Source organism: Agelaius phoeniceus, chromosome 4 (assembly GCF_051311805.1).
Source record: "Agelaius phoeniceus isolate bAgePho1 chromosome 4, bAgePho1.hap1, whole genome shotgun sequence".
In the NCBI taxonomy this organism is placed as follows: domain Eukaryota; kingdom Metazoa; phylum Chordata; class Aves; order Passeriformes; family Icteridae; genus Agelaius; species Agelaius phoeniceus.
This window is the reverse complement of record NC_135268.1, coordinates 39,030,921-39,175,099: the sequence shown is the minus strand read 5'-3', so window position 1 is coordinate 39,175,099 and position 144,179 is coordinate 39,030,921. Positions and strand designations below refer to the sequence as shown.

At 35.3% G+C, this 144,179-nt stretch overlaps 1 protein-coding gene across 1 annotated transcript; it reads left to right on the top strand.

Annotated features, from left to right (window-relative positions):
- The first annotated feature begins 26,860 nt into the window (after positions 1 to 26,860).
- On the top strand, positions 26,861 to 143,479 carry GPM6A (glycoprotein M6A). The gene is made up of 7 exons (XM_054633500.2): positions 26,861 to 27,443; positions 104,951 to 105,143; positions 117,777 to 117,933; positions 131,552 to 131,705; positions 133,791 to 133,867; positions 135,172 to 135,237; positions 141,222 to 143,479. Exons 1-7 carry the CDS (start codon positions 27,407 to 27,409, stop codon positions 141,372 to 141,374), a joined length of 837 nt encoding a protein of 278 aa, XP_054489475.1. The 5' UTR covers positions 26,861 to 27,406; the 3' UTR covers positions 141,375 to 143,479.
- Positions 143,480 to 144,179: the final 700 nt, after the last annotated feature.

Here is a 144,179-nt window from a genome sequence, read left to right as displayed (position 1 = left end):
TCAGATCTTACCTATAATACTTGCTTAATATTATGTTGATGTGGTATTATGATAACTTTCATTGAATATACTAATGCAATAGAAATTATTATTCTGTACTGGGTCCCAGAGAAGTAAAGTTGTGGAGTTTTGGTGTTTTGTTTTTTTGTTTGTTTGGTTAGTTTTTTCTTTTTTGAATGATCCACAAAATCCAGGATTTATAAGAATAAAATTAGAATTATTACCTTATTAAATATAGAAAACTCAAAAAGATTATGTCAGGGAGAACAGAAATAAAAGAAGACAGTTGGAAAATTCTGCCCACATTGGTCTAGCATGTGGGTCTTACTAAAGTTAGTTCAGTGGCTTTCTGCTCTACAGGGAAGTCTGTGGACTCCTGCCTGGTACGTGGGGTGTTTGTTCTCTGAGACTTGCTTGCCTGCTTCACACGCTGCTCTGCACTGATCTGATTCTCTTTGCTTGAAATGCAGCTTGAAGCTCTTCGGTGCCGCTCTTACTTCCTTCTTTGTGTGCTGCCTACTTCAAAGCATCTCCACCATAAGCATGCTCAGCTTCTCCTTGGGAAAAGAGCAGCTTCCCCTGCCACCCTTTCATTTTTGAAGTTGTTTTTTTTTTTTTTTTTCCAAGAGGTCTTACCTTAGATAGTCTACTAAAGTCATATAGCATAAAAGAAGAGCAACCAATAAAGCACATTATTTTAATTTCAGTATTTTTAAGACCAATGTATCATTCATATCAGTAAACAGGATTACAACCTTTTGTTTCAGTTCCTTAGGGACTTTACTGTAGCATAATAAAACAAGTAACATGAAAAACCTTTTAGCTGTAATGAAACTCATGGAATTGTTTAAACTTTTATGAAGTAAGCTGATCTCAAACTGAAATAATCTGAATGGGTATTCTAGCTACATCTGGTTATGTAATAAAAGCATCAGACCAGTGATATTTCCCCCTGGTATTGGAATGAGGGGAATATGAGTGGGAATTTTAGTTTATAAGAGCTGTCTTTCCTATATTTCAAGTCTGTTGTTTTGCTATTTCTCATCTCATTTGCTTCTCTGATTCATTATTCTTTTCACTCTCTGAACTCTTCTTTTACAGAAGAGGGCTTTACAGAAGGGGTTTCCTGAAGCTGTTATGGAGCAGATTTGACTTGAGATGTTTCTCACTCCTCATTTTATTCACTTTTTCCACAATTCTAGATTGTGCAGATACTGTTTCTTTCTTTCCTGCTGACTTCTTATCACAGAGCTGCCCACTTAGTCTGCAGTCAATTCAGTCCAGTTTGTTTACAGAGGCAGTTCAAGCAGCTGTTACTTAGCCAAACTGTGAAGTAAGCATTAGACCTTAATTGTTGCATATTAGTCAGTCCTAAAGTCAGTCCAGTCTTCTTCTGACTGGGGATGAGATTTGCATCCTAAAGATTTAACTAAAGTATGAGTTTCAAAGGCAATCTGCACCAACCTAGTTAATATTTAATGCTTTTTTATTTTCTTTGTTCTTCCATGGACTTTATTAAGTTTTCTTAGTGTAAGTGGGGGTAATAACTTTTTAGTCATAATGGATGATCCCCAAAAGAAAGTTCTTTTCATATCCTTTTACTCATGGAAATAGTAATATGGAACACTAAGCAGTCTTCTTCTGTGTTCCAGTGCTTTTCCGTGGATCTTTCCTAAATCTAACTTCTTCAAATGTGAAATTCCCCTGTAAAAGGTGTTTTGTTTTGTTACTTATTCTGTTTGGACAGAAGATTACTGGGGAAGGAGAATAGTGCCAGTCTGGATTGACATAGGTAAGTACTGTGACTGGAACAAAACTGAGCAGCTGCTCCCTGGTAGATCTGTGTTACTGAAGACATAAGGTGCCGTGATAAACTCCCAGGTCTGTGCACCCGTAGTGCACAAGGGCAAACTAAGTGATCTATAAAGTCCTGAAAATAGCTTTACCTTTTTTATAAGTTTGAATCTGGCAAGCTGACAATGTGTACCTGAACAGTGACCTAAAACTCAAACATAGTCTGTGAGGATGTCACAGGACTTAAATCCACAGATTCCAAAGATTTCACAGAATATTCTGAGTTGGAAGGACTCACAAGGATTGTCAAGTCCAACTCTTAAGTGAATAGCCTTAAAAGAGATGAATTGCACAGTATATGAGAGATAGAAAGGCAAATATTGTGGAGGGATAAAATGTAAGAAAATAGTGCAGAAGGCAGTCTCACACATGAGGAGTTGCAGCTGTACCAATCACCAAAGATTAGGAACAGGCCTGCTCTTAATAGGCCACAGCTGTGTCCAGTAAGAAGACGAGTGCTACAAAAGAGTGGGTTAGCTGGGTGAGGAGAGAGCTGGAGTTTGTTGGTTGTGTTGTGGAGAGAGGTGGAGTTGGCTGTGAAGAAGAAGAAGGAGGAGGAGTCAGTGCTGTGAGGAACTGCCCATGAGAAATCACTGACAAGGTATGAGAGCTTTGGAATATGATTGCAACAAAATATTGTGCATCTAAAGAAATAAAATATCTTACTAGCACTCTCTCTAGCCATAGTCATCCTCAATGTCCAAAATCTGTCACTGAGTATGTGGTCTGGTAGTTTTGTTACCATAGCATAATTCAACACTAACACAAAAAAATCAGATTTCTCATGCAAATAAAATGCCTTTGTACTATTCTGTGGAGTATATACTTAAGGCCCACCCTATTGAGTAAGATAGGCTACTTAGCCATAGAGCCTTACATCTGAATAATTATTCCATGAGTTTTGGCTTATACCATTTCTTTTTACAATTAGTCTGGTGACAGCTTGAATGAAAATTAGTTGAGTGACATTAGCTAGATGAATAGCATTCATCTAGTTATTAATAGACCTTGAAAATATTTCTGTCTTCTGGAATCATTCAGCTATTTTCTTTGGCAACTAATGTCTTAATGGAAATTAAGATCATAAAGGTTATGCTTCTGTTCTTACTCAGTTCATTTAGTGCCTTTTGAAAGCTGCGTTTTTGATTCCAAAAAGTGCTGTACTATTTGCTCTATATTATATCACTGGGCTTAATAAATGCAATAATAAACATTTAAAAATCATAATAAATTTTTCAAAGAATGACCATTACTTGTGTGTGCACCTGTTTGGATGATACTGTATGTGGGTCTGTATGCATATATGTAGAACAACTACGTGTATTTGAATAAAAAATTAATAAATAATAATAATCTGTTTTCCAAGGTTTAATCTTGGAAACGATGCAAATAATGTAGTTTTATTTGCACCTCAGCTTCTGGATTGGAAAATGGCATTTGTTAAAGATGTTCATCTTAAAACACACTGAGACCATTACTGTGGCCTAAAGTCAGTTCCTTACTTTGGCTTCCAAAACGTGGGGATGTAAGGGGATATAATGGATATAACTGAAACTGGAATGCGAGCTGATTGTTTTTTCCAGTACTGATATACAGTGAGGGAAGTAGATCAGCAGATACACACTTAAATTAAAGCATCTAACTTACACTGGAATTTAATGGTAAAATGCTATTTTCATATATCCACCAAAGTGAGGTTTACTGCATAATATTCTAATAAACTCTCCAATAATAGCTGAATTTAAATAACAATATAAACACAACTAACATTGCAAACCAGTTGAAAACAATTCATAATATCTTTTGCTACACCAACTAACATATAGTCATTCAGTGATTATGTAATCATCTCTGGTAGAGCTAACACAATACAGCACACTGAATTAGAAGGGATAATTGCTATGATAATAACTAAATAAAGATGTGACTCTTTGGGGTTCAGATTGGTTGTTGGAACCATAATGACTTTTTAATTTTTTTTTTGTATTCCAGCTTTATTTCACTTTTGCAAAAGATTTTTCTATTTTTCTTACACTTAAGCTTACCAAAAGCATGAAGTGAAAAAAGGAAATACAAGCTACAAAAAGCTACAATTCATATTGCAGTCATAATTTGTCTTGATTCATTGCTTTATAGTCCCTTTAGGTTAGAATTTGCAGCACTCTGTAGAAAGAGTGTCAGAAATCCTTATCAGAAAGATGATGTGAATGAATCTGCCTCCTGCATTGTGGCTCACTGACATCTACCTTGAACATGAGTATTTATTTTCAGTCTGAAGTTTGGTGTCTCTAATTAAATTCCTGGATCTAGATTTGTCTGGTAACTTGGTTGTTTTCATGTTGTGAGTAAATAGTCGTTTGAGGAATATGGGAAGAAGTACATTTGCTGAATGAGAGTGTTCAAAACATCTGATTTCATAACGGTTGTGATTTTTAGAAATGATGATGTTGAAACCTAATCATACACATTTAATAGAAAATTTCATATTTTTGTAACTTTTGCTTAGGGTACATCTTGCAGAAGTCCTAGGGGTAGAACAGTGATAGAAATGTCCAAATGTTTGATTCTCTAGATTTTCTGTAATAGACTAAGGGCCTGTGTGTCACAAAACACACCAAGAAATTATAACTGATATTTTTCTTTACTGCAGATGTGGTCCAATCATCTCCAACACAAGGATGTGATTTGGATTCCAACTGAATTTTTTTAGCACCTACTTGTTAGTGCAAATTATTGTACATCAATGTGACAAGTATTATGGACGTATCCTTATGAGAGGCAATAGAATGACAAATATCTATTTAGATGACATATAATTTATGCCATAATTTATAAGGAGAAAATTCCTCACGTAGTTTTACTTAGAATAGAGATATAAGGAGATATGGATTTGGAGCCTGTAGTTTCAGTGTTATTTCTGTTAGGCAAACTCACCAAATCACAAATGAGTGTAGATTGAGATAAAACAACTCCAATTAACACCATAACAAATATTTAAGTCCAGATAATTTATTTCATGCTTGCAGAAGGTGCCGAAGGTGAGAAGTGAGGATTTGGACAGGTAGTAATTGTTAAGTGATTAAATACAGTAATTTATCTTGAAAACAGAGCTGCAAATAAAGTAACAAAAATGACAGAGGTTTGGTCTTGCACTGAGTTTCGTGTTAATGTAGCAACCTGTTCTGGGTCCTAGGTAGCCAAGTGGCTATCATAGTAAAGTTATGAATATCAAACCTCTGTTACTAATCTTCAGACATTTCTAATATTTCTTTCTTATCATTCTGTTGCACTGATGCCCCACACCCCTGCTTAGATTTTTATTTTTGTGCCTGTTTCAGGGGATATGTTAATGCATTGCTGTTTTTCTCCTTTTTGTGATAGAGGATTCTTTTTAATGGTTGAAATAAAAGTACTCTGGGGCATGGTCCATGTCGCTGATTTTTTCTTTTAACAGTGCATGATGCTGCAGGTCTGTGCTACTTCACTGCCACATATTAACTGGAAAAATGTTGTGGTTTGCTTGCACTTTCCATGTAATTAATATTCCTGGCTGAATAGGAACTCAATATTGTATACTTCAAATTCTGTATAAGAACTCCAAGGGAAAAAGATCAGATAAATAGTATGGTATCTTTATCAATATTTATTATAGAAAGTTCTACATATGCTGAAGTGCATATGCTACATATGTTAGATATACTGAAAGTGGGATCATCAGGTTCTGCTAATTAGTAGACAAGATGCTGTTCACATCACAGTTTAATGAAAATGAAAATTTTGTGTCGCCTTTTTTCATAGGTTATGCCATCTGGCTCCACTTTTATTCAGTGCATGAACAGCATTAACTTTTAATTTTTATCATGTACAAAGTGCTAAATTAATTCCTTTATTTCCTGTTTCTTCTAAATTGTTAGCCTAATTAAGAGTTCACTTAGCAGAGTATTGCATATTAATCACATGGCCTCTTTCACTAACATGCTAATTTACTAGAATAAAATAACACTGTAACACTTCAAGATGTGGAACTTCCATAGTGTTTCTATTCATAATATCTAAATTCTCAGAATTATCAGCGGATCTCATCACCCAGTATTACTATGTTTTTAAATATGTGGCATCAGTGTTCAGTGATGGAATTTAACTTTCTTCATGTTTATATGACTTCCAAGCTCTTTTCTTTAAAGATGCATCAGCAGCATAATACAAAGTTGGACCTTCTTCAGAAAGAGGACTTTCTGTTACTTTAGTATGCAATTTTATTTGGGGAAATATGAGAGAGTGTGTATATGTGCTTTTGAGATTTAAATCCAAAGCCTCCCAGGTTTATGAGATCAATTTTGAAAATTAATTTCTTTCTAATGACTGTATTATTTAATTAGTTTTTGCTTTTGCAGCTTATACTAGATAATATCTAGATATACTAGATAAATCATCACTGTGCATGTGATGATTTCTTTTTTACCAAAACAGCTTTTATTGCGTTATTAATTCAATAGAATGGTCACAGAAAAAGCTATTTTTCTCCCCATTGTGTCTCCAACTCAGTAAGATAATGTGAATGTTATTAATTGAATGGTTTCTCTGGAAACAATTGCCTTGACCATGCTCTTGAAAATACAAATGGGCTTTATATACCTTGATACTTCAAGGCTGATTTCTACATGCCAAAGTTAAGTTGTCAGGATGAGTAATTGCAGCCCTGGTGAAGCTGAATCTGGAGTGCTCTGTCCAGTTCTGGGCTTCTCAGTACCAGAGACATGGAACTCCTGGAGCTAGTCCAGTGAAGGGTGACAAAGGTGATTAAGGAACTGGAGCATCTTTCTTATGAGAAAAGACTGAGGGAGCTGGGCCTGTTCAGCCTTGAGAAGGGACAACTGAGAGGGGACCTCATCAGTGTCTGAAGGGAGGGTACCAAGAGGATGGAGCCAGGCTCTGCTCAGTGGTGCCAAGCAATAGGACAAGAGGCAGTGGGGAGAAACTGATTGGCAGGAAGTTACAACTGAATGTGAGGAAGAACTTCTTTACTGTGCAATTGTCTGAGCAGTAGAACAGATTGCCCAGAGAGGTTGTGAAGTCTCCCTCATTGAAGGTATTGCAGAACTGTCTGGACACAATCCTGTGCCATGTGCTCTAGGATGGTCCTGCTGGAGAAGGGAGGTTGGACAAGATGAACAGGTGTGGTCCCTTCCAGCATTACCTATTCCACAATTCTGTGAATTTTCTGAAGTGAACTGGCCATGAAATACATGCAGCTCCCAAATGCTGGAGTAGATCCTAAAAGTTTGTAAATATTGGTTGGCAACAGGGTTAGTGTCACAGATTATGGTATATACTTTGTAGTCAGATATCTCTGAAAGTCCAACACTGCCTTCAGTCTATTTCATATCCTATCAAAACTGTATCTTTTAGTTCATGAGTGGGCTTGGCAAATGACGTGCTTTATTCAAACCATATAAATAATTTTCAGCTTTTTTTGGATTCATTCTATGATTCTAGTCTCATTCTCCATGTTTGGAAGAAGAAATACTTAGATACCCTCCTAATTGTCAAAACATGCATTCTATTTATGTGCCTTTTGTCACTTCTGTCTTATCCTGAAGAGATATAAGAACAGTCTGCAAAAGCCTTTTAGTTTTAGGAACCAACTTTATTAGGTTTTTTAAAAACCCTTGTAAAACAGAAGTAGTAGCTCCTGAAAATTGGCATAAGAATTCTAATATTGGAAAAGAATGGGGTAAAAGAAATAAGTATTTCTATTCTTATCAGTATGGCTCTGACCTCAGTCAAGAGATTAAATATTTCTTATGAGACTTCATTAATCAGAAACTGAAAATCTTTAATGCAGTCAAGTGGGGTTAAAGGAAAGCAGGTTTTGCCTGACAAAATTATATGCAATGATATATTTAAAAGCAGACAAGGGGTGCTGGAAATCAGTGGCCTTAAAAATGTGATACAATTTTAAAATTATACAGCCTAGAGTAGAAGTTGGTTGATGCCTCCCAAATTAATTTTAAAGGGTATATGGGCACCTACAGGGTGTATTTTAAGTGATCCTCTGAGAGCATTGATTTTATAATGAAACACCCAGAGAATGCAGTGCATCTTTTGGCCTAAAAGAAGAGTTCTGAGATGGTCACATTCTGAAGTATGATAGAATAAACAAAAACCTGACACTAGAAAACTGTTTAGTCTCATCAATATAACATACCCCTGGAAGCTGAAAATCTTTTTCAGGCCAATGTTTACCAGGCAGAGCTTTAATGGTGCAGGTAGTCTTTCTTGTGTTGGGACAACATCCTAGTGGCTGTTGTGATGGTTTTCTGCTGACCTTGCAATGATAAAGCCTCCATGGACAGGTATTGCATTTCCTTTTGGGAAGGGAAACGGAATCTTGCGATTTCAACGGGGACCAATAGGGGAATCTTTGGTGCTGTCCCTGCACTTGATGGCATGCCATGCCTTTCGATGGCTTTGACTTTGGGAAAGATTTTTTTTTTTCTTTTTTTTTCATCCATGCCATGTCTCTTATATCTTCCCCTCCAAGTTGTGTCTTCCTCCTTGACTTTTTCCTCTGCTTTTGCTATGTGTCTGAGCTTAGTTTTGGCATGTTTTGGTTTTTTGCACTGCTCTGATTTAATCCCGGTCCATTTTCATATGGTCACTAAATTGCCCAAATTTCCCAAATTTTCTTTTTTTTCTCCTCCAATTGCAATTCCTTTGATGGTATCTCCATTCCAGTGTGTTTCTAAGTCCTTCTTTTATCTTTTGGCCTTCAGCGGGGATCAATTGTGGCAAACTTTGCTGCATGTCCCTGCCCTTGATGGCATGCTGTGCCTTTTGATGGCTATGACTTTGGGGAAGGTTTTTTTCTTTTTTTTTTTTTTTAAGTATCCATGCTATGTCCCTCATATCTTCCCCTCCAAGGTTTGTCTTCCTCCTTGACTTTTTCCCCTGCTTTTGCAACATCTGTGAGCTTTGTTTTGGCATGTTTTGATCCTTTGTACTGTGCTGCAGGTAATACTTGTCCATTTTCTTGTTGTCACTGAATTTCCCAATTTTCTTTTTTTTTCTCTTCACTTGTAATTCCTTTGATGATATCTGCATTCCAGAGTGTTTTTAAGTCCTCCTTTTCTTTTTGCAGGATTTCAATGGGGATGAATTTTGGCAAGTTTTGATGCATGTTTCTGCACTTGATGGCATCCCATGCCTTTTGATGGCTTTCGTTTTTGCGACAATATTTTATTTTTTGTTTTCAGTGTCAATGCAATGCCCCTCATATCTTTCCCTCCAAGTTTTGTCTCCCTCCTTGACTTTTTCCCCTGCCTTTACAACATCTGTGAGCCTAGTTTTGGCTTGTTTTCAGCCTTTGTACTACACCTGTTGTAATCCTGGTCCATTTTCTTGCTGTCACTAAATTTCCTTATTTTCTTTTTTTTCAATTATGTTTCCTTTGATCCTCTCTCCATTCCAGTGTGTTTGTAAGTCCTTCTTTTCTGTTTGCAGGATTTCCATGTGGATGAATTTTGGCAAGCTTTTGTGCTTGTCTCTGCGCTTGATGGCATCCCATGCCTTTTGATGCCTTTCTCTTTGGCGACAAATTTTGTATTTTTTTTTCCCAGTATCCATATAATGTTTCTTGTATCTTCCCCTCAAAGTTTTGTCTTCATCCTTGCGTCCTTTCCCGTGCCTTTGCAGCATCTGTGAGCTTAGTTTTGGTGTGTTTTGGTTGTTTGCCCTGCTCCTGATTTCTTCACAGACCATTTTCTGCTAGTCACTAAATGTCTCAATTTTCTGTTTTTTTGGTTTCTTATTTTTTCAGTTGCATTTCATTTGATCCTATCTCCTTTCCTATGTGTTTGTAAGCCTTTTTTTTTTGCTTTGCAAGTTTCCATTTCCCTTCCTGGTAGCTTGGTCTGTAGTAGCAGCAGACTGTTTCTTGGAACAGGATTGTGTTATGGTGCAGCGTTCTGCAAATATTCAGTACCCATTGAAAAGAAACTACATGGGACTCCAAATATTCCTCTTATGTAAATTGTCCCTTGTTTCATCTATTACCCATTATTTCTCTCCCCTTTGCACAAGATTTATGCCAACATAGGACACCACCAAAAGAGAGTTTAGAAGTCCCTAGAAATGTTAATCTTGCAATGATGCCTTTCTGCTTTCTCCAGGAGGACCATTTTTGCTGTTTCTTTCTCCAGCTCCAGTGGGAAAGGGCCTGGAGACCTATCTTTATCTCACCCAAGAAAACACAGTGCTTTTTTATCCATTTTAAGGGCTCTGCAGCATTACCTAGTTGCTGTTTTAGAACTCTTACCTCTTACTGGATTAGTGGCAGTGTTCTTCTCCAAGAGCTAATAGAGAAAAAATATTTTAGATAATAGATGATGTCTGAATTTCTGCTGCAGAAATTAACCTTGAAGTCTGGCATGTATGCTTTACTTGAGAAGTATATTGATAATTAATATCTGGGCAATTTTACAACTGAAAAGGCATGAAAAAAATCAACTTTAGAAATAGATAAATACATGTCTAATTGATATTGTGAAAGTAAAAGTGTGGTTATATCAATTACAGTTAAGTTATATATCCAAGCCCAATGAAACATATATAGAAAACAATTTCTGCATTTGGTGAAAAGTTGCCTTAATTTTCCTTGTGATCCACATATTACAATGTCTCAACAGTATAAATGTATATATTAATATTAATAATTTCCCTAAGGTCATACATGTAATGGATGTGGTAATTCTCTTAGAATAGCATGAATAATTCAATTTAGTTTGTGGATTTTTTGCTGCATTTTTTAGCATGTTATCTTGAACCATTACTTGCCCAAGCAGATTGTTGATTCTTGTGTACCTTGGTTCAGAGGGCTGGAATGAGGCCTACTAATTTTGTCTTTAAAACATTCAACAGAGGGTTATTCTGACTTTGTAGCAGGAGTTGTGTGTTCATTATACATAACACTAGTAACAAATAGGATAGCTGTCAGTCCAGATTAGAATCCAAAGATGTTTCTACGGAGCTCTTCACTTTTGTGTGTGACTTCTGTCAACTTCTCTTTCTCATTTCTGCTTGATGTTAGGGAGAAAGAGTGAAAGGATGTTTATTCGTTTCTCACAGCAGCGCTCCCCAACATACGTCTTCAGGGTTGTGTTTCTTAAGGTAACAATTGCCAAAGGTTCAGCAGATCTTTCTCAGTGTATTGGCAAGCTGTTGCACCACTTTTAGTGAAATCTTTTCCTTCATGGTGGAAGTATAATGGAAAATATGACAATTATAGTGGAATACATCACTGGAAAGAAGTAGTTAGCAGGGGAATGACAGGACTGTGGGAGGTAGTCATCCACCTTGGCAGTCCCTTCAGAAAATGACCAAATGAGGGAATAATGTGCTGATAGAACCAAAACTTCATTTGTAATTTTTTTTCGGTCTCAGGTGGAGCCTATGTGTTTTTTAATACAGTCTTCTATTTCTTTTGATGTAATCTTTAAGAAAAAATTGTGGGAGGACATCAAGTTACTGTCCTGTCTTAGTTAAACAAATGTCTTGGTCTTGACCCTTTTGGAATTCATAAAGCTGGAGGATTTGCTATTGCTTTTTTTTGCAACAGTTAGAAAAAAGATGTAGTATTATGCTATTAGTAGAAAATTGATCCCAAATATGATAAATCATTATAATTTAAGAATCAAAATAAGTTTTATTGAAAATGTTTCAATTTTTTGGTTTTTTATTTGATGCTTAATAAGAAAATCAAACAGAAATATTTATCTTGAAAATATTTATTCTACAGTTTTGTGGACTTTTTTGTTTCATTGGTTTTGTTTGTTGCTTGGTTGGTGTGTTTGGGTAATTTTGTTTGGTTTTGTTTTGGTATTTTTTCCCCAATAGCCCCATTACCTCCTCCACTTCTTGCAGAGAAAAACATGTCTGAATTCAGGCTTTACTTGAATGTGGGAGATTGGCACATCTTTGCATTGTGTATTCCCGTTTTGTTCATTTGACAAGATTCTACCAGAGTACCACTTCTTAAAGTTTGGACACTTTATGAACCTAAATATATAATTTTCTGCTTTTGAAATAGAAATTCAGATCTCTTGTCTGTAAAATATTAAGGTGATTAATTCTTTCTTCCTCTTCACTTTTTAGTCCAACATCTTTCATCAGCATTCTTGATAGTAGCAATCAATGCAGTCCTTGATAGGTTCTTTGGGAAAAGTTGTGTTGTTTATGGTGTGTGTTGCATTCCTCCCCATGATCTGCTTTTTTTTTCCTGCCTTTTTTTTTTGTTTTCCTTGCTACCTTCTGTAAGCTTTTTCCAAATGAAGGTGATGAGTTGCTCTTCAAAACAATCTTTTTGTTCCCCAAAAACTTGTATTTGTCCTCATTAGCAGCAGCCTGAGCAAGGCAAATAGCCTTTCCTCAGCAGCTCTGACACATTCACAAAAATATAGTTTACAGGTACTAATTGGTGAATACAAAAATGAAGGGCGTGCATCCATCACAGTTCACAATGGTGTCCTAAACAAGACAGAAGCTCCCAGAATTGGATGTCATTGGGCCCAAATGGACATTATTGAAAATGAATGGTTGTTTGGAAACAACACAACTCTGGACATTAAGCATGTAGGGAGGGACCTGTTTTGCCCAAGAACCAGGGCAAGCTGGAAAGCTAGCAAGGAGGTTTGCTGCTAAAATTGTATTGTTATGAGCATTTCATAAAATACTGCACTACAAAGAGGTTTTTCAGAGTCACCAGATAGCTTGTTCTGACAATTTTTCAGTAAAGATAGCTGCAGGCGCTGTGCTAGTCAGTCAACAAAATTTGGATTGTGTTTTAGAGAGAAAAAAGAAGAAGCAGATACTGGACTGTCCATACAAATGTGAAGCAGAAAAAATGCCCTGAAGAAGCTCACACAAACACTTGAAATAAGAGATAATAAAGGAGGTCTGTAGTTCCTGTAGTCTTGATTTACAACTAGGTTGGTTACGTATGTGTAAAAAAATAAAACACATATAAAAGGATGGTTTTGAAGCATAAAAACAGTGAATTAATCAATTTTTAAAATGTCTAAATAGGGATTTGCAACATTTATCAAGACATTGAAATGCTTATAATAGTCTTATGTATATCTCTGTTGGATCAGCTATAAAAATTATTTTCATACAGTAATAGCTGATGTGCTATTAGATGTTCAAGTTTTCAGGTTGGGAATCTAGTTCTCAGCAACCCTGTATCTTCTGGCTGTCTTTATGGAATGGTATGTATATTTGAACATGTTGTCTTTTTATTATGTTCCAAAATAATTTTGGCTTAATAATCAGTTTCAAACATTATTTTCTTTAACTCTGTCTGAATCTCTTAATTATAATTTAGTTAGGAAGCTATTTCAGCCTTTATTCTGATGCAGCATTGCTTATAGTCCCTCTTCAGAGGCCACTTGGAAAGATGAGGTATGAGTTTTTTCTAATTAGATACAAAAAGTAGTCAGCTGAAAAGTATTCATCTAATGACTCTGATGCTTTAAGGCTTGAGCAGAGATTTTTTTAAATATAACATAGCAATATATTATAATTATGTAGCAATAAGTTGCTTTGTTTCTGAAAATTGTCATGTTTCAAGTCATTGTTGATCATCTATTCAAATGGGGCATGATAACAACTCTGATCTAGAGTAGATAATTTTTCAAGTTTAGCAGTGTGCCTTGCCAGAATTTTTTTTAAGTCTCTGCATTTTATGATCACTTATTAGTATTTTAGATGGGCTGAAGTAGTGAATTTTATTTTTAAAATTAGGACAAAAATCAAGAAAGGGGGAAGTGATTTAAAGTGGTCACCTTAAAAAGCAGAGATAGGCTTGAATTCTGGAAATACTAGTTGATATGATAGAAAATGAAAGAGCAAGAAATTAGGAAGATGTGAAATTAGTTGGTTTTTTTGGATGACATTGGTAAGGTTTAAAGAGGTGCTGTCAATGATGAAGTTGGATTGGGTCCTGAAATTGTGGTATTGGAAAGCTATAGCAGACAGCTTGGGTCCAGATAATGTTGTCCAGCTAATGAACCTGACATATAGTTGAAATTCTGGAATTCTTGAATTTTTTAAGTTGGGAAAAACTGGGGAGAATAACGGAAGAAAGACGGAAATAAAATTAGGAAGAAGTTGATTTTATTTATTTATTGTGTTTTTCTAATTAGTGTTACATAAGAGATCCTGTGCTTCAACAGGTAAAGCTAAAATGATAATTTTGCTCAGAACAGAGATCTCTGTAAAGGGACAGTTTAGATACATAATAGTGACATAAGAAGACTGGTATATTTTGCTTCTTAGGAGAGACTGATTCTGTCACCATCTTTATAGCATAAGTGTGTACTTGAATAAATGTATAAAATATTGGGGGGCTGCCATGAAAAATTTGTGGCTGCTTCCATATAATCAATAAAGAGGAAGGAATTTTATATATACATACATACACCTATATATATAGAAATATGTAAATAACAATGTACAACAGTCTCTGAAGTGTAAAGTTATATGGATTTTTTTGTAAATGAACTTCTTTAAGCCAAATAAAATGTGTGAGAGAATTTTGTAGCTTTGTCATAGTCTTACAAATAATTTTTGGACTTCTGAGAGAAAAGATAATAATCATTGCACACAATAGCTCTGTTTCTTTCCTGTAGGTACCACTTGGTGAGGTTTTCCTTCTTACATATCAAGAGTAATTATTTGTCTTGTATTCCCATATCAGTTTGTTTATGGGAAGACTTCAGAGGACGAACTTCTATGCTTAAAAAAAAATACAGTTAATATGCTGTTTGTTAGAGAAAAACATTCTTCTGAAGTTTAGTGGCCCTTAATGATGTGTTTCTGTTGTCATGGAAATGAGGATTTTTTTATTTTTTTGTAGGTTTATTTGTTCTGCTTTTGCTTTTTATAGCATTCCTTTTATAAATTTAGCTTCATACTGGCAGTGTTGTGCTTCAGAAAAGAAAAGCTATACTTCCTTTATCATCCTTTTACTTCCCTTTACTTCCCTACTTCCCCTCTACGTCCACTAGAGTTTGAAGGCTAAAAGGCTGAGAAAGAAACAAATATTGGGAGATAAGAAGATATCTCCCAATATCTTGGGAGTGTGTACTTCACCTTGTAGATTAGAGTCTCAATCTGGCAGGAAAAAGAAGGCATCGTTACCATGAAGCATGCAGTGGTAAAGTAAAAAATTGGATTGGACTAAATACTAGATATTGTTAACACTTTCCATCTCATACAGATGTAAGTTGCAAAGTTACTGATGGAGGCCATGAGAGCAATCCAGTTTTTACTGTGTCTGTTTTCTGTCATTGACTGAACAGGAGTTTTTTTCCTTTGTGTTTAAATACAGTGTCATGTTTTTTACAGTTCTTTCGTACTTGTTTTTTCTGGGTCTTGATGATAAGAAAAATGATTCAAACATAAATGTGGTTAATGCTATTTACAGAATAATTAGAAAGTGACTTTAATGTGTTAATCCTATGTCAATTCTGATGCCAGGAGCCCCTGAGGCCTGTCAGCATCAGACAGACTTCTTCAAGATGTCCATGACACATTGCACAGAATTTCCCTCTGTTGAGGTTCAATGTATCTGACCACCTGCCATGCTTTTATATTTTTCTTCCTCACCAATAAATTTATCAGTTAAAAATGTTTCATCACAATAAAACCAATAATTTGTGATCTAATGAGTGTGAAATGTCCACGAAGGACATGCAATGCACGTCAGAACATCAGACAGGACCATCTGCACATCCTCCTGTAACACCTGCAAGCTACCAAGGCAGGACAGAGCATGGGGTCATTCAGCGGCCACTTGGAATGACATATGGGTACTAGCTGGGGAGGCTTAGCTGGCTCAGCATATACCTCAGGAGCACTAATTCCTCATTATGTCTTCAGAATGGTTCCCCCATTGCAGTTTTTCTGTAGGTATATGTTCAAATGAGCTGAAGCACTGTAAGCAAGTGATTTCTGCAATAATAAGCACATAAACATTTTTGTTTTTTTCTCTCTCAGAGACAGAGAGAAAACATGATTCAGGTTGTGAATATTTTGAGCCTCTGCTCTGAAGACACAGGTTCCTCTCTTCCAAGAGAAGGTGGGAAATGTTAAAAGAGATGATACTTGAGAAGCAAGTATCATCTCTTTTGCATAGTGTCTTCTACCATGGGAGAACCTTCATTTTGCATCTACCATTGGTTTTGCTCAGATATATCTCATCCTTCCATCCAAAGTTCATATTATAGTGAAATAGATATGCAGTGAGTGACAGCTGCAGCTGGGTTCCTAACAGGTAGATCTTGCAAACTTATAAGTTACTATAGTCTGCTTAGGAAAATGTGGGGAAAAATCTGCAAAACCCATCTGTGTCTAAGGTAACTTCTACTCTTTCTCAAATCTTTAGTTGCATGCTGTGCCTCTAGTAAAGTCACTTTTCAAAAAAAGGGGTTTTTTTGCCTTCTCAGAGTACTTAATTTTTTAGCTGTCCTGGTCATTTCTTTTTTATCAAGTTTCCTTATTTTTAGGGTTCCCCATATGAACTTTAGTAAAACAATGATTGATATGCTCTGTTCTTTTTCTCTGTTTTCTCATAGCTTTTCTGTGGGTTGCTGTATATTTTGAAATCTGATGTCTCAGTGTCTCGCTGATTGTTTTCTTCTCTATTAACGTACTCAGTTCATCAGTGTCTTCATCCAGTGCAAAACTATATTTACATTTTAATATATGTAAATTTCTCTTTCTCTTTAAAAATAAATGAAACAAAGATATGATGTTTTGATGTTTGTTATTATTACAGGTATGAACAAAATATTTTAAAAAAGGAAAAAATCTTGTTAGTGCAGGATAATTAAAAAAAGCACATAGCAAGTTGTACTTTATTAAACATATCCTTCAAAAATTATGCATGTGGTTAATTCACACCTGAACATCTGAGATTACTTCTTTTAGGTTTTATGTGCTAAGTATACAAAATATTTTTTTAAGTGATAAGGACATAGTTTTTGGAATAGATATGCATTGTTATAGTCTACACTGCTAGCAGATCTATTTAGAAATACAAAAAATCTTCATGATTATAAGGCATTACACAGTTCAGAGAACAGTGTTCATTTTGCTGTGATGCAAACTTGAATTCTTAGTGGTAAAATAATAGTAGAATAACTGTCATGAACATAATAACATCTAAAAAGTGCTGATTTTTATTCAGCCCAGATTTTTCCATTATTTGGACCATAGTCTGAGAGACAGGCTAGTAGACTTCCTGAGAATCCATTACCAGAGTAAGTGCTGGCTTTACAATTATTATATTTATACGAGGATTAGTGGAAAAAATATTATGTGATGCTTTGCTAAAATTCCTACAGCGTAGGGTGTATGTCTTAATAGGTGTAAAGAGGGCTTAGAGAAATCTGATATTTAAAACATATCTAAACCAGTAATCAGTTTACTTCTGTTAGAGTAAACGTGATAATTCAGGAAATGTGGTCTTGTTTGCCATGTTTTAACCATCTGACAGCTTTTACTCTTTGTGGGAACCTTTTTTTTCCTTTTGGTCATCTGAAAACTGATCTGTAATCCATTTATGTGATTTAGTTTTCCAGATTAGGACGATCCTCTAATTATGTTGTATTAAGAGATTGCAATTAGAATTTGTAATGGAATCTTAGCTTGAATACCACCCAAAATGTGTCGCTTCAAAAAAAAAAAAAAAGTTTTGCTAATCTTTATTTCCCCTACTTGTCCTGTTGTAATGTTGCTCTATAATAAAAATATTGAGTGCTACTTTGAATCTTTCAAAGGCAGTAAGTAACAGAGATTAAAAAAGGGATTACAGGATCCAGGGAGTTCACTGAACCAGCATCACTAAACCAGTGCTCACAGAAGATATTTATAAACTGTTCTTTTTTAGCCTGTAATTGAACACTCAGTTTCAGTTATGGTTTTTAAATCTCTTTCTCTGATTTCCTAGGATGATAAAGGGGTGGGATGAGGGGTGCAGTGTATGTTCTGTCAGGACATGATTTACATGCCTTTTGTTGAGGGACATGTATATATATATATATATTGCGTAAAGGTCTCACTTGTTGGACACTTTGCACCTGAATAGAAATGCATAGGAGTGTATATATGTATGTATGGGTGTGTTTATACACATAAATCTACATATATATATACACATACATGCACAAATAGATATATAGGTGCACTTCATCTCTAATTCGAACAGTGTTAGAAGTCTGCAGTTTTTCTCTTTAAAAAATAATTTTTTGGTTTTTCTTTGGCACAAAAGTTTCTTTAGAAACTAGAAAATAGATTACTTACATTTGTTGCATTGAAGCTATAAGAGACAGGCATACATTGCTCATTAGGGGGTATGGTAACAAGTGGAAAGTTTGCTGGTACTGTTATAAGCAGAGTCTCACTTCTATTATTTTACAAATTGTATATTTGTGATCTCTCAAGTTTTAAAGCATAAGGCAACTAAAATTTCCATTATAATAATCATTAAACATCTACGATTTTTCAGCTTGACAATTATCCATAAGTCATATGTTTTCTATGCCAATGGGAGGACCCACCCAGCAGCCTTTTGTCAGCCTTTTGTTTATTTATCTTTTTTTTTTTCACTCAACTGTTATTCTCCCTTTTCTGGCTTGTTTTTACTTTCTTGTTCCTTTCAGAGCTTGGATGAAATGGATGCAGTTGGAGAAAAGTCAAGTGTTAGCAAAACTGTAGTTGGCATCTACTCAAACAATCTACACTAACTGATACCTGTATCTCACTTCAGTGCTTGGTAAAATCATGGAGGAGATCATTCTGAGCATTACTGAAAAACATCTCAGTCATCATCACAGCTAGTACAGGTTCATGAGGGGAAAGTCCTGCTTATCAAACCTGATGACATCCTTTTATGACAAGGTAGCCCACCAATTAAAGAAGGGAAGTCAGTGGATACAATATTTTTGTATTACAGTAAGGCTTTTGATAGTGTCTCTCACGGGATCCTTCTAGACAAAATGTCCAGCACACAGCTGGATAAGGACATCAATGCAGCAGATAAGCAACTGGCTCATGGGTCAGGCACAAAGGGTTACAGGGAACAGGGTGGCATCAGACTGGGGACATCTTCATTAATGCCTTGTATTCAGGACTCAAAAGAGTACTAAGTGTGCAGATGCTAGTAAATTTGGATTTAAGGAAGGCAAAGCCGGATCCTGAACCTTGGAAGTGTCAACTGTAGATGTACATACAAACTGGGAAATGAGAGGCTGGAGAGCAGCACCATGGAGAGACAGCTGAGGGTCATCATCGATGACAAGTGGAAGCAGAGTCAGCAGTGCCCTACCAACCTGGAGGGCAGCCCTGTCCTGGGGAGCAGGACAGGCACAGCATCACCAGCCAGGCAAGGGAGGGGATTGTCCCACTCTGCTCTGCACTGGCGCAGCCTCACCTCCAGGGCTGGGGGCAGTTTTGGGATGTAAGAGGTGTATAAAGCTCTTAGAGAGCATTCAAAGGAGAGCTACAAAGATGGTGAAGAGCATTGAGTGGAAGCCTTATGAGGAGCAGCTGAGGTCACTTGCTCTGTTCAGCTTAGATAACAGAATACTGAGGGGAGACCTCATTGCAGTTTGTAACTTCCTTGTAACCAGTGGTGGAACCTGAGGAAATGGTCTGAAGTTGTGTCACAGGTGGTTTAGGTTGGAATTAGGAAAAGATTCTTCACCCAGAGGATGGTTGAGCACTGGAACAGTCTCCCCAGGGAAGTGGTCACAGCACAAACCTGACAGACTTCAAGAGGCATTTGAACAATTGTCTCAGACACATGGTGTGTGTCTTGGGGCTATCATGTACAGGAACAGGAGATGGACTTGATGATCCTTTCCAGCAAAAGATATTCTGATCCTATGTCTTGTGTTGTCTAAAAGTCTTAACTGTAAAGATTGTTTTGTGTCAAATAATGAACAAAGCCAATGCCTAAACTAGAATAATGGAGAGATAACTTTAAATTAATCAGCTTGGGTAGTGCAGTTAGACAGTTGGATAGGTTATTATTCTGTATTTTGTGTGCTGTACTCATGCAGGAACTTGGCAATTTGTTCTGTGTTGTGATTTTGTGGAGAAACTGTAGAATCTGAAGTGAAAAGCAGAAGTGGATGAATTATAGACATGCCCTTCATGAACCGTAAATCAGCTCCTTCATCTGCACCTTGCAGGCAGGACTTGGGTAACAAAATAGCAAACCTTAAGGTAAGATTTAAACATAATTGTGTTTTAATGATGCCTTGAATTTAGTCCCTTACACTAGCACATGGTGAACTGTGCTAGAAGTGAGGGATCATGAATTCAGTCATCCTGTGTGATGCTTGTGTTTCCCAACAGGAATGGTCAAGCTCTTTCTTTCTATTAAGTAGGAGCAAGATATGACTGATAGTGAGAACTGTTTTGAAGCATTCTTGTCTGTGCATTTTTATCTTTAGTCCCTCTCTTACTTTATTTCTATACTGTCATATTAATTTTTTCTTGTTACAGTTATTGTATGTTATATATGTGTTGTGTATTCTTCTGTGCCCAGCTGCCTTCTTAGCTAGTAACTTAGGAGCCCTTGTCAAAATGAAGGACTATACCGTGTACTACCTTTTGAACTCATCAGAACATGCTTTCAGACATGCCTCAAACTTTGAAGACAAGGCAGAAACTCTATGGAGCCAAAGAGAAACTTGAATGCTTTAATAGACCAATAACCTCCAATAGAACAGAGGCACATAGGGAAATACACATACTGTTGTTGCATGTTGGATGGATAGTATTTTTAATCACAGTTTTTTGGCTCCATAAGACTGCTTGGAAAGGAAGAGAAAAGAGGGTTTGGCTGTAAATAATTCTTCCATTCATCAGACCCCAAAATTGTGAAGATATTTGAATGAGCACTTTGATGTACAAAGACCACAAAAGTCAAGGGGATCTCAGAGCACATTAAGATGTGAAATCTCTCAGCAAACATGATTACAGCTTTAAATAATTAAGTGATTAAAATTCAGAAGGGTCTAATGTGGTCATTTAGTCCAAACTCCTGCATAATGCAAGTATTACTCAGAGAAATCCTATGACCTAATTAAATTAAAGGTTATATTTTAAAAATATATATAATGTTTTTATAAATTAATTTTAAAAATAAATTAAGCTAAGAAAATACAGATTAAGATTTAGTTTTGTATGTGTGTGTGGGTCCAAGAATCCAATCTTGGCTAATTTCTCTATTGTTTGGAAGAAATAATTTGAATATAATTTCTATTCACCAATGCCTAGTTTCAAATTCCACTAAGATCAACTTAACTTTAACAACTTCCCATTAGATCTGTTTTCTTGTAGATATTCTGGTGTGATGTAGGTGCCCCTTACCTTCATTCTTAAATATACCATACTAACACTGTACATTTTTAAATTGAAGGTGTGCCTGTGGCCAGTTTTAAAGTACTTCCAGTTTTCAGCAGCAACTTTACATTGATGGCACCAAAACCTATATGGAATATTTCAGTGATAGTTATATCAGTAGGAAATCTTAGAATACAATCACAGTGATTTAGTTTGGAGAAGACCTCTGAAAATTGTGCAGTCTCAGTCCCCTGATAAAAGCAGAGTCTGGCTAGAACTGTACGTGTTGAGTATGCTACCCTGTGAAATGTTCTTTTTATAATCACTTGATCTAATGTACATCTGTATGAGTGTTTATTAGTATATCCACTTCCTATAGCACTCTCTGGGGTGAAAAAGACCCTGTTGGATGATCTCAACGCTGTGCTTATGTCATGGTGTCCAGTTTTGAAAGGGGATGTGAACAGCTATCAGTTGTTGGGCTTTAAATATACTTACAGTCTTACTGCTAAAGTCTAGAGTATCCATGTGGAGAATCTAGCCATGACATTTAGAAATCTCTATGTAGAAATGTATTATTGGGCATTCATGTTCAGTTCATTGTTCTTCATCAATCTGACAACCAGGAGCATCTTTTCAGAGTTAAACCTTAGCAAATGAGTAGCATATTCCTTCGGGAATATGGACAACTAATTTTGATCCCAAGATATAAAAGGCATAATTTTCTTAGTCTTAGGTATCAAAATGATTGAAGTTCTTCAGAATTTTATAGGAATTATATTGACTGTTAACTAATTTTACTCTGGAAAATTTTACTTGCTTTCAAAAGTAAAACCAGTAAGAATCATGAAACATATTCAGTCAGACTGAAGGTTTTAAATTACAGATGATACTTACAATAGCTCCAGTAATAGTCTGGAAGTATATTAAGATTGGTATTCTGAATCAGAAGTACTGTTAATAATTTTTTATTATCTTTCTCCTCTTGATCGATATAGCGTATATGAAATATATATTTGAATACTGATATGAGCAGGTTACTTCTTATCTCTTGTGTTTTAAGTCTGGATATCATATGCAGTGGTGAAAGATCTTCTCAGTGAAGGAAATTTTTTAACCAGATGAGACTTTTACAAAAAGGTTAATTTTCTGAATATGATAACGATGTTAGTGTTTATTAGTATGAACATAATGAGAATAGATGCAAGGAGCTTGTCTTCTCGCTCTCCTCTTCAATAAAATTTCTGTTTCTAGATATGTTAGAATATAGAGGAATGCAGAAAGAAATGAAAATAAATTAAGGTCATCAAGGAAAGGATGTCCATTATTTTTCTGTCAAATGTAAGAGCCAGACTTGTGCACAAAAAATAGTGAGACTTATTTCTATCAGGTGAAGCCCTGTACTGAATTTTTTTAGGCTGTATGACCATCCTGCCATCTCTTGATAGCTGCCAGTTTTAAACTGGTAGTTTGTTCCTCTAGTGAATGTTATTTCCTCAGAAAAAGTAATTATTGGGAATTAGTGGAACTATGCAAATCCCATCAATGGGGTAAGCAACAATATTCTGCTAACATTACATTTTGCCTTCTACTTTCTTCCTTCCTCTCTTAACATTCCATTTCCCCACTAATTCTGATGGTTTTCATGTCATTAGGCATTTCTCCTTTCCCTGGACACTTGTGTAAGTGTCTGCTATGAGTTAAACTCAGGGCCATGTGCTCTTGTTTTATTATTCTGTAAGTATCTCACAAAGTTGTAGATATGAAATATAGATCCCAGAGCAGACATTTAGAGACATTTTGGAAGTCTTAAACCTTCCCAATGCTTCCTTCAACACCTTTTTGTTGGGATATTCCAAAGACAAAATATGACGTGCCATTATTTTATAGTTAGATTTCTATTTTAAATATAAAATATAAAATGTGGAGCACTCTAAATAGAAAATTGAAGCATCAGTTTTAATTCTTCTGTGTGTGTTTTCCAGATTTCTATAATCTATTGCCTAATTTACATAAAATAATTACTACCTGCGCATCTACATTAGTGTTTAGGTGAATTTAGGAGTGAATTTTTAAAATGTATGTCCTACTTTTCCTCTCCTACTGAATTTTTTTGCATCATAGAATATTCTCTAAGAACATAAATTGTTTTTATAATTTATGTTTTCATAAATGTTTTTATAGATGCATCATATTTTTTCATGTAATGAAACCAGAGCATGCTTTCCAGGAGTGAGCGGAACACCGCTCCAGCTGATGAAGGGCAGTCTGTCTGTGGGACCTGACTGGCGTTAGTCCAAATTGAATTCCCTTGAAGCACAAAGAACACATATTGCTTCACTCCCCATATCCATCACAACTTTCTCCTGCAGTCAGAGGCAAAATAGCTGAAGTAATCTGAGCTGGCTTTTGATTTTTCTTCCTTGGTTATTGAGGTAGTAGTATGAGCAACATAAATAATTTTGTGCTTTTAAATTATATATTCATAATCCAGTTTATTATGTTGTCATGATCAAGACATCACTGTGCCACAGCATTATCATTATTATGTCACTGAAAATCGATAGGACTGAAGGATGGAATGGTAAACTGATTTGAAGGCCATACAAAACTGGGAGTAAAAGTCAGGTGTTTGTCATGCTGTTTAAAGCTGTAAGTGCTCAGCTACATTTTATAATATCATAATGGACACCAGGGGATCCCTTAATGTCATCAGCTTCCAATTATTCTCTTGATTAACTGTTTATTTAGTCTCATTATACAGTTGGATGTTCTGTCTTGCCTTGCCATTTACAATTGGCATGGTTGTCCAATGATCACTTGCACTAATAATCTCATTTCACATTAAAAGGGAATTTTAGGCAGTTGAATGTAGTTTGCTACATTTGCTAACATAGCTCTTTTCTGTGCTAGAAGTGTTTCCAGAAACAGAAGCTTGTGTAGTTTCTCTGTACAGTTTTAAAGTAGCTTATCACTGGTGGTAAATATGTTTCCCAGTATACTGAAGAAAGAAAGCCTCTGTGATTGCTGCTTAGAAAGTCACATATAGTTGGCATTTTCTGCTTTGGTTTGTTATTCTATGTAAGACTTGCAGATCTTTTCTGTTATTTGGCTTTAGGATTAACATCTATTCATAATTTAATCTTGAAAGGTCCTTGGAGCAGTTCTAAAGAAACATTCAGGAGACAGATTTATGTTTTAACCCTTGTTAACAAAGTGCAGTTAAATATGAAAGAAGCTTGCATGAAATCTCTTTCACATTCTCTCTGTTGCTCACTGTCACACAAGCTGTGTGGATGACCAGTTAACAGCACCTGAAACTAAGCAGAGTTCTCTGAAGAAGGAGCTTTGGCACTTACATAGCTTGGAGGAGTTGCTGTTTAACAGGAGGAGCTGTCAGCATCTTCATTAACAGTAGTATTTACAATGAAAAATAGAGTATTGCAGGGGTGGGAATAAAACTTGAAGCCATTTTTTGTCAATGTTACACTTTGTTTCATCAATTACAGTGACTTCATCTTAACCTTTGGCATGTGAGTGTAGTAGTCTTTTTAGGAAGTTAAAAATCCTGTCATTAAAATTAAGGTGTGTGTGAACCTGATGTGAAAATGACCATAATGGGAAGTAAGATTCATTCAGCTCAACGTCTCATATATTTGTGCCAAAAGCATTCTGCCTTGGAAGTAGTATAAGAAATGGCTAAAACTTTTTCAACAAAATATTCCTCTACTCCTTAGTAATTTGCAGTTCAGTGATTTCATATCCATGAATCCTTGTGATTCAGATTCTCCTTGTTATTTTGTTGGGTTCTTTTCCCCCTCTACAACAGCCTGCTACAACAAGTTTCCACAACTTAAATACATGCTGTATAATATGCCTTTGTTTACTTCTGAGCCTACTTTCTTTGCAGTCCTGTCCCTTTGTTGAGCAAGTTGTTTCTTCCTGACCCTTTTATGCCACTCAAGTTTGTGCCATCTTTATTGTATCTTCTCCCAGTTACCTCTTTCCAACCTTTATTCTTTTTGTTTCCTATTATGTTTGAAAAAAGTTTGTATGTTTGTTTCAAGGAACAAAGTAATTTGGTTTCATCAGTGACCTATATTTCCATTGTTGCAAACATCCCTGTTGAGGATGTTGGTGATTTCAAATATTTGGTGCTATTGAGAAATGCAACTTAGAAGCAATTTGCCAGCCTAGGTAAAATATTTGCCAGACTGTCTTTGAAATATGAAGATTTGTTAATGCTTATCTAAGAAAAGGTTTTGAAGAGAAAGAATGGCAGAGGAGACTTACACAGGAGATCCATTTTAAAGGAAATATACCTCTCCTAAAAAACTGTCTACAAGAATAATTCCTAAAAAGATGGGAGCTGCTTACATCCTATGGTGCTTGCAGCACTTCTATATGTATAGACCTTATCAATGTGTTGATTTTTAAATCATCAATTAGATCTGAGTAGTAAAACAACTGATAAGTTTTTTTCAGTTATTCCAAAAAATAGAGCCCTAGAAACATGAATTAAAAGGAAAAAAAAAAGTAGGAAATGTGTTGACTTATAAATAATGATTCAGTTAATTATATATATGCATGTAACTTCATACATGATATTTATTCTGATACAAACCAGATTTGAACAGATTTATATGCAAACAGGGTAAAAAACAACAAAAACCCCAACAATAACCCCCCCCCCCAAAAGCCCCTCCCTAAACAAAATCCCAAACAAAACCCAACCAGGCAAAGTAAACAACGGTTTTTGTTTGGGTTTTTTTTGTGGCTCAGAAGGCAAAACTGAGCCAATGTATTTAGATAGCATAAAGTAAATGGATGAGCTATTTATCATATGTTAATAGGAGTATTCAGCCATAGTAGTTTTTATTTTTGTTTAAGTTTTAATCACTTCCCTCAGAAGGATGAGAAGTTAAACCTGCAAAGAAAAATTGGAATTGTGTTCAGTTTGCACTTTTGGTGAAATACTGGAAGTCTTAAAATAATGAGATATTACTCTGTAGACAAAGGTACCAAAATGCTAATTTATTGCTAGACTGCAGCGTCCAATTTGCATTCCAAATCAGACTGCAGAGCTCCCCAAATTAGTAGGTGCCCTCACAGTGTATTTAACCTATGTTTTTCCAGAGCAAACTCCTAGAAGTGTATGTGTCTGTATGTGCTTCCTTGCGTACATACCCACATGTGGTGCTTCACCATTTTAAGATCCGGTTATTTTAAAAGAGCTTTGAAGAAAGCTAATTTGAGATATGAGGAATCAGAAAAAGAGTGGATGCAAGAACTGCTTTAAACCTCTGAACTGCTTCTAAATTCCTGTTTACTGTGACAATGAGGATGTGTACAGTACATAGAATTTGCAGTGATTATTGTCTTGTGTTGAATTGTGCTGGTGTGTGTAAACACATATACACGCAAAATTGTATTGCTATAATGATATTTTTTAGAATACTGTAAGGGCAATAGTGTATGTTTGTGGTTAGTTCCTGATGATACAGATATATGAGAAGAAGAGAAATGAAGAGTCATATTATTCTTAAATGTGCTGATACAGGAGGAGGGGGAGAGGCGGGGGGAGAGAGAGAGAGAGAAAGACAAGTAATACAGCATAAAGAACCCACAGGCATTTGGGCTTTCCCACTTCAGTAGCAAATAGGGGGAATTATGGGTTGGTGGTCTGCTTTCCCTTAGGAGGACACTCCTCCATCTGTTTTCAGTACAGCCTGTTTCCAATTTAAACACAGATTTCAATACAAACCTCGATTTCTTTACTCCATTTTATATGCAAAGTGAGGCTTATGAATCGGTGTCATTGCTATAAGGGCTCAGACCAAATTTCCCCCCAAAATTCACAGGCTGTTCATTTGAATACCTGCTTACAGTGGTACACAATGGGCAGCTTTGAGAAGAAAAATTGATAATCTTCACGGAAGAGTAATTTGAATGAAATTACACTTGACAGCCTGTCTCCAAGCAAACAAGGAGAGTGAGGGAGCCTTAGCTAAGCTCTGAGGACTTGCCTAAGCCTCTGCCGTTGGAGCTTCCCAGGGAAAAAAAATCCACACTTTTTCCTACATCTGACTGAAGCTTTTGATTAATTCTCTGTAGCTGTTTCTAGTGAAGAAAGGTAGCCATGGAAGAGAATATGGAAGAGGGACAAACACAGAAAGGTATTGTGTTAAAATTGCTTTTTCTTTGCATGAAGATAATTATTTTGCTGTTCTTTATTTGCCTTAGCAGCGTGCTGTAAGGTTGGGGAATATCTGTATGTGGCAGATGGGGAAAGACATATTATTTTCATATTATTTACTTCATTTTTTTCTCTGCAGTAGCACATAGCATTAAAAGAGGGACTGCCAGCTGATATCTAGTATAAAAGAATCTAGGTAGCAAATCTTGCATCTATACGAATAATGTTGCGAGCATTTAATGCAGCCTGCTTTCCAGACTAGTCTTTGTTAATGTTCATTTATTTCACGTTTTCACGCTTGTCTAGCTGGGTCAAGGGAGTCTAGTGTGAACTATGAGAGAGCTACTCACACAATATTTGGAGCTGGTTGCAGTTGGATATCTAACAATGTAACCAGTATTTACACCTTGAATGAGAATCCAGTCTGAACAAAGACCTGGGGTATATTTTGTATGTATTAGGCAGTACTGAAATTTCCCTCTGCCTTTTTGCCACTTTGGTTTCGTAATGTGTTGCAGCAGACTTGCTATCATTCCAATATTTGCATGGCATAGATTTGCAGAAATTAATTTTGCAGGCTGCAGCTGAAATTGCTTTAGCAAGATGTACACAGCATGTTCAGAGCATTTCTGTTCCACGGCTTCTGAATGAAAACAACTGAATGTTATGGGATATGTTACACTTAAAAGTCCAATTTAAAGCGATTGTGGACAATTAATTAATGTGTGGATCTTTGGGAGACACAGTGCTTTCAGTCTTTTCACTTAAGTGTTATTCTGTACAAGAGACATAACAATACTGAAAGGAACCAAGGCTTTTTTCATTTTTCTTTACTGCAAGCACAAAGGGTAATCCTTGTGAATATTTGCTGTGTTACATTTTTATTCCTTTCATTTTACATTTTTTTAATTCACTTCTATTCTTTGAGGAGGATATAGGAAGTTGCCAAATAATTTAGCATAAATTGCCTGTAAAGGCATATTTTTCTCCACTGATGCCATATTCTGTTTTTCTGCTCCCTGATCAATCTGCTTCTTACATGTAAATGTCATGCTTTCTCATTATAAGTGACCCATTTAGACAGAATGCAGCTTCGATATGTTTATGGACTTGATCTAGATGCACAGTATATAGTCATGACAATATTAAAAGAGGATATATGTGCTTGCCCCATGTGTATACACACTTATTTTTATAAATAAGTACATTAGTACTTGATTACAGCAGTTTCTTCAGTTGAATTTTATTATTTGTAAATGAAAGCTAGAATAGGAAAGTACAGGACAGGTCAGTTTTTCTGTTTTGTTTTGGTGTGGTTTTTTTTTTTTCCTGAAGGTAAAAATCAATACTTTTACTCTATGATTCAAATTGTTTAGGGTGCTTTACACTTAGAAATAGAACATATGATTTTTTAAAAATTCTGAAATGTGTTCTTTTGCTTCTTAAAACAAGTAAATTGAACTGTGTGACCAAGAAATCAAAATACGTCATTGCTACCAAATGATGTTGCCTGAAGAAACAGTGTGAAATTCAAAATCCCTAAATTCTTATTAGGGAGAGGGGAAAAAAAAAACATGGGGGAAAAAGAAAACACAGAGAAAAAATGGAATTTTTTTTTATATTGAAAGAATTTGTTATTGATAAACTGTGTCCTCATTGTTCATATGATAAGCAGTTGAATGACCAATAGCCACTCAAAATGGTGTGATTAATAGTGTGATTACAACAGCTAACACTACTTACCCCCCACCCCCATTAAAAATGCCATGTGTTCAGCCTTTTTCCCCTTTAGTGGTACCCAGCTGTCGTCACAGACAGTGGCACAAGAATGTTAAAAGCTCACAAATCATATGTATTTTTCCTTATTGGTGTGAAAGGGGATGCTGCTTAGTTTCTGTCACCACACCTGTGAACTTGTCATTTCAAGATGTTGTGTTCCCCTGCTGGGTTATAACAACTTTTAGAATATATTTAGAGTTTCAAGAAAATTTGCAATTCAGGAGGAAAATTAAAAAAATATTTTCAGTTCTGAATTTTTGGAGGCGCTTGACTGTATGATAGGGAAGTATAGGGAGGATTATGAAACCCTGGATCTCCTTAAGTTTTGCATTTTGCACTTGAAAAATATTGACTGGTACTAGTATGGCATGATAGTTCTCTTTCATAGTTTCTAGGGTCTTTTTGCTTTCATTTAGTGTGATCTATCTACTGTGTATTTAATTGATGTCCACAGGATAGTTCCAGGTCATCCAGACCAATTTTGCTAATTGTAGTGTTTCAGATATATGGTAATTCATATATTCTACTTTTCATCCTCCTGCCATCTCGAATGAAAATGTTTCTTTCTTTTTCTTTTCTGATTTATACAAAATCAATGGGAGTATAAATTGTCACTGCTTATCAGCTCCTGTGCTTTTCACAGCAGATGCTTTGAACCTCCCACTGAACAGCATTACGTCTTGCTAGCAGCCATGATGGAAATGAATAACTTCATATTGATGCGTTTCATAAATATGACCAAGATAGCTCTAGCAGATTTGGAAGCCTTTATTTCTGAGAATTTTATCAAATAAGATATAATTAAGTGCAAACATAATTCTTAACACAGTGGCTCCAAATAATGACCTTTTGCCACAGCATGTCTCTCAACATGCTAATATTTAATACTTTTGATTTCTTTATGCCTGTATCTTAGAAAATTATAAGCAGGGAAATACATTCCTTTTTTTTTTCTGAAAGTAATGAATTATTAGAAACACTTCAAAGTAAGGTTCATCTTCTCCCCTCCCCATTTTCTTTCTATTGGCTGCAGAAAGTGTGTTTTCATACTGGCATCACTACCTTTAATATGGTTAAATGAGATAAGGCTGTTGCCCAGCAGTTTTTAAATATAAGGCTGTAAAAATTGAAACTAAGAATAATTTCTATTCATAAAATTCCTGTTTTAAAATTCTGGAAGACTTGCTGTGCCTCCTCCACCCTATTTTTTTCCCCTTTGCTCAGAACTCAGTAAAGGCTGGGGAGGAGGTTTCAAAGGTATTTGCTCTGCAATTATCGCTAGCTGTCCAAGAACTGAAAGTGTGTAGGAAGTCTGTCTCAAATACAAAGTAAATTAACACTAAAATATATTCTAGAAGGTAAAAAGTCATAACATCTCAGAAATACCAACTTGTTCACAATTTCTGTAACACTGACATTATGCTACATACTAGACTTCAAACATACTAAGGCATTTGACTGCAGATTTGCTGTCTGGAAAACCCAAGGTAACTAAACTGGGTTTATTTTTCAAAAAATATCAGGTCCACTAAACGGCAGAAATTTCACTGATGTCTTTAGGGATGCATGCTAATTTTGAAAACCTCATGCATAAATTGCATGTGGCAGTGGTAGGTCTCAGCTGCCAGTGTTTGAAAGACAATGATGTCAAGCTGATAGCTTTATGATGTGGAAAAAGGTATATTTTCAGTCCCTGCATTTCAGGATTTCAGGTCTTCTCTCTGAGATAGCACTAAGACTGCAATGCTGTCCCCAGCCCCAGTTATTCATCCCAATAAAGAACTTTTCAGAGGGCAGGTACGGTAATTTTTTGCACTGTAAGGAACTTGATACAGGGGAGTGAAAGATTATTCACACCACAATCTTTTTCAGAAAAAAAGAGAGATGTTCTGGAGCACAGTAAATCATACCATTTGCACTAAATGGAAGATGAATTTGACTTTTTTAATGATTCAACCATAACTGCATTTTGCAGTTTGAATTCCTATATAAAATAAACTCTTGGGAATGAATGGAGCATCATGTGTTTATAGAGCAGCAAATAGGAGGAAGAGCCTAATTTTACTTAAGCTCTCTTGGCTGTAGTATAGCTAATGCAGTTAAGATTTCACCAGTAGGATAGCAAAAAAAAAAAAAAAAGTAGTATTATTTTGACTACAAATGATTGAATTCCAGAAAATAATGTTTGGCCTGCATTAGCAATATAAGTGGATCTGCAGCCTATTATCAGAGTTTTTTTCATTTGTTGTCACAGCATACCAGCAAAGGAGAGCTTTAAGCAGTGTTGGAAGAAAATCATAAGGAGACTAGGATGTTATCAGTAAAATGTACACACAGCCTCTTGCTTCTTCAGCCATGAGAGAGTAAATTGTTTCCTCTTGCTTCAGTACTTTTTGGAAAATGGCAGACTGACTTAGTAGGATAGTAGAGAGTAGTGAAATGAAATTAAAATTATGAATGAAAATTATGTGTTTTATTTCATATTAAGAAATACCAACAGCCGAACAGTCCAAACACTGCTGACATCTTTTCTAAGTCAGTCTTCTAAATCTTATTTACCTCTAAGAGAGAAGAATTTTCCTTCTCTTTTGACTGCTGTTGCAATGTTGGCTAAAATAAGAGTGAGGAAATCCCAGTATTTTGCACTTTGATTTTGTTTGGTGACAATACTTGTAAATAAAGCAGAGGAGTTATTTTTTGTTCTTTGGTGTAAATGCCACACTGAGTGACAGCCATGCTTGTATCTTCAGTTAGATCCTTTTTATGTTGTTAGCATTCAAAAGGAACTTGGAAATAGTGCTTAAATTTAGCCTTATGAGTAGCAAGGAGCGGACATTTGTGGGCTGATATTCTCCATACAAATCTGCATTTGTAGTGCTTGATTCTTAAAGAAAACATGGTGAGCAGAGGTCAATCTCTGTTTACTTTGGGAATATCTTTTCAACTTAGTAGGCTTAGTTCCCAAGCTTGTGTTCAGATTGGATTTTTGCAAGTTGCTTTAGAGTGGAATGGTCTTAACTTTCATCATGTTTATTGTTTCCTGTCCTTAAAGGTATATGTGTTATAATAAGAGTAACACTCACTCTTATATGTGTTATAATAAGAGTAATACTCATTCTTATATGTGTTATAATAAGAGTAATACTCAGATGAAATACTCACTTAACGGTTACAAAGTCACTAACAGAGTAAATAAATTTCTTTTTTAATTAATGCTAAATATAGAAATAAATTTTAGCATCTGGCAAACTATCTCACTGTATTTCCTGCTTAATATTCCTTAGTAATCAATCAATATTGTTTATTAAGGAAAAATGGAATAACAGTCAATATTAATTTGAAGTTAATTGTTCTAATACTGTAAGAGTTATTCTCCTTTATGTAGTAACTACAGGCTACCTTACTTAATATTCTTACATAAGGAGCCCTGACTCGTAGAGCTGTAATTTGAATATGTTATTATTCAATACATTAGGCTTTTATTCTAAGATAATGATGTAAATAAATTTAGTCTTGCTTGCTTATTTAATCTTTAACATTGAATGTCTCTGTTAATAGCAGAAAACTTTGTATTTCTTACAGGCTTAACATTATACTAGTCCTAGGCATGAAAATCCAGCATTAATAAGACTTAATTATAATTTTATATACACTCTTTCAGGGCAAAAAACATTCCAACTGCCCCAAGGCAGATTGAATCCTTAATTCAATGTGTGAAAATTTAAGTCTTCATGGTTATTTTGATATTTGGATGTCAATTTCATAAATAAGCTATATTAAAAAGATTTTTCATAGGAGATGTAAATGCATAGGAAAAAAGTGTTGAATGTATTTTAAATTATTGATTTACAATAATTAGTGAAAAAAACCCCATCAAAATAGCAATATGAATTTATAAGACACTTTTTTGACAGTTTGTGAAAGTAAAGGCTCACCTTTGGGGAAAAAGGGCTATTCTGGGTTTCCAATTACTCTAAAAATAGGAAATAAGAAGAACAATACTGTAGAGGCAGCAAAATTAAATTTGATTCAGCTGAGTGGTTAGGTTCCTTATGGAGAAGGATTGAGAGATTGTTATACTTAATATACAAATTATTTTCATTTTAGCTTGTGACTGTGCATTAATTTCTGATAAGTACCTTAAACAACTTGGCAGTGTGACTTTGTAACCTGTTTTAAGTAGCCTGCCACTGCAGTAAAATTCAACATAGAAGAATGGAGGAAATGCTACTGGCCTCACATAACCATAATGTTTGCTTTCTTGACAAAATAGTTTTTACCTATTTTTTCTCTCCATATACATAGGTGAGAGTATGCTGTTTCTTCCTAGTGGCTTCATATGGAGGACTGTGTAGAAAATGATAAAAAAACCAACCACGTTTTTGGGCTGTTTTGCCTCATATTTTAAACACTGTGAATGATTTTATAAAATCCATGAAGAATATAGGCAGCTGATAGCCATTAAAAAACAGAATGTAAAAAAGGCAAAGGTGAATATTGATCTTAGATGAAATACTTTGTCAGTTAATATTCTGTTTGGCAATTCTATTTCAGGAGAATTTTCAGCCAATTCAAGTGACTAAAATGCAAAATGCCTGCTAATATCTTATCACATGGCCAGTTTCTGAGACAGGCAGCAAGTCCCACATTGATGTGTTGGCACAAATCTTTCTCATGTGGGAGTGGGGAGTTAGAGAGACTTGAGTTCCACTGTGCAAGGAATGAGGAATAAGTCTTGTCATTTTCTCAGCTGCAGAGGGATCAAACTCAGAGCATCAAAATTGAGAGAGTCAAAGATATTCACCAAGTAGGAATTAACAAAACTGGGAACTATCGTGTACGTGTGCTCTAGGGTCTTATGGAGGAACACCACTGGCACAAAAAAATGGCTTATGTATTCTCTTAGCTTGTCCATGGTAACACTTGTGCTTCAATGCATTGGTCTCAAGAGGGCTAATTTTTGTCTTTTACTTTTTTTCCCCTCTAAAATTTTCATCTCCTTCTTACTAGCTATCGTGTAGGAGTTCAGTACTCCTTCCAAAATTTATACTTCAGCCATCTGGAACACCATTTTTCGAAATAACAGTTGCTGAAATGCAACTACTAAATGCAAGCATTACTCTTCTTTTTACATTTGTAAAGCACCTGACATTTGCACTTGGACAGTTTCTGAGGACTTTTTTATTTGGTTCACATATAGAAGGTTTCATTTTTTTTCCACAGTAGTGATAACAATACAATTATTCAGCAAAGGAATATCACAATAAGTTTAGTATCAATTTTTAAATTGAGCAGTGCATTCACTGGGGTGCTGGTACAAAACTAGACCAACAAAAATGCATTTGCTACACTTTTGGTGTATGAGATTTGCAGAAAGGTACTACTGCCATAATTTTAAAAAAACTTAAGGCAAAAATATTTTTTCCCCTTAGTTGTCAGTATCTTCCTATTTGTACCCCAAGTGCATTTTTTTTTTAATTCATCTTAAAAAAAACCCAAAAGGAAAAAAGAGAAAAAGTAGCTCTTTTTGATTGTTGTCCTGCTTTTCATTTTTCTGTGGAAGCACTTTCATTTCTTTCTTTTGCTTTTACTTTTCCATGCTTGGAAGACATGGAAATTAAATTCTGCAGCATTTTAAAATCTCTTCTGGGAACATGTAATAGAAGATGGCAAGTGCTGGATGTTTATCAATTAAGTCATAGCTGGCCACATCCTACTTCTCAGGTTGCAGAAGAATGATTTTATACAGGCAAAATTGGACATTAAGGAGGAATTTAAAGGAAGAAAGTAGTAGCATAGCTAAGTGATTAGGCAGGGATTGCTCTGCACTAAGGCTCAATGAGAAAAAAGTAGAGATGATTGATGATTGTGCTGATAGAGGTTCAAGAGAGGCAATATGAATGGAAGAAGAGAGGATTAAGCCGTAGAATTTGAAATACCTTTGGATGGCTTCAGATGTCTGAAACTGATATGGTAATAGGGGAATCATATGATCATTTATGTCAAAACAGACCTCTGAGGTCATCAGAACCAACCATAAACCTAGCACTGACAAGTCCACTACTAAACTATGGTGGAAGATTATGGTAGAGTTGAAAGAACATTTATGTTTTTCATAAGTTAATAGAAGCATACATTTGAATTATCTTTTTAAAATAGTGAACAATTAATTTAAGCACATTTTGCCCACAAGTAAAACATCAACTATGTTCATGGCTACTAATAATACCATAAAATTACTATGGTAATTTTATAACTGGGGGCAGTTTCTAGCCATTTAAGGCTACAGGTGAGGGCAAAGGGAGAGTTAGTCTGGTTTAATCTAAAGTGATGAGAGATAGGAAAGATTCTGTTAGTTGGAAAAGGAAAGTATATCACTTCACATACGTGGAAAAGAGTTATCACAATTGACCTGTTGGCCTAGTTTCTCTGGTGAAGGAAGCTGGTACTGCACCCCCTTGCTTAGCAAGGTGATACAGCCAGTGTAGGAGGCTCCACAGTGTAGTGGCACCCTCTGCTACTGGTGAATCACTTTAGATTTCTTTATGTAGTTTGTCAAAGCCTCCCACCCCCTGCTTTCCTTCCAAATCATCCCTTACTCTATTAAGATACACGCCATTGTAAGCACCTGGCATAACTTTGAATCTATTTAAAAGCATTTAGAAAACAACCATGGGAAGAGCTTGGAGTATATCTTTGCAGTTCTCAAGTGAGGAGCTTTGACCATCCTGAGGTTCTGATGCCATGGTTTTGATTGGTACTGCAGGGTGAGATGAGGAAACCCATCCAAACTGAGTACTTATCCCTATGCTTGGATGGCACAAAGCTCTGAGTCTCATCTCTCCTGAAGAAAGCTATTACATACACCCTGTTGTGTTCTACTTCCATCTGCCACATTGTTTGTTCCCAGTCTCTTTTACCATTTTATGACTCATCTCACACCATACAACCTTCAAAAGATTTTCAGCTCTGAGACAGGGAAAGTTACTGTCAGTAACATGAATGCTTTGGGAGCATTTGTAAATTATGTAAGTAACAGTGAAGTCATTCAGTTGAGGATTGCTTTCCTTGTTAGTGAATGGCAATAGGCAATGTAAAATTACCTTAACCTGTCCAGTAAATTAATCCTTACCTTTTGCCACTTAAAAACCATAATTTTTCTTAGTTTATATGTACTAAGTGATATATATTCAGCAACTCCTTGATCTTTATTGGTCTGCTTGTTCTGTGACTTCTGTGATGAAAATTTATTTCCAACCACATTTTCCTGCATAATTTATTTACCATGTTCATGACACAACTTGGAGTTGGGATCTGTTCTCTGAGATGTTTGTTTGATTTGCTCCCTTTCCAATGGAGGAGGTGGGGAATGGCTGAGAGGAACATGCTGCTGTCACTTGGACCAGACAAATGCTTCTGTGCCTTACCTGAGTACAGTATTAAGCAGGCCAGGCAGCTGCAGTAGGAGAGGATGCAGTATCTGATACTGGGTGCAGTGAGCCCAAATATAGCCTCTCTGTCTGCTGGATTAGTCCATTGTGGAAAATCTTAACTGACCAGATGTCTGTGAAATAATTTTTAATTTTACTGATAATGATGATGATAGTAAAATAAAATAATATTTTGAAATCTGTATATGGTGTGAAAGAACTTATAAACTCTAAAAAGATAGTGTTTTTCAAAAACATTATAACCAATAAAGAACATGTACTTTAACTTATGAGGGTAAGGGGTTGATAAGTCATTGTAAATAGTAACTCAATATGCATAACTGGGGATGAAAGTAAATGTCTGAAATTGCCTTGAGAAAGGGACCATTGACTACTAGCCACTGTGTTGGTCATGAAGGTATTCAATTATATAATTGAATGTTGTATTATTGATTTTTAAACTGAGTAGCTTTAGTGTGAAATGCTTCCTGCTTAAAATGGTTTGCCTTTTTTCATGATTTGTTGATAAACCAGTCCCATATAGAAAAGGAATTTACATTTCTGGCTGATTGACACAAATAAAGTGATTTACTTTATTATGAATTAGTCTATTAGATATAGAAAATGCTTTTCCTATTTGTTGTGGTATTTCAATACAGCAGCACAATTATCTTCAGAGAATTTCTCAGCCTTCTAAATTTTTTACTGACACACTAACCACTGCTTCTGACCAACATACACTTTTGACATTATAAATAAACATAACCATGATTTCCCCCACCTTTCCTCTTAGTAGCAGATTGCAGTTCCTTGGAAACACCTGCAGGTTCTCTTTGCAGTTCTCATGGTAATCAGGAGCCTTATTGCCATGTTACTTAACTAGATGGCTGAACTAGATTAAAAGAGTGTCTTGTTTTCCAGGTGTTCATAATCAGCTTGACATCTACTCCTCTGAGTCACAAAACACGTCTACTATTTAGTCTTGACTTATATTTGCTACCTAATGCATTCATTTTGCTGGAAAACTCATAGTTCTGATAGAGCATTAAGGACCCCTTTTATCCACACTGCCTACCAATGTTGTAGAAAGGACTAAGATTTGCTTGTACATGTATATATGGCCCTTGATTGCTTCCAAAAATTGCAGACATCAGTAAATCTGGAAATCTGAAAAATCAGTGACCAAAGCTCTGATTTTGAAAAGAGAATCACTGAGGTTGTGGTTCAATCCCTGTGTGGGCCATTTACTTAAGAACTGACCTTGATGATCCTTGTGGCTCCCTTCCAACTAAGAATATTCTGTGTATCTAAATATACATCTTTGATGTCATGCATTGTGGGTAACCCCATTGGTTTTATACCAATATAAGCAAAAAGGAAGCACATGAGCATCTAAGATTAAGACCTAACAATGCCATGGAGTAATTTGCATGTTGCTGTCAGGTTTTTGGCAGGATATCTGTGAGAAGAGATGATGATGCAATTTAAAAGGGTTTGAGAGGAAACTGGAAGGAAGGTTGAAAGGAGTTTTTTTATGAGCTGAAGGGTTTTTTTTTGTTTGTATCACGTGGTATTACAGTGATTAATATGCTTTGGGTCTCCTGTGGCTGTCTGAAGTTTCTGAAAAAATAATATATTACATAATATATATGTAATTCTTCTTAGATGCCTTTTTTTTTAAGGTTTATGTTTGTACTTTTCTTTTGAATTAGTAGAATTTGGATTTACTTGTGGGCAGGGTTTACTAGAGCTTCTAGTGATGTTGAACAATTTTGCTGTGTGTCCTGTTCACATACTTAAGCCAAGATGATCCTCAAATTTACTGTGCAGATGGAATTTTTCCCAAGGCAGGCTACTAGTGACCTTCTTTTTACCTTTTTTTCTGCAACATGGTCTGCTTTCTAAGATTATCTGGAAGTTTATGTTCATTAAATTCTTGCTTCTAGTGCAAGACTGGTGTTTTCCCTCTTGCTGTCCTTTTGTAACAAAATATAGATAATCTTTGAATGTAGGTCTGGACCAGCATGTTGGTTATTTGCCTGTATTTTTGGGTAGACTGGAGAAGATTTAATAAATCCCTCTGAACTGGAGATCTTTTACAAGGCTTTCTTTTATTAAAAGGTTCTGGACTCTGACAATGTCCAGTCTGAGCACTGTGCATTTTTTCCTGAGATTTTTACCATATGAACTGTGCTGTTAAACATTTTAAAGGCAAAGAAGATACTATTTTCAGCTACGTGTAGAATTTGTGTATCTTCTATTTTTATGATACCACTTTATTAATATAGATAAAATTAATAAAAAAGGGTGCTCATCACTGTGATGATCTCAAGAATTCAGTAAAACATGTATACTTCAACCACACCCATGACATGTGGCACAAAGGCCAGAAAATTAAAATTAGTTTCAGCTGTTCAGCAGCATATGGAGGCTACCTTTTCTCAAAGATGTTATCTTGCAATTTCTTCAAATTATTCTAGATATATGAACATTGTTCACTAGTGAAGACACTGGAGTAATTATAACCTAGTGGTGGGTAGGTCTTTTAGGTCAGCTGTGTTTATGCTTGTGGTTCAGACAGAATATTTTTCTCCCCCCTCCCCATCTGGTACATTCATCAAATATTTAAGACATAGGGGAACCTGTTAAGGACATTTGGGCTCTTTTATCTGCTTTATGGCTGCGTTTATCTAATGGGGACTTTTGCTGTTAATATTTTTTCATTTTGATCTGTTACATGTCTATGCCATCTGTATTGTCTGCACTTCCAGCAGATATCCTTCCTTTGTTACATGTCATATCCCCTTCTAGACGAGTACATCTACTTTATTACATAATTATTCACAGTATGAACTTTTAAAATCCATTTTGGACACCACTGAACTGGATTTAGTGATTGTAGTATGTTGATTTCAAGACTTTAAAGAATCTGTAGGTGGTGGTCCGTGTGTTTTTTGAATATTGTACACAACCAAAGAGCTGAAATACACTTTCCTGAGGGCAGACTAGCTTTGTCCCTGCCTGGGGAGTTACCTTCTAATACACAGTTATTCCTGCTTGTCTGTCTTGATTTATTCCTTTTACTGTTTTATTTTTATTATTATCTTTTAATGTAGACTCAACTAGATTTGATGTAGCTGCTGCAGTTGCTGTCTTGTCATATCCTCTGGGGTATATTTTTTCTCCTTTGTGTTATTCTTGCCTTAATCACTCCTGATATTTTTATTTTTTTTTTGACTCCATACTAACTCTGACTCTTGAGCTGGAAAGATGGACTGTCTCCTACTGGAGATATGAAAGTACTCACACTCCAGAATCCCTGATCTGTAATCATTCCAATAATCTAATACCCTGACAAGGTGATAGACTTCAATGTTGTTACAGAATTGTAGTTGTTTTATTTCTAAAGGGATAATTTTACCAGGCTTTTTGTGGTCCTTCAGGGACAATGAATTACACAATGGCCCAGATGTAACAAGCAATACGTAGCAGTCATTAAACTAAATTATTGCACTCATCCTCACTGTCCTTAATCTGTTAACATTTAGATTTTTTTTTCCATAACCATCTCAGTGTGATAAACTATCATTTAAAAGCTTTCCTACTGAAGTGTGATTAGGAATAATTTGACTGGGGGTAGAAGTGATGCAGAATTTTTTCAGGTAAGCATAGTCATAAATTCTATAATTAGTTAAACTAGTAAGTACTAAAATACAGAACATTTGCATAGAAATAATAACATGAAACAAATTTCTCCTTTGTAAGAGGGAAAACATGTTAGAAACTTCCACAACAATTCATTCACAATTGTCAGAATATGAAAACTTTCAATTTTTTTTAAATTTAAATGGAGTTATGTAAAAATAGCATAATTATTTGCATTTGCTGCGTGCAGTTGCTTTGACACTCTGTTTTTTTTCTTTGTCCATTATGATTCATTTTATGAAATTGTTTGTTTTACCTTTGTTAAGAAGAATTAAGAAAACACCTCTTTTCTTGGTGTCTTTATGGTTATTGAGGTAGAATAGCAGTTGCTCTGTCAGTGTCACAGTCTTTATTTTAATCTCTGAATTAATTTTCTTGGTTGCTAGGCAATTCTACTTCATAGATTTAATGGAAATGACTAATTCAGTGTGCTCTCATTTCATAATAGGCAATCGTATGCATTAAAACTGAAACTAGGTTTCTCTATGACATAATGTTTGACAAATACTCCTGCAATTATACAATTTTATTATTTTAGTGAACAAAATATTAAAATTTCTGTTGTCCAGTCCCGTATTTCTTGAACAATCCAACAAAGCTGTTGTAAATATAAAGTATTCAAAAGAGGGAGAATTGAGATTTTACATATATGTAGAGGGCAAACACCTGCCCTAAAGTCTTACATTTTGGAAATTTTTTAAGGCATCTTATGGAGATGGTTATCTAGTATGTATTTAGAGCTGGTATCAGTTAAGTCTTTTTACATCCTCAATGGCAGTGGTGTAATTAATAAGTGCTTTGTATCTCAGTTACTCAGCCTACAGATGTATTCAGCAGATGCTGCTTATTAGCAGTACATGGAAGTTCAAAAACAGGTATGAATATTCAAAGTAATAATAGCCATATTATTAAGGAAAGCCTCTCAGCAGCTGGTTATTCTGGAGTTTTTTCATACTGAAAAACATAATGCCTGAGGACAGTTTCTTTAAAATTTAGAATATTGTTTTCTGCTATTTTGATATTATTCCTACTTAAGGAGAAATATGTAGAAAAAGGAGTTTAAATGAGCCTTAGGTTCCTCTGTATCAGGGTAGTGCAGGCCTCTTTCATTTTGTTGCTACCAGCTATGCTTTCATTTATTCTGAGCTATCATCTGCTGAAATACTGTCTTTGAGCTTGTTATCTCCTTTTCTCTCCTATGTCTCCATGTTGGGGAGCTGCACAGCTTAAAAATGAATGGAACCCCCCCTCTTCTGTAGAAGAATAAAGGATTCTGTGGGCCAGACAGCCCGTGGTGTACTCTAGTATTCTCTGGCTTTCTGACATTGGCTCAAGGTTTATCAGTTCAACTTCTTTAGCCCAGAACATCATTCTGCATGCTTATTTGCTATTTATTTTCTTTCTCTTTAGTTTATCTTACATTTGTATTCCTGACAGCGGTCACCTTTTTGTACAGTTAGTGTGCTGAAGACCACAGCTGATTTGGTTTATCTATATAGTTTGTGGCCATCAAAACACTAAATTCTAAGTCCAGTTTGCAAAGACATAATATTTTATCAAGATTGGGAATGCTGTATATTTTAATGCTTTTTTATTTAATACACAGTCTTTTAGTACCTATTAATACAAAAACACTCTAGAAAAAATCTTCCAGTTGCTATCTTACACCTTTAATTAACACCTAATGATTATAAAGTAAGCAGTAATGCCCATGCTACTTTTGAGCTTTTTAATTGGATTTGAGAGAAAACAAATTTCAAAAATCACACAATTAAAAGTATTTAAAGCTTTTTTTGAAAGGACATAGGAGGAAAAAATTAGATTACTGAACTGTGTGCCTCACAGAAAAAAGTGGTTTTCTTCAGTTTTTTGTTTTATTTTAGCTAATAAGATGGGTAGTTAGCCAGAATACTTGCAACTGTAATGGTAATGGACACTGAAAGCAAAAAGTTGGCTGGTTTGTATTCAATACATACTTGTGAGACTGTCTCAGTTTTTGTAAATGAGAGGTGGAGTATGAAGCCAAAATGAATAAGATTATATTTATTTCAGTGAACTCTCTTAACTCATCTTAATCTATTTTAACATTTAAAGAAAGCAGTACTGAGATGATAGTTTTCTGTTTGTGGAACTGGGTTATGAAACTCCTGCAACAGAAGCATGAAAATGTTAATGTTAGTGAAAGCAAACCTCTAGGGAAAATGAAATAAATTTCTTAATGAATATACTCCATGTCCCTGGCTCCATGAGGCAGAACACTTACTTTGATAAGCTGGTTGCCAAAGAAATCTCTTTAGTGTATTAACTTTACAAAATACCAACAATTGCCTTTCAACAAATGGGATAATGGGAAAAACCTTCAAAAATCAAACCAAAGACCTCCAGGTAGTTTCAGCCATGTGCTTCATCCATGGGAATGAGTAGACATGAATTCTTTTTTCATGGGGATATTAGGAAAAGGTTTTTCACCCAGAGGGTGGTTGGGCACTGGAAGAGGCTCCCCAGGGAAGTGGTCGCAGCACAAAGCTTGATACAGTTCAAAAAGCATTTGGACAATGCTCTCTGGTACACGGTGTGACTCTTGGGGGCAGAAGTTGGACTTTGGTGGTCCCTGTGGGTCCTTCCAGCTCTGGATATCCTATGATTTTATGATTGTCAGTAAGAGTACAAAATTACAAAAAGAAAATATGTCATAGCAATAATTTCCATCATGCTTGGTAATTCTGAGGAATTAAATTGTTATGAAATAGTGAAGGTATTAAAAGTTATGTTATTGGATTAAAAAGCAAGCTCTCTTTTCAGCCAGTAATTCATAAGTTACTCCTTTAGAGATAATGTTTTGTGAAATTACTGGGACATCATCTAAGATTCTGGATTGAGATAAGAAATATCTGAAACAGATTATTTGTTTGATTTGCAGAAATTACTACAAAATTATTTGCGACCCTGAAAAATCTCACTGTAATTCACTGTGTTGTGATTTCCCATTTGTGAAGAGCAATATAGGACATACATAAACTTTAATTTCTTCCACTCATTCTGATTAGTTTATCACGTTAATTGGTGGTAGAATTTACAATTCTACAATGCAGTCTCAGTTGAATCATCTAGATATTAAAGCAAGATGAAGTGTGCTAAGGAGTACTTAGTAATTTGTAAAAAAAATAAATAAATTGCAGCCATTTGATGTTCTTTGCAGGTAAGGGTGAAATGCAGTGTAATTGAAGATTTTTTCCTGTCCCACCTTAATTCTTAATCAAATATTTTATTTAAATGAACAAAACTGAAGGAGTTGCATTCATTATACATATGGCATATGTGTTGTTAAAATGAAGAGTGACAGACCTTTGATTTTTAACAGAGACATAATGTAAGTCAGAGTGCTGTGATATACATATGGTGGATGTCGGTACAGCATGCCAAAGGAAGGAACAGTTCAGAAAGTTGTTAACTTCATTCCCTTCAAAAAACCTGAATTTCTTAATGATTATTATATGTGATATGGAAAGTTCAGAATGGATAGGTCTGTACTAGCCATTAGTGCCTTTTTAAACTCATTTTACAGAAGTGATACCCAACAGAGAGAAATTAGGCTGTGTTTGCTTGTTTGTTTAAAAAAAAAGGCATTTTCTTCTGATGAATGGCTATTTTTCTTTAGAAAGGTGACTGCAACATTTTCAGCTACTGAAATGATGACAAAATTTGTTCTGCCTTTGGCAGCAAAAAATACAGACTTTGTTTTATCAGCACATGATGGAGTATAAACCCAAATACGAAGAAAATTTCAGGCTGAAAATTAACAGGCCTAACTCTTAACAGAAATATACTCAAAATACTGTTTTTAAGATGTGTTTGCTTTCTTTGAGTATATTTGGTGTACAGCCCATGCAAAGAGAGCCTCTGAGCATCTTCCTGCACGTGCAAGTGATGTGGTCCCATCGCGTCACATCCAGTCTCTCCCCAAAACTGTAAGCACCACCATCTAACTTGTCTTAGTGGGAAGAATGCACTGTGGGGAACTCAACACTGTTATAGAAAGATTTATGTCTGCTATCCAAGCTATCTTGTTTAAATTTTTTTATAACCCATCCTTTAAGACTTCTGTCTGTTAAAAAGATTTACAATTAATTAGTTGTAGAAATAACCAGTCCTCTGCATACCTCACTTTGTTGCAAGTTTGAAGTCCTCTTTAAAAGCAGCTCCAAAAATCTTGTGATATGAAAAAATTCTCAGCAGTTTCATTACAAAAGCAAATTTCTGACCTTACTGGCTTCAATAAAAAAAATATCCTTAAAATTACATTTATTATATATTTCATCAATAGCATATGGAATATGTGGAAGCTCTGACAATGCTGGTAACACTTTTGGCATGCATGGGCCCTGTCTTTGTTTTAATTTGCTCACTTCCAAAGAATTTGAAAGGGTGGTTGGTTTTATTTTCTTTATTTTCTTTCTTTCTTTTTTTTTTTTCTGTGATAAATATGAGTATTCCTCAGCCTTTGGTATTTTAGTTTTAATGTCAAAGCACATGATGGACCTAGTGTTTGCCACTAATGCATTGAATAACGTTGAAGAGCAGTTCTGCCCTCAGACAACAAATGTTGTATTTAGAATGACTGAAAGCAATGTCAAACTATTACAGGCTTCCCTAGATATATAAAAATAGGCAGAAAGGACTTATTGCAATTCAAGCAGATTAAGTGTAGAATATAAAGTTTTCTGAAGTATAGACTGTCTAGTATGTAGGTTGGGGAAAAAGTGGATGGAACTTTGTCTTTTACATCCAGTCAGAAATTGTAGTAGTACAGTTAGCTTGTAAGAGAGGATTAATGATGATACTAAGTCAGTCCATGGAAGCATCTTTCCAATTGCTTCCAGTCCTTTTTTCAAACATGAAGTATTCAAAAGAAAGATTTGCATTAATTTTTTACAAATTTGATACTAACCTATGAAAACACATTTATGAATTCAAACATTTTAGGAAAGATTTTTCTCTTCATAATTCTATCTAATCTTATGGCATTTTCTTAAGAAGTTTGAAGTTTGGTTTTTTTTAAAGTTTATGTTAATAGGTGTAGTGCTTTCTTTATATTGTGACATGCTGTTGTGTTTTAACCCATCCAGCAGCCAAGCCCCACACATCTGTTCACTCACTTCCCCAGCAGTGAGATCAGGGAAAGCAAAAACCAGAGAACTCATGGGTTGAGATGAAGACAGTTTAATAGGGAAAGAAAAAGGCATGTACACAAGAAAAACAAAACAAGAAATGAATTCACTACTTCCCATGGGCAGGCAGGTGTTCAGCCATCTCCAGGAGAACATGCATAGCCATGACTAGGAAAGACAAACATCATCATTCCAAACATGCCTCCCTTCATTTATTTTCCCTACTTTATATACTAAGCATGATGCCACATGGTCTGGAATATCCCTGTGGTCAGTTTGGGTCACTTGTCCTGGCTGTGTCCCCTCCCATCCTCCCATTCATCCCCCCCTTCCTCCCTGCCGTGGCACTATGAAAAGCAGAAAAGGCCTTGGCTCTGTGCAACCCCTGCTCAGAAATAACAAAAACATCTCCCCATTATCAGCCCTGTGTTCAGCACCAATCCAAAACACAGCCCATCCCAGCTGAAGAGAAGTAGCTCTGACCTGGCCAAACAAGAATAAATATATAGAAAACTTTTTGCCCATAATAAACACTGTTATTTGTGGGGGAGAGATATACTGATGGAAAAGGCAGTGAATTTATAGTGGTTTGGTTTAGTCATGAAACAGTGCTTTTCTGAGTCCCAGTTAGAGACAGGTAAAGTAGTACCAAAAGATTAGGAAATAAATGTTATTTGGGTCTGCAATCTGGGGCTTATAGTCATAGTAGGTTGTACTAGTGTGCAATAACTATTTTATTTTTTTAATATAACTATACTGTAGTTGTTAGAAGAGTAGAGTATGTAATGTTCTGGGAAATAGTTTGGTTTTCTCAGTTCTGTGAAACAGACTCCTGTAAATGATAATGAACAGACCTTTAAGAATATATTGTGAGACTAAAGAAAGCATTTTTTAAAATATTTGCTTTTGCTGTGCAGCAAGCATTGGGCCATCATTCAGATCATGAAGCAAAACAGCCCCATAAAGTTTCCTGTGCTGGCAGCAGGGGTAGAGCATGGTTGTATCTTGGTATTCCTCACGAAAGGAAATTAGGAAAGAGGAAAATGGAAAGCAATTGCAGCTTTCTCATGCCCACTGTTCAGCAAAGCCAGGTAGATCTGAGGGTGAACTAGTCTGGAAGAAATGAATGATTATCAATATTCATTACCACTGGAGAATGAAAGAACAACAAGAGAATGATGAGGACTTTCAGCATGAAGGAATTTTGAACAGCTATGCAACACATAAGGTGTCTGTTGCCTGAAGTTGTGTGCCACATCTGCTTGGATTTTCAAAATCTCCAAGGACTAAGTGATAATAATTAAATGAAAATATCAGTCTTAATGTCATTAAAAAAATGAGACCTCTTGAAAATGTGAAGTGTATGCATTCTGAAAGCTCTGGAACCAAAATAAAAAAGTGAAACAATAGAAGACCTGTTAAAAAAACAAACAAAAAATAAAACAAATAAAAAGACCCACAAACACCTACACACAAGGCAAAAAAAAGACCCCCAACTTGTTTTAAGTGTCACATGGAGGCCTCCTGTCAAGTCAGGCCTTGTTTACAGTTGATGACAATTAATGTAGTCCTATGCAGTTAACTATTTTATGACAGTAAAGCTAGTTGTCCTTTAGCAGTTCTTTTCATTTGAACAATTAATTTCCTTGCACCTAAAGCAGATAATAACAGGGCTACTAAGGATGTGTAACTAGAGTTTCTGTGTCTAAGAATGCAGTAGAATGCAGTAGGTGGGTAGAGACACAGTGTGTAGTGTTAGGTGAAGACCTGCACTTGCAGGAGCTGGAAAGTGGAGTACATCTGATGGGCCACAGACATGACTGTATGGTCTTACTTGGTGTGAGAGGGTGGATAGCTGCTGGAATTGCCAGTGGTTGGCAAATTGGCTAACTATACAGGTTGCTAGGGTTTAATGTACAGAGAGACTTGTTAGGACAGGAGGGTCTCCATCTTTTATTCTGTGTTTAGGGAATATGATATCATACCTGCACTATATTTTACTCCTCCTACTTGAAGCAAGAAGCTGAAGGAAGAAAACCAAAATCACTTTTCAGCTAGAAGGAGTTTCTGTAGCATTTACGTTGGATCCGTGCAAAGCTGTCGGGGGCGGTGCTGGCACTGAGACTTTAGCCAGAGAAGAAGCTTCAAAGACTGTAGCAATTCCCTCAGGCAACTGAAGAAAACAGACAGAAAACGCTGTGCCTGCTCCTGGCTGCAGAATTCCCATAAACTCTTAGCCCTGTATCACAGAATCACAGAAGAAGCTGAGTTGGAAGGGACCCTCAAGGATCATCAAGTCCAACTCATGGCCCTGCACAGGACAGCCCCAAGAGTCACACCATGCGCTTGAGAGCATTGACCAAATGTTTCTTGAACTCTGTCAGGTTTGGTGCCACTTCCCTGGGGAGCCTGGTTCAGTGCCCAATGAGTGATGCTGTGCCTGATGCACCCCACAACATGGTTGGCCCTCCTGGCTGCCAGGGCACAATAAGTCAGATTCAGCTTGTTGTCATCCAAGACCTCTTGGTTTCTTTCTACATCACTGCTTTCCAGTATCTCATTCCCCAGTCTGTACTGTACATACAGGGCTGCCTCATCCCAGGTACACAATCTGTCCCTTTCCCTTGTTGAAGGTCCAGTGGCTGGAGATTGCCCAGTCTTCTACTTTACCAAGGCCTCTTTGCAGGGTCTTCCTGCCTTCAAGGGAGCCAACAGCTCCTCCCAGTTTCCTATAATCTGTGAACTTGCTTAGTATCCCTTCTGCATCCAAGTAATTTATGAAGATGTTGAAGAGCACAGGCCTGAGGATGGAGCCCTGCAGAACCTCACTTGTGACAGGTCCCCAGTCTGATGTCACCTCACCCACTGTAACCCTTTGTGCCCAACCTGTGAGCCAGTTGCTCACCAACCACAGGATGTTTATCCAGCTTTGTGCTGGACTTTTTGTCCAGAAGGGTCTGATGAGAGTATCTAAAGCCTTACTGAAATCCACACATCAGCTGGCTTACCTTCTTTAACTGGTGGGTTACCTTGTCATAAAAAGAAATAAGGTTTGATTAACATGACTTTCCTCTTATGAAGTTGTGCTGGCTGTAACTGAGGACTGTGTTGTCTTTCAGGTGTTTTTCAATATCTCCCAGAATAATCCTCTCCATAACTTTACCAGGCACTGAAGTGAGACTTACAGGCCTCTAGTGGGGTTTTCTTTCTCCCCTTCTTTAAAACTGGGACAATGTTTGCCAGTTTAGTTTCCAGTCAGATGGGACCTTTATGGATTCCCAAGACTACTCAAAATCATCCAGATTTTGTGAAGACATCAGCCAGCTCTGCCAGGATTCTGGAATGAATCCCATCAGACTCCTTAGATTTGCAGGGATCCAGCTGGGCAAGCAGATCCTGCACCATTTCAGGGTCAGCTGGGAGTTGATCATGGTTCTCTAGCTATCTAGTTTCATCATCTAGCTTGCAGTGCTGCATAGGGTGCACACAATAATTTTTATTTTAAAAAATTATATAAAAAACATTGCTTTACTTTGAGTAGCAGCTTTAGCATAGTCCACTGCTAAGGCTGCTCTTTGGTGATACTTGCCAAAAGCGTAGTGCAATATGTGCAATGAATCATAGAATGTTCCTCTAGCACAAAAGATTGAATTCTGCCATTTTTGCTGCCCTCAGTCTTTGGCTTTGGGAAATGCATTTTGCAGTGGTTTCTCATGGAGATGGGGGGCGCTGGACTGAGATCTGCTGGGGGATTTCCCTAAGCTGCTAATCAGGAGGAAAGGCCAGACTTGCGGAAGGGAAGACTACCTAACAGCATAGAGTCTGATTTTTCCCTCGCAGATGTGGTTTGGAAAGTGGAGAGAAAGCTGAAGCAGTACTTTCTCCCAGTTTGAATTGACAGCATTTGGAAAGCTTCACTTCTAGAGAGGCGAGAATGTTGAAATCATTCTCTCACAATGACTCTCATTTAAGGATGTGTTGAGGAGAAACCTAGGTACTTTTAGTCACTGGTAGATGCAAAGCAGATTACTTGGTGTGGGGAGCAGAGGGGAACTGGAAGGTTAAAGTGTCCTGCAATCAAGAACAGAGGACTGGGCTGTAAGAACTCTTATAGAGTTTCAAGGAACTGGAAATCATGGAGAGCATTTGGTAAAACAGCAGATATTCCCTGTTCACAAGGGTGCCATTGGGTGCCATAAGATGCAGTCAGTTCAGGATGATTCTTTCTATGTCCTGGTTTGCAGAGATACAGAAGGTCTGCTGTGGCCCATCAGAGCTGGATTGTATCCCTGACAGCATGTGTTCTACAGATATAGCAAATCCCAGAGTGTATGTGTGTGTATCACAAATTTATTGGAGCAAGTCTGAAGGAATTTTTATGTGCTCTTTTTTTCAAAGAGCACATATCTGAGAGTAGGCCTGTCCCATTGCCATTTTCAAGTCCCTCCTGTAAATCCTAAAAATAATCTTAAAGTTGTTCAAAGAAAAGCTTGCTGGATTTCCCACTCGCAAGGGAAAATTAATATATTTTTCTTTAACTTCACTCTTTGGAATAGTTAGAGATATTTTGGCTGTAATTTAAGAGATTGCAGCCTGGAGGGACACCATGCATAGCCAAATGCATCCTTAATAATTGATTTTGGAAAATTAGTAAATACAAACAGTGTTTTACATTGGAAAATATTGGCATAATAATGCAAGTTACTACATAGGAGAGAAGTCAAGTGTAAGAAAGAGGGGAAAGGACTGGAACGAGAAAATCAACACAGCTGTGTATCTCTGTTACTGGTATGTACTATCTGTGAAGAATGAGAGTTTATGGATTTGATAAAATATATATTGCTTAAAGAATTTAACTCATGTGATTTTATAATATTCTGATATTTTTAACAGCAAATGCAGAAAATAATTAGACTGCATATGGAATAAGACAAGATTATAAACAAAGATAACCCTCCTGGGAGATAGAAAGGGAAGCCCCTGTGTTCCTTTTGCATGGCATAGTGACATGGGCCTAGGGAGCCTTTTAAAGAGATGAGAAATCTGGGATTTAATTTTGTGGAAAGAGACAAAGCTGGAAGAGCCAAGAGGAAGGACTGAGTGATCAGTAGTGTGGAATATAAAGAATGTGCATGGGAAAGGTGACTGGAAGAAAAAGGGTGGTGTGTGGTTCCCCATATCTCCAAACTAGCCAAACTATTAGACAATACTGCAGGGATATTATATATAATCTAGAATTGCAATTTTTACCACTCACTGATGCTGACTTGTTTAGAATAAAGTTTTCACCTTTAAGTTTGTCTGGTATCAGTAATCTCATGCAGGCATAAGGAACATTTGCCTTCCCCCACACCTCCTGAAAATAATATTTTTAAAAATGTCATACAGAAACTATGGGAGTCTGCAAGCCTCAAAGGTTTGGAAATATCAGTTTCAGGATGTGAAGCAATACCCACTCTTAGGTGTTAATTGGAAAGGTATTTCTGCTGGGGGTGGGTGATGGAGAAACAATCCAAACCAAGAATTTTGATAATAGCCAATTGCTGCAATATGGGTTCATATAGCCAGGCAACTAATAGAAATATACAAAATATTAAGAGTAAAAATATAAATAAATCTTCATTGGATTAAAAAATAGCCTTTTCTACAGATACTGCAGGAGGCTGCAGCTATTTTTTGCTCACTGCATGGTTCCTCAGATAATTCCATTTGGTAACTGGTGACACATACACTTAAAAAAATGCTGACTTTCATTTAAAGTGACAGGGTAATATAGCTAAGAAACTGAAGAATGTAGGTAAACATGTATTAAACATACATTTTTTGCATTTGGTAATATGCCATTATGTATATTTAGTTCTCTTGGTAGTTGCCAGCCTTTTTAAGCAAATTATTTATGTTTGAATAATCTATTTGCAGAGAATGAAAAGAACAGAAGGAAACTGGGAATTGAAAGAAGGGGGAAGATTTTGAATATGCCTGCAATAATATATTTGTAAAGGGGAAGAACTGAATGGGAAACCTGTAACTAGCCTGCACATAGTTAATTTTTAAATATAAATCCATGATCTAACTGTCTTGCAGAAATCACTGTGGGGGTTTTTGTAACAATTTGCTCCTACGATAGCCATCTGTACAAATATATTCTAAATTAACCATTGCATTCTCATAGCTTGAAAGAAGGTTTTCAGGTCTTAATTCTGCTCAGCTCTAGCCAAGAATGCAATACACAAAAACTATTTCATTCCCATTACTCTTATGGCAATATTGACTTAGTTTTGTGAACCTAGTTAAAAAAATAAATACACAAATAATGAATAGAGATTATCATGGTAGAAATTTCTCCTTTATAGCAACAAATACATGGGAGGATTAAAACATATTACCGTTAACTCTGTTTATAGTGTTCTGGCTTTTCAAACTGACAAAGATTTTTTTCCAGACATCTTTGTAGTTCAGTCCCTGGGATTTAATCTCTGTAATGTGTTACACTCACTATTGTCCCAGTGAATTTGTTGACAGACAGTAAGTGGGTCACTGCATTGAAATGCCCGATGTAAGCCCTGAGTTCTCTCTTTGCGTTGGCAAGGCAACGGCAGTGGTCCAGGAATCATGCGCAGAGCAGGCTCCCAGCCTCCTGCTCTCACGGGGTCTTGCTGGAGGGCAGGGAGGAAAAATCCCTTGGATGCAGAAACAGGCAGTGGATTCTTCCCCCCTTTTTTAATGTGTCTATTGTCTCTGGTGGTGGGAGGGACAGAAATGCGAACTTACAAATTAAATGAAGCAATGCACAGCACTTCACTCTATGTTCTGTGTTCTATGTTGCTTTGTTCTAAAATCTTTGGATATTATTTTAGTTTGGTGGGATTGAATACATTATACATCAGTCAGACCTAGTTGTTCTAATGTATAGCACAAGAAAGATAAATATTTCATAACTGCTTTAGATCTTGCTAAGGTTTGCCATTCTCTCCTCCACTCTTCCACAGCTCCCAAAAACAAGAAAAACACCTGACAAAGTGGTTTTTTTCCATGAATCTATAAAGAAGCAAAATTTCATGTGTTGTAATCCTTATGTATGCTAACATTCAAAAAACATCTGCAATAATTAAATTTATAATAGTTTTTTGAAAGGTAGTCTGATCACAGAGAAAGCTTGAATCTGAACATCCACAAGTTCATAGTAATTGTTTGTCCAATGAACTGATTGCTACAGTTGACACTGACCACTAGTATGTTACCACTAAAACTGGAAGAAAAAGGATGTGAAGGATGAAGGAAGGGATTTTGTAGTTGCAGAGAGGTTCAAATCTTTCACACTGACCACATCACAGCACCAGTGAAAGTCCTGCACCTGGAGGAAACGGATTGTTCCTGGCAATGCCATGGACTATGTGTTCATTTGTTTCATGCAAGCAGCTGATGACTGGAAGAGGTATGGACTTTGGCAAAACCATCTATTTCTGTAAAATAAAAGAGTTGTACAGAGCTGAGGGCATGTAAGGTTCTGTAGTTACAAAGCTTTTTTTCTAAAAATCTATATTCAGGTAGGAATTTCTAAGAGTAGTTTTCTCCTGAAAGCTGCTATAGAAGTAGGAAAAGTAGCAACAGCCAGCTCTGTTTTGCCATTCATGCTAAGCTAATGTAGGGAGCCAGGCTTCACTGTATCTTTCACAGAGGTTTCAGTAATCAAAAACATTCCTAAGAATGGCAGTGTTATAATGCTGCACATGTGGACTTGAAATAGTACATAGCTTTTGTCACCTTCATAACTCATATGCTTCCCATCCTTGGCTGATCAACAGAAATACTTCTGGAGAGTAAATTCACATTGCATGGTAGATATTTCATACTTCATGTTTTGAGCCTGCAGGTGTTTCATAAGTACCAGAAAAAATATGTTTTGGAAACTGCCTTATACATAAGCAAAAATTCAAACTACTTGGGAATCTCAGAATGGGTTTTGAAAGTATTTCTAAGTAAATGGTCTAATAAAAAATGGCACCCTGGGCAAAAAAGAAGCAGGCAAGCTCCAAATCAACATAGCTGAAAGTAGAAGGTGGAAAAATTAATTATAGAAGTTATTCAAGTTTAAAACTGAGGCTAGATGAACACTGAGTCATGATCTGGTGCAATGCCTTCTAGTGCTCTCTAAAGATTTTAAGCAAAAGGGAAAAAATGTGGAACTAACAGGTCTTAGTTCTCCCAATGTCCCTTGTAAATTATCTTTCTCTTTTCTCCTTTTCTCTCAAACCATCCCTGTCTGACTTAATTATTTCCCTGCATAGTTTAACTAAACCAAATATTGAACAGAAGAATGAAAAAATTTAATTGATCATTATACTACTAATAATTTTAAAAAAATGGAGAAGAACAGTAGGTTTTGAATTTTTTAAAAAATGTTATTACAGTTTCTGAAGTAGTTGACGGCTTTAACCTTTCAACTTTATTGCCAAATTACTATGTAGGCAACTGAAGGTATGTTTTTAATAGGAAAGTTAAATAAAAACAACAGTACATAATCATTTTTAAAGGCTAGCAATCTAATAGCAATTCTATATTTTGTTCTTGCTGAAAAGAGTGGAGAAAATTTTCCTTTTCATTCATTTTCTGTTCAAGTTCAGAGAAAATCCATTGCTTTTGAAAACATTTTTTTCCTTGATAAATGGGAAATAATGCTGTGCAGAATTTTTTCAGCCTTTTAGGACTACTTTTATAAAAGAAATGTCTCTTTTTCTTTCCTTTAGGAAGTTTCCAGTTTCTGGTAGTCTACTTCTTTAATACTTTCCTGCTGTACGTTTATCTTCCGAGCAAAATAGCTAGATGTATTGCTGTTCAGTTTGACCCAAGTAGTCCTGTGATTATAACTCTCTGTGCTGCTTTTACAGAAATTGATAAAACTGCACAAACCCACTGATGTATAGTCAGATCTTAACTTATTTGCCTCTGCAGGGCTTTAAATCTCTTCAAGTTCACGAATAAAAACTTCATATTTCATTGGAAAGTGTTAAAGAATGTGAGAGACAGAGCTGCAAAAAAAGCCAGGGACAGTAAATAAAACGGCCATAACGCCAGTCACTGGCACTGGGGACTTAGATTTCTAGAGGCTGTGCTTAAGGAGTTTGTTTTCAAGTGGGTGCACAAGACAGTGGAGGACATATGGCACAGTCTTAAATCTCACAGCTTTCTCTGCTTTTATTTCCCATTCGTAGCACTGTTATTTTCAATGTGTTCTGGACTTTCCAAAATGAACTTTGGACAGTCAAAAGACATGAGAATTAAATTTCATTTATCTTCAGTGATGCCCTTTTCTCCTCTAGACTGTGTATATGGAGACAGCTAGTACCTGTAGCAAAGCATATCTTAAACACTTACTGGATCTCTTTTAACAGATGGACTGCAGTGAGAATACAGGAAGATGCTGCCAACTTTCAGACAGCAAAATGTGTCAGGGATGAGGATATCTTTAAGATGCTAAGGAAAAGTAACTTCCCCCTGCACCAAAAATGCCCACATCCCCAAATGAAATAAGCCTAAAAATCCTATCAGTTTGATTTTTGAAAAGTGATTTACTGCATAATTAAAATGACATATAATTTTCCAGAAAGAGAAGAAATGCATTTTCATTTTGAAATTATTTTGATTAAATATTTTACTTGTAACTCAAGATGAAGCTGCAGCTCTTTCCTGGCCCAGCTGTCATGTCTTTTGAGTAGCCTACTAGAAGTGAAAGATAAAACATATATGTAATTTAGTGCACAGAAATGTGGAGCAGATCCTTTTACTGGGATCCAACTAGGTGGGGCTTCTTCTAGTATCTTTTCCAATCATATTTGCTTGATTGGTGGCTTTGAAAGGGATACATATGACTTTAACTTCATTCTTAGGGACAGAGAACATAGCCTAATGGATTGAAACATCACAGAGAATATTTACAATTTTCTGCATTTTAAGATCTTGCAGAGTTAATGGAATGCCACTAAAGCATCTCTCTCTCCATGTTTCCTATTTGCATAGTATGCAATGTTATTGTAACATATTCTACCGCTCTCATTTATTTTAAAGTTTTTTGGAGGGACTCTGAGGTCTCTTCCTTCCCCTTCCTTCTTCTTCAGTAGTGGGATGGAAGAAAAGCTGAAGTCAATAAACATGAATGGAATGGAAGGAAGCACACAAATATATCACAATATTTTATTGTGATATAATTTTGCAGCAGAAATGCTGGGACCTGAGAATAACTTTATCAGTTATAGTTATATATATAACTATATATATAACTATATATTTATATATATATGCAGAACAAAATATGAATACGTTTATTTCAACATGTATGCACAAATACATTAGCTGTACATTTTGAAATTTACTGCCACAAAATATTCAGCAATCCTTCAACTCAACAATCAAGGGTTTGCATCAAGGGTCTGTATCAAGTGTCTACACCATGAACTTCCAAAGAGGCTTGTCTTAAAGTGTATCTGTGCTTTAAAATAAAGAAAATGCTCTACTTGTTGCAAAAGAAATTGTGGGAATAAAAACTATCTAATACCAACAGGAAGATCTAAAATCTTCTCATCATGGTGTTTGGGCTTGTGGCTTGTTTTTTTGTGGGCTTTCATTCTTCTCTATCCCTCTCCTCCAAAGTTTCTTGGGTGCTTGTCCCCAGAGAACCTCCCACAACTCAGGATTGGATTGGATTGGATTGGCAGGGAGGCTTCCTGTGGCAGTAGTTTCATGTAGGCTGTGATGGACAGTAGCACTATATTTTCAAGTTCCCAGCCTTAATCTCTTGCAGTTGTTTGTATAAAAGGAGTGGAAGACTTAGGACTCATCCAAAAATGGAGTTAGAGTTTAGGTATGTGCATTTTAATCTGATCCTCACTAAACCTCATGAAATTTTGCCTAATCCTGGTGGCTTCTACAATGTGTATGTACCAAAACACCTTAAGTCACATTAGAGACATCCTGGAAGTGGAGCTGCCAGTAACTGGCTTAGTGAGTTTCACATCTTTGTGCAGTTCATCTATGTGTAGTGTTGCTTTGCCTGTGCTGACTTCCAGGTTTCATCTTGAGAAGTGTGATCTGAAAATGCATCAGAGATGAAGAGTGCTATGTTAATGGTTACAGCATATGCTTGGGGTCAAGTCCCTTCTCACCTACATTTACTATATCCCTGAGTATATTCTGACAATTGATCTGTATGTCGGGTTAAAATGGGGCCATTCTATCTCTGCTGAAATTGTTGAATATTACTGAAAATAATTATAGATTGAGTAGAAAAGAGAGAGGAAGAGGGAACATGATGAGGAAGTCTAGTGTTTGCATGCATATTTTAAATAGGCTGTCACTAAATAAATTATTGAAATAAGAATTTGAAGGTTTGCTTATTGTGCAGTACTATCACAGTTGCCTTTCTTCTAATTCTTTTCCTTCCACTCGAAATTCTTGCACTTGCCCCAGCTAGGAAAATTGTGCACCTTACAAGAAAATTTCATGTTCTGCGGAAGAGACATGAAGCCAAGCTAATGTTGGACTTGTAGCTTAATATGTGTAATTCTAGACACCTAAATGAAAAAAACCCCTCCAGTCTTAATATAGGATCAGCAGCCACTTTGTATCATCATAAGGGTGTCCTTATTTTTAATTTTTTTAAATCATATAATAGTTTGATTTGGAAGTAACCTTAAGAGATGATGTAGTTCCAACCCTTCCATACCCAGCAGGGGCAGGGGCACTTCCCTTTTGACCAGATTGCTTAAAACTTCATCCAACCTGGCCTTCAACTCTTCCAGGGATGGGACATCAACCACTTTTCTGGGAAACCTCTTTGGAGCAGATTGTATGAGACTCAGCTTGCCTAAAGCAAAAAATTTCTTTCTTACATCTAGTATGAACCTACCCTCTGACAATTTAAAGCCATTCTCCCTTGTTCATCACTACATGTCCCTGTAAGAAGCCCCTCTCCAGCTGTCTTGTAAGCCCTTTTTAGGTACTGGAAGGCTGCTAAAAGCCTCCCCAGAGCCTTCTCCAGGCTGAAAAACTGTCTCAGCCTGACTCCACAGGAGATAACTACTTCATCTTCATGGCTCTCCTCTGGACTTGCTCCAACAAGTCTCTGTTCTTCTTATGCTTGGGGCCCCAGAGCTAGAAATGCAATATAAGAATGTAAAAATATTTCTAAAAATTCAGCTGATACTCCCAGTTGCTGAGATTCTGGGGTTGATGGTCCTTTGGAGTCTTCAACGAGTGCTTCAGTTTAGCACACAGACTTGTTTTCTGCCTTTTCTATCACATTAGGACACATGGGACACCAAATTCAAGATCTTAAAGGTATACATTTTGTATATATAAATAAAGCATTTAGGATCTATTGGATTCTATGAATAAAAGGAGCCTTTTGCTTAAGCAGCTTAAATAATAAATGCTGTTGCAAATGAAGTGTGAAAGATGAAGACAAAGCACATAGCTGATGTATTTCTATGCAAATATTAGGTATTTTAGAATTTTATATATTATTTTTCCATTAAGCTATTTGAAAGAAAAAGTGCTAGCTCATAGTAGTTAATGGAAGATAATTTAGGAAGAATCTGCTGGGATGAAAATGAAGCTTATATAATAAGTGAGACATCACAAAGGGAGCAGTGAAATTCTTTGTTCTGATATCTTCCATATTTGAAGTTGTTGTATTTATATGTCATTGGTAAATGAAGTATTCATAAAAGTGCTTGAATTGTCCTATGAAATGTGATAAAGTAACAAAGTTATATAGATTTAAAATTTTTCTTGTCTGTTGTCTCATTGTCTAGCTAATTTGTTTTCTTTATGAGTATATTCCAGATCACTTCGTAATACATTTCCAGTAACCAGTATTAAATAGGACAGGAAAAAAAAATCCTGAGAGAAAATGGCTTAGGTTACAACCATAATAACTCATACTGAGCCTACAAAAGAAGTAAACCAACATGAAAAAGGAGAAATATCTTAAATGCCTACTCTGTATTATTGCAACTACATTTAATAGTTTTCTGATGGAAGATATATTTATTTGTTTACATATATTTTTCTAGTATGGTTCTTGTCACACAGGTTCATATCATTGTGTATGAAATCATAGAATATCCTGTGGTGAAAGTGACCCACAAGGATCATTGAAGTCCTGGCCTGCACAGGACAGCCCCAAGAGCTACACCATGTGCCTGAGAGCATTGTTCAAACACTTCTTGAACTCTGTCAGGCTTGGTGCTGTGGTGTGGAGGGATAGAATGTAAGAAAATAGTGCAGAAGGCAATCTCACCCCTGAGGAGTTGCATCTGTACTAATCACCAAAGATTAGGAACAGGCCTGCCCTTTATAGGCCACAGCTGTGTCCAATAAGAAGACGAGTGCTACAAAAGAGTGGGTTAGCTGGGTGAGGAGAGAGCTGGAGTTTGTTGGCTGTGCCGTGAAGGAGTCAGTGCTGTGAAGAGCTGCCTATCAGAAATCACTCAGAAGGTATGGAACTTTTAAAATAAGATGACAGCACTGTGGTTATTCCTTGGGGAGCCTGTTCTAGTGCCCAACCACCCTCTAGTTGAAGAACCTTTTTCTAATATCCAGCCTAAGCTGCCCCTGACACAGCTTCATGCTCTTCCCTCAGGTCCTATCTGTGGTCACCAGAGGGAAGAGATCAGTACCTGCCCCTCCATTCCCCCTCATTATGAAGCTGTCAGTTGGGTTGAGGTCTGCCTGCAAAATTCCACTATTCAATGTGAGGTGTGCCAATGCAGAGCAAAATAGGACAATCCCCTCCTTGACTGGCTGGTAATATTTTGCTTAATTCACCCCAGGACACAGTTGGCCCTCCTGGCTGCTAGGACACTGCTGACTCATATCCAACTTTCTCTCAGCTAGGACACCCAGGATCCTTTCACAGTACTGCTCTCCAGTCTCTTGTTCCCTAGTATGTAGGCATATCTAGGGTTGCCCTGTCCCAGGTGCTCAGAATTAATTTTCTGCCTGTCTAGAGTACTTCGAATCCAAGGGTCAAGTTGAATATTATTTGATCTACTAATATTTAAAATATACCTTCATTTTACTCTGTGTCAAAAAAAAAAAAAAATGAAGCACCCTAAGTTAATTGAACTGAAGATGCTTAGTTTTCTAGTAAAAAATACATTATTAAAATGGTGCAGAAATTTTTCCAAGAGTAGAATGACTTATTTAATGTGTTGAAGACAAATATCTCATGGGTGAGAATTTCAATGTCTCAGCAATGTGCACTTACAGCCCAGAAAGCAAACTACATCCTGGTGTGCATCAAAAGGAGTTTGGCCAGCAAGTCAAGGGAGGGGAGTCTGGCCCTCCACTCTGCAGTCATGAGAGCCCATGTGAAAAACTGTCCAGCTCTGGGACCCCCAACACAAGAAAAAAGTAGACCTGTTGGAACAAGTCCAGATGAGGGCCACAAAGTTGATCAGAGGGCTGGAGCTACTTTCCTATGGGGCAAGTCTGGGGTGGTTCAACCTGAAGAAGAGAAGGCTTTGGGGAGATCATATAGCAGCCTTCCAGTACCTGCTGGGAGCCTACAAGATAGCTGAAGATGAACTTTTTTACAGGGGCATGTAGGGTCAGAACTAAGAGGAATGGCTTTAAGCTGGAAAAGAGTAGGTTTAGATTAAATATTAGGGGAAAAATTCTTTACTATGAGGGTGGTGAGGCACAGGAACAGGTTGCCCAGAGAGGCTGAGGATGCCTCATCTCTGGAAGTGTTAAAGGCCAGGTTGGATGGGACTTTGAGTGATCTGATCTAGTGAAAGATGTCCCTGCCCATGGTAGAGGGCTTGGAACTAGATGATCTTTAAATGGTCCCTTCCAACTCTAGCCATTCTAGGATTCTATGATCTTAGCCTAACCCAGCAGGAACAACATTAGATCAAAATAGTCATTAATTATCAGTCTATCTAACATTTAATTGTCCAAGTTGAATCATAACTATGTAGTATATCCTTGAATGGGATTGTGCCTCCTTTTTGGCTGCTGGGACGTATGGCCAAAATTTGGGAATTTCCAAGCCAGATGTGCAAATACAGTGTCTCATATGAAGCTGCATAATAAAAATAGTTGAGACTTACCTGTATTTTTGGATATGGTCTTTACTTTTGTTGGTTTTGGTAATTGCTTTGCTATTTTATGCAATTCTTCATTGGGCTATGCTACTGTCTTTGTTCTTACATTATCTGAATTTTCTGATGTGAACATGCTACAAGAACAATTTGCCTGCTGTAGACTTCATCCAATTGTTGGAAATAGAAACTGGTTGTCCTCTCTTATTTCTTATTTACGTCCTTGTAATCGTAGCACATTTTCAAACTGTTTTGGGTTTGCATTATTAAGTCATCTTTATAATATCTATAGTATGGTTTTGATGTAGCAAAATGAAAGATAGAAATTTTGTGGTAATAAAGAAGACTAAATTGGTTTTACCCATTCAAAAAGAATGGTATGAACATATCATACATGTATCTCCTTGTTTTTCTTTTGTGTATATGATGCTGCTATTAGGAGTTCCTCTATGTGCATACAAAAGGGTTCAATAAAGTCTGTTGAAATGTCATCCTTTTAAGCAAGCAAAAACCTACTAATGATAACCAGAAGTTATGGTAATATATCATTGCTTTTCAGACACTGATAAGCACTTTTCAGTTTTAACTTCTTTACTGATAGATTTGTACTGCAGCTTTAGTTTTATAGCTTTAGCATTGCAGTGATGTTTTGCTTGCTTTCCTTTTTTTATTGAGCAGAAATGAGAGGAATAGGTTTCCTGGCAACTTAGTGCTTAGAACAGTGAGGAAAACTTGGGGTTTTCTGGTGGAGGTTTCTTTTGTTAATTGGAAAAGAAATTCAGTTTTATTTTCTTGCCCTTGGTTGTTGCTGCATAGCACTGCTTTTGTACTCAGTTCAGTGTGCTTGCTTGCCTGTGTTAACTGATAGGAGAAGCTAATGCAGAAAAAGGCTTCCTGACATGCCCATCCTAGCACTTTGCTAATTGATTTAATCTCTGCTCCATCAGAGCATCGAAGCCTCAAACCTGTTCCTTAACCCAGTCTATTAGTCTGATGAGAATCGTGCCATGAGGGGGCCTTGGTTTGTCTGTCTTTATTGACTTAAAAAAGGCAGCAGCTAAAAAAACCTTAATCTTTGCTACATCATAAAGCTATGGACCTAGACTTAAATCACTCTGCAGCAGGCTAATAAAGATATTGGTAGCTGATTTTTTGGAAGAGTTTGGACAAAATACTGTGGCTTAATGAAGTATTTTGCTTTTTATTTTTTCTAAATTGTGCAACAAAAATGAGCAAAAGAGCATTTTGTTTGCATTCATTTTTGGCCATGCAAGGTCAAAGACAAGTCTATTAACTTTATATTTGGCCTGTACAGCTGGATATAGTAAAAACTGGTTTTCTGCTCAAAAATACTTTGCTGAAACTGGTTGTTTCCTGATTTATTCTTTATCTGTAATGATTTATATTTCTTTTAATATTTGATTTTCTGTTCTTCTCATTGTATATGATCAAATTTAAATTTCTATGAATGCACATGCAGCACAGAATTGTGATAAATGTATTGGACATGGTTGCATGGTGATTGATCGAGAGATGCCATACTAACTTCCAGGTTTGAATTTTTTCCTAAGGAGTTTGTTTTTTGGGTTTTTTTAACTGATAACCTTTCTTTCTGTCTGTACTGATACAAAACTGCTTCATGAGATGGTGATGCTGGTGATTTGTACTTACACAGAAAAGAATCAAATATAGTTGTTTAAGCTGCTTTGTCTCTTCATAGAGTCTTCTCCACTATGAGTATTCCATACCATACTTTTGCATCATGGCTGTACAATAATTTAAGCTGCTAGTGGCTCCTTCTAGGTTCCAAATTGCTGTAGATTTGAAGTCATGGCCATCAATCAATTTTCAGTAAAAAACCTGAGTATTTACATTTTACCCAAGTTTCTTAAGCCACATTTAGTGTGAGCATGCTCCTTTTGTTCTGTGACAGAAACATATAGTTGTGGAGGATTTAGTCTCACTTTCATCACATTATTTTTTTACCAGAGGTCTGTATTGTATTGAAATATCTCTCAGCTTGCTATACCCACCTTATTTGGGACACCTAAAAATGTTGATAACATGAAAATCTTGAATAATTATGGCATAGAATATGAAACATGTTACATTTTAACACTTGAATTTTTGGTAAATTTTTAAAGTTTCATGTGTGTATTTAATTCAATTAATATAATTGTTGAATTTTTTTTATCTTGGAAACAAAGTTGTGTTGATTCAAACTGGCCAACAAAAGGAGGTACTTTGTTTTCTAGGGATGCATATCTGCTGGAATGGCATGATGTGGTTAGTGACTCCCCTTGACTGGGTAGATTAGGGAGAACTTCTGAAGTCTCCAGTGTACTCAGGTAGTGAATGCAGTCATCTGAGACTCTTATACACCTTGCTATGCCTTCCTCCTACCTGGAGAGTCACATTTTGCCATAATTTTAAATGTCAAAGCTAAAGTAAACAGTCTAGGCAAGCAAGATTTGAGAAATCTGTTAATCTTATTTTCATTTAGCAATTTGTATATTCTGATGTAGAATACAGATCTCTGAGCCTTGAGGTGTCAGGTGTCTAAGCAGATACAGAGTCATGTCAGATCATGGTAGCCTTGACTGTACCATGCTCTACTGTATGCAGCCAGGCATCCTTCCTCTGCTCAGCAGGTGCATCAGTTCTTGTGGTCACAGAAAAACATAAGTGTTCATCCTACAAATAATTTGAAGGAAATAATTTTATAACAAAGAAGAACACACATGTGCTGGGTGTGAGGCCGAGGAGATTCAGAGGTGCAAAATAATGTTTATGAAAACATTATTTTGAAAACATATACTGTTACAGGTACCTAACCCATTTCTTTTCCCATTAACTTCTGTTTATTCACTGCCTTCCCCCTAGAAATAGTCTAGGTAAAACAACATTGTGAAACATTTGGCAGTGAGCCTATCAGCATGCCTTTTAAATCACAATTATCCGACAAACAGTGAATGTATGCATACTGTTGTTAGATATTTATTTCATCTTCTGACTGAGAGACAGCTGGTTATTCAAGCTATTGATCAAGCATTGGTGTTTTGTTTTTTGTATTAGTTGTAGTTAAGTACATGTAGTAGTTATTTATAATACACAGTGATTTACTTAACACTCTCAAATGCTTTCTGTTGCATTTGTAGGTATGTGACTTTGCTCTTATTAAAACATTCAGAACTAACACAAAGCTTCTCAGTGTGTGCATGCTAAATTTGTTGGTATTTGAAATGTCTGGCATGATAAGTTATTGGAATATATTTATATGGATTGACTCTTCAGGGCTTACCAGTAAAATGGAATATTTTTTACCTAAAAGTGGCTTCACGCCAGGAAGGTTTTGAAGGCATTCTGCATGCACAAAGTACTTGGGATATAATCCACTTAAATCCTGTCTATTTCGTTTGAACTGTAAAGTCAAGTACTAGGCAGGTCTCGTGCATTAGGATGTCTCGTATTCTGTCTGCATTAGCAAGTGATAAAGCTCCTATTTTGTGTATATTTCAGCTTCCTATGGGCAGCAGTACATTCAAGACAAAACCAATTTGCATTTATGGCTTATACTTTAAGAGCTACTTCTTCACATTCTCTTCACGTCAATAATCCTTACAGTGATTCTTCTGAGACCCAGAAAGATTACTTGTCTCTGCAAGTACTATTGTACAACTACTACTGGTGCTATACAACTCCATCTTGGCTATTTTTCTGTTATATGCTTGGACAGCTCTTTTAGACACATTAAAAAACATTTTAAGCTGTATTTTTGCTACTCTGGGTGCTACTTTTTAAAATTACAGTACTCACCAGCAGTTTTTTGCTAGAATCAGCTTTTATATGGTTCTATGGTTTTATAAATATTTTATTTACAAAGAGCAGTTGTATACTGGTTGAATGGTGTGGCAGTGGTAACTGAGTGACTAGAATGAAGCATGTGGTAAAGTCTCTGCCCCTGACATTAATTATCTCTATGTGGAAAACATAGATATAAATATATTGTAAGGAGGATAAAAGTCTACATTTGGCTTTCCAAATAACAGCTGTACATTGCAGTAGGTAATTCAGCTGTGGACTCCATACCATACTAGGACTACATGTTACAGTGTGTGTAATTCTTATCTAAATGTGAAAACAATGAATTGCAGCTGGATGGTAGTGCTCTTCATCTAATCATACTCTTCTAGAGGTACTGTTAAGATGTCCATTTTAAAGCTTTTCAGAGTGAAATGCATTAGGAAGAAAAGGTAACTTAATTCTTCAGCCTTGAAGGAAAGTTTCTGTAGTGTAACAGAGAAGATCATTTATTCAAAGACAGTTCTTTATTGGTTTTTAAATCTTATTCTTGTAATATTTCTAGCATCTGTACCTGAGTAAACAATAAACAAACTAAAGTAAGGCATTGCAGAGGCATTTTTCACATCTGTCTTTTTTTGGAGCCCATCCAAATTGTTAAGGTTTTTTGAACTGTGCTAATTACCAAATCATTCAATTTTTTCCCCATCTGGATTTACCTCCTTGGTATTCCTAACCAGCCAAGTCACTGTGTTGCGTGCCAAATGTCTTGATAAATACCTAGTTTGTTTCAGCTACATGAAAAAGTCGTGACACAATTTTCTCACTTCTTTTATATGTCAGCTTGCACAATATGGCGTGGATAATTAAAAAAAAAAAAAGTGTAGTATTACTTAAGACAACTAAATATTTGGCCATGGAAAGTAAAAAGCCTTCAGAGAATAGAAAGAGTATATTCATACTTTAGGGAAATACAGAAGTTATACACAATGATGCCCAGATTTATAATTTTGTTCCATCATATAACCTTAAAATTTTTTAAAATATTTCGAAATAAAGACTTAAGTGTGCTTCTTGCAGCTTTTAAGGTAGCTTTTAAATTATTTTAAGTTTGAATTTTGCAAGGGAAGCTGTTCAGGGCTTTATTGAATCTTAACTATGCCCACTTGAATGAGAACCTTTGTTTTTGTAAGTATGTAAATTGTTACTAAAATGCACAGTAGTAGGTGGTTCAGAATTTTAGTGCTTGTTGGGGTATCAGGAGGCATTGCTGTCAGTGTCTCTCAGAGGACGGTGGGGGCAAAGAGTTTCCCACTGTAAGACCACATTTATGACCGCCTGAGGAACTTGAATGTATCTGTCTATAGGATCTGATAAGATGCATTCCAGAGTCCTGAGAGAATTGGCTGATACTCTCTTCACACTATTTGAATAGTCATGGCAGTCAAGTGAAGTCCCAGGTGACTGGAAAAAGGGAAATGTACTTCTCTCTAAAAAGGGTAGAAAGGAGGACCCTGGGAATTATTGACTTGCCAGCCTCACCTCTGTGCCTGGGAAGATGATGGAACAGATCCTCTAGAAGCTGTGCTAAGGCACATGGAGTGCAGGGAATGTGCTACACCTGGGTTGGGGCAAGCCCTGGTGTCAAGACAGACTGGGGGATGGGCAGATTGAGAGCAGCCCTGCTGAGAAGGACTTGGGGATGGTGATGGATGAGAGGCTGAACATGAGCTGACAACGTGCACTCCCAGCCCAGAAAGCCAATCCAGGCCTGGGCTGCACCAAAAGCAATGTGGCCAACAGAGAGGGAGGGGATTCTGCCCCTCTGCTCTGGTGAGACCTCAGCTGCAGTGCTGCATCCAGCCCTGGGGCCCCAGGAAGGACATGGAGCTGTTGGAACGAGCCTAGAGGGGGCCACCAAGATAATTAGAGACATGGAGCACCTCTCCTGTGAGGAAAGGCTGAGAGAACTAAGATTGTTTGGGCTGTAGAAGACTTTGAGGTGACCAATTGTGGCCTTTCAGCTCCTGAAAGGAACCTACAGGAGAGCCAGAGAGGGACTTGCTATATCTGCATGTAGTGACAGGAGAAGAGGGAATGTATTAAAACTTGGAGTAGGTTTATATTAGGTGTTCATAAGAAATTCTTTACTGTGACAGTGGTGAGACACTGGAACAGGGTGCTCAGAGCAGTTGTGGATGCCCCATCCCTGGAAGTGTTGAATGCCAAGTTGGATGGGGCTTTGAGCAACCAGGTCTAGTGGAAGATGCCACTGCTAGTGGCAGAGGGTTTGGAACTCAATTATATTTAAGGTGATCTTCCAACCCAGGCCATTCTAGAAAGTCTTATATCACTAAACCATAATCTAAGTTAAAAAAAAAAAGATCATTGCTAGATAACACACCAGGAGCCTAAGGCTGAGAGAATTGCCTAATGAAGGCTACATTTTCAACTCATGTGGAATAATTTCTTTCTGAACTAAAATGTGATTATTATTGAAAAAAAGCTTTTGCCAGAATTTAGCAGATTAGATTATATCTAATATGCAATAAAAGAGTTTACAGAAGAGTAGTGAGAGTTAAATCTCCCTGTGAGCGCTGAGATCCCCATTTGCAATAAGCACTCTACTCATCTCACATCCTCAAACTGAGTTCATTAGTTTCTAAGGAAAACCACACTTATTAATATTATCCAAAACAGTCCTATGGGCTATGCCGCTGCTGCCTGGTATAAAGATTTTAGCAGTTGGATAAAGAGGGAGCTTTATTTATATGGTACACAACAAGTGGCACAACTGAATTATTTCTAAACCTGTTTTTATCCCAGTGGAAGCTCTGTGTTTTTTTGCAGTAGAAAAGTCCTGTGGGAAATGACGATTTTATTTTCGTTCTGGTTTTTTTTTTTCCCCCCACATATTTAGGCCACAGATCTGAAAATCTTCTTAAAGCACCTAAATCAGTAAAAATTTTAAGTGGAAAGGTTACTGTATTGCCACTGTTTAAACAGAATTAACTTTTTGTCCTAGTAAATTATTTACTTTAGTCTGGTAATTTTAGTTTAGAATTGTGCCTTCACTTAGTCTGAAAATATCAGCTGGATTGTTGTATGTGATGCTGGCATGTTCAGAGTTGGGTTGTTTTTTTTTTTCTCTCAATAAAACATGCTGTTGGAAGTCTGGTTTTTTAAAGAGAGTTATATAAATATGGGTTAAAAAGGACTACTTTTTTTCCCAATGGTGTATACACTTAACAGCATGTTTAATTCATCCCCTGAAGAACATGGCAGTTCACTTTTAAGGTTTATTTTAGCTTTTGCACTGAAAAACAGGGGTTTGAAATTTTGATCAGTATCTTTGCACAATACGTGCATACTCTTTTCAGCCTTGTGACAGTTGGTAAATGTGCATTAAGAGATCATCTTCCTGTCCCCCACAGGAGATCACCTCCACACAACATATGCAGCATTTATCTGCCAAAATTCAGAAGTCTCTTGAATCAAGCTTTTCAAAAAATTCTTCCATCTGGAGCTCTTAGTGTTTTCCAGAGAGTCTAGAAACCTACCAAGAGAAAAATCAGAACATTTCAGAGGCTCGAGTTAAGCTTATATATCTTTCATAGGAAAAGCATTGTGAACAAGCAGCACATAATTTTAAAGGCCTGTTTTTATATGTTTTAATATAAAAAATGCTCTTTACATGCATGTAAAATGCATATATTCCATGTATAAGCAAAGAGAAATAAACTGTAGTTTATTAATATTTTTTCCCTTCCATTTGTAGAGAGATTAATACACAGGACCAGTGTCACAAAAATGGCATACATTCTCTGGGAGATTGTGATGTTCCCACTACATCATTAATTTGATACTAATACCAATGCAAGTTTGTAGTATTGGCACGTGAAAAATCTATGCTGCTTTTACATCAGAGGACTTGAAAAAGAGAAGCAAAAATGGAGTGACAAAAATAAATGGAAACTGCAAAGCCCTTATTCTTCTCACACTCTCCTCTTTTGTTTATATACACAGGATCTAACTCCCTAGTTGCCTAGACAGGGCAAAGAAGGACAGAAGTGATATTGTGAATACTAAACAATCTCTTCAGTACAGCTTTTTGGCTGGGAAGATGTAAACCTTTTTCTGCTAGCTTTGCAAAAGTGTTCTTTCAGTTATGGTGGTCAGCACAAAGAAAATGATTCTTGAAGAACAGGGAAGGGAAAAGGATTGGTAGATCTGCTCCCTTAACTTTGACTATTTATTTGAAGAATGACAATTGCAGACTTATAGTAGTGGTCAGCATTCAAGACTGAATGGGTGTAACTTGTTTTAATTGAGATTGTAAGGTAATTTTAGAGTTCCATCATATCAGATGGTTTCATTTAGCCAAAGGCTCATATTATAGACTACTTGTTTCCTAACAGATTTTGACAATCTGATTTTATGAAATGGTTGTCTTGGTAACCCATTCACTTTGCTTCCATCTACGAAAAGCAAATGAGAAAGCAGTTGTTATCTGGCTTGAATTTTTTCTTAAATCTTCAACCACTTGCTTGTTTTTATATTTGTGTTAGTTAACATACAAACTGGAACCCTAAGTAATAAAAATATGTAATACGTAACCCTGAATAATGTTGTCTCTATAGCTCACAGGCAGATAGATATCCTCAATTACTTAGTATATAATTCACAGGAGGGTTAATTATAAGCTCTTCAAGGCAGTGACCTCATTTTTGGAGACATCTGTAAAGTGCCAAGCATAATAATGGTGCTATCTGAATAACAACACAAAAACGCTACAAAAAATAATTTGTGAGATAGAAAGTAAATTACCATTTGTGCATTTTTATATATATATATGTGTGTGTATATATGTATATTATATAGTGTTCTCCTTTATTTGCATACTTACCTAATGGCTATTTTTGTCATAATACATTTGCACAAATTGATTTATGTCATGTTTTCAACTTATGTAGTATGGTTGTGTCTGTAGTATGACTGAGCATTTGTTTTCATGAGGTACAGTACTTTGGGAGGTTTAAATGCCATAGGAAAATTTGATTACAAAAAATGTAAGTGACAGAAAGGTTATTAAAAATTCTCAGAAAATAATTTGTTATGATTTAACTGAAATTGTATGAAATTAGAGCGTTTAATGTCAGGGTTAGCAGCCTTCTTGTGTTCAGCCTAGAAGGAATAGCTCAGACTGCATAGAGCCACACAGGAGCTTTCAAATTTGGGAGAGCAAATTTGAAATGAACTGAGAAATTTAGTTAGTATGTGAAAAATGAGTAAAAAATTCTGCCAAAACGGAACGCAGCTGAACAGTCTTCAAAAACACACTGGTTAAGGCATGACTGATCGCATCTCCAAGTGAACAGAAAGAAAGAAACAGGAAAAAACTCATGTGCCTTCATGATACAGTTGAAGATGTAAGGCTGAGAAAAAAACATAGCTCCCAAAAGAAAAGGAAAACAATGAAGCAATGTGTCAGCACTAGTTAAACTGGAAAGGATGAAAATAAGAAAAGCATAAATGGAAAATTAATTCATTTTCATAAAAAGGTTACAGGATTTATGAAAAGCTTGGGGAATAGTATAATGAGATAATGAGAAAATAGAACCACTGTTAGGAAAGGTAGGTAAAAGGAATGAGTTTGGTGTTTTGTTTGTTTTTTTTTTAAGAAGAACTGAGTCCCAAATCATAAGGTTTACATCGCCTTAATTTTTAAATTATATATGTCTTTTAGAAATTTTTAACAAAACTAAGCCTTTATTTTCATCTTTCTCCCTTTTCTTTATTATCTCCCACAGGAATGCTAGTTCATAAGAATTTTAAAAAAAGAAAGAAAAAAATACTTTCATACGTGAGGCAAAATATTTGCTTTCTTAGTTTTGTTGTGACAGAGAACAGATTTCATTTTCTACTGCTTGTTTCCTGAGATATTGTTTGTGGTTATAAAAGTTTAATGCCATGCAAGAGTTCAGGATCAGCTTTTCTTAGGTCCTGTGTGATACCTTACCTTAGCTTCATAAGATAGATTTGGTTTTTGTTTGTCACGAATGTGAGAAATTGTCATGATTTCTCTTTATATGCAAGCATTCATTCTTCATTTCTAAATCACTGGAAACCAGTAGAGACTGAAAAGGGGAAGGTGTTGTAGAAATACAATTTGCAGAAAGTTAGTCTTCTCATTGTTGATGGTTTTATGATTAATTAATAATATTCTATGTCTCAATCTGGATATGGTGTGCAGACTTCCAAGAGACTAAGCATATGTTCTCTAATAGCTATAGTCCCCCTGTGTGGTTTAACTCCAGCAGGTGATTTTTGGACTCCTTACTGTATCATTTCACCTCCTGCATTCTGTTCCCATAAGGTTTGTGGTGAAGATCTCCAGTATTTATGGGGTTCCAGAGTGTCCCAAACCTTCCTCAAGTCACTTTTGCTTCTTCTGACCCCTGCTGTATCAGCTTTTATCTGGCCTGCGCAACTCCAGTGAGGTCCCACTTTGTAACCTGCTTGATACAATGCTGGGGATATAGTTAAGGGCTCCCAGAGCCTTAAAAACTATAAACTTTCCATGCTCATTTCATGATGAATTCCTTGCTATTATTCATTCTCTGAAATAATATTTTAATTGAACTAAATTGATGAAAAATGCATGTATACACAATTATTTATACAGTTAAATCAGGCAGTAGGGGTCCAAATTATTATAAAAAGCTTTGGTAAAGAATGGTAATAAAAAATGCTCTTAGATATTAGTGTAGCAGTATCATGATAAAACTCTTCCTCTTTTTTCCTCATCTGACTTTGTTTTGTTCTTGACCAAATGATAGTGATAATTTCAGCATTCTTTCATGCCTTTTCATTTGTGTTTAGATTTGATTGTGTATCTGTTCTTTCAGGTCTTCCCAGGTTTAATCTTTTTTCCTGAAATTTCTTCATTTGTTTCATACAGTGGGAGAAAATTATCATTTGGCATGACAAGCTTGAGCAACTTTCCCCAAATTCTTTCTATGGTGAAAACCACCCACATATGGCAAAAATCTTACTGCCAGTAGCATCATCGTAGTAGGGAGCATTTGAAATCCCTTATATGTGTTTTCTGTGTCATTCACCTTCCCTGTTTTGGTATGTCCCCACAAAGCACCAGCAGTCTTTAGATTGCTGTGGGCACACAAGTCATGTGTGCATGTTGTGCATAGCTGGCTGGGAGCCCAAAATCATTGGTCCATGGACTTGCTGAGAAGGAGAAAGTCCTGGTGCCTGAGCACATGGCTGTACCTTACATTGTTTAGTAGGTAAGATTTTGGCTTTAAGCACAGATGGATAATATGAATGCATATATTTTTATGCTAATATTATTTCATTAATGAAATAATAATTGTAAAATGTGGGACATGTAATACAAGATGGCACGTGGTGGATTAAACATTAATATTCATTTGGAAAAATCTTTAGTAGGCAGTGAGACATCCTGCTGATGGTTTTTACACCACTACCTCATGTATATGTTATCTCTTTCCTCCCCTTAATGGACCAAATTTTCACAGAACCTTATCTTCCTGGTCAGCTGGGGATATAGAATAGACACGTAGCTTTGGTAGGTATTTCAGGTTCTAGAAGAATTTTTGGCATGGGTCTTTGTAGTGGTGCTCAGTTTAATAAAAACAACAGTAATTGTATCCCTTTCACAAGGCTAATTATTGCCCCTAGATATGTAAAGAAGTATTCATTTTGTGTGCATGATAGATTGCTAATTGTATTGATTATGTGTCAGCAGAAGAAATTAAGGTAGTAGAAGTAAAAATGCCAAAAATCTGTTGTTTTCTGGGTTACACAGTAATCAGGGAAAGGAAGACTAAACAAATATTTATAATTGATACTCAGCAATGAGTCTGCCTTACTTTCTTGCTTATCTTGTAACTCTACAAAGCTTATGAGATACTTTATGAATATTTGTCCTTTTGGTTTTTTTACTTCTGTTGTAAATTCTCTTGGTAGTTTATAGAAAACAATTTGTATTTGAGAGAGGCTGATTACTGAATGTGGGAGTCAAATACACCTGTACATTCCTGGCGCTCCACTAATGTTCTATGTGTGACATACTGCAGGCCTCAGAGATGAACTGAATTTCCATCTGATTCCAAGGAGTTCTCATGAAGTAACTTGATAGGTACAAACAGAGGTTCAAGTTAGCTGTATATGCATGCTGCAGGAAACCTGAGGTGGATTTGACCTAGGTGGTCTATACCTAATAGCTTAAAATTTTGTTAGGCTGAAATGCTGCTAAAAACTAATAATGGATTTGGGTGATTGTCCAGAAAACAAAACAAAACAACACCTGAAAGGTAATTTACGTTTGTATAAGTTTATGGATGGCAGAATGAATTAATTTCCAGTTTATCCTATCACTGTTGTCTCTCTGAATTATGTGGTGGTCATCTGTCAAGCTCATGGAGTCGCAGCACAGTGTGATTTCTTCTGGATGCATCAACACTCTCCCTTAGCTGGCATACACCTCTCATGCAGAGACACCATCAGGAAGGCCTTAAGGACAAAATATCTGCCTTTCTGGAATATCTGACCTTGAAAAGATAATAAATCTTATCTCTAAAAGCTATGAAAAAAATTCCTTTAACTGCAGTGAATGGATTACTCAAATTATATTACAAATTCAATATAACCTGGATTTCACAAATTGTGATACACAATGAAAGTGAAAACCACTTTTAGGATTTAAATGAGGTTCTTATGACTGAAAGCTTATATGGTATTATTCATGTTGCACCTTTGGAACTGTATTTAAATATTTTGTCATTGTTCTTTAATTTATGTATTTGAGTAAGGCTTGTTTCTCTTGATGGTTTTGGATGTAATATATGTTATGTTTTTCAAGGAACTCTTTATTTTGAAGGAACACAAGGCCTAGCTATGCAAGCATCTACAGGTGAGCAGATAGCCTTTTACACGTGGGGCTGAGCAACACCCTTCACAACACCTGATGGGTCTGTGGTCAGGCCTCCCTATTAAATTTGCTAATGTTTGAGTAGAGTGAGGGCATGGTAACTTTTCAGAATAAAAGGTGAAACGAGCAGACTGGTATCTACCAGGGCTCTTAGCTGGTGCACTGTTTCTTCTCAGGCTCATCCAGTTAAAATATTCCCCAAAGAAAATACATTAGTACAAGTTTCTCTGTTACTTCTATTTGGAGAGGTTTTTGGAGTGTCTGCAGGGATGCAGTAGCAAGAGTAAGTGGAGATATGAGATGCAGATGTCACTGCCTGAAGATTGTGCAGAAGCATGAGTCATTTAGGCAGAGATTTTTTGAATTCCCATAATTGACAGGCTTGGAAGCAATGACTTGATTGTTGTAGCAGAAAGTGGACAGTCCTACTCTCCATGTAGCCAGAAACACTGGAAATAAAAATATCTTTTTAAACCATGATCTCAGGAAGTCTGTGCCAGTTCCTTCCAGAAGGCTCTCAATATATTCTGGCAATACATTGCAGATTCCTATGCACTTCTAAAATCCTACAGCTGTGAAAATCTGCAAATCATGAGCAGGAGGGCATACCGACAATCATTGTACTTGAGCAGAATCCTGATAAGTCTCAGAACTGAATTTCCCCCCAAAGTTCTGTTGTTACTGCCTTGTTTCATGTTGAAATCTGTACATAGAGGAAAAACTGGTAAGTAGAAAATGGTTACTGCAGTATGAGACTAAAATATTATTCAATATATACTTTAGTAGAATTCTCTGGCTTGTAAGGCAGAAAAATCTTAGCAGTCTTTTTTTCCTCCATCATTTAAAAATTCTGGTTATGTCCATTTGTGTTTGACATCAGAGTAGATGCTTTGCATAGATGAAATTACTTGCATTTAAAAAAGACAGATGAATTTTACTTGAAAGTGATATTCAGATACGGTACTGATACCATAATTATAAAATATATATGATACCTAAGTTTTTAAGTGCTTGCACCTGTGAGATTCTATAAATAACCCATGGCTGATTTGTTTAAGAACTAACTAGACCAGATTTTCCCTGACTTGTTTATCTCACTCACATTACCCCATTCATCTTGGTCTCCCCAACAGGGATATTTTCACTCTCCCCTTGCACAGAGATTACTGCTCTTCCAGGAGGGTTGGGCTGAAAGCTGTACTGTTCCTCTGCTGCTTGTACTCATCTTGGGCATTGTTAGCCAATGACCCTGGGTGACCATAACAATTGTCTCCATCCAGCTGCCTGACCTCCTGAATGGAGAAGGATCACTTCCAGGATCTTTCCTCCAGCCAAGGTCTTTACCACCTTCTATCCAGGTCCCTTTTTTTCCTGTCCTTTTCTTTCCACAACCCCAAGGCCCCAGGGTTCCCAATTTAAGCACAGTATGTGATCAGCATTCTAATTTGTGGTTTTGTCTTATCTGTCTAAAAATTGGAATATTTGGGAGATGCCACTTTTATACCAGATGTTAGAAAGATTTACAGTCAGAGTGCACATGCCGCTGGCAAATAGCAAACTTCTACTTGAAAGTTCAAACCCTGAGTTTTTGACATGCAGTCCTGCAGTCCTCCTACACACATGCACCCAATTATCTGCCACCTGTTACTGTTCTCAATTTAAGGTGGAAGATTTGTTTTTTTCATAACAGGTGCTGATACTTCCAAAATATCAGCATTGGAGATCCTGAAGAATGACCCAGTCCCATGCTGTTTGCTGCACCTTTGTTCTTCCTAGAATGGGGTTGTGAGTGGGGTCAGCAGAAGGGACAAGACTTTGCAAAGTACCTTTGAGCTTCACCCTAAAGGTGTAGCGGTGTTTTAAAGGGAGGTGCTGATATCAGACTTTCAACAACTGCATATGAATGATTAAGAACATTTTTGCCCTCATTATTGGATTGTGCAGAAATTAACTCCCATCAATACTCTAAGTGATAATATGTTGTTTTACTGTCTTACCTTGAAGTTCTTGAAGCATTTTAGGGAAGAAATACAAGCATTCACATACCTCTGGTCTGAAAAGTACAGTGAAGATAGTTCATATTATTATCAAGCTATAATTTCAATTTTTTTTCTCTTTTGCTGTGTTAAGCCAGAGCTGATGAAACAAGAAAAAATTTTCATATTTTGCAAGGATAATCAAAATGCCTGAAACTTATTTTTTCTAGTTTCTTATAAATACAAAAGAAGTGCTTGTAATTAAAAGGTTAGGATTTCTCTTTTCATATTATGTTGTAAATAGAAAATTTAATGAAACACTGTTTGCATTTTAATGGTTTTCATTGACTTAGATTTAGAAGTCTTCATTTATCGAAGACACAGTCTTTATATGGTACAGCCATCCTTTGTAACTTTTATAACTGCACATGCTTTTATGCTTACAATGTGCATTTATAAAGAGTCTCTATAGATACTTTAGTGGATTCGAAAGATTTCTGCTGTCCAAAGAAATATACAGAAGAACCCACTGACATCAAGTGAGTGTATCATTTCTTTGCCAGTATTTTTGGCAGTCAGTATTTCATTGGAAATCTCCTATTTATTCATAAGTGCTTTTATTTTTTTCTTTAAACCACTGTACTTCCACACATCCTGAATGCTAAATCTCAATTAAGTAAATGAAGGAATGTCTTATAGGAAAAGCTCATACAAGTAGTTTGTGTTAAAGGGAATTTGCATTCTGGCCATATCCCCAGTGACAGCTGAAATGAACCCAGTCAAATGATTTTAGGCATAAAGCTGTGCTAGTTGCAGTTGTGTATAGATTTAGTCATTAAGAAATTGTAGAAAAATAGTAGTAACTGCTACTTCTGAATTTTTATATATCAAGCATTGGAGAAAGATCTATTTGAATAAATAAGAATTAAAAAATGGGTTCAAGTATATTTCTGTTAAAAATGGTCAAGAATTTGTCCATTATGCCTATGCTGGTGTTCACTGACTGACAGATTGATGTTAAATTTACGTAGTGTTCCCCCTTTATTGACATGACTCAATATCTTAAAATATTTTTTACATGGAATTTATATTTAATACATTAATTGCTAAATCAGTATAGTGATAAATATGATTCTGATGTTTCTTTCTCTTCATTAATGCTAAATATAAAACATATTTTGTATTTTTGTGGCTTGCATCATAATTTGCCATTTGATTATTGAAGTTAAATGAATTGAGATATTAGTAATTTTCCCATGAGTAATTTCTACGAACATTATGATCCTTTCACATCTGTTTATGTGGAACAATAAAGCAGCTACCATTACTGGACAAATTCCTGAATGCAAAATGAAGCCCAGACTAATCCCCAAGTTTGCTGATTACAATTTAGTTCCTCTTCATTGCCACCATTATCTCAGGTTCAGAGAATCATTAAGATTGAAAAAGACCTTCATAGTCCATCCACCTCACACCACTACGATCTCGCCTAAACCATATCGCCAAATGCAATTTCTATTGGTCCCCAAGACAAATACCTGTAAACTCTGCTAGGTTTATTTTTGTGTAAGGGGTTTTCTTTTGTTTTGAATTACATATTTAGTCGCATGGTAATGCTACATGTTATAAAGGCTCAAGCAGGCAAGAAGCATAATTAGGGAAACTTGTAGTGTTGGTAGTTTCTGGGATTGTTACCTGATATCCTCTGAAGCTTTTCTTAAAGCAACATTTCCATTAAAAAAAGACTTGTTGCAAAAGTACAATGATGACAAATATATGAAGATTTGATAGAGTGAATGAAGTTGAAGCAACTGGCATCAAGTAGCATATTGTCTTCATTGGAGCTTATTCTCTCTTCCTCAATATTTGGAGACAGTTTAATTCTATGGTTTCCCTCAGGTTTCTTTTCAGCCTGAAAATTCCTAGAAGAAAATGGCCTTTCATCATAAGTTTTAAATAGAGGGTTCTATTCCATAGTTATGGTTTTCAATAATGGAGGGGATATTTTGGCTTTCATCAGATATTTAATGAGTATAAAAAGATCCAAGCAAAATTGGCTGTTGCAACTCCTCTCTGTGTGATGTGAGTTCATGAAGAAATGAATGTGGCAATAAATGAAGGAGTTTGACTCTAACTGGATGGGTTTTGGAGCAAATACCTCAAAATCTTCATACCAAAATAGTCCAAAATACTAGTGTTGCTACAGCTGAGGAATAATGTAGAAATTTTTCTGACTTTTCAGGAGCTATTGTCTTAAGTCATGCTGTGTATTTTTTGTAGAGCAGGTAGCATTGCGGTCTCTTAAATTTTAGAGAGTGAAGCCTGAAGTCTTCAGCCTCAAGAAATTTACACATGATAACTTTGTTCTGTCATGTATTCTTCCTGCTAAAGAATGGTTTTTTAATATCCTGAAGTGCAAATCAGCCTGTACAAATCCATACTGTTTATGTTCTGTTGTGGTTGTTGATAATTCTGATCATACTAGGGATTTCAGTAGATTCCTCACTTCTGTGTATTGCCAACTCCAAAAACCCAGCCCATGCTTTTCCTCTCTCTTGAAGGATTCTGGTTCTTTGTCTTCTTTTTAAACAATAGATCATAAGGCTTTCTCTTCATTCAGCATCTTTCAACAAAATTTGGCCTTACACTGCCAGTAGATTTCCCAGTAACAATGGAAATACAGCTGAAGAAACCTGTCCTTTGTAGTGAAGCCTTTTTCTAGGTTGCAGCTATAGATAGAGTTTAATAAAGTGGCTCTTCCATGAGAGCATCGCTTGGACTGTACAAGTGAAACTGTCTGCATTCTGTGATCTTCTGAAACTAATTGCTGGTTCCAGATCTTACCTTGAATTTAGTATGATTTTCTAATAAAAAAAACAACTGCTAAAGTTTCAGTTATCACTTCCTAGATCTTTCAGGAGGCAGTAGAAACTATAACATCTTCGATATCCTCTATAAGAATATGCCTACCTTGGGACTCTAAAATAATGGTAATTTTTAAAAATTTTTTACACTAGATCTACCCCCTTCGAAGGTCATTATGAGGATTTCTTCCAGACTAAGATATGATTCTGATAGGCCAAGCTATTAATAATATTTGGAGATTAGAATAAACTAAATTTACCAATAAGATAAAAAATCCCAACATGTTTTTTATCTGTATTACCTCACTTCATACAGTAGATGAATGCTGGTGTTAATGCCTACAGAAACTAGCAGATGGACAATTTCTTTTCTCTTTTAGTCAATACTTCTCATCTTCTTTTAGGCTGAGGCAGAGAGATTTGATGCATCAAGAAACAGGTGTCAGGAAGATGTTTATTTATGGAACTTCACCTATGGAAAAAGACCTTGCCACTCTTTGGTTCTTTTCAAAATAATTTCAAGGTTTTAATATATTTTGCACCAGCCATGTAATGGAACATTTTGGCACCCCAAATACCATTCTGCAATAATTGTAGGGAAAATTTTGAGTAAACCATGTTTTGTTTTGTTTTATTGTAGCACTGACTTATGAGCAAAGAATAATAGAAGAGTAATGATCCCACAAACAATACCCTATTTCTTGCTTAATTGAAAAGAATTTTTTTTTTTTGCAGAACATTCTTCATTGTTTTAAAATCAGGAAGGATATATTGATGTTATGTTCAACTGTGTTGTAGCATTAGTTGTTTAACAGCTCAGGCTATGTGACCACTAGTATCCACAGATATATAAAATTATTAAAATCAAAAATGTATCTTCCAATTTCAAAGACTATGTTTTTTATTAGGGTAGTTACCCTAAATATTGCATTTTGTTGTTGATTTAAGATCTTGGATACCCATTTTTTACACCCTGGTAAAGTCCTCAGTGGGTGTAGAAATACTGGTATCTGAAATATTTGCCTGCTTAAAGAAATATCTTAAACCTGAAAACTTGTTTAGTGACTCATTTATACTTCCTAAATGGTTAGTGCTGAAATGATGCTATATGAAATGTGTGACCAAGTTATGTGTTTTCTCCCTAGCTTTGCTTTTATCTTCCTTTGTGTTTTCACACGATATGAATTTTATATTTCAATTTCTCACTACATAGTATGTCAGATATGTCCTAAATTTCATATAACTCATGAAATTACATAAATGTCAATATATTTCAGTAATTTTAATTTCAGTAATTTTAAAAAGAAATTAGGAATTATAATAAATAACACATTATTTATAGTATGGTGATTTACCTATAGTATACTTAGGGACAAATGTAATGCTTGGGTCTTCATTAACAATTATTTCTTGTTAATTCTTAAAACCTTTAAAGATTCTTTTCTCTGTTCTTTTATCTTCCTGAATTGGAAATAAGAAGAGGACATACCTTTGTTAACTCTTACATAAGTAGATGCAAATTGTGGCTGTTAGATGTATGGAAAAGCTAGTCCAAATAAATCTGTTTAAAGCAAAGATATAGAATATCTGTTGGCAAGGGATTTCCCTATCAGAATACCAGAAAGCTGATATAAGGGCATTGGGCATGACTGGTTTCTCTCTGATAGTAGCAAATGGCCTAAATAGCTTTTGGAGCTAGCTCTTCTTTCCTATTTTATATCATATGATAGAAATTAAAATCTGCACAGCTTAAATATTGTATACTGTTATTTATATAGAAGTTCTAGACAAATCCACTGTTCCATTCTGGGTTAAAGCAAGCAAACAAAAGAAAAAAGGGAGAGGAGGGAGAATTTAGCATATATTACTCCTATGCTTGCCTCATGTTATCTAGCAGAATGCTAAAATTCAGTGTCATTAGAGAGCTAGGACTGGAAATAACCTGTATACTGCATCAGCTTGGTGGGTCACTACGTTGTGATTTTTTTAATTTCATGAAAAGAAGGAAAATGTTAGCATAAAATCTGCTTATAACAGGTTATGAAGTTTTAGGAGCTACAGCTGTGTAGGCCATGTTATGACCAATAGAACTGCTTTGAACAGTAAGCTGTTAAATCCTTTGGGAAGAGCAGAAAATTAAAGGAAAAAAAGTCAAATTCAAATCTTCAGTTTCATAAAATGGTGCTGTAAAGACTAATATGAAACCAGCTTTATGAGGAAGGGACAAAGTTGCTGCAACTAGAAATCCATACAAGTTGAAATTTGAGCTAATTGCTCAGTTGTAAACCCTGAAATATCTTTAGGCCATTATCTTTAAAATCGACATCTGCCCTACATGGTTACAGAGAAATTTAGTGTTCTACTTCTGTAGTGAAGGACATGTGCAGTTAATTGCCCAAAAGCAAACAGTTGTTTAACCAGACTAGAGGAAGCCTTTACTTAAGGTCAATAAACCCTCTGGCATTTCCTTGCCAAATTTGTCAAGAATATAAATAAATCTCTCTCAAACCCTTTGCTGTTTTTTGGAAGCATCAAATCTTTTGAGATGAGAGCAGGATATTCTGTAAAGCATCCCAGTGTCTCGGAGAGCTTTCTCCTTGGCAGGGGAATCGGTCCCACTTTTAACTTCACCTCTGGGCTTTGACATTCGGCATTCAAATAAGGCAAATAAAGTAACTCAATAATCAATAAGGCAAACAAGTCTTATCAAGAACTGGAATTCTTGTTAATCTCTTTATTTGTAGGAGAAAAAACCCACCCTAACCCTATGTAAGTAAGCATCCATATTACTTTCTTAATTATTTGTATAGGATTTGTGTTCTCTTTAAAAGCCTTGTTCCAGATTTAGATGCCAATGCTGCATCTTACACTGAATTGATCTCCGCAATGACCTGACTTTGGAGTCATTGAGAACACAGATATTTTGTTAAAGAAATCTTGTAAGAAGGTATGTCGTAGACATCTTTCATGAAAAATCCTTTCTTAGGATTTTTCCTTGTGAGAAGCTGCAGTTTCAGTAACCAAAGTAAACAATGGTTATCTGCTGCTGTGGAATGCAACAGGTAGACCCATGATTGGTTTCCTGTGGATGTTTAGATTTACTGACCACTCATGGCAGAGCTGGCTCTTGCTCTCTGAGACACAGATCTTTGTTATTCATTCTTTTCTATTCTTAGCTTAGCTAGTTTCTAGAGAAACCTTTTCCTTTCGATTTCTTTTTAGTATAGTCTTAATGTAGCATATATCATGAGATAGTAGGTCAAGCCTTCTGATCGTAGAGTCAACACTCTCATCTCTTCTTCAACCTGAGAACCCTTGTGACCACGGTCACAAAGGTATGTCATACTCAAACCAATACACAGGGAGAATATAAAGACAACGAATTATGTGATGGAATTTTGCTAAAACTTTAGTATCTGACTACTGGTTGAAGACAAAATATTGCTCAGCTAAGCAAGCTCATGCTTTAGTCTTGAATATGCCAAATGCTGTCATGAAGAAAGAAGACAGCCCTTTACAGTCTTCCATGTTCAACTAAGGAAGAGCAAAATTTGATACTGTCTTTAGAAGAAAGCCACTGTTATATTTAATACTTTCCCTTATAAACAGAAAAGAACAATGCCTATCTTTTTGATGTGTTCAAAACAAAATTTAAGACTCTATCACATCTATGGATGTCAAGTAGGTCCCAGAAGTTTATATTCTTTGCAAAATCCCAAGACAGGTGCATTTCTGAAAGATGCTGACAGGGAAGACTTGGTATTTAAACAAGTATCAAGCTTTTTCTGTATTTAAACATTTTGAGACAGCAAATATAATTATAGTCTACTGTCTCTGAATTCATCTCTATTTCCTTTTGATATTGAAGTTCACTTTTCTTCTTTCATTTTTTTCTTTTCCTGTATGTCCTATTATCAGAACACATGCACACAAAAGAAAAATTAAATAGTCAAAACTTCTTTGCATAACTATTTCAATATTTTTAACTTGATGAAAAAACAGGGGCTTAAGGGAGGTTTTGTACCATCAGATTTATGCCATCAAATTCAGTTTGTTACAAAGTATGTTCAGCAATTTTTTGTCCCTGAGGAGAATAATGAACTTATGACTCATTTCTGACTGAATCATTACTCAATGTATCAACAATATATTTCTAGTGCTTTAGAAATAGTGGAAAAGAAGGAACTCAAATATTTTTGTTTGAAAAATATATTCAAATGTATTTTTTTATGTACATTGGTGTTTTTTCTCCCACTTTGACTGGGTTCTTTGTTGTCTTAAGACAAATTATTGACAGCAGTTTTAACCTGTGCTTCCCTGGGAACAAATGCCTTGGCAGCTGGCCATTGTAACAGATTTTTCTGGGTGACATGCATATTCTGTACTGATCTTGCCAAAGCCTGGTGTTTCAGATAGCTTCCTTTTCAAGAGCAGGTGTTCATTTATTCCACATCATTCTGCAACCTTGGCAGATGAGATAAAATTCAGAACTAGTGCAGAAGAGCTCATTGATCCAGCTACATAGAAATAAATCTTAACACTTGGAGCTTGAAGGAGAAAATCCAGAAAGAGGCAGAGTGTGAAGTGGTGAAGTAGCTGGTTGGGTTTAGAAAAAAAGAGTGACTTACACTTGGACATACTACCATATTAATTATCTGGATTCTGCACTTTTTAATGGAATATGACAATAGTTTTTCTGGACGGGAATCATACAGTAATAACAAAAATTTATTTGCATAAATAGTTGTATCTGATACCAATAGTTTTATTCTTAGTTGAAATAAGTTGCATTACCTCTCATTTTCTTTCACTTTTAATATCTTGAATTTATCAATGTTGTTTTATTGACACATAATATAAACAACCAAAATCCATCCTTAGTGCAAAACACATGCATGGGATCTGATAGCAAAACTGTGCTTAAGAACTGAATGTGTGCTAAAAACCCCCAAAATAAAAAGGAAAATATTGTCAGCCTGTGTAGTTCTATGGAGAGTGTACACTTGAGCGACGTAAATATTTGATGAGTTCCATACTGTAGTAAACTCTATTTTAATTTACTGTCATTGCCACCGCCTCTGTTCTCTTGTTTAGTAAATGCATTTTATCTTTAAACTGTTCCTTCACCCTTGCATAGATAATCTCAATTAAGCCAACTACAGAAAAGCTTTGACTTATGCACATCTTTATTCATCTCGTGGTCAGTGTAAATGTTTGAAAGATATTCAACAGACTTACAACAGAAAAATAAACAACTGTAGATTATTAAGTCTGCTGAGAGAAAATAAGATTACTATAAAAGCTACAGAGTATGAGTATAAAATAAAATTCAATTAGAGCCCCCTAGCTGATCCACTCTGTGGACTGAAGACTTTATGTGATGATTCAGAATCTTATCACAATGATACAAGAATGGGCTATGTGTTTTTAGAGTAACTATTGTAAAATGATTGTGTCTTTAAAGGGAGGAAGAAAAAAGAAGCTAAAATATGACTGCAACTCTTGGGGACATTTCTGATCTTGCTTCATGCATAAAAAACCAGCTTAGGTATTCTTATCAGTGTACACTGGAGAGGATATAGGCCAACGACCGAGTGGGTTTCTCAGGTGGATTATGGAGCTTGTGTTGCTCTGTGATGGCACAACTGCTCTGATGGAGATACCTGGGCCTACTGCTGTGCATGTCTGTGTGATTTAGAATTACAAAAATTTACAGTCACAAAAAAAAGTTAAGTTCATCAAATAATGAAAAATTAGCTATAGTTCTGTGAGAAATAAATATCAACTTTCTAAAATAATTTTACATCTTTCCTTTGAATGTAAGCTCTAGTCAAATCTTTGTGTTCTGCTGTTTTTAAACAGACATTCCAGTCTAGAAATGACAAAAATTCATCAAAAAAAATATGTTCCTCTGAAATATTTTGTTCTCATTGAACTTGCCTCTTTACAATGACTTTTTTTTAAACAAAAAAATCACTGACCAGCCCAACTCTTTTTAAGAAAAAGAATCCATTATTTTCAGATTATCAGCAAGATGTTAAGATTTTCTTTAGTGGTTCAAGACAGAAATGTGTCTAGGTTTCAGCACCATGCTAATATTAATTTCATAGTGGCATACTTTTTCTTCTACACTCTGGAATCCTTTCTCTTTATTTGCAAAGCAGTGGAAATAGACACTTATTATGTGTCTTGGGCAGAATTAATTTGACTTAGAATGCTCTAGGTTAATTTTGCATCATTAAAAAAAATTACCAAAGCACTTTGATATCACAGTGTGAAGGTGTATATGGGGCAATGAAGGGGAAGGAATATTGAGAAAAAAACCCTATTCATATTATGTACTCATAATATAAAAATATATTTTGAAATAATAAAGAATAAAAGAATTTCTATTTGGTCTCTCAACCTAATTGAATTTCAGCAGTGACCTTGGCACAAATATTTTTCAAATAATGTGAAATTGATTTTGAAATATTCAAAAAAGCTTTTGTTCTGTGCAAATAAAATGTATATGCATTCCTTAGTATTAAGAATATCAGTTCTGACTCTTTCCTTCCATATTTTTTTCCTGCATTCTGTCTTCTTCTTAAGACTTTTTTCCTTCCCAAAAGGGAGTCTAAAACAACGCAAACAACATCATGAGGTCTTAAGCACAGGTTTTAATGAAAAAACTGGCCAAACAATTTTCATAAAACTTAACTTACATTGTCTTGGTTCTGTCCACTGAATAACCCTCTCTTGTAAGTGCAGTTGTTTTTTGCTCCTCCCTGGTTGCCTTCACAGCCTGTTTCCTTTCATTCTGTAGTAACATTTGTTCTGGACATACATAATCCATGGAAACCCTTCTGTCTCTAGGGAAGATAACCATGCTTATTGTAGAAACTGGACATTGTAAATCTACTTATGAGGACTCTAGAGAGGAAAGAAGGGGTACCAGGTCAAAAACAACTGGGGTTAGGATAAGGTAAAATGCAGAGTACCCATATCCTAACAGCTGCCTATGATTGGTCACAAAAAGCTGTATTGCTCTTTTTCCTGTTCTGCAGGCAGGGAAAATATTGATATATAATCCTGGGTTGGGTGATAATTATTTTTCATATCATAAATAATTACAACATGCGTATGTTTGCATTTTAATAGAGAAAATCATGATGAACTATTGGGCCAGTGTTTTTCTTTTAGGACCTTTTTTAAGGGATGAAACTGGGTTCCTACTTTATACACCTATAAAGTAGAAGACTAAAACTATTCCTGGAGATTTAAAAACTAGTCTTTTAGATTATTTAGTTCATAGAGACTTTTGATACTGCACATCTCCATCTCACCTACAGTTGTCACACAAATGCCTACAGCTAAAACACAGTTTAGTGAAATGACTATAGATTTGGAAATGCAAACTGCACAATAGAAGTAGGTTCTAACATTTTAACTGATTTTGACAAGCAGTAAGTTCATATTTTGTTGCCAATGTCACTGTAAGTTTGTTTCTCATTTACTGAGACAAAGATGTATGGTTTTTGCTAGAACATTCTTAAAATTCTTCTAGGTTTCCTATATAAAGAACTCACAGCACATTAACTTCCCCTGGCTGCTCTGAATATTTGGAACCTTTGAAAGCTATTATTCTTTTGAAAGAATTTACTTTAAAATCTTATTTTAAACAACAGTATTAATAATGGTTCTGCAGTTTCAACAGTAGTCTAGTCTAACTTGTTTCTTAATGCAGGTTTGCTTTCTTTTTGTTCAGTTGTCATTTCTTACCAATCCTCTTTTTACAAACTTCTGCATTTGTATTTGTCTTGTCTTTGTAATACTAGTGCAGTATTACATACTGATGACTGCAGAAATATTTGTCTCGGGAGGACCTGTAATGTGCTGCTGCTGACCTTTAAAAGGTCCAGGCTTTTTTGGATAGTAGTCAAGGGGAGATTTTCTTTATGCCTCAGAGAAGACATTCCTAGACATCTTGAGAACAGAAACCAGAAATGTCTATTAGTCAATTTTTTCTGTGTATGTGACAAGAAAATAAAACTTTCATATGTGTTTCTAATGAGCAAATATAATCCTTTTTGCCTTTGCAAAAAGGTACGTTTCTAATGAGTAATTATGATCCTCTTCTTTTCAAGAAAGTGTGTGAGTAGATTTTTTTATCTGAAAAAATTAACTGGAACATATTCAGTGATTCTTGAAGCCCATCTGGCATTGGACACCAGTATAATGGCCAGGAATAACTTTCCCAAGAAGGCTGGGAAACTGGATGTGTGACAGTGTACCTTAACACTGCACGAGAAATAAATGTTGCACCAGACTCCCAGGCATTGTACTGGGTTTTTACTCTGATATAAAACTGCACATGGAGCAGAACATGAACAAACACTTTGGTGATACTTAACCATCCTAACTTTAGGTGTGTGGGAGTGGGAATCATCTAGAAAATGAACTGTCGTCTTTTTTTAGTGCAATTTTGGAGCCCATTCAGCCAGCATAGCTCTTCAAAAGCTTGTTGGTAGGAGTCTTTCAAGCTGTAGTAAGGTTTAAAATAAAAAAGGCCAAAGCAAAAAAAAAAAAAAAAAACCTACAAAAAACCTTTCATCAGCAGAGCTGCAAGTTGTTCCATGCTGAAATACCATCTGCTCTCCAAAAGAGAGGATTTTTACTAGAATGCATGTTTGGACGAAGGTGTGCACCCTGCTGTGTGTTTTGCAGTTTTCCTTTGTTGTATTTGCCCCACCATATTAGATACTTTCGGAATTCTTTGACTTCTTTATTAAATATTAGTTGAGTGGATCTGAAATGTACACTTTCTGTCTGAATGCATGGCCAAGTTTTAGAAGGATTCTTGGGTTCTTTATCATCATCATCATCTTAAGCATTATGTTGACCTTTTCATGTCTCTTTAGAGTGATTTTCCTCAGAAGGTACTGTTGGAGAAAACAGAAGAAAGTCCTTTAAGGTCATTTAGATGAGCTCACATAAACATATTGCCATTTTTACTTTGTGGAAATGAGCAGTTTTCTGTCATTAGAGGGCATACACTTGAAGATTCATTAGGGTTTTTTTACTGAGCTTACTAGAATTAATTGGCAAAATGTAGTGTCAACCTTCATGCATTTGTGCTATCCTAACCTACAGAAAAGATGAGTTTGTGTGAGGGTCTGATGATAAAAAAATCATGCTGGTTTGGCGTTGTTTTGCTGGCCCTCTCTTGTCAGAATCTAAAATGTATGAAAGTCGCATTTATTTGCTAATACAAGATTCAACTGTCTGCTCCCTTTGTAACCAAATGTTTAGAGAAAAGCATGTGTCTTCTATACCGGCAGCAAATACAAGTTTCTGGTAGTTATATTTGGCAATTTATGGAAATTGCAGCTTTTTTCTTTGCTTTTCTCTCCAAGAAGAACTGCCCTTTAATGGAAATTTATTTGCATTAAACTGTACATTTACTCATATCACGCAAATTCCTTTGTACCATATATGTGTCATTCTTTCATGGCTAAGAGCCCAAACAAACCTGAAAGAAAAATAAATCTAGTTATGAGTTTTCTTATTCTAAAGATGGGTTTCTGGAGGCCACTGTATGTGATTGCAGGTAATGTTTACTATCATTTATCCAGAAGGCCATTGGTTTATAAAGTGAGTTTGTTGTGTTGTGGGAGAAGCACTTGTGGTCTCAAATATTACTAGCAAATGATAAAAAAGAAAAAAGTGGCGTCCATTTAATCTCCATTACCTTGTATCTTGTATTAACTGGTCTCTTGGCTTACTCAAGGACTCCTTCAATTTCTGATTTGGTTATTGAAATTTTATAGTGTGAGAATTTTACTTCACTCAGGCTCTTCAATAGTCTGTAAAGCTAAGTCCTCTGGAAGTAGCCCGAATTTTCAGTCTACCAAAATAAAGTTTTGTAGTGTTTCCAATACAGAAAAGCAAATAATTTCTTTTTCCCAATATCTGTATTTGGCTATGTAAAACCTCGTTAGTGTGTAATGCTGAAAAAGAATAGGGAAAGGCACATGACAAATTATGTAACTGGAAAAGGAAGATGTGCTTTATATAGTGCCTGCACGTGCTATTATATGGAACCTAGTCAGTAATGTCTGTTTGGAGTCTTTGAGGGTCATATGTAAGGTAATTTTGTAGCATTGCTGAAACTCTAAGTATTTACCCTTTAATATACTCAGTAAGTACACATCTGCCTCCCTGACTATGCATCCTGCATCCACGCTGAGATTTGCCCACCAGGAATTTAGCTATTCAAAAAGCTACTGTACTCACAGTGCTCAGTGAGTTTTGTTAGCTACACAAGGGAATAATTTACTGTAAATTGATTTTTTTCCATCATCTCTTTTGAAGATTTCTACTAGGCCAGGAAGCAGATGAAATCCCTGGAGGCAGATGAATTCTTTTTCCCTGTGCTGGTGTCTGTAACCTAGCCTGGTTACTGTTATCCCATGGTTGAAAGCTGATTGTCAAAACCCATGTAACACACTGATATGCTCCTTGCATTAAAATGGAAAAGAACGTCAGATTCTGTTTTTTCTAAGAATGCAGTGGATTGACTAACAGTGATCTGAGCACAATTTTGGAAATTTCCCATGATATTTATCTGCAGTGTGTGGAATTAGAGTCAATTATAGTTGTTACAATAGCAGTTAGCATGCTTCTCACAGTGCTCCCTAGTGATGTTTGCCTGCAGCATACAGAGCTCTGAAATCTTCACGTGGGGAGAAGATCATTCATTATGGAGAGAACTTTTATGCATTCATCTGCTCTCAGGCACTGTTAGATTTGGCTGTGTATAATGAAAAAGACTAAAGGATTTGTTTCCAGTAAACTAAGAAAACAGTGTTGTAAATCCATACCAACAGTGTTGCAATGTTAACAGCAAAATATGTATAATTACAATACTTTTATAGAATTGTATGCATGAGTTGTTTGTAGTTTGCTCATGTTTTTTGTGTCTTGACAAACAGAGAATATTGCAGCTTTCCATGTTAGATTACATCCTGTTCATAAAATGGAAATTCTCAAATCAATGTTGTTTCAGTAAATTAAATAGTAAACCAGTGTCCTGGTTTCTGCCATCATGTATGACATCTAGTTGTAAACACTCATCAAAAATGCCAATAACTTGCATATTTCTCCTATGCATAGCTAATTGGTTAGTCTTCAGTTTATTGATAGGCTCTTCATGTTGTTGGTATCTAATCAGAATATGTGGAGTTCACTTAAAATTCAGTATTTCAGTCTCCTTCATTCCACATACATTGAGGATTTGGTCTGCAAAATAGCCTTCTTCCAAATCCTTGGGTATCTCTCTATATGATGTTTACTGCCCTCAGTTTCATTTCATGTGTTGCATGTAAAAGGGATAGTCCAGGTACTTGGCAAGTGAATCAGAATAAATTTGTCTAGAGTGCAGATAATGTATGTAATCCCAAATGAAAAATTCAGAACTCTTCAAATACCTCCAGGTAGAACAGGTAATGCAAGAGTCAAAGTAGGAAGGCTGTCTAATCTTTGTTTAGAATTCATTGGAGAAAAAAAAAAAAAGGAAAATTATACAATGAACCAAAGCCTGCCCCAGACTTGTTTCTTCAAAGTCTAAAAATACAAGAAGCATCACTTATCCGCTCTGCATACTACTTCTCTATTCTGAAACAGCTAAAGTTGTGAAGCTTTATTTTATTAGTTGTTAATTCAGGGAAATCACTTGGCTTTATTAAAAAAATGAGTATTTTAATTTTGGCTTTATTATAATATTTTATACAAAAACAGGTAAAGAAAGAAAGCTTAAATTTACACATCCATTTGAAAATGCTAAAACATTTTAAAAACAAATAGACCCCCCAAAATTTAAAAAATCTGTGAAAATCATAATGTCCCTTCCAACAGATTGGTTTAAAGGAACATTTTTCTGAAATGTTTCAGGCAAGTGGGTGAAAGCATTGTTCAGAATACCTGTTAAAGTAGTCAAAACCCTTTTGCCTGTTTGTATAGCTCAGTGCAGCCCCTTCACTGCTGCAAAAAGAAGTGTAGTGGCAGTGAAAATAAATTAATTATCTACTTGCTATTTGTATGGATGATATCAGATCACAAAGAATCTAGCTCTTCCTTTTTAAAAATTTTCTCTATATTCCCATTGTGAGTACTGTGACAGTTGCCTGCTATCACACTGCAGCAGCTGTTAAGTAGAACAGAGCTTTGTTCTCACATGGGAGTGATGAGTTTCCTATGTAAATGTAGGTGAAGGTGTGTGCCTGGAATAATGGCATTGTAAAGCTTACTAGAAATCCCAGACTGAATGGCCTAGACATAATTGCCATGGACATAAAAATTGATACAGTAAAAAAGACATTCTCCAATTGTTTTTCAAAGAAAACCTAGAGTTTAACTTAAGTTGTATGAATACTTATGTGTGGTATGGATACACATATGTGCATATCTTTTACATTAGCAAATTATTTTTCCTCAAATGCATTTGTCTTTGTTTTATTCCTTTTCTTTTTTTTTTTTTTTTGCCTTAAACCTCTCTGCCTGTTGACCTTTTCACTTCTGTACTTTTTTATTTCCCAGGAGTAAAATATATTGCTCTTAGCATAGTGTTACAATGAAGAGACTGTATAGGAGCTCAGTAAGACTTCCTGAGACTGTGACCTTTTGTAACACTAAATGGCTTACCTCTGGAGATAGATGTGCTAACCTAATTTAATTAGTGCAGAAAAGCTGCAATGGATTAATTTTGACAGTTTCAAGTTTAAAAATTTAGCTGTTTACCATGATCATGTCTTTAATTTTGGTGCAAAAAATGTATATATTTTCATTTCCTCTAAAAAAAAAGTTTTTTCAAAAAAGTTAGATATAACGTTATACTGCTTTTTCAAAGAGGCCTTAAAGTTATTTTGTTCATGTTTATTGAATGAGTAGGAAGACTTTTAAATTGAAGATAATAAAATGAAAATAAATTTATTCCCCAAATATGACCACAGTCGACACAGGACTTATATCTGTAATCCTTGGGAAAAAATCACTTGTGTAAGAGACAAATGTCTTTTATTTGTATAGTAATAACTATGTGTTCCTAAAATATCTGTTGCTCCCTTTCTATTGTGATCTTGCCTTATATGACCAGCAAATTTCATAAGATACTTTATGTGTTATGTTATATTAAAATATGTTACATATATTACATTAGAAAGCTTTCAAGTTCAAACCTTTTGACATTATGAGAAAAAGAGTTTGCATTTCAAAGACAAACACACTACTTTAGAATTTTCTGTTTTCTATTATTTTATAATAAAATATCTACACATCTTTTAAAGAAGGAAAATCCAATATAAATTTTATATATACACGTAATTTTGAAAAGACTGTTTTCACTGACAAAGTACTAATACTTCTGTGAAATATTCTTTTTAACTTGTTTTTTTGCATCTATTGTTTCTATGCAAATGTGATACATCATCTTGATTTTTGCTTGGTTTGATTTCTCCCTCTGTAACTGCTTCAGTGAAATAATTTACTGGAAAGTAGATATTTCTGGCTGTGATATGTGAGATTAGCAAGCAGCTCATCGCAGTGGTGTAGCTGTGAAGAACTACAGGGATCTCCAGGTGTAGAGCAAGGTAGCAGAAAAGGAGAGGCATGAAAAATGAGAGCAGTCATCATTGATCCGTGCTGCTGGACAGTGCTTCCTTATTTTGGGATTGGCCTGTCTTTTTCTGTTTCATGCAAAAGCTTTCCTTTCTTTCATATTTTAGGAAGAACAAAATTTATAATAAGAAAATGGTCTAAAGCCAACATTAACTGTACTCAATGGCTGCAGGCATTGCCTATTTTAAAGGTAAGGCATAGGAAACAGGAGCTGGTATATAGATATGACACAATATCTATATCTAGAGCTATAGGTGAAACTGTATCTATTTGACTGTTAGTCTAGTGCTGAATTTCATGCAGTCTTGTAGTTTATATTTTGTGCAAGTCACACTTCAATAGGTTTCATTCTGCATTATTTGAAGTTGATTTCTTTCTAGAGAAATTTTAAAAAGAAAACCCTAAGTTACAGTCTTAATGAAATTTTATCTAAGGATTAGGTTGGTCTGGCTTGGTTCCATAATCAATGGAACAAATGGTTAAAAAAACGATTAGGAGATGTCTGCCATTATTAGAATGAAAATATTATATGGCAACTCTACTTCCTTTTTTTAGCATGCTTCCCAACTTGTATTGCCTTTGGTCTTTCACAGATCTTTCCTTTCTTTCGTGTGCCCATCTTAAAAATAGTTCTCTAATTCTAGATTTCGATGAGAAAAAAATAATTCTATCTAAGTATCTCACAAATGAACTTTTCTGAAACAAGAAGGTAGTCTTTCATGGCAAAGCAGCAGGTGAGTTAAAGAAATATGAAATATGATTTCAGTTTTCCTGTGACCAAATACTGTTTGTAAATGTATTTTGGTATTTTAATGTGCAAGTATAAATGCCTATTCCACTCTACATAGAGAGTGAAAATGAAATGCATGCTTGGTGCAGATTGATCTTGTACTAGATTCTATTTTGTTTGGTTGAGAGCCATTTTTCTCAATACAGTTATTCATTCCCTTACTTTAAAACTTGTTTTTACAATTAATACTTGTTGAGTTTTCTGTTCCTGTGGGAGTCAGTAATAAAAGCTGCTTAACTCCAGTGGGAGATAGCTTAGGTTTTATTTTTATGGGCTTTTTGAAGCCACTAGAAGTCAGTTGCAGATGTTTCCATTCAGGAAGGAATACATAACTTAATCTGAGGTCTTGGTAGAAGGAAACTTAATGATTCTGTTCCAAAAAAAACCCTTCAATTTTATATCACTGAGATTTTTAGTTGTAGACTTGAGAAATCATGTAACATACTGGTCCACAGAGACTTTGCTTATGACCTGTATCTTTCAAGTTATTATCTACAAAAAAAAAAAGAATGTGTAAATTTGCACTGACTAAATGATACCTGTAGATTGTATATTCCAAGTTCATTAACAAAGACTTATGTTTGTGTTTTATTTATGTCTGCAAACCTGCTTAATAATAGATTCATTGGTTTGTGTTTTTAAATCAGATTAAGCTGTTTATTACCATGTAGAAGGGTTCAAGTAGCATATTTCAAAGTGTTATACATACACATATTTTTAAAATATGTACGATGGCATTAATTAGTTTCATGGAGCAGTCTTCATAAGTAGTCATGTCATGAAGGATAGCAGTTATCTGCCCTATCATGATCTATTTCTTACTATTTTTCCTTTCTGAGGTGTAAAAGTGACAGCAGTAAAATACTTCCATTAAAGGATTACGGGTTTCTTTCCGGACAGAAATATTCAGAATATTTAAATTTTCACACTGAAGCTTTTTATAATTCCTTTTTCTACTACTTTAGTTGAAGATGTTCTACCCTTTTGGATAGTAAATCTGACAGCCTGTGCATGTCTGTTTCATTGAGGAATATCTCAGTGCCTTGGAGGGGGGTGGTGAACAAGGATGGGGAGAGGAGAGGGAAGCAATGCTGTGTTCCTGCTGCTCATTCCCCAGAGCAGGTGAGTTTTCTGTCTCCCTGCTTTGAAGAGAGAAAGCAAGATTATCAGGTCTGATTGTTTCTCAGGCAAATAGGTGTTCAAGGGAATAGGAGTAGCCAAAATGAAGAGAGCCTGAGGGTAAAGGGAGCAGATGAAGCAAAAAGAGGCTTTTGAGATAAAAGTGATGTAAAAACATGAGGACATTAGAATCAAAAGTTGCATATCATGTAGAATAAAGAGAAAGGGCTACATAATTCCAATTAAATTAAAGTTTTCATTGATACCATTTCCAAAAGTCTGGGCTTTTTGAGTTCTAGAAATCCACTGCTTTTCAGCTAACAGCTGTACAAAATACCCACCCTATCCTTTTCAGCACTGAAAAGATTTGTGAGGTAAAAAAGATCTTTTAAGGATGCTTAATATTTAGTATTTTATTCATATGCTTTTGACCACTATGACCTGCACAGCTGCTGGAAAATTTCCTGAGATCAAAGTATTTGCATCTCACCTCTACTTGCAGTTTTGTTATTTCTGAGTTTTAAACACTAAGAATTGGAAACAACAGCAATGTGTGCTTTGATAGTGTAAATGTAAGTATTCCAAGAAATCAAATTAATATTATTCTGACTACCAGACTGAAAATCACTTGCCCACTAACCTGTTTGTTTGTCTGTTCCAACGCCTGAAAAAAAGGAGGATGCTATCTTCTCTAAAATGAAGGTGTGCAGAACCCACAAATACCCATAAAGAGGTTTGTAGAACATTCCATTTAAACAGATAAGTGCACAGAAAAATCATGAAGCAATGGTTTTGGGGTTTTCAAGATCTGAATAATGCACCAAAAAAAAAAGAAGAAAAAATATATAGCTTAAAGCCTAGTATAACTCAACCTATTTGTGAGTGAGAAAAAATAGTGCAGAATTATATTTCAGTACATACTTCATAGTAGTTTTTCCTTTGGGAGAAATAGTTCTGTTCAAGGCTGAAGGAAAACAATTGAGAGATTGATTCCATGAACTCTAGATGAGAGAGATGAAAAGGATACTTATTTTCTGGTTTTGTGATCCATGGCATTGTAATTCACTTTATAATTAAAGTAGTAAGTGTTTCATGGAATTAATGTTGCAAGTTATTGTTTTCAATTGAATCAAACAATAAAAACTTATAATTGTTTCCATCATCATCTATGCATTATTGATATATGTAATGTGCATATAACCCATTTATTAATAATAAATTTTAATGTATTTAATGTACAAATCTTAGATACATGATCTGTGGAGAACATGTAATGGACAAACTCTTTGAATTAACTGACCCACATCTTCATTATTTGTATCATGTTTGTGAAGCTAGTTTGTTTTATTCCTGTCCCTTTAGCTTAAGAGCGATTTTGAGGCTGTCAAATGTTGTCTGTGTTAAATCAGCCATAAAGTTTTTTTAAGATTATGAAGATTGACTGTGTTATGCCTGAATGATTTGTATTTTAGGCAGTGACTGCTCTGTGTCAGTAACTTTAATACCTATTAGCTGCTAGATTGAGATCTGTCTCATTAAACAGCAATGAACCTAATGTACTGAAGACTCTATAGCAGCTAATCCCAACACAGTGTTCTGTACATTATTGTAATCATCAATATCCAAAATATGAGTACTCGTTTATGTCCAAGGTGTGAATGTATACGTTTTTGCACGTATATAATTAAATTATTTTAATTTATACTTTTCTGCAAAAATTGCATTGGTTTACATTGCAAGCAATACTGATACTGATAAAAGCCATCTTCCCAAGCATGTACGGGTCTCTTTTCCAACCTTTTTTCTTAATAATGTGTTTCTTTCTCACCAGAAGCAATACCCCCTTATGCATAGATAAACAGAACCATGGACATTCATAAGTATCTCATATGCAATATTTTTCATATGAGTGTGGAACAATGAAGGTGTCATATCAGCTGGTGTAATGTCATCTAGCTCTGGATACCTACATCATATTCTGTATATTTTATTATTTACAGTGTTAATTTGATTTTAAGTCAATTGGACAAGCCACAGGTTTTCAGCCAAGCACATTCTCAATACCTTACTAAATGGAGCCTTGTGTAGGTACCTAAATAGTAGCTGAGCCAATTTCTTTGACAAGTTGTGGGATGTGCAGCCAGGAGCTTTTGCTTAAATTAGTTCTTAGAATTACATTTGACAGGGCTGGGATAGATAGCACTGGTACCTTAAAGGAAGCATGCAGGATGATCATTTACCAGTCCATCAAAGAAGCAAAGAAAAACAACCTTAGAGTGATGAAAAGGTTAGTTTCCTGTCTGACTGGCAAAGCAAATGAGGCATCTTGCTTTAAAAAAGTATTTCCATTCAATCCCAGGTAGCTTCCCTCTGTTGTTAAAAGTTATGGAGTCAGGAAGAAATACAGAGTAGCTTCTCAGAGTGTTGTGCTGTCTCTGCTAAAGCTTGGAATGTACCTTCACTGCATGAAATCTAAACCTTTGATCATGACTCATTATGAGACTTTATTGCCGAGCCACTGTTTCTCTGATGTCATTACAACTTAGATCTTCATTTTGCCAAAAGGTACTGATCAGGTGTTTGCTTCACAGTGCTCTTCCATTAATGTGTGATTCTCACCATTCATTAGAGAGTTATCCAAGTCCAACAAATACTTTGGCAGAATACTTTGGTGCAACAGGGGAAGTCAACAAGCTGTTTGATTATTGATAAAAGAGTACAGTCCACTATGATGGAAAATGGATTTTTGTATGTGTGTATATAAATATATATGTGCATTTATCCACATTCAGCTATCCTAAGCTGAGTTTCAGTTATTTAGGAAAAAAGGCTGTAGGTATCCTGTTTGGGGTTTTTTCCCTCTAGATTTAAGAGCACTTAAGATGGATGGAACAAGAGAAGCTTGTTTGTTATGTGGGGATTAGTACACACATGCAACTCCTAAACCAGGAGAAAGAGAGGATCTCTTCTTCCTTGCTGTTTGTTTTCATGCTTTGGGCTTCAATGAGAATTAAACCCATGTTTCTTTAAGTTAGCTGTCTTTAAACTTAGCTGAAAATCTATTTTTAATATAATTTAGCTCAAATATAAAATACACCTTTTCTTTGGCTTTGAAAATTTGTTATATCAGTTGATGGTAACACAGATGTTATAGGTCACTTGGCAAGGTGCATTTCCTAAACATAATTGTTTGAATAGCTATGTGTTATAGACGAAGGCTTCTTGAAACAATATTTCTTCTCATTGGCAAAGTAGCATGTTTCATTTTACTCTAACTCTGCATTAGCACAGTGAATTATTGGGTATCTATATAGGTAATCCATTTGAGATTTAATTGCCTTGAATATAAGTGCAGAAATGTGTTCAATGCATATGATGAAAACGCAAATCTAAGTTATATTTCTGATGTAGGAGGTACCATGATTATTAGTGAGCGTGCTGAATTACTTTTTTTTTCTGTCATGAGTGCAGTTTGTTAAACTTTACAAATTGAACTGGAGTATTGAGTGCTTAACAAGGAACAAGAGACAAGAACAAGGGACAGTTTGGATGAAATCATACCAAATATTAAGCAGTGTACAAAAAATGTACTAATTCTATTAGCCTTGTTCAGATTGAACTGTTATCTGTTACTGAGATCAAGACAGCATCCATATGAGAAAGGGAGAGAGAGATTTTTTGTAATGTACTGTATTTTATTAAAATACCATGCAATCTCCAGCTCCCCATATTTCAAATGAAAATTACCATGTAGGAAATAACTTTAAAATTTGCATATGCACTAAGGATAAAAAAGTCATTAATAAATGAATTTTAAATTAGGTTTTTGAAGGTCTTAGTAATTTCCTTTTTGAAAAAAATATTTTGCTGCACAATTTTCTCTTCTAAAAATATTTGTGGTGCTACGAGGATGTTTTACAAACTTAAAAACAAAAAACTGCTTGCATTCCAGGAAACCCTTGAATTTACATTGGACTACTGACCTAGGCTGGTATTGGAATTCTAAAATCTCTAACAAACTTCTCCAAGATTTAAGTTCAGTTTAGAAAAGTTTTTACAATAATGTATTTTCCTAGTAGAAGTACTGAGAAATCATGTATTGTTGTAGGATAGAGTAAGAAAGCAGTTTATTATTTCAATTTTTCATTAAAAGTGGTAGCTAAAACTGAGCTGAACTCAGTTATGTTCCTTAGACTGTGACCCGTCTATTCCTTTTTCTTTAATGACTACAGAGAAGATTTTGAATATTTTCTTCATTTCAAAACATGTTGAAGGATCAAATATTTTACCTTTATTGCTTTAATTTCAAGTATTTCAGTATTTTACCTCTATTGCTTCAATTTCAAGTATTTCAGCACTTTGCCACATAAGAAAACATCACCTCTTAAAGCTGTCAATAAAGATGTGAATTTTTTTTCACTGAAGAATTCCTGACATACACATTCAGCTCTTAAGTCTACATTTTCAGACCACTTTATTACAAGTATGAAATTTTTCTTTTCATTTTTGTTTTGAAACCTCTTAGAAGGATTTGATTGGGTTTTTTATGTTAGTGAAAATCCTTGTATCAACCTATAGACAAAATGTAGTCTATTGTCTAAAACTGTGGGGGTTTATGCTGCAAAATGATCACTTGTGTAGTTGGCCTGGGGCCCCTGGGGGATGTCTGTGTGTGGACCTGGGATGTCCATGGTGACATAATCCCAGTATCATTCAAATATCTGAGGTCATATTATTTTTATGACTGAACATTTCTCAAGATAGAGAATCAGAGCATGGGCGGGATGGACGTTGCAAAGGTAATATTTTGTTGCTTTTTAGTTAAAGGAGGAATTATGTGAGATGTTATACAGCAGTTTTGGGCTGCAAGTTGCAGTTGTTTATCCTCCATATAATTCCCTGGGCACCAATGTTATCCTAGCCAGTCCACAAAGGTGGTTTCTGGGATGTTTTTTTAATGCAAGGCAATATGAGGACAGTGGTTTTGGTGAAGGGCTGGGTTCGTGGGAGCTGCTTCCAAAATCCAGCATAACCAGACTATATCTCCACTGCTTAAAGCTGTCATCTTGGCCACTGGGACTCTCAGGAACAAACACATATTATAGTGATTTTAACAATGCACAGTGTTAATTATGTCAATTTAGTTTGAGGCATTTTGCATCTAAATAAGAAAAAGTCTTTATGATTCCTCTTAGCCTTGGTCCCATGCTGAGTGCAGTAACTGAAGCAGCTATTAACTGCAGAATGACTGTAAAAGCCTCAGGACTAACATTTTCATTTTCTGTATTAGCTGATATCTGATTAGCTAATATCCAGTCACACTGTGCAGATAAGTCAAAGTAGATCCAGTAATGATACACCATTTAATGTGTAAAAGGATACCTTAATATTTGTGGGGTTTTTTTTTTATTTTATTTTCATGCAATTAGTTGCCTATTTCCTAAAATCCTTTTGTGTTTGTTGGGGCATTATTCTTGCTTTTCTGTATATCATGTTTCTTACAAGTGTTCAATGTCAAATTTACTTTTCCACTGTAGTTATAGCAGTCAGGATATCAGAATTAATTTTGTGGTAAAATTGTTTTTTATTGCTTGATAGGTAATTCTGTAATTGTAAGCATTCTTATTGAAGGCTAATTTAAATGAGAAATCATCTCCTGAACAAGACCAAGAGGCAAGTTCAGTTGTTAGCATTACTGGTCTAGTTTGCAGTAGATCCTGTATAATGGGAGAGGGTGGAGCAGAGTGGGGATATATTCCATTAATGAGCCTGGGGTCAAATCACATGGGATTGTGCATGCAGCACTTCTTGAGCAGGTTTTCCAGGTCAAAGTACAGGGGTAATCTTTGGTGATTCATTCCCAATGTTGCTTCGCCTCATTTGCAGCTTTATAAAACCACATTGTGAATGTCTTGTCCTTCCTCTGTTCTTGGGATAATACTGGGGGAGCTGGATTGCTTCTACCTGATGCTATACTGTGAAGTCCTGGGGTCCAGTTTCAGATCAGGAGATCATGCTGCATGTTGAGTAATTGAGGGAATGAGATATAAATAAAAAGTGTTGCTTTTTATCCAATACATTGTGTTTTGATGGCTCTGCTTATCAATTAAAATATTATGTAACAGTAGCTTGACTTGAGGTTAAGTCCTAGCTTAATAGAATTTGGAAGTAAATCTTCATGCTTCATGATGGGGCTGTGAAACTGTATTTGAGTTGATTGGCCATGAAAGCTGTGTGACAAGTGGTACAAATTTAGATAGGAAGAAAATGCATGCCTGGCCAGGCATAGGAGACACAGAAGATTTTGCTATTTTGTTTTCCATTTCAAGTGTATGTAGTTCTCAGGCATTTTACTTGGACTTTGTTGTCCTGTCTTCTAATTTTAGATAGAAAACTCTTTAAGAAAAGTAATTTAAGAAAAAAGGTTATTAAAATGTTGTATTTTCTTCAGAGATACTTGGTCCCATTAGAGAAGTAATTATCTGTGATTAATCAGTAATTCTTTGGACATGTAGTTCTCTCTGATTAATCATTTAGGTGTTCCAGCTGCAAATGAGTTGGAAATGATAAAAAAAACAAAACCAGAATATCCTTCTGTATTTTCTATGTTTAGGTTTAATATATTTTTAATATTGATATTCTTCATACTAATATCTGGGGTGAATGGGTTTTCTTAACCATTTATGTGAAAGGCAGTAGCATAACAGCATTCTGAAACTGGTTCTGATGTCATTGATTTAACTTTCACAGACAGAAGTGGCATCAGAAATGGACTGAGTATTTTATTTGTTAAATATATGTCCTGATCTACTATGAGGAGAAAGAGTTCACATATCATAACACACAAACAAAGAAATTATTGTGGTGATGCAATTTGTGTGAATAATTACATTTAAGTCACAGGGAAAATTTCTTCTTCTGCTCAATATCTAAATTTTTTGCCTTTTAAATGTAGAGATTGTATAAACAGAAAGTCAACTTATTTTTGGCTGATGCAATTGAAGATATGGATAGAGTATTTACACCCAAACCCCAGAAATGAGAAGAGATTTGCACAGATTTGCCTGTGTAAGGAAGTTTAGAGATCTATATCTAGAATATGTCTGGTGTAGACAGTAATAATTGTACTAAGAGGAGCAAAGAGGTAGTTGTCTATGAGATGTCTGTTGACTGGAATTGGATGAATGTAATGCAACATTAATATGTTGTGTTTTGATAGCTGAATATAGTCAGTATTTGGAGTTTAATTTATTTGCATAAAATAAAATTTCTTGTCATCTTCTGTGTATTTCATGATTGAATTTTCTCTATGGAATGATTTTAATAAAAGAGAGAAAAAAAAAGAACAGTACAGAGTTTCATGTTGAAAACCACAAAAAAGGATACTCTTTTCAATTACTTCCTGCAGTTTTGGTAAAGACATCTGGCCCCATAAGATTTATGTTTTTACCTGAAGGAAAAATATTGGTATACATAAGTAAAGTAAGAACAGTGGATGTTGAATTATATAGCACAAGTGTATTGTGCAGAGTGAACAGTTTGAAAAGTACTGAAAACTGTATTTGAAGATGAGAACAAACATCAAAGGAGCATAGAATCTTTTTCATCTTTCCTAGTAATTATTTCTGTGGCTGTATGTGTTAAGTGCCTTGGGAGAGGTGAATGACTGCCTGTCTCACACAGACATCCACACACTCTCACAGCTGAGTCACACTCTGTGCTGGTGATTCAATATCACTGTGCAGGTTAAAATAGCGCTTCTATTGTTCTGCTATTAAACAGCCATTTGCACATTCTGAGCAATTGAAAGGAAAGAATTGGAGCAGATATTACCTGTAGCACATTACCTTGTGCTGTGTATGAATGATGTGTAATATCCACTTTAAAATCATAACGCTGATTCACTGGTTTTCTTTACTTTTCAGTTGCTTTGACAGGACTGAAAACTCTGGAGTTACTCATTAAGTAAGCAGTGAGAAAGGTAGTAGGGCTATAGAAGAGTGAAGTAAATGAGCAAGGCTTTGACAATATATGATTATCTGAAAATTTCACGTGGTTGAATTAATTTTTTCCAGTATTTTTTTATGAATGAAAAGATCTTAGGTTGGTGAAATATACCAATAAAAGCTTCCCTCAAAGGCTTATAAACATGAATAGTTTAAATGTGAGAGATGAATAGAAGCACTTCTTCACAAACTATAAATTTGGTTCCGTTATTTTACAAATTTTGAGGTGAGGGGGAAAAAGCTGATTTATTTTTGATTTAATTTTTCCTTGGATTGTACATCATTACATTGTAATAATTTATACTGGTTTTACCTTGTTATGCTATTTTGATATACTTTTATACTGTTTCACTATAATAAAGCTCAAGTAATATATCTGGCTGTGGGTTTTGATGACATTCAAATTTGGAACATCTGAGTGTGTGCTCAGCCCTCACTGGACCTAAAGAGTGAGGTGCAGCAGCTTCAGGAGGTAATGCACAGCCAGCTGCTCCCAGACAGCAGTGCCCTCAGCTTTCTCTCTTCTACTTCATCTTTCTCAGAAGGGGAAAAAGAAACTTTTAAAAAATCTCTTCCCCTTCCCTGCACCAAGCTATATCAAGAAAATATCAAGAATAATCCCTAAAGTCCATGTGTCCCTGAAAATATTTAGGGCTATGCTGTTTTTTAATCTTTGACTTTACAAGCCCTCATGCATCGTTCCTATTATTACCCTATTGTTATCTTTCCCCTTTTTTACTTTCTCATATAATGTCAATAGATGTACAGTGGTACTAGTTTTCTGTGGCTTTTCCTGCTGTTATTCTGTGCTGATAATGGTAACGGGCATTTTATGATAACCTCTGATGTCAGGTAACTATGTATTGTCCCATAGTTCTTGTTCAGTGAACTTATTTCAAATATATACTTTTAGGATTTTTGCCTTTAAGACAAAGATTTTCCAGTGAATGATTTTTTTAGTATTTGTATAGTCTTAAATACTGAAGAATTAATCACAGTTGGGTAATCTTAGAAAACAGGACCAAAGAAGTTTTAAGAGATTACTACAGTTATCTGTATGCAGAATTAGCTACTCCAAAAGCATTTTTAAATTTTTCCAGTCTGTTCTTAAGCTCTTGCACTGATGAAAAGCTCAGAGTCCCTGGGTAGAAGACCCCTGTAGTCTGTCACTAAAGGAAGGCTCATCCATCCCTGGACATCCAAAGCCTTGTGCTGCTGAAGAGGAGAGCTGCCTGCTGCCAGTGCAGTGGAATGGTGGGAATTGCAAGGAAAATCTGCTCTTCACCCAGTAATGTATGGGCTCAGAGATGGGGGCAGCAGGGAGATGGAATGCTCTCACCTGAAAGCCTGGAAGGTGTTACACCGCTGGTAGTGTGTGGTGAATGCCCCAGGTGGGTGACTTGTACTACAGGTTACTCAGCAAGACTTTGGCAGCAGTTTAAATGTATGGATTTGCACATTTTACCTCTGGTATTTCACGGCTGACTCTGATACATTAAGTTGGCATTAAACAAAAGTAGTCTCAAGCTATAACTTTCTCTTTTTGTACAACTAGCATACATACTTGGGTATTATTTTGTCTTTTATGTATTTAGTATATTCAATGTTTAATATACTATATTTTTTTTACCAAGAGCTATCCAGCCATTAGAATACTGCCTTCCATAATATTACTTTTATTTACAAAATAGCAGGGTGTTTCTCTTTGGGTAAAATATGTACATATTTGAAAAAGGCTTAAACTGTTCATGCATCTTGTATATAAATTTATATACATATATAATGCTAAACATATATATATGACTATTTAATATTTGTTCATTAAAAGAAGTAAATCAAAAGTAAATGTAGGTAAATGAAGGTTTTAACAGACAGAGGAAATTATTACTTGGCTTATCTAGGCTAAAGTAAATAGAAATATACCAAATTAAAAGACAAAATATGAAATTACATAGAGAAGCTACATTTGAGAATTAGACATAATGAAAGTAGACATACTGTCTTTAAAGAATGGCTTTTTTCTTTTGATATATCTCTGGTACTATAATTAGCACAGCATAAAGACTTTGGAACAAGTTAAAATATATTGAATCGTACCTGTTGAGCATCTTATATGTAATTTTTAATTGGTCTTTGTCTGTGCAAATATTTAAAATCTATATGCCTCACTTTGTTTTCTATCCAGGTCCTTTTTGCTATAAACTGGTAGTGCTTAGGAGAAAACACAGCTTCTGATTACTTCCTGCTTGTCTTCTCTCAGCCAGTGGATCCCACCTTCCCTGTCCCTGCAGAAGACAATAGGAAGGGTTCCATGGAATGTAAGAGGTGTTATGGGATTGATGAGATTTGGAAGAGTCAGAGATGCTGCATTCATGAAACTAGGCAGGGTAGTGCCAGAAACTTGAGCACACTTACTGAAGGAATGTGGGGTTTTTTGAGGAATTGGACATTGTTTTAGACACTGTGGTGGCAGGACAAGAAGTTGGCCTTTTATAACTCAAGGGCAATTACCTTCATTTAAGAAACATCACACAGAGTAAAATATATTGAGAGAAAATTCAACTAAATTTTTTTCTAATTCTGTATTCTTTGATCGATGTCTTTATTTATGCTTGTGAGTTATTTGAGTATACACAAGGAGCAGGAGCAATTCTGTTGTCAGAAGTGTATGTCCAAAAAAATTGGAATGAACCTATGATGACGGAAGGTATTGGACTGAAAATATTTTTTATTTTTTTTAGTGGTTTTCCTGTTATTGAGAGTCCTCCTCAGTAATCTGATAGATGACCAGCAGGAAGTGTGAATATAGATATAACCTAAGACTGACATTGTAACCTGCTCTGAATAAAAGCGTGAAGCTCTGCAAGGAACTGACTGCTTAACCTTTCATGTTAATCAGATGGCATGTCTACATTTAATAGGTCAAGTAGCAACTGAGAAAATTCAGAAGTTGGACTAACCTTTCACATATTTTCTCACAGTCTGGGTTGTTATACTCGACTTAAACTCTCTTTGGCCTACAGTCTTTCATTTTCAGAAGTGTTTCTCACAAGAAAAACATTCTTTTTGCCTTTTTGATATAATTTAGTAGCATATAACCTTTTCTTGTTCTTTCTTGTAGGATGCTTCGAGTGTTGCATCAAATGCCTGGGAGGCATTCCCTACGCATCTTTGATTGCCACCATCCTGCTCTATGCTGGAGTTGCACTGTTCTGTGGCTGTGGGCATGAAGCACTTTCAGGAACCGTCAACATTCTGCAAACCTACTTTGAGATGACAAGATCTGCAGGAGATGTTATCGATGCCTTCACCCTGTAAGTACTTTTTACTTGTCTCCTTTTAAAACTGCTGAAAAATTCCACATGGGTTATAAATTTGACTCAAGAAAATATTTTTTTAGTGAATATCATAAAGAAAATGGTTTGGATAAGCTTAGCTGATGAAGTTTTGACCAAGTTAATATTTTTAGCATTTACAAGCAATTTGTAATACTATTAAATATCCCACAGCTTTAATTAATTTATTACTAAAATTTTTTTAGTATAATATCGATAAATCTGTTCCATGCATCCTTGCATTTTAAAAACAAGCAAGCAAGCAAACAAACCCTGTGGCCACAAACTATAAATAGATAAAGCAGACTTGTGCAACAAGTATCAGTTCTGGGAATAAACACAATAAAGAGGTAACCAAGGAGTTGTTCAAAATCCTGAGACTTGAAATGTCAAAATTCTGTTGCCTCTGTTTTTTCTAGAATTAAGCTGTTTTGAAGGTTTCATGCCTTGCTATTCCTGAAAATCTATTTCTGGAAGACCTTTGTTTTGCTGAGCATCAACTTCTCTTTGTTAAATTTATTACCTTAAAAAAATAGCTTATTGCATGCTGAAATTAAATGAAATGTTTTCTTCTGTCTTTAAAATTTTCTCTTTAGGACATGATTTTCTTAGATATTTGAAATTAAAATTCTTACCTAGCTGCTAATGGTTGTAACTAAAGCTGAAGAAGCCTATCCTTAAATTTGTAATTATTTTCTTTCATGAATATTTTTCGTAAAAGTGAAGTGATTTGATCATCAAAAACATTGACCTCTTCTGATGGATAGTTCCACAACAAAGCTCTGAGGGCTTAGGAGTGATCAAAAAACAAACCAAGTACCAACAAGTGGAAAAATCAAAGTGAAACAGAGAACATGCTTATACCATTATATAAGTCATCTTTAATTCATATCATAAATACTGTATAAAACATTGGTTCCTCAAAGAAAGCAAAGAAAATTATAGAATTATAGAACAGGAGATACATGGTTAAAAATTGAGTGTAGGAAACATGGTTAAAAATTGACTGTTTTCTTCAGTCTAGAAAAGGGGTAATTAAGAACTGTTGCAAGAGTGGTCTGTAAATTCACAGTATCATCAATAAGACATGCAAGATTGGATTGTCTTTCTATTCCAGTACAAAAAGTTTGAGGTATCAGAGGGAAGTAGTAGGCACCAGATTCAGCAGGAGCAAGTTCTTCAGTTTTTTTCATAGCAAAACTCTAAACCTATTTGCATATTATGGATGCCAGAATTTTTATGGCTTCAAGGGAAGACTGGGTAATCATGAAAAACAAATCCATTGATGGTTTCTAATACACACAGACTTATCCAGCTCAGGAAGTCACAAAGGCTTGACTAGTGTTGGAGGTTCTCCTGTTGTCTTGCCTGCCTCCTTCCTTATATTCCTTGTTTGACATACAAAAATGAACAAGATATATGTGTATTTGATCTGACTGGGTACCACTGTTTGTACAAGAGCTAGAAATGGAATCTGAAATTTCTTAACTTCTCTTGGGGTATGTTATCAACATCCTTTCCAAAGCTCCTCTGCAAATTTTAGATGTTCTCATTGTGGGATTAGCAGCCAGAAGGGAGCATGAACCAAATAAGTATGTCACTGCTACAGCAAATTAAAATTTCTTCTTTGGATCAAGGAATTTTTATGTTCTTGTATAATAATATGTTGGGTTAAGGGGAAGATGTATCTTCTGCTTTGCCTTTTTGTATTGTCATTTAGAATGATGAGTCTGGCTTGACTTGGTGGCTAAGGTTCATTGTTATCCTGAATGAAAGATCAGTCATTTTATTAGGCTCTAACTTATTTTATTACTCCCTAGGAAGCTATTAGTGCAGAACAGCCACAAATCAATGCTTTCTCTTCATAGCATGTTTTTCAGCTTCTCTCTGTCACATGCTAACGTGAAAGTATCAGTCAGGGAATGTAGTCCAAATGCATATAATTCATCATAAAAGATTAAGGAATTGTAATTTTTTCCCCCTGCCATTTGTTTTTCTTAGCTAGTTGTTGCAGTTAGTAGCTTTTGGACCTGTTTGTTTTCTTTGTTAACTTAAAGAGATATTAAACCCAATTCTTTCTTTGGTAGACCTATTGTAAAATGAAATTTGATTTTATTCAGTTGTGAAAGGTATATCTAACCTTATGTCTTAAAGGCAGGAGGAGCAAATATATTGATTAGAAGCAGATTAGCAATTGCTTTGAACTGGGTAAACTGTGCAAATCACAAAGAAATTTGCACATGTTAATTTTCTACCTGTTGAAGTAGACATTACACTGCTTTTAAAATAATTTTGTAGGGAGAATAAATCCTTGATATTTTCTCACAAGTATTGATCAACTGTTGGCAGTAGCTCTATAGTAATCATACTTTTGAAAGACCAAAAACCAGAAAGAATAATATGTAAGTAGAAATAAACACTGTAGTGCCTACATCCTTAAAATAATACACATTGAAATAAAAGATAAATAAAAAATAAAATCTATTTATTTTTTAATTTTTATGATTAATAATTATAAGAACTTCAAAAAAATCTAGCAGTGTGCCCTACCCAACTGTACTTTTTAAGGGTTATTTGACACATTTGGGCTCTTAATGCTTGTAGTGCTGTGAAGTGTCTCAGGCTGGCCTGGAGTCTGTCCTTCTGTGATAAATGTGCCAGGCAGATGCTGCAGTGGAGTGAAGTGTGTTAGATTCTGTTTAATCATGCTTATGGTTTCTGTCTATATTTTTATTAGCATGCTGCATTTTAAATGTCATACAGCATAAAAATCAATCCCAATCTGAGAGTTATTTATGTGGGTGGTAACAGATAAAGGCAGTTTTAACTTTTTGCATTGTGTTCTGAATGCAAATAGCACAACTCACAAACCACCCTGTATCTTTTATCTCTGTCAATGCAGCTACTGGCTATAATTTAGAAGAAGCAGCAGACCTCTGTAGAGAAAGTAGGGCATGATGAGGGCATAAACAAAATATGAAACACTCTCTAAATGCCTAAAATAAGAGCCAAAATACCTTGATCCAACTCTGCCATTCAGAAACGCCCATATCAATGTCCCTGAGGGCATCAAGAGCTCTGACTGTCCCTGTCTGGCCTCTCCTCAGCCTTCCCATGGCCCACATTTCAATGAAGCCAGAGGGGTTCAGACCCTCACCTCAGACTCTCCTGGCCACAGGGTTGGGGCTGCTCTGGGCTGCCCACTCTCCACATGATGCTTTGACACTTGGGGAGAGATTAATTAATGAAGAACCTTCAATAGGCAGCAAAGTTCACTTGGAGTGTTCAGCCCTTGGGGATTCAGCCAAAAGCAACAGCCCTGTGGAATAAAAGAGGTGATCTGAGTGCTGGTCCTGCAGACTGGTCCCTCATTCCATCTCCCTGGATTACTGTCTGAATTCAAGGAGTCTATAACAGCTGCATATCATATCTGCTGTGGAAATACAGGCAAGTAGTAAGTATTTGTAATTTAAAAACTATAAGCAAGTTTTGTAGCTGCCATTTAAATTCTATAAATGCCAGTCATAAACTTGAGAAAATTTATGATTTTCTTTCCAAGTTACAATACAGAATGATCATGGTCAATAATTCCAAAGTTATGGAGGCAACCTAGAGAGATGATGGGTAGAGAGAGTGCTTTTTCACTTGCTTGTTTTTAGGGGGAAAATACAACCCAAAATTCAGCCTGTAATAAGATGCAGAGCCCAAAAATTTCTAAAAAAAGCCAATAATTTTTTTAAAGGATTTTGTCTCAAAGCAGTGGATTAAAGCCTGACTTTAGTTTCTTCAGGGGAGAAAGGTAAAACAGTTACTCTAAATACTTGAAAGCTAATATAAATCAAATGTGTTCAAATTCACAAGAACAAATGCTGTATAGACAGGTATTCCTTATAGAGAGAATGTATCTGCAAAAATCACACAGCTGAATGGTAGACTCTTCTTTTTTTTGACAGTAATTTTTAAATCCATAAACCTTTATGAATTGGATGGCTATAAAGACATTTGGAATTATCAACGTGTGCCCTTTTCATTGAGACTAACCTGTAATTATATTGCTTTCTGAATGACTTCTGGGATGCTTCATTCCCTCCAGTTCCAGACTTTTTCACTATCAACCAGATCACTGTTCTAATGGTAAATGTTTCGTCCACCCACTCCCCCACCAAGTGAAGGAAAGGTTGTTTAGGAATTTTTAGAAATCATAGGCCTTTTTTTGGGATGTGGATTCTTTCAGTGGCTGTAGAGAAGTTATTTTACTTCCTTGTGATCCAAAGGAAGCCTAAGAAAATACATATGATGCTTTAAATTATCCTGAAAACTGCTTTTATAATATTTAACTGCAAGAGGTGAATGGTTTATGTTGCTGACTTTGTCAGTTTATCAACTCTGTAGGTTTGACTAAAACTGAGCCATCTGCTTGAGGTGGATGTGGTTTTCAGTCATTCTCTTAATAACTTAATTAAATGTAGTGAACACTATCTGCAAAGTACCAGGTATAACTAGATTTTCTTAATTAATCACTGATTTTGAGAACCTTACAAAGTCAGCAGAAAGAGACATATGCTTATTAGGCATGTATCACATGAGCTGGATTTTTATATTTTTCTGGTATTTGGAACAAATGCCAAAAGAAGGTTTTAGAAAATCAGCAGCACAAGATATGTTTTGTGTATTTCCCAGCAGCATCCTTTTCCAGTTCTTTCTCTTTAGTAGGCAAAGCCAGTTAGTGCCATCTGTCACATGTTTGTGATATATAGGCCATGGAACAAGGGAATCATGCTCCTAGAGTGGAAAATGAAGCAGTCTCCCTGATAGTAGCATTAAACCCCTTTTCTTACTACTGTCAAAGCTAATTCATGTCATTGTAAATTCACTTCCTTTAAAGGTGTGAAACTAAATAGTAAACTAAATGAAGTTGCAATCTGTAATTCGGTTGCCACAGTGTTCTCTACAGGAAGTTGCATAGACACTGTACTGGTGCCACCTTCCTAGGTCTAAAAATTTCCTTCCTTTCAGGGTGTGAAACCTGTGTTTCAGGTACTGTTGTTTGATGCTTGCGATGACTTTTCTGTTAGTATATAGTCAGGGTTTATTAGATAGTATTGTTTTGTAATATACATATGTATGTACAACTGTTTTCTTTTGAGTAAAACAAAAAAAATGGTGTACAATCTTTTGTATCTCCCCTCTTAGGGATAAAAAACAATGTTTTTGAGAGGTAGATAAATGGATGTTATGATTTTCTGTCTTTTTTTTGTTGTTGTTGACTTTGCTGCTATCACAAGTTAAATGCTGGTAGCACTAAAATGTTACTGTTAGCATCAATCTTTCTACGTTTATAGTAGTGGAACACCATGGAAGTTATTACAATGTGTCCTGTAGTAAAGGACAGCTAATATTAAATGTGGTGTTTATAAACATTTGCATCAGACTGTGTGATGATTCTGTTTAAGGCATCTACTTAATACACAGTAGTAATCTGATTTTCCCTATATATTTTTGATCTTTTTACAAAAGCATTCTTTAAATTTGAACGTACATTATATTTTATTTGTATTACAGAAAGCAAAACATATAAAGCTCTTTATCAAATAATTGCTAACTTAGACAGGTCTGTGCCATAGCACGTTTGGAAACACCAACAGAGATTGTGCAGAAGAATGAAGTTTTCTCTGCATGGAATATCCAACCTTGACCCATGTGTCTTCTTTGGGTACTATAATTTGGCAGGAACCACCAGAGAGAGAACAACGTCATTGAAGATTCAGGTTACTTAAGGAGAACAGTTTTTATTTCATTGGAATAACTGAGTCACATATACATAGCAGAGCTGGACAAATACAGCATAATAAATATTAGATGCAGAACATAGAATTTTAGATCTGGTGTCATTGGCAGATGCATCAAATCCAGCAAAAAATATCACAGCACCTGAGAACATGACCTTTACAAGATTATGCAGCACTGAAAAGTCACATTTACAACCTACTTAGCTATATTATATAGTCCAGTCTTCTTTATTCTGTGAAAGGTAATACCAATGAGAACTTATGTAAGTAAAATTTAGGATTTGGCAATTACTTGCAAAGACATAGTCCTCATTTTATGAAATTGAATAAGGAAATTCACCCCATGAGAATACCAGTGGAATAATCTGGAAAATTCATAGCAGTGCATGTGAATACCAGCAGAGTGATCTTACATAAAGAATTTATCGGTCTTCTTCTGTGCAAATACAGTTTCCTACTTTTCAGCAGACATCTGTATTATTTAGTACTGCGTTAAGTAGCTCTCCTTCCTGGTTGACTGGAATCTTAGATTAGCTATAATAACTTAATGTCTTGTGATTTTCCCTTTCTCAATAGGTGGTTCATCTCCATAGAAATATCTTTTTCTTTTTTAACTGCCTTTATTTCTCTTTAGTCTTAGTTCAGATAAACAGATCAAATGGAAAGTGTATCTTTATGTGTAATATCCATATTGCTAAATATGCTTTATGCAGCATGTAAAACAAGCTCTCTGTTCCACAGGATATCTGAAAAGGGTAAATTCACTATTTTGATCCCAATCTGGACATGTAGTAACAAGCTGTCAGTCTTACACTGTCAGTATGTACTTTGTATGCCTCCAAGTTTGTAGTTGTACTAATGAAACACTCACAAATCCTGCCGTATGCTTTTGCAACATCTTTTACACTTTCCTGCTACAGAAGATTGCCTGGAAATTCAGTACCCACAGTGTACAACAACCATCATGTAATTCCACCACAAGTCAGTGCAGTACTCTGCACTAGTTCCAGTGGGGTTTTTGCCTTCTTCAGACAAAGGAGGCTTCTGATCTCTTCTGTAATGAGTGTCTCTAAAAAAAGTTTCTAAGGAAGTAGTTTTAGACAGAACAAATTAGGTTATCAAAAACCCCAAAATAATGTTGAGGAGAAGCCTTGTCTGTCGGTAGTAGTAAAAATTCAGTGTTTTGGACTCAAAGTTCTCATGATTACTAAAATTCTTATGCTGGATCTTTTCCTATTTCAAGAAAGTTACAAAACTCACAGAACAAAGGTGTGGTTTGTGCTACTTTTGTTCTTCTTCCATTAGTTTGATGGCTTTTTTAGATGTTCTGCAAGAAATCTGTACTCAACCATTCCATTCCTAGGAAGGCAGCAACGCACTTGTAGAGGATGATGATCCAGGGTTCTATTCTGCACGGCTGTAGAGAGTTGTACATCACAAATTAAAAACAATGGGTACTTATGTCACATCAGCTTTGTTTCAGATCAGAACAGGAAAATCTGGCCCTTGTAGAATATGAATGTAACTTGCATATTGTAGTAGGATGATGTCTCCTTTATATAATACTACAATCTGGCTTTAGTCTTGAGCAAATGTTTTCTATGATTACACAATTACAAATTTCCTCCAGAAATGCATAATCAAAGTCTCTGTTTTCCTTCTATTCTATATTCACTATTATTCAATATTTCTAATGTATTTTGTTTCTACTTTAATAAAAATTACTTTTTGGTCTTTTTTGGTCTTATCCTTTCTTTACTGTTAATCCTTTCTCTTGTCATTTCCTAATGAACTTTAGTTGAGCATTCTATACTCCAGTCTTATTTTCTTCCCACCTGAAATTTAGAAGTTAGACTCCTTATTAACCTAATCTAGAAAAAATCCTCATAGACTAATGCTGAAATTTTTTTGTATTTTCATTTTTTTCCCTTCACAGTGAGAATATTTCAATTTCTTTTACCTCATTGGGCTTTTACTTGGGGGTTTTTGTCTTACTTTGTAGGTAGTACATGACTATTAATAAATTCTTCTTTTTCCCTATTTGTTTTCCTTCAGAAGTTTGTATTTACTTGTCTCCTCCTTTTCCTAGCAATTTCTCTTTCTTCAAAGAAGAAGCTATCTTCTTTCCTCAATCTATTTAAGTGAATAGTATCATGAACTGACACCAAGAAATTGTTCCCAGCTGGTTTGCAGGAGAGCCTGAGCACATCTTTTCAAAAGTTCCAGGGGCCTTGGTTTCTGCATAGCCTAACCAGACCTTTTTGCTTGCAAACATCCCCTTATATCTTGTCTGTCTTCTAGAAACACAATTGCAAAGCTATTTCTACATGCTTGAGACATGTAGAATGAGGGGGGAGGCTGCTATCTCAGTGTCCTAACACCCTCATAGCATCAGTGCCTTAGGGGGCAGGAGGGTCAGCATGGAGGCCAGCATTTCTGCTGGTTTACAGAGTAACAGGGGTCATTGTGTGTTCTAGATGTAAACATCAAGTATTCAAACTTCTCCGTCATTGAAAGAGAAAACAAATTTTAAAAAAACCAAATAATCCTCCAAAGCAGGAGAAGCCCTTCTACCCTAATGGTGACATTTGCATGTATTTCTCATCCTTCTAAATCTTCTATGCAGGCTGAAAAAAAAAAAAAAAAAAAAAGGGCAGTTTTTCATTAGATATTATACTATGGTAATCTTATTAACATTTCAATACTTTGACTGCTCTGGTATTTTATTTTTCTTATTATGTTTGGAAGTTTTTAGCTTGGAAATAGATGTAATTGCCTGAAACTTCTTACATTCAGAGATTATAGGTAAAATTCACTGACAATCATGTTCTACTTAACACCTGTAATATATTAATATTGTTGTATATATTGGAGAAGTTATGTTATAAATTCTGGAATAGAAACATGAGACAGAATTATAAGTTCAGGAAAACTAGTCCCACACTAATATCTGGTATTCTGGTGGATAGGCCAATGAAACCTTTGGAATATTAGGCTTTTATCACTTGTTTAGACTGAAGTTTATCACTTGTTTAGACTGAAGTAGACATAATTTTTTAGAATAAAATGGTTTTCTGGGCAGCATAAGAATCGCGTCACAGGGCAAATTAGTGTAAACTTTAGCTGTTAATTACAACTAAATATCTGTACTACATTCCTATATTAACCAAATTGAACAAAAAAATATCCCTAGCAAGTATGTAGATTGTTCCAAAACTATATTAAGACACTTTTCACAAAAACCTGCTGAACATGGACAAGTTTGTTTAAGAAATTATTTTATTTCTTGCTGATTTATTATAATTTTTAATACTTAAATTTGCCAAAACACCATAAAAATACACAGTAGGAAATCTTTGTCAACATTTGTCTGACTCACTAAGAATATTTTCACTCACCTCTGACTTGTCTCTGCTGGGATTGTCTACTCGGTTTTCAGTTCCAACCTGTTCATTGAGAAGTTAGCACTGATGGCTTCCCTGAATACCTTCTGCCAGAAAAAGAAAGTGTTTTCTCTAGAGATATTTTGAATATGTTTCTTGTTGGATAGAATCCAGGTTCAGACTAATGAATTAGGGTAGTCTGGTTAATATGGAATAATTAATGACCTGGCAGCAGAGAAAGAACTAAAAATTGAAAGATCAGTTTGATTTAAATTGCAATTTAAAAACAATAATGTTTTTAACATTTCTGAACATAGTGTCGTGAGGAAGGGCAGATCCAGAATCCATGGAGAATCTACCAGATTAAGACAAATATATGGCTTAGATTATTCTGTATTTTTTAAAAAAATCTTTTACTAACTTGCTTTTCACAATTATTTTAAGTTTAGATAATCATTCCGCTTATTCTACTCAGCAGCCTAGGTCAGAGTAGTTTTAATAATATACATTTTTCAAAATAATTTTTTTTTTGTAAAATAGTATGTATTTTTCCAATTCTGACAGAAGAAAAAAATTTTATCTTTATTGTTTTGTCTCCTTCCTTTGCTCATTACCCACATCTTTCCTTCCATTTCACCTTACACAAGTGTAAGTCCTTCTTGTTCTTTTTCTTTGTCCTTACCCATCCAGCCCATTGGCTCACGTTCATCTCCCCTTCTGCCATTCCCTTCTCCCTCCCTGGTTGCTCTCATGCTCTGTCTGCAGCATTTGAGAATCTGCTGAAGCACAGATGGCAATTAATCTCCGTGAGTTCATCCACAAAGAATCACATTTTATTTTAAAGAAAGGCAATCTCCATTTTATAAGGTCTATCTTTTATCTATTATAGCTTAATGAGAAAATAAAAGTTTATGTGAACTGTATTAAATGCTGCAGAATAACTTAATAGCAATAATATCTTCAAAACTATATATATATATATATATACACACATATAATGTTATTGTTGTAATATATTTTCTTTAAATAGAGCAGACACTAAATGTAGCTATACTGCAATATAATTCTATCTGGCTTTTAAAGAGGTAGTTGAGTGATTGTCTCACAATTTTCATTTATCTTTTTACTCTTTGCTGTATAGGAAATCCTTTTCCCTTGGAATAAGCCTGGCTATTTCATCCCATCTAGGCTGATGAATAGAGATTTTATGACTTCTCTGTAACAAGTGGATGAGAAGGAAATAGATTTCTATATTTGGCTACTGTTGGGCTATATATATTTTTTCCTTTTGTGAAAGGAAGGCTTAAGTGAAAGTTATTCCTGTAGATGCACATAAGGCTGAGGAAAAAGCAGAGATCTCTTAGCACACTTTTTGACACAAGCAGCTCAGTGGGAGACTCAGCACAGATGGTTTAAAGGGCTGTTGTAAGGACTGAAATAGTCTCTGGACTTCTCAAAAGTCCTAATCTCTTTAGGGCAATGAGAGCTTGTAACTGAGCACATTGAGGTCTGAGGGGAGCTGCTGCTGGCAGAACTCCCAGACTTCAACCACTGGTGAAGGTCAAAATTGTTTAAAGTATATAATATAGGAATTGGAAGACTCTCTATGAAATAACCACGAAATTTCTATTTGTTTTGTAACCTTTTTTTAAAATCACTATTGACAAGATTGACTTAAATCACAGTTTTGTTGTTTAAAAAAATGTTACAATGGCTGAATTACTATCAAATCAGGGAAATGAGATTTTTGCAATATAATCAGAATTATATATATCAATAATAATAAATTTCATCTGCATCATACCATCTACAGTGTTAAATTTTTTTCACCCTTTTGAATTGTTCAACTGTCTATTCCATACAGAAATTGACTTATTCTAGCTTTCATTTGAGTATGAAACAAAAAGCAATGTTAAGAAAAAAAGCTGGAAGTGCTTTGGTATTAGAATGTTAGGGAAAAACATAACCTGTCTCATTTCCTGAAGCATTCATTTCCAGTACTTCTCCCATCCCCAGTTATATCAGAAGTTTAACTGCATTTTGATTGCATTTTTTAATGTAGACCTGAACCTGACTTTGAATCTTTTGAAAACCATTCAAGATCAAAGATATTTTAACAGGTTTTTGAGCTTTTTTTATTGTATTATACATGTAAAATGTGTATTATGAGTTGTCTTTTTGAGTGATGATGGAAAGTGTGCTCCTAAGGAATTTTTATCATTAAATATTTCCTTTCATGACAATAAAAATATTAATCATTGTCTTGAGAAAACATCCAGTGTAGGTAATGGCATGTCAAAATTCATCTGGCAGATCCTAATGATTCACAGCTATTTTTTTTGTCTTTGTCTGTTAGGAGGTATCTATCTTGACCTGGAGAATAAGACTGGAATTTAGTACCATCTTAAATCTGAATATAGCAATTTTATAAAGAGTTGTACAGCTCCTTCCTTGTCACATCAACAAACTGAAAATTTACTGTGGTAAATTTTAGTTCTCTAAAAAATAGTTTTTTTAGAGAAGTTCAAGTAGAAAACTTTGAAATCTGCTGATCTAAAGCTATGGTCAGTAGGAATGTTTCCAAGTTTAGATAACAGAGCAGAGAGGTGCTCTCAAAAATCTTGTACCAAATGCTGGTCATGAGAGAACATTTAGGAGGCATAGTCTCCTTGAGCCAAGGTTGAACTTACAGGCAGTGCTGGGCAGAACACCCACACAACCCAGGTAATCTCTGTAGTGAACTGAGCCTTCCAGCACCCTACATGTCACACTGCAAGCCATCCCTCCATTGCTCCAGCTGTGTGCCTGTGAAAATATATTTTAAAGCCTCATTATAGACGAATTCCAGATGATCTGACCTCATTTCTTCTGGAATAATATGTTTCTGATTTGAAGTAAGGGATCTCTCCTGATGACTTCATTATTTTGTGTCACACACTTTGTCCACTGGAGAATAAGTGGGAGAATAACAATGAGAAGGTAGCACAGACTGACACTGCAGACTTGTATGTGCAGAAAGTTTGATTGAAGATTGTAGCTAAATAACTTCTATAACCTAAGTGCTGGATAGAATGTATGACTTAGGAGATGTGTCAGGTTTTGGCTTCTTTTCCTTTTTTTTTCTTCCTCTTCCACTTCATTTAGAGGAAAAAACTGAAAAGTAAGTGACTTTTAAATTGATGTGACAGTTTTTGCTGTATTACCTAAACAGATCCATTTTTACATTTAATTAGATTAAACGACCCAGTGTTTCTTATATCAACGCTATTTTATTTCAAAGTTCATTCCTGTCCTCAGCTTCACTTGTCATTATGGCACATCAGCACTTCCAGTCAGTCATTCCAGTTTGAGACTCAGGGGGTCTGATTATCTCACCCTGAAATTTCAGAGTCAGCTTTAAATATTTATGCAGATAATTAATTTTTGCTGTTCCCACACAGGATTGACATCTTCAAGTACGTGATATATGGTGTAGCAGCTGCATTCTTTGTATATGGCATTCTGCTGATGGTGGAGGGATTCTTTACAACTGGTGCCATCAAGGATCTCTATGGAGATTTCAAAATCACCACTTGTGGCAGATGTGTGAGTGCCTGGGTAAGTGGCTAAGAAAGCTTTTGTGACAAATTCAATATGCTCTGTATATATTTTTAGCGCCTTGTGATGTTTATTTTTTGGTTTTGTTTTTCTTTAATATTTTGTGATACCTCAGTTCAGTGTTTAAAAATTACAGCAAAGGAGAACAGAGTGTTATAAATATTCTCTGTACTGGCTAAATATTAAGTAATTCTTGCTTCTCAGGAGCAATGAATTCTGCCATCTGAGTGAGAAAGCTTGTTACCTCAGCAACATAAGCTGTGCTGAGCAGGACTAAAACGGTGTGGCCTCCAGCTCTACTGGGAATGAAATATTTCCCTTACTAATATTTTCAGTTATTTTAGAAATCTTGCCTGTTCCTCTTTGGAACAAGCTGAGACCTGTTATCAGGTTCTAAATGGCAAACAGGCCATTATTTACTCCTGTGGTGATCTCTGGTTTGGAGAGACCATTCACTTATGACCCTGGAAAATCTGGATTCAAAAAATTTTGATTTGTACTAGGACTTAAATGGAACTTTATCATACTAAAATTGCTGACTGTTTCAAATGGGATTATTTTAAAATTTCTATTCAGTGTCAGGTAAGTAACTAATTGTTTTTGGTTTTTTTTTATTTGACTGCTCTATGTCTAAGCTAACAGGCCTGTGTACTTGGTAGCTGTTGGAGTTGGATATTTCTGAAAACACAGTCTGCATGAAAACCTCATATTTTGTGATGAATACCAAATGAATAAGTACAGCCAAATAGATCTGGGTGTTAGAGTACATTTATTTTTATGCTATATTAATGATAAATAACCTATAAATTCTAGGCAGGGTTGGGTTTCCCTCTGTAAGTGTCAACATTTAATTAAGTGCAATACAGTCTGAACAAATATAAGCAATAGTTGCTTCCAGACACACAAAGACTATCAAAATGAGTACTTTGGATGCCCTGAGATTTAAGGTTAAACTGGACACAGATGACCTGTCTCTTGTAAATTGGAGAATGCAGTCTGTATGTCATCTCTATGTAAATGTAACCTGCTCCACAATAATCCTGAGGGTTTGTCTCCTTTTCTTTTGTTCTTGTCATCGTTCTATGATTTTGGCACTTTGACTAAGATTGCTTTAAAACCTTTAAATAAGTATATAAAAAAAGACTGAGAATGTTTTAAATTAAGAGCAGTCATTGCTTATGCCAACACTGCTTTCATCTTCTGGAAAGAAATCTCTAATCTGTATTCACTGAGGGCCTACTGAGTTAGTTCCAATTCTGTATAGAGTAGCAAGATTTTCAGAACACTTTTTCTTCACAGCTTCTATGAATGCCTGTCCTCAGTATTGCAGCAGAGCAGTGCTACATCCTCTCTCAGTTTTGATAACTGTAATTCTATAGTATGTGTCCAGAAGAAATGAATGGTTAAGCAGCTATTTCATGGTTAATATCACTCTTATTACTAGTTATTCATGAAATTATTTCCTTCAACACTTTGCTTTCCTCATCGGTAATTTGCAATGTTTGTGTTTTACTTTGAGAAGCCCTGGTTTGATGTACATGGTGCAGCTAAGGTTCAGGCTGTATACTCTTTATGACCACAATTACAACAACTCATCAATTAGTTTGAGTTAAATACCTTGTTGTCCTTGTTCTTGAAGTCAGTTTTTTCTTTTTCTTAGTGAAAAATCCCAAACCTGCAGTTTGATTGCTAGTCTCATTTTGATGCTCTGTCAGTAAGATTGCTATACAAATGTCTGGAGTTATTTTGGATTATTATTCTGGCTTTAGTGTCTGTACTCTAGAGAGTATATATCAATTAAACCTTGATATCCTTTTGACAAGGTTGGTTCATTGTCTCATACTTAAAATTCTTAAGGAAAAAATAACATCTTAGGTTTAAAAAATACATATACTTGGAATCTCAAAATATTTCAATCCAAGACAGATGTGTTTAGAATTTATTCAGTTCCATAACACATGCAATGTTATCAAGAAATAAGACCTAAGAACAACAAAAAGAATAGTGGAGAGGTAAATGAAACCAAATCAGTATGGTGTGTCAAGGCCAGATTGTTCAATTGCTAAAATAGTGCTGTAATAAATTTTGTTCTGTATAGTTGCCAAAATGAGATAATGCTATTGAAAAGGGTTGGCAGATACTACAAGTTGCAAGAAAGCTTCTTGTATACAGTTTTGAGCTAGTAATTTTGTAGATATTAAAAATCTAAACCGTCAAAGATTAAACAGTTGGTTTCTTTTAGCAGTGCCTTAATACTAACAGAAATGTACACACAGGATATTTGTTGTTTTTAAAAATTAAAATTATGGAAATGGCTCCACATCAAAAACACCTTTGTAAAAACTCCAGTTGTGACTATGATTTCACATCAAATTTGTTGAGATCTTTCTAAATAGAAGTTTAACATTTAACATTTCATTTAAAGTCTGAAAAGGAAGTCCTTCAACTTACCATTGCCATCAGTTGTTTGTCATTAATATTTTGCAGGAGCAAATTTCTTATGTCTGTGACTAAACCTATTATGAAAATGTAGGAAAAAATCAATAAAAAATTTCAAGAAGGAAAAATTTATTTTAACTTTGTATAAATAAGGTATGTTTCTATATATAGAAATATACAAAAAAAATAACACCTTTCTCTCTTTCTTAAGAAATATTTTTGAAAAGCAGACTTTTGAGAACACTGATAGCCAACATCTGAAGGAACTTTTCATGTGCTCTTCCTGACCTCCCTCCATAGCTGCAAATAGCTCACTTTCTAGCTCTGAATTGGCAAAAGAAATTTTTTTTGCCTGAAGTAATGGAAAAAAAAAAAATAGCTCAGCCTAACCTTTCCAGTGAATGTATAGTTGACTTAACAGCTGATATGAGCATTCAGAGGCTTAGCATCCAAGTCATGTCAGTGCTGCCATGGAGTAGGGCCTCTCAGAGAGGCCTTGTGAAAGTGACAGTGAAGGCTCCCACTGGCACTGTTTGCAGACTCAATTTACTGTGAAAAGTAAAACAAAAGCAGTAAAACAATGCCAGTCACATTCGAGGAGGGATGCCTTTCATTCTAGGCATCATTTTTCCATGCCTGAACATGCTTTTAGAGTATTAAATAAACATTCATATATAACTGTGCTGCAGCATGATTAGTAAAGAATGGGAGACAGGCCTGATGCCAACTGTAACGCTGTTTTCATGTTTGCAATTTAATACCCTTCCTATTATATTCAGCTCCCTTGGCCATGGAAAGCCTCATTAACACCTTGTTTTAGAGTATCTGTTCACAGAGTCAATAGAAATACAATGACACTTTCCCCCTCATGTTATGCTATAAAATGGGAAAGGAGGTTTGGTTTTTATTTCATTTCATCAGAAACAAATATATGAAGACTTCATTGTGGTAGCTGTATTTCTATTTCTTTGTGCCTTGCTTTTCAAAAGAACCATGTTAAGGTTCTAGAGAAAAATGTTTTATATTCTAAACTGCACTTACGTATACCTTCTGTATCTTTAGTTTTAGGAATATTTCATTTAATTACTGACAAGGATTTTTCTGCCTTTGAAAATAATTCTGGTTATCTGGTTACCTATGGGCTATTTCATACATGCTTCTTGAGTGCCTAAACTAAAACATGAACTTCCCAATATATTTCCAGATTTTATTTCGCAAAAAAAACCGTGGAAGCTGCACAAATGTTTTGAAAAACCATCTGTGAACTCATCATTGCATCTTTTCCTTACCAGACCAGTTATTCTGGAGGCAGTGAAACTGCGTCATATTGACATTTGATTCTTTGTGTAACAGGAGGAAGAGAGTTCAGTGCAGGCTCAGCTGGCTTTCCCACCCAGAACAGATGTATTATTTCTGAATGTTAGAAATGAAGCCCTCATTTCTGAAAATTAGATACCATGTCTGGATATTCTGGGGTAAAACTGCTGATATGACAGACAGGGAGGCCTTGATTATTAAATTCTGCTCCATCTGAGGAATGCAGTATGCTTCATACCATATTTGTGAGAAATAAAGGACCTTCTCTCCAAGACAGCAGATATCCTTGTGGGTCCAGATTACTTTAAAACAATTTTAACTAGGGAAAGTATGTAAAAATCTCATGTCCTCATACATGATTAGTTGTGTATGCTGTATGGAGTTTCACACTGTGATATGGGAAATGGGGGAGGTGAGATTCATACTGCTCTGACCTTTCAGATTGCTCAACTCAAAACCAGGAACATGATTTTTTTTCCCCACAAATTACCCAGTAGCTAATGGAATAGTTAACTTCAGAGGGATTATATTATGGCACAGATATATCCCACCTAATTAAGGTTGCTAAGAAAAAGACCTGTGCTCCTTCAGTAGTTAAAGGAGAGTGCAGCTTAGGCAAACTTTATCAGGTGAATTGAATTTTTTTGTGGCTGTCCTATTTTCTGCAAAAAAAATAACCCTCAAGTCTTTTAAGTTATGTCTTTTATATTAGGTTCTTCAATCAGTTATATACTGTTAGTTGGATGTATCCTGCCTGGCCCCTTTAGCTGGAATTTAGGTGAATAACATTTGCTGTCTAAACACTGCTGGAGTTAGTAGATGAAAGAAAACATATTAGCAATTTTATAGGTTGTTAGAATTCATCTTATCCCTGGATACTAAACCAGTGTTGAAATTTCTTTACAGAACTGTGTTCCTTGCAGTTTTCTGCTCTTGATCTTGAAACAGGAAGATCAAGCTGTAGCAACAGTTCAAAGCTCGTTGAATGGTTAAGAGAGTCATCTTTATGTCACTCTCTCCCAGCTGCATTGTTAATATACATATGGGGTCTTGAAAAGAAAGAAGAAAGTTGGTTTTTTTCACTATTTGTTATATTTTTAGAAATATTTTACAATGAGCTCAGAAATTTTATGTATGTCTATGTGCTGAATCTACTTTTTCTGTCTTTTTTCTGTAATCTGTTGAAGCCCTTTTGTTTTTCTTTATTATATAGTTCCAGATTTTCTCACTCAGGAATATTGCACATATAAAATAATACTTTCATTTGATATTCTTTTTCTCCCATAACTTCCTATGTGTTGTATATGCAGCCCTTTTGTTGACTGTGGTATTCATTACATCCTTTAATAGAGGGGTGTACCAGACATTGCAATGTGCCTTCCCAGTACCTTCTCATCTTCTCTTGGTCTTGCTGCTTGCTGACAGCAATGTTGTTGTTGGTGGTGATAAACTGGGTGGTTTTACTTCACATTGTGCTTTATGTCTTGCACATGGATGACAGGTTTTTTCTTGGCATGTAAGCTCAGTCAGTAAGAGCTTTTTGTTAATAAACTGCTGTCATGCATTTCTAAAGTATGCTTGACTTTGGGAGTGGTTTCTCCATTGGCTTTAACTTTATTTTATGGATCATCACAAAATGCTTAAGATGATAGCTTTATTTCCCCTATGTTCAGATAATCCATCTCAGCTTTAACTTGAATTTTCCATCAGATGATGACAGTTTTCCCTGATTCTTGCCCTCACCTGAGAAACTTATTAACTGCATCTAGACATCTTACTTTTTATAGGTATTTAAGCCTTTGAATATCAGTGGAATTATCACAAATTCATTATTTTTATGGTGACAGAAAATTCACAGAAGCCATATACCTTTGTTCTTCTTATGAACTGCATCTTCCTGTTGATGTCTTACAAATAATTAGCTCTGTAAATATCTTTGGTCATTGCTTGCATAGGAAGGAGGGAAACTTTTAAATTTATTTAAGGTCACAATAAAATCTAAAAGACTGTGTTATTGACTTTGAATGCTTGACAAGACAGGAATCAAGCAAGGAAGGTCCCTACCCTTTCATTTTCACACAGGCTTCTCAAAGCCCATTAAGAATTTATCAGGAAAGAAAGCACTTTTTTTTTGACAGCCAGGTATTAACCTTGAGTGACACGTTTGTTTAGTCTTATAACTATTATTTCTGCTTACTACTTTAAGCTTCACTCCTTTGTGTCCAACTACAAACCATGAAAATTTCCTAAAAAAAATGTTGCATTGCAAATTTTGGAAATGTGAAAAATGTAAACAATCTGTACTGTTCAGTCGTTTCCCAGCTGAGTGTTCCATCTTTATCTGTGTTTAGAAAATTTGTCATCACTGAAAACCATTAGAGTATGGTTTATAAAAAAATTATCAGCTGCTTGGTAGCATAACCTTGTAAATTTACTACTAGGATCAGCCTACATTGTCAGGGAAAAGGTAATGATTGAACTGATTGTTTTTTGTTCTTAATGTCTTTGAATTGAATAGTTAAGTGGCATGAACATAGGGAGGAGAGCACATGAAAAAGGTTATTTAATGAAGATATCCATATTTTAAAAGCGACTAATCCATATTTTAAAAAGCCATTTTTGAAACCAAATTTTTCATCTTCAATCCCATTTAAATGCAAAGCAAATATCTTAACTATATTCCTAGACAGTACTTCCTAGCATTAGAGAAATACCACCAGAAAGAAAAACAAGAGAAGGTCAACTTTTTGAATGTGAAAATATGAGCATATGCATTTTGAAAAAAAATAATTCCTGTTTGAAAGATTGTAAAAAAATTACATAGGAAATTCTGGTTTTGTCAAGCAGCACTAAAGATCCAATGCTTTCTACAGGGTTTCAGAAGCCTGTCAGACTACAAAAATTATAGTCTTGCCTGAAGGATATAAAACAGCTAATGATAACTTTAGGCAACACAAGGCTACAAACCCATCAACATAGTAAAGAAAATTCAGAAATAAAAATAAATTACCATGTTTAGTTTCTAAGGAAGTACCATAGAGAAAAATCAGATCATCTTAAGGTAAAACTTTGTCTTGCATCAATGAGAAGTCATGTTCTTCAAATTGATATTTCATCAATTTGTTTACTAAGCAATATTTCAAAAAGTGAATCAATTTCTTAGAGAATGATTTCTGACATGACTGTGGAAATCTCCTCCTGCACTGCTACCAATAAATCAACAGCATAAATCAAAAAGTAAGCCAGTTTTTACACGCATCCAAATGGTTTCCAAAGCAATAGAAATAATGCATGGAATATTTTAACCTTGAAATACACATTTGGAAAAATATATGTGCAGATGAAAAGCAGAAAGCAACAGTGAGAATTGATCCTAACTTTGACAAAATCAGTTTTCCTTCCATCTAAACTATCTGTAGAAGAAAAATGTCTTAAAAAGCCAAACAAAACTGTTTCAAAATATAATTTCAATTTTCTGGGATTTTATATTTTTCTGTTAACATATTTTAATAATCAAAGGAAATTCTCATTAGGTAGTATTCAGTAAATGAATGAATTTAAATTAGGCAAACCTGAGAAGTCTGTCCCTCTATGGAGAGAAATTTGGACCAATATTGGCTTTTTTTTTCCTCTCGAAGCAGTTGACTTGAATGCAAGCCAAGGAATGTCAACCACATGACAGTAATGGCACACCATGAAATCTATCCATGTTTCAACAAGACTTTTGGAGCTGTGCCTGGGAGGATAATATGTTAGAGAGAGAGAGGATAAGCATATTTTGTAGAGGCAATTATAAATGTCCAACAAGTGAATGTTAGCAATGGAAGTGATGTTATAGAAAAGACTTTGCATGTGTGTATTTTCTGTGGTTTACAGTGATAATATCAGAACAACAGTCCTTTCTAAAAGCATTGTATATAAAATGAGACAAGTTGAAATATTTTTGCTTCATTTTTTTATTTCTTTCCATGAATGAGGCATGAATTTGGAGATGCTAGTTAGTACAGAAATGAAAATATTAGAAACCGTTTCCTTGTGAGCTACTCAACAGTCATTCTTTAACAAGTTTATCTCCAAAGACATCTGCTATTTTTTTTTTTCATTTTGTCATTTATTTACATTTTAATAAATAATAGAATTTTTGGTTCTAGACAACATTTTAAAATAAGCAGCTGAGGCTCTTTGAGCTTCTGCATTGTTAAAATGTTTTCCAGAGGAACTCAGCAAGTTTTATACTAACTCTCTTTCATATTTGTGTGTGAGGAATTATACATGTAAAATGCTGTCACAAAAAGAAATCATTAGGGAAGAGGTGGAAGTGTTTATGGAGAGAGTCTTTTTTAAAAATGAAAAAAAAAATGCAAAAATCAGCTGGATTAAATCTGAACTTCTGAAAAGAAGAACTAAATTTCTGTGGGGTAATAATGTAGGTGATGAATAGGAACAAATATCTAATCATTAAACTGCTCTGTCATAAAAGTTTATTGATAAAGAGCCCTTATTGAGTCTGGACTGTTGATGTAAGGTGTAGTGAAAACCCTGCATTATAGAAAATTGAATGCAAATAAACAACAGGCCTGAAGTGGGAACGTGTAGTGCTTTAAATCTGACTTGTAACCTGAAGAGAGAACTACTGTGCACTCTATCAGTACTCTCCCAGTACAACTGCATCAAGACAAATTTCAGCATTTGAGAAAATATGTGTCAGCTGCAATAAATAATTTAAAAAGAGTATGCAAATGCATTTATGCAGAATGTGTTCAGGGTAAAGAGACAGTAGTAATAACTCAGAGGAATTTTTTCTGGGTAAAATGAACAAGATGAAGCAGAAGGTCTGAAAGGCAAAGATTAGTTATGAATTTGAGGCTGGGCAAAGTGCTAAAACTAAAAAAGCTTTGTTAGTATTGAAATCAAATATATGGACAATTTAAAGTGAATGAGATGCTTGAGAGACAGGACAGTTCAGGAAGAAATTGAAAGATCTTTCTGTTCATGCTTCTGTGTGGCCAAAAATTCCAACACAGCACCTTGTTCTGGAAAATGCACCCAAACCCTGGACTGCACTGCACTGCAGAGGCCAGCTGCTTCCCAGTATTCCCATAAGAGACAGCCAGGCTCACCCTGGGCTTATTCTGTGTGGTGTCCAGCAGTGCCAGGGTTTCATAATGAAGCATGATATGCTTTGAGCAGGATGGATGTACATGATCTCTGTAGGTGTGGTTTTGATCTCTGGCAAAAGCTGTTTATGGGAATTTCTGAAGCAGTGAAGAGGTTTGGAAGGAACCTCTTAGTTCATGTAGCTGAAAGTAAACATTTTTTGTGTGTGTCTCATAGGATAATAAATCTCAATGTGATGCAAACACAGCAAGGTGCACATCTTTTTGCAACTCTCTGCGTTGAGAGCTCACATCAGGGAGTTCGTATAAAATAAATATATGATGAGATTGAGAGAAAGTGTAAAAGTAAGTACTGAGTGCTGTGGAACAAAGATTAAATTACATGGCAACATGAGCTTTCTGGAGTTAAGTTTTATTTGGGCACTTAATTTGTTGCTATGTTTCTGTATTATTTTTCTTGTTGTAAGCAGTAGTGTCCTCATAAAATGACACGAATGAGGTTTAATTTGTTTCCTTTTCTTTCCATTTCTGTTTTTAGAAACAGTAGCTTTTAGATAAGATTTCACTGTCTCTATCCCTAGGGTCATTGAGCCATCATACAATGTTTCTTCAGGGTACTAAATTATTTATAACAAAACTAAAACAAGAAGAGTGTTTGAAATTTAATGAATGCGCTTTTCATGGGACAAGTACCCATAAATTAGGAAAGAGGGAGGGGAAAAAAAACCAAAACCAACCAGTAACTGAAATCTTGATCTTATTAAAATAGGATTTAAGTAATCTTTCCAGTGGAAAAAATATTTCAACCAGCTATGACCACCAGGGAAGTTGTGCTCCACACAAACAATTTCAGAATATGCTCTGAAATACGTACTTCCTGATATTGGTCTGTTTTGACTTAAAAAATCATTCCAGAAGGTTGATTATTCACCTGCTTTGATAATTTATAACTCAGAAAAGCCTCATTACAGACAATGAAAATAACTCATTACAGGCAATGAAAAGCTTACAAAATCAGGCAAGAGCATTTTGCCAGCCACAGTGATGATACAAAAAACGCCAAAACACTAAAAAGGTTAAAGATTTCTTTGTTCAAATAATTATTTATTTCAGCTATTCTTTGCAAATGTGAGCTGAGTTTAAATTAGTGATCTTTCATCTTCATTATTTAATAGATGAATTTCACTACCCCTTCTAGTTTGTTTTGAGTTTATGTGTTTGGCTTCTTAGAGTGAAAATCGAACTGATCAGAGAAAGCAATTCTCACTATAAACACAATAGCTAGGATGCCAAAGGACAAACACTGTGATACCTCTTTAGGATGCTATACTGCTATTCCAGGAATCTTCAACTTGTCACATAGCAGAATGCTACTTCAAAGGAGAAAGATCCCTTTGAATCTCAGGAGATTGGCCTCTGAATTTAATTCCTGGAGAGAACAGGCTCCTTAAGCATTCCTTGTAAGTTCTCTTGGGCAAAGAGGGAAGGTTGTAATACCAGAGAAAATGATCTAAAAAAAGACTTTATTCTTCCCTTTGCTTTTTTTAAAATCAAATAATTAATAGTTTCATTCAATTATAAAAAGAAGCTACCACCTGCTAGTGCTGGAAGCTAATTTGTTGTACAAAGTTAAACTTTTTTTACTGCTCTTACGGCAAGAGGTATATTACTGCCCAGACCACATTTCTGTGGTTTGCTACACTGATATCAGTGATAGCAGCTTCCAGGCATAACCCATAATTACCCCATGGTTTAACTTGAAGTTTTGTATTTTAGTTATTCTTACATAAACAAAGAAAACTTACGTATTTTTTCTGTCTTCTTGGTGCTCTTGGTGTTATGACATGAAATTAGGTATGTCATCGGCCATTGGCTCTTCAGCTGAAAGCAACTGACAGAGGAAAACTGAAGTTCTTCCTTTTCTAAAATATGTTTCTAAAATGAAATCATCATTTGAGCAATTTTTCAACCAATCAGATTCATATTTTTAAAAAGAATCTGTTCCATAACAAGCAGACAGTTCTCTCTGAGAAGGCAGCTCTTGTGACTCACAGCAGCTATCATATGACAGATTTATAATACCATTTTATGCCCAAGGCAGATTTTATAGAGGCTAATAAGCTCTGTTTTCCCCCTCTTTGCTATACTAGTGCTTTACACAAATACTAGTGTATTATCTCAGCTGAAATTTTTGAGTAGGCTTCTTTATCATTACTACAGATCAGAAAATAAATAGATATTAAAAAGAACTTGTAATGCTCATGGTAGGGCCTATCTTTTTTTCTCCATTTGGTGTTTATCACAAAACAGGAAGATTCTCAAATCTATAGGGAGCCCAGTCATGAAAACAGTTATTACATTTCAGTGATATAACTAATTTAAAAGATTTAGTACTTCATTAAATAAGTGTATGTGCTACACTGAGACATATACTAAATTCATTAAGTATTGTTTATTTCACAAATTCTAGAAGGACCACAAGTATGACTTCAGACTTACTTGTTTTTGTCAAGTTAAGAATATAGTCTAGAAGGCTGGTTTACTTTTAAAACACTTCTAGAATAAATGAGAATTTAAAGTCTATACAAAGACAGTCTTTCTTATTTAGTATTCCTGCCTTAGAAAAAAATGAGTGCAACTCTTTGCCTTGATAATAAATTAAGATCGGACATAGCAATTTAGTTGGGAATTCATATCCCTGAATCTACATTTCTATGAAATTTTCCAAGTAATGGTTTGTAAGTGTGTGCCTGGGGTGGAGACAGATATTTCTTCATTAATTTTAACACCATAATATGGAAAGGGAAAAAAAAAGAAAACAGTAAAAGAACAATAACAACAACAACAGAAAAAGACCATGTACAGAACAGTATTTACTTGTGTTAACTATTTGCTCTGCAATAGATGGAATAGATTTTCCAATATATAAAGCAACTGACTCATGGAAATGTCTAAAGCAGTATTCAAGGGTGCATATTTATTTTGGACTTTGCCATGACTTCTTCTATTTTACCAGCTGGGTTTGTAGTAAGTGGGTTATTGGGAAAATTTTTTTTCTTACCTGCATAAACACATTTTTAGAAATCTTTGTGTGCAAATTGGACACATCAGCTTTTCTTTTAAACTAGCTGGAAGTTGAGGAAAAAGTTAAAACAGTTTGTAACCCTCAAACTGGTAAGCATGAATGTAAAGTATGAGTATTGAAGCATGGAGAACTAACTGAAAAAAGGATAGAAAGCTGATAAGAAAAGTATTAAACAGCTTTTCAAACTACTATGACAAGTGTCATTTACCTAGAGACAATCAGGAAAATTAATCTGAAATAAATTTTAAACTGGATTAATTAAACTACATTAAATCCCTATGTAAATACACTTCCTCAGAATTAAAATTACTTTTATTTAGTAATATTTGGAAGTGAGTTAAAGTAAATCAAATTAAGGTCTCTTTCATATTGCTTAAGAACATCCATCCCATAACTTCAACACAATAAAGGTATCTCATTTAAAATTCAGACCTTTTGTTGTTTTGGATTATTTTTCCTGATCAGATCAATGTGGATAAGCCACTCTGCTACAATTTTTAGTACCATTTACTACCTTTTAGATTCTGACCTTATTTGATTTCCATAACTAAAATCTCTACATATATTAAGCTTTTTCCTGTATTACTTGAATTGAGAGATCTTGCATTAAAAAAAGAAAACCAAAAAAGAAAATATCATCCATTTTCCCCTTATTTACTCTTTAAGGTTTAATTTTAGCAGATATTTGATCAGCTTATTCAGTTTTCAAAAATATTTCTTATTTCTTATTCTCTGAGCCAATATATTGCTGAGGTAAGCAGCTAGAAAAATGATAGTGTAATATTAGTGTGATGAATTTTTTTTGTTTCCAGTAATGTGTTTAGATTCATCAACATTTCTGAAGTCAACAAATACTGAGGATATTTGGATTCAATATTTAGAAACTAATTTCCCCATTTTACCATGTAGCCTCTTCATATCCTTTCCACAGCATAAAATTAAAAGATGATTTGTTATTAATAAGTGTGTTTCCCAGTGGTGTCAGGCCAGAAAAAGAGCAGCAAGGTAGCATGTTTACATATGTATAGGACATTTGTTTACTTTTTTTTCTGAATGATGAATTTGCTTGTAGATCCCAAATATGTATGAATGCAATAACAGAATGGCAAAAATATAGTCTCATTGGTTCAATGCCAAATGGATTTGCCAGTGAGACTTTGTGGCAGTCATAGATAAAGACTCATTCTTATTAAGAGCCCAATTTTAAAAACAAAAGAAGCAAAGCCTACAGTATTTAATTTTAATTTTTTACTTCACGATTGGTAGTGGAAGACACAACCATAAGGCCTCCTGTTCTAACTATGGAGTACTGGTGATGAGAGACAGGGACAGATATGTTTCACAAAGTGTACAGCTGTCTGTACTTCAGGTGCGCTGCTTTACATCTGTTGTTGGCACCAGGGTGAGAGGAACATGGAGTTATCTTGCACTTCTGGAAGCATAATTCTTGTTCTTCAGAAACAACATGATAGTGCTCTGGCATCATTTTGAACTGATCATTAATGGATTATCTGACCAAAACTGTAAATTAAATGAGGGCAGAAGCAGACAAAGCCAATCATAGATGCATTTGTTACTTTTCTGTTGTTCCTTTTTTCCAATGGTGAATCAGTTTCGTTCTGACTTACCACTGATTATGTTTTTCTTTTTTTTACTGTAGTTTATTATGCTGACATACATCTTTATGTTGGCCTGGCTTGGAGTTACAGCTTTCACTTCTCTGCCTGTTTACATGTACTTCAACCTGTGGACCATTTGCCGAAATGCCACCGTAGTGGACGGAGCTAATCTCTGCTTGGATCTTCGCCAGTATGGTATGTAAATAAAAAGCACTAAATGAAAAGTAATATTTCACAAAAGAAAGCATTCCACTACTTTTCTTCCATGTGTCTGAAATGAACTGTTCAGTGTTTCTGAAGCAATTGTTGTCTCTCCCTGCCCTTTTACCCATTAGTCTCAATAGTGCATAAAAGACGAACTGCATTGCCCGTCCTGACAAAAACGGAGTCAACCTTGTCAATCTTCACAGAGTAATGAAAATCTGTCATGAGGCTTTGGCTTAGTCTCTTCAGAAATTGCTGTAACTTGTCTAAAATGCTTAATTAGTCTTCTATCTGGAGAATGACTTTTAATTTTGTTGTAGGACACTGACTTGGAGATGTGAGGTCCTAGGGTATCAGCTGTCTCTGCAGAAGTGAATTGGGACACAAGATCAATTGCTTTCAAAAACCTTGATGAGGACCAACAATACTGATAGTAACACTCTAAGAAAGTGGTGGAAAGAGAGAGAGGGAGTGGGGCTAAAGCCTGAATGCTGGAGGTTAGAATAATGTGGGGATACGCACCCATGTGTGTTTTGAGAGAATGTGAAATTTGGGTAGAAAGGAATTTGTGATCTTAAAATATCTGAGAATTCTTGGGTTGGTGATGGTAATTCAATCCTTCTACAAGACTGGTTTGATTCTACATGTTATGGTCTTAGTGATTTCTCAACCCACAGAGCTTTTTGGGTTGAGAAATCACTAGGACCATAACATGTAGAATCTCAACAGACAGTTTCTTATCTTTCCTTTTGTTTCCTTGGCATTTCCCTTTGCAAGGAAATGGTTTTAATAATAGTAAACATTTCAATTAACCTGAAATAAAATATTTGAGATTTTTCTTCCATGAGAGGGAAGGAAAGTTGGAGTTTTTAATTGTTTGGTTCTTTTCCCCTACACAGCATGGCAGGTGAGTTTAAAAAGCAATTATCTGTATAGATCCTATCCAGTGTATTATATTTCTTTCTATGACCTTTTATTTTGTTAATATTCATGACTATTTTTTCATTAATTCTATTTAGGATGTTCATAGAACACTAATATGTACAGTGTGTATTCTTTGAATGTACCTTTTTACTGTAGATTCAGTAAAAAACACTGATTGGTGTTAGGAAAGAACCATTTTTCATGGTAACTAAGTTAATTGCAGTATTTTTTTCAAGCTAGTCTTTGATTTAGTATTTGGACACTAGCTAAAGGAAGCAAGGTAGCAGATTCTACTTATTGCTGCTGAAAAGAGAAACAATAAAATATAAGTTTGTGTAATGCTTTTTTATAACTTGTGGAAGAAGCTTTATACCAGATCAATATGTTTGAAACCAATATACAGCACATTTTTCCACATGAGGGTAGAGAAGGTTTGTGAACATTTGAAGTGTATAAACTGGTTGCAAATATTTTCTGGTTCTTTAATCGTTGTGCTGATCAAAATCAGGAATACAGATATCTTCAAAAATGGCAGAACAATTGTTACCTGCATGTTTTTTCTTACTAGGGATTTTACTAAATAGATAATGTGCTTTGTGCTGGCTGAAATAGAATAGAATCCTAGAGTGGTTTTAGTTGAAAGACGTCTTAAAGACAAATTCCAACCCCTTGCCATGGGGCAGAGAGACATTCCTCTAGATCAGGTTGCTCAGGACCCCATCCAACCTGTCCTTCAACAATTCCAGGGATGGAATGTCCACCATTTTTAAGGGAAATGTGTTCCAGTGCCTCAACACCCTCACAATAAGGAATTTCTTCCTATCCACATCTAACCTAAACTTATCTTCTTTCAGTTCAAGCCATTACCCCCTGTTCTACTGCACATGCCCTTGTATAAAGTCCCTCTCCAGCTCTCTTGACAGACCCTTTTATTCCTGGAAGACTGCTATAAGGTCTCCCTAAAACCTTCTCTTCTCTAGGCTGCGCAATCCCAGCTGCCTCAGCTTGTCTTCAAAGGAGAGTTGCTCCAGACTCCTAAATGTCAACAAACCCCAGATATCATTGTTAAAATAAGTTCTTAGCTTTTCTCATATAAAGGAAGTTGATCTGTACCAGGAATTCCTAATAATGTGAATACTCATTCTTCTCCAGGTATCGTAACTATTGGAGAGGAAAAGAAGGTTTGCACCTCATCAGAAAGTTTCATCAAGATGTGTGACTCTAATGAGGTAAATAAATATCATAGTATTTTTTGGCAAATCCATTATATATGTTGTAGCAGGAAGTAGCTGGTATATATTTTCTTACTGTTAATGGTCTAACTCTAGCTATGGAGATGAAATAAATCACAGTGAAAAATACAGTCAAGCAAGTAGTTTTCCTAATCTTTTACCAAATTTAGTCAGTGCAATTTCTCCAACCATTTGTTTTCTAAATATGCTTGTGGCTTGTTTGTTTGGATTTTTTTAATAATTCCAGTATCTTGTTCTTTGTTACTGAGAGGTTTTTCAAAGCTAATGCCTCTGCTGCACAATGAATAGGTCCATATAATGAATCTTTGATTGAAAGGCTTATGGCTACTGCTGTGACAGGAGAGTAAAGATTGCAAATGGATTTGGCCAAACCTTGTTGAGCATTAGGATTGTAGCTCTTAGTACATTTTTCCTTGTAGTTTTTCCCTTGGGCAAATGCCACCAGTTTCAGTGCAGTTGAGGGTTCTGGTTTTGTTTTCAAATGATAAAGGATGAAGACAGGACAAACAAAATTACATCTGCCTAGAACAAAGAGAGGCTAAAGTGTTGATCCCTCTGAAGCCAGAAGGGTCAACATATGCTAAGTGTTTTACTGGGTCTTACTATGGTTGAATCAATCTTAGAGGGAAGGTATACAATCCTCCCTTACACCAAAACCATCTTCCAAAAGCAGTTCTTGTGGTGCAGTTGACTCTCTGTGGCTGCTGCATAAACCAGGTCACTGAAATTAAAAGCAAATATAATAATTTGGTTTGGGGTGAGGTGAGGATGGTAGTTAATTTGAATTATGTAAGTAACCTGGTTTATATTATATCATTATGAAAAAATTTGAGAGGGAAGTGGATCAATATATGAGGATGGAAAGCTACAGTTCATGAAGGGAAAATGGGGTTTCTTAGGTTGTCTCTGCCACTGAGAAGCCATCAAAAACATAATTCTTGTAAGCTAGTATTGTAGAATAAAAAAGAACCAAACAAAACCCTCAAAATGTGCTGGAGTGTTTATTTTAAATAATTAATTTTCTTAATATTTTATTATGTAAATGCTGTATATTTAAATAGAGTTATGCTTTTTCCCTGACATGAGCATTGTAACAAAAAAAAGCACAAGCACAATTACATGTAGTGCTATCAATCTCTTGGAAAAATATTCCCATTCATTACTTATGTGGAAGGGCGGCACCAGGAAGGTAATTATTTGTTCTATGTCAGTCTGAATTTTTGTTCATTTTCTGTTTGCTGTACAACCATGGAAGTCCTTTTCTTTGCCTCCCTTTGCAGCTAAACATGACATTCCACTTGTTCATTGTGGCACTTGCTGGAGCTGGAGCAGCAGTCATTGCTATGGTAAGCCACCATACCCCTCTATACCTCATCTGAATTGCTGATTCTGACTGAGGATCAGCTGTTCAATTTCCATACTATCACCCAAAGCTATTATTAAAATATAGTTCTGTAATTCAATACTCTCCCTTTTTTTCTTCTTCTTTTTTTAAAAATATATTGATGAATTCCCTTTTAAGTAGAATATCATGATTACTTTTTTGAATTGAAAAAACACCTTTAAGTACATGCTAAGAATTTTCACTGTTCTCTTGCTGTCTTCAGACAAGTGTCTGAATTCACATGTCTATTTTGTAACCATAGTATTATACTTTTATGATCTCTGCTTTTCTGGGTATTCATAGGCTTGCCACACTGCTATTTTAGGAGTAGAATCTTTTTGTCAGTTCTGTGAATATATATGAATGTGTTGATTTTTCTGTCAGGACCAATTTTTCTGCTCCTTTATAATGAAGATCACTTTAAATTTTGACATTTTGTCAATGAGAAGGTTCCACTGAGAAAAAGTATGTGAGCTGGTGCCCTGCTCTTTTGTCTTTTGTCTGCTGCATTTGCTTAAGCATAAAGATATTTTTAGACTCACAATTCTCTACTGGTGTAGGTTTGCATTATGCATGCTGCAATGAGAAATTAAAATTGACTGTTACTTGGTTCTGATGCTTTCAAAAGTGTTAGTGGTGGTGATTCCTATATACTGCTTATACGAGTAGTTTTTATGGATCATAGGGACATGATTTGGGGTTTTTTTATCCTTATAATTATATTATTATAAAAAAGTACATTCAGAAAATATCCAATGAAGCTAGTACTTCTCTTACGTCAATGATTTCTTTTTGTATTTACTGCCATTTTTTCATTATTACATGACACCCTGCAAACAGCAAAGACAGCTAAATAAAAAATACATATTTTCAAAGCAGTTTTTTGTTTCAAGGCCACAAATGATAAGTGTAATAGTAGAATAGAATTCATAATAATAATTTAATTTTTTTTCAAACTGAAATTTTTCTGCTTATAGTTCGAAAAATGGTAACCACATAGCAATTATGATAATATATCATTAGTGTTAGGAAAAGAGATCATTAGTTTTCCACTGTGTGATTACTTTGAAGTATATTCAGTTGATATCATAAAATTCTATTTTGCTCAGATGAAAATTCTGCATTTCAATCAAGAGTTTTGAATTCAAATAGCCACCAAAATATATTTAATGAAAAATAATACATCTTCAGTGAAAGCAAATTAAGTAAATACACTGTGCCAAATAGTTTAAATACATAATACTTTCAATGAAGTTTTTAAAAGGTCCCCTTGAAGCTCAGCGTATCAAAGATACCATAGCTGCATTACACTAGGCACAAACACCCTTTGAATTCACTTTGATGGTGCATGTTTTTTCACATGTTTTTGAAGGATTACCCATTTCCAAGTGTGCTTTGTGTTGAATTCTATAATGCACAGAGCAGGCATGATAACACTGTTCCAACAAAAATATAAATTAATGTTCTAAGTGCTAGTAAATGGCATACTGTCCCAGCACTGGTAGATGTATGTTTCATTAAATGTTTGCAACAGTTTTTTCAAGTTTCTAACTATGCTGTTTGTTTTTAACCTAACATTCTAATCTGTTAGGTACCTAAGGACTAGCACATTCCACTCTTTGATAGTGTAATTTCCAAAACCAACATACCAGACCACATCTCTAGGCTAAGACATGTGCTTCACACTTGACATAGTACACCAAACACAAGGGAAATGAGGAAAAATTCAGAATCTTGTGGTTGGACATGCAGACATTACAAGGTTGTCCTTTAAGGAAAGTTTACTTTCCCAAGGTAAAAGTAATTTAAGGGAGGAAAAATTAATTTGGGGTCTTAACTATCTCATCCAGGAAGAAGATGTCTTTTTTATCCAGATCTTAGACTCAAATTAGTAGACAGAGGTAATGCATCAGCAGTGAGAAATAGTGTGCAGAAGTCATTTTAGTAATTGGAAAACCAGTGCCCTTCACTATATGTGCTGCTTCAAGAATAGTTATAAATGAAATTATGACATTTGTCTTTGTGTATATCCAGAACATGTTTGTAAAATTAAACAGGAAAATTAGATTAAAATACCAGTCTTTTACAAAAGAAAAAGCTTATTAATATAATGCACTCTTAAAACATTTCTTGCAAACAATTACTTTAAAGTAGAATAGTCCATCTGACTAAAGTGGTAAGTATATGGTATTTATGGCCAGCCAGTAACAGTAGTGCAACATCAGTGCTGAATGACAGAATTGGTAAAATCTGCTTCCTGAAATGACATTTTAAGTTATGACATCAATATACTCCACTATATCCTCACTTCTGGATTTGTAAACATTTGTAAGTGCCAGACTATTTAATTTCTGAAGGTTTCTTAAACTCTCTAATGTCAATATGATTCTACAAAATTCACAAAAGAATCAGCTTATTCATATATACTAAGTCCATCTGTCCCCAGGATACTTTTCATAAAACTGTATTTTAAAAAGATATTTTTTTAAAAAGTAGTCATTTATTGCAAAACCACAAAAAAACTTGTTAAAACTTTCAAAACCATTTGATCACAAATCACTATTTCCCCATATCTCTTGGTCTCAGATTTGCTTAAGAATGTTAGAATTTTTTCCCAATTCACTAGATACCTCTTTAGTCTGCAAAGGAGAATGTTGGGTTTGGGTTTCAAAAGGAGAATTGTCCTACATATTAGGATTGATATATATATATATAAAGCCTCATATATTTTACAGTATATGTCAGGGAAGGTTTCATTTTGCAGCAAAGAACACAGTCAAAGAGTTTATTTTGAAAATTTATCACTCTTATGTCAACGCAAGATGGGGAAAAAAGAACCAAAACCTGATAAATTATTTATGCTGTAAATACTTTTTGAGAGTCTTTACCATGGAAAAATAGCCAGGCTTTTGAATGGTGTTTAATTTGTACCATACATGATTCTGAGCAGTACTGTTCTTTCTTATGTCTGAATGGACAACAAAGGCATATGGAATAGAAAATTACTTATAAATTTTATACACACGTACTTACAAATTTTACTGTTGTCAGTGTTGTGTTAGATAGAAACAGAAAACATGAAGTTGTTTAAATGTAAGCTCTAGCATTCAACAGTTGATTGTAAAGCCAGTATACATTCTAGCTGTTATGTTTCCCCAGAAACACTGCGGAAAAACTTAATTATGAGATGTAAAATTTCCTTTCTCAAAGTTACCATATGAGCTGGTAACTCTTTTCCCTTAACTTCCACAGAAATTATGTCCAGTAAGGTGGAGATGCAATCAGGTCTCCTGAAACAGGAACAATGGGAATGTAAAGTGGTCTGTTCCTCTCCCCCAGTATGATTGTGGTCTTCTGCAGGATGTGAGATGCATGTAAAGGGAGGAATTAAAGTTATTTAAACTTGGGGAAATAGTGACATGTCCTGTATGGAAAAATAGAACAAAAAAAAAACAACCCCAAATAGCCAACTCTACAATTTCTAAACACTGAAGCATGCTTTCACCTTATGAAGAAATCTAAGCAGGAATAGGTATGGAAAGACCCTGCACTGCCTTGCATATTGTCTGTAATTGAAACCTCCTGAGGCAGACTGTGGAAGCTGCCTGGCTTCAATTTAAGTAAGCCTTGACGAGGGCCCCACTGGCTTCAGGCTATTCAGGTCATGGAATTGTGAAATGCAATTAGACAGCCACTTAGAAATGACCTCCTTCATGTGGCAATGTTATCTAGGAACTTGGTGTTAAAATAAAAAACAAAGGTGGTGGTACTGTTCAATGTATATGTCATTGTAAACATGGATATATATTTGATATTATATTAGTTAAAGTAGCAGTTTCCTGGCAAACCTTCCTACTTACATTGAATATGAACTCCAAGAGTTTTCGACAGTTATTACAGTAGTTTGATTCAGTATCTTCATAAGGAAGGGATGGGCAAAGAATGGGTGTTTAAGGAAGATCCAACTGTTACCAATATACCTTCAAGTAGTCTATTTTTTAACAAAAAAAAATGATGAGTGATATTGCAGGACATTAAGTTTAAATTTTTGTTTTACTGGGTCATTACCAAATATTTTGTGAGGGTAAGAAAAAGTGCCTATTTCATTCCATTTTCATCACAGATTCTTCAGTGACAAGGATTTCTGGCAAATATGTTTTAAAAGGTCATGAAGATGTGAGTACACTGCTCAGATAGCCCCCACTTTCAGGATTCTCATGTCTGCAATCTGTTTGAGGTTCAGATTGTATTTTTAATTGAAATTTCAGACTCAATTTGTACCCAATGAGTTTTCATTGGGTGCAAATTGCAATTGAGATGACAAAATTTTTAATTTTACCAGCCTGTTTATTTTGATTTTTCTCAATAGTTTTACTGTGGAGAATTTAAGGCATTTCATTCAGTACAATGGGAACCCAGGATTAGGGTTTCCCATTCGATCTAAAAATGCCTGATACAGAAACTACCCATGGTGAAAGCTTTTGGAAGAGCTGAGTTAGGATAGAAGGTGTTTTTTCCGTGTACTAAATTATGACTAGAGAGCATTCCAGAGTGACACACAACTTGCTGCCATCTCCAACATCTATACTTTATGGATTGCTTTGCTAGTGTTGTGCTCTAGATATCAAGAAAATCCTTAAGATATGTAGAAATACTACTCTCTAGTTTTTTCCCTAGAGGACAGATTCTCTGAACAGCTTCTTTCTAATTTTATGTCTCCTCAAGTCAGATAGTATTCCTTAAATAAGGATTAATTGGAAACTTGACATAAAACATAAGGATAAAAAAGGTAGAAAAAATACCTGGTCTTTTTAAGGGCTTCAGAATGCTTTCCTTGATCATAATTATCCAGATTAAGAAATGTACTTTTGCCTGCACTAATCAGCAACAACTGCCAACAAACAGTTGTGAAAAAAATGTCCAAATATTCCAAAAGAAAAAAACCCCAAATGTATTAGAATGAATCTGTTCATTTAAATATGAATCTAACATACTCATATGTACAATAGTACAACATGAAAAGGAGAGTTTGCATAATCTCAAGGTGGTTTTTTATTATTTATTGTATTATTATTCCATTTTCCATTAACTGAATCCCAGTATAATTTCTTAATTTCTTAGAGAGGGGTAAAATATTTTGGATCTCACAAAATTGCTCATTGCTTCTGAGGAAGTAGATTAACATAAATTAGAGATGCTCTCCTCCGAAAGTGTCTGAAAACCTGCTAGGGAGGGAATAAATGTCCAGAGAGTCCCAGCAAAAACTAGTTGAATATCCTTGTGGAACACTTTTATTTTCTGACTGAATACAGAGTAAACAGGACATCCAAATTTTTTTCAACTAAATTTTGTCACATTTTGCCTAACTGAATTTATTTTGCAATTATTGACAATTTTTCCCCAGATTGGTGAATTAAATACAAAGCTGGAATTGTAGTTGAAAGAAGTCGTGGCTAAATGAAATGAAAATGCTAACCTTAACAAAAATCAAGAAGTAAAACTTTCTGTAATTGTATTAGATATGCAATCATAAGATGTGTCTATGGCATATTTTGATGTTAAGAACTACTTTAACAAAAACTTCTTCAGTGGGGAAAAGTGTACAGTAAATACATAACACAGAAGGCATTTTTACATGTACCTTTGCAAACTAACTGAAAAATAATGCAGGGATGATTTGGAATTTGAATTTTTCAGGCTTTAGGGATTTTTTCCTTGTATCTATTGCTACCAACTACTAGTTATAGTAACAGTAACAACAGTAACAGCTATGAGATGAATAATCTGAAGGTTAATGAAGCCTGAATTTGCCATCATGGTTCTATAGTACTTCTTGACACAAGACTACCTAGCTCCTGCTGATGAGCACCTACAGCCTCCAAGTTTACACGTGCTCTATTCTGACTACCTCTATTGTTTCTTAATGCTGTGTTACCTCTCTTACAGGTTCATTATCTCATGGTCTTGTCTGCCAACTGGGCCTATGTGAAAGATGCTTGCAGAATGCAAAAATATGAGGATATTAAATCAAAGGAGGAACAAGAGCTGCATGATATTCATTCTACTCGCTCTAAAGAGCGGCTCAATGCTTATACATAAAAGAAACCTTGTCTTACTTCCTAACATGTGAATGCTTTGTTGTTTAACTAAAGGCCATCCTACCATTTTAAAAACAATTGAAAGTGCTTCTCACAAAAGATAGTTTGGGTGACTTACATATCACCTACATACAATTCTTGGTTGTCTAGCACTTGGTTTCTTAATTAGTTCTTACTTTGTGTGACCATTCTATACCACAAAGCTCCTAAATAGCCTTTCCTGAATCCCCTTAGGCTAATTAGTTCTGATAGGTCAAGGATACTAAACTATTGTCAAATACAACTATGTGTTTGATTTTTTTAATCACTTTGTATGTGTTATGCATAACACCTTTTGCATTGTTTCTTATATGTTTTTGGAAAAAAAGTAGCTTTTTATACTTTTTAGTTTTGAGTTCAGTAACTACTTTAACTACAGGTATACTTCAAAGGGACCATTGTACATGATGTACAATATATAAAGAAAACATTCTGATGACTTTCCTTTATATATGGAAAACCTGCCAGAGGGACCCTGATCAACTTGAATGAAGGTCCTAAGAACGTTTTAAACAATCAAAGGTGCAATTTCTAAATTTGTAATAGTGGGTAAAAAAATAAAAAAAAAGCGAAAAAAGAAAAAAAAAAAAACAAAAAAAAGAAAAAAGTGCTTCTTATCTTTGTTAACATTGTATTATTGATGTTTTTAAAGAATATTCTCTTGTTTCAAGTTCCATGGGTGATAATTCCTGTTTGTATTGTGAGCATGCAGTCCGTGGTGCTAACAATGCATGGCCACTTGCCTTTTGAAGGAATTCAATACCACGGCTACCTGTTAACGAGTTATGGTATATAGACAACTGTTAATTAAGTGATATAGTTATTCATAGTTTTCTACAGAATAATCTCTCTTTAATTCAATGATGGTTATGCTAAATTGGAGCTGTCCATGTGATGATGTAAGAAATTACTGCTTAGCTACATTTATGAAAGTAATATATCAAAAATGCAGTGACCATAGGAGTCAGATGTCTTTTTACCTGCTTTAAAAATTTAAATGGATTGCACCTGTCTGAACTGTAAAAGATATATTAAAGGAGACTTCCATAAATGTTATAGCTTGGCTTCTAGCTTTCCTACACATAATGGTTTACCTGTATTACGTTGAAGTAAGGTGAAAGACCACTACAGAGCTTATTATTTCAAAGTGTAGTAATATATTTGAACCTTTATTTTGATATGAAAGTGTTATCAGAATGATAGGTCATCTTAATTTGAAAGAATTACCTGTATCAAAAACAGAACAAAAAACCCTATTTAAGAAAAGTCAGTATTATTGGACCAAATTTGGTGGATTTTTTTTTTTGCCTATTTCTAATGCTACAAGAATGCTGTAAAGTGTCTTTTAAAGTGATGTAGCCTGACAAGACATTTTTGTCAGTGTTAAAAACCTTAGGTAGTTTTGTGCACTTATTGGACCATTGTGAATTCTCTCTCAGTGTAAGTGCATTTCTAATAAAATTTCTTGAGTAAAACTCTTCTTTGTACTATTACTAGTCATGCATCATCAGTAATTTTTAACAATTCTTGTAGTAAGTAGAAGGTAATACTATAGTTACTTGTGGCATGATAATGCATTAAGTAGTATTAGTTGGTTGAGTTCTTTTTCTTTTTCTTTTTTTTTTTTTTGCTTGTTTTGGGGGTTTTTTTGTTGTGTTTTTGATTTGGGGTTTTGGCTTTGGTTTGGATTTTTTTTTTTTATACTTAAACTGTCCTATGGGGTCAACAGTTTTCTGATAATGTGCAGTACCGGTATTACAGTTCTGCAAAAAGTATTAGGAACCTCTTTTTGGACTCTATATTGTAGTGTTTCAGTTTTGTGTCTTAAAATGTTTGTGCTGATTTTTAAAACTATGTCTTTTAAACTCATGTAATGATGTTAATGCTTTTGGCTCTTCTCTGGTATTAGAGTTTGTATTTTCACAAAGAATGCTTTGTAGCAGGCATTACAATTAATCTGTTTTGTACATAAATGTGCCAACAGCTTGATGGTGGCGTTTTTGAAATGTAGAACAAAGTGCTTGCAAAATGTAATAAACACACTTGTGTACTTTGTGTTCTTGTTAATTCATTGTGTAGTTTTCCTTTGCCTATATTGGACAGGTCACTGTAACCAGAAATGGAAGAAGCTTGTTTCTCCTACAGACCTTGCTATTGCACAGACTGCTTTAAATCTGTCTCCCAATCAGCATTTAGTGTCAGAAATCATACATCTTAAGACTAAGAGAGTAAAGTGTTTTAGTTCTAAGAGCAAAGTTTCATAGTCAAGGAAGTGCCAGGTAGCAGAAGCCATACTTGCTATATTTTTAACATATCAGTCAAAAGAAAAATTTGGAAATATTCCCATTACTACAGTGTCATTTGGAACAGCTCAGCAGAAACAGGTCTGACAGCAGTTTGAATATTGCTAAGGATACTGATTTGTGGATGGTACAGTAGCTAATACCTTGAAACCTCAGTAACAATACTACATTACTTACAAGCATGTAAAGTAATTTAAATGGTTAAGAGAGATCTATAGCTGTGCCAACTAACCTGATATCACTAAGGAAATTATTTAAAATACAGTTCCACAATGTGTTTTTTTCTCAGCCAGCTGTTATGGAGCTCTTTATGTGCTCTTGATGAGGACTTGTGTCAGGATGGCAGAAGCAGCACAAGCCAAAGGAATAGAGGAGCTTCCCACAGCACAGCACATCAGTCATAAGTGATTCACTTCAAAGTCTGAGCATATTTGGTTTATTCCAGAGACTTCTCTATTTGTTGA

Coding starts and splice junctions, on each gene's coding strand:
- GPM6A (XM_054633500.2), top strand. CDS start 27,407: ATGGAAGAGAATATGGAAGAGGGACAAACACAGAAAG. Junction 105,144..117,776: donor GTTATCGATGCCTTCACCCT/GTAAGTACTTTT, acceptor GTTCCCACACAG/GATTGACATCTTCAAGTACG. Junction 133,868..135,171: donor AGATGTGTGACTCTAATGAG/GTAAATAAATAT, acceptor CTCCCTTTGCAG/CTAAACATGACATTCCACTT.